The sequence below is a fragment of the Sphaerodactylus townsendi genome, linkage group LG05, assembly GCF_021028975.2.
Source record: "Sphaerodactylus townsendi isolate TG3544 linkage group LG05, MPM_Stown_v2.3, whole genome shotgun sequence".
Lineage (NCBI taxonomy): Eukaryota > Metazoa > Chordata > Lepidosauria > Squamata > Sphaerodactylidae > Sphaerodactylus > Sphaerodactylus townsendi.
The window spans coordinates 100,749,918-100,855,709 of record NC_059429.1 but is presented as its reverse complement, the minus strand read 5'-3'; the positions used below and the strand labels follow the sequence as shown (position 1 = coordinate 100,855,709).

The following is a 105,792-nucleotide window of genomic DNA, read 5'->3' as shown; positions in this document are numbered from 1 at the left end:
TTCATGCACCCAAAAGGGAAGATACACCTTCTATTATTTGAATGAAAGGAAACACCCTGTTTGGCCCCTTAATCTCCATTTTCACACTGAATTGTCTTGGGATTGTTGCTGACAGTGACAACCACTGAGATCAGAGCAACATATGATAATACAAGTGGCAAGTAGTTTTAATGTTTTCTCTAGTAACTCCCAGTACCTACAAAGAACCAAAGCCACTGGAAAGCATCCATCAGCCGTTAAAGAGGCATCAAAAAACTCCGACCTCTGATGTCAATTGCATAGAACAAGATGACTCTGTTCCAGCCATAAAACCAGTCTAGTGACCAAAGCCATTTTGAAAAAAACATTTAAGAAGTACATCTACAAACAACTTGGAAAACACTGGTCCAAACATCTACTGATGTAGCGCTAACTTAACACTTTGCCCGAAATATATGGCGTGTGTGTTTGTGTGTAGTGTCATCCAGTCATAGCCAAATTATGACAACCCCAGGAAGGAGCTGTCAAGGTGAGTGAGAAGGAGAGGTAGTTTGCCATTGTCCCCCTTTGCAGAGTCTTCCTTCCAAGTACTGACTCTGCTTATCGTCTGATGAGATTGGGCCATGCCACTTTTCCTCTTGTATAATCTAGGGTTTGATGAAAATGATAACAAAATACTGGGAACTTCCTTCACATAAATAATACATTGACAATACAATCTCCCACCCAAAAAGACTCTTTGTCCACCTCTGTGTCATGAATTATACATTGTCAAATCAATCATCCTTCCTGTACCCTCAAAAGAATGTGCATGCACTTTCTCCATAGGTAAATTTCACTGTCCTATTGCAGGCTGTACCCCAACATTTGCATTAATGGGTACCTTAGTACATAACTGGCTAATCAATAGCTAGCATGGAGGTTGCCAGTCATAATCTAGATGCAAAGTTCTGGACCAACAGCCACTTTTCCCATAACCATCCAGGTAAATTTAAGTGTATGAGACCAGCAACACAAGCCTTTATGCCTTCTTGATATTTCTCCCACTGTTTTCCACAGGCTGCAGAACGCTAGGATCCTGGACTACTCCTCTCCAAGACAGGTGGAGTACAATTTATTGCATGTTTTGCTTTCTTTTCAGACTTCAGTCTTGGAATATGTACTTTGTTATGGTATTAAAGTAATTTGCAGGTTTTGTATATTGTCACCCTCATATTTCTTTCTAAATTTTGGAGCCCTGCATCAGTTCTGCGGGTTGTACATACATTAGACTGGAATGTTTCTGATTCGACTCAGTACTTGTGTATAGTCAGTATCTATGTAAGGGCTGTTCTGATGTGACAGACCCAGCTCAGGGACTAATTAAAGTAACATCTCCCCTTCCCAAAAGCAGTAGGAGATCTTGTCAGTTTCAATGACTGCAATGGAACAGGCAGTACCTTCCAGCAATTAGCATTAGAAAGGGATTCAAGTATTGTGCTATTCTTGGGCAGAGGAGTATATATGCTCCAGAACATTTTTGAAAAGGTGAGTGGAGAATCATGATGGTGGCATTACAACAGTGTGGGAGCGAGGCATGCAATCTGCATCTGGTGTGTAAGGGAAATTGCAACTAACAAGGGTGAAAAACTGCACAACTCTGTGTCACATAAAAGCTCTGTTGCAAATGGAAATTGAGCAACAATCATACCAGCAATGTGACCACCATTATGTAGAATCAGCCTTAGACACCCTCTCAGCTAAATAACTTGGGTCTTTTTGAGCTAAAATAGCACATATAACTTTCAGCTGGGATGTTACCTTGCTTGGGTTTGGTAATGGTTTCTCAAAATATTTTACATGATGTATTTTCAGAATGCGTTGTGTGTGTTTTTCTGTATTCTTTACCAGGATGGCAGTGTCAAAAAATAAATAAACCAGCTAATACATAACTGCAAGTCTCTTTAAAGAGTGAAGCATTCAATCTCAAATTATACTGGCCTGAGTGAAATTCCAAGGGGGGGATGTGGCACTATTGCTGATTAGCAGAATCACTTTGAGACAAATATTTCTCCAATAGAATCTCAGATTAGAGGCAGGAACAGGAAAGACTGTAAGCTGCTGGGCTGTTTGCTGAAAGGTTCTACACTCAACACATTGTTTATATCAGCTGTTGTGAGAAGCCACTGGAGCAAGGAGCTAACTCACAGATTAGATAGAGAAAATGGGCAGAGCAGCTATTTCAGGCATATTTCCATTGGACCACTGATAAGGATATGTTCCAAGATGACACAGCATCGCACTTGAGTCTTGGCTATCATACTTAGGAAAGGCTATCATAGGAGTCTTGGCTATCATACTTAGGGAAGGTGATTTACAGGGTGTAAAGATCTGTTAAAAAAATTAAAAGGGCCCTATTGGATCCAACTGAAGGCCCATCTACAGGGCAATCCTGGCTTACTCTGCTTTTCTGGAAGCAGAGGGGGTAGCTACCAGGAGAGGAATTTCTACGCAATGCTTGAGATCCAAACAACAGTCTCTAGGGATAGTGGTGGAACAGAAACAGAAGCTGGGTAAGCAGATGAAGAAGGACCAAAAGGAAATTAACAGGAGCAACTTAAAGAGAAAGAAAAAAGGGCCACCTATGTGCCTGAAGTAGCCCAGCTCTGTTCTAGATGGTGCATGTTACAATGGAGTCTTCCTTCCCTTTAATTCATAGCAAAGCTCCTCATATCTTACCAGTGGGACACAGTACAAGATGTTATGGGGGCAAGATCAGATGAAACACAAAGCTTAGGGGCACTTGTCACCATAAAAGATTGCATGGAATGTCCTTTCAGGGAGGTGCTAACACAGAGGTCTTCTTGACCCATTTCAAAAAAGGGGATTGGTATCTGCCTTCTAAATTGCCCTTGAGGTTTCAACGGGGTACAGGATTTTTTTTTTGGTTCCTAATTATCCCATACTGGTGTGTAGTGTTTATTTGCATTGTAGTTCTTAGCAGCTGCTGCTTTGAACTGAAGAGGTGGTTGTATTTCACATATAAGTGAAATAATCCCCTACATTGTGCACATATCAGCTGGGCAGCTTTAGAAAGCATTTTGGTGAAATGGTGCTGCATAAATTAGACTGTGAATGGCTTCTGTCTCTGTAATTTGAGTCTCACGGGGCTACGAAGACAACACATATTGGGTACAACCCTGCTATTCTTATGGAGGTTGACCTAAGACGCTTGTGCTAGATAGGCTTTTACTACCTGTTTTGACAGGGTAATAACTTAGCTCTCAGGTTGTAATGTCAAGGAAAATCCTGCCTTTAAAAAAAAGCAACACTTTGCAGTCAACAAAAAGTACTGGTGCAAGTTCATTAAAGTCCTATTGTAATTATGACTCCACATAAACATATGTATGAAACAGTGGAATATAAATATTTAAATAAATAAATAAAACTGAACGAATACTCCCTGTTTTTTTATTACTGTTATTATAACTAATCAGAGCAGAAAAAATTAATGCCAGCTGCTAATATTCAGAAATGTTTTGCAGAGTTGCTCACAAACCCTGCCACCGAAAAGGATTATGCTGGTAGGTTGGTCAATCTAACTGACTGGCACTGTCTCCCCAAAATCACAGGCAACGGAAGATCTTTTCCAATACCTGATAACTTACATCCTGTAACTGAAAATGTCAGGGACTGAACATGAGGCATTCTGTATGCAAAGCAGATGCTGTACCTCTGAGCCATAGCCGCTGCCTTGTCCAAGACACTGATTACAAAGAAAAATGGAAGTGGTGATGTTTGTACATTTCTCATTGTGGATTTTGTACCTGTTCTGATAACTTAATTCAAGCATTGTTCAAATATTACTCCACAGTAGATTTTATGTGTGGGTACACTTGGATTTAATGGAATCTACAAATGTAATTCAGTAATAGGGTTTTTTTAGCTTCTGTTTGGCTTGGCAACTGTAATAAAGATTGACTGGTGGAACATCTCTTAAAACAGAGAAGTCAAATTCACAGAATTAGAGAATCATGGAGTTGGAAGAGATGACAAAGACAATCAAGTCCAACGTCCTGCCATACAGGAATACACAGTCAAAGCACCCCTGACAGATGGCTATCTAGCTTCTGTTTAAAAACCTCCAAAGGAGACTACACCACACTCCAAAGCAGGGTATTCCACTGTCGAACAGCCCAACTGTCAAGAAGTTCTTCCTAATGTTTAGGTGGAATCTCTTTTTTTCTTCACCTTTGTCCTGGTCTCTGAAGCAGTAGAAAACAAGCTTGCTCCAACTTCAACATGTCATCCCTTCAAATATTTCAACTGGCTATCATGTCACCTCTTAGTCGTCTCTTCTCCAGACTAAACAAACCCCTAAACCACTCCTCATAGGGCATGGAATCCAGACCTTTACCAATTTGGTCACCCTCCTTTGGACCTAGCTTGTCAATATCCTTCTTGAATTGTGGCTCCCGGAACTGGACACAGTATTCCATGTGAGGTCTGATCAGTGCAGAATGGTACTATTACATCCCTCAGTCTAGACACTATACTCCTATTGATGTGGTCCAAAATTGAATTGGCTTTCTTGGCTACCACAGCACATTACTAACTCATGTACAGTTTGTGGTCAATGAAGACTCCGATATTGGCTGAAGATATGCCCAGGCCACCCAGAAAGATAAAAAGTTTCTAAAAAATGGTTTGAACCACACTGACTACTAGAAAGATTTGAAAATGGTCACTTTTGCAACTATCATAGTCAAAATTTGTACAATAGAGCAAGGCATGTAGGGCAACAATGGTGCCTTGAGGGACTTCCGTTGTCTCTTCAGAATTGGATTTGGAAGAGGGAGCACTTCCAGAAGCTGCTAGTTTACAATTGCTAGTGCTGAATGTAAACCTCATTTGCTAAATGCATATACTTTCTCTTGCCATAAAATCTTGGATTGGTGGACATATCATTTTGCATGTGCCTTGAAAAGGAAGTTTAGTTTCATACTAAATTTTACTAAGCAGCCTTGTTCAGTTATCTCACAATGAAAAAAACAGCCAGACTCATTAATTTATGTTCCCTCAGCTTTCTATAATAAACTTCCCTCCTGAAGGCAGACAAGTCGAGTGTTCGGTTCTATGCTGGACTTGACCAGGTCAAGCTTTAAACTGCCTCCGAACTCTGCAGGGAGTTTGGGGGCAGGGTCAGTCATAGTGCTTACCCTGGGCACCATTTTCAACAGATAAACCCCTAATCTAGATAGATATTTTAACCCGAATTCTTGGAATTCATGAAAAAAACATTTTGCCAATCCCTCATAGAACTCCAAGGCACGGCCACAGCTAAGTTGGACCACTGGGTACACCTCCCCGCCTAGACCATGAATTCACACCACAAAATTGTAGCTTCCATTTAAAGAATAAGAGCTTTTTTTAGAACAATTTAGAACCATTCTGGTTGAAAAGAAGAAATCAGAAGCAGATACCCTCCACACAGAAGTGCTCCAAGCTCCACCCCCCAGACCTGCCCATCTCTACCCATTAAATATTGCCCCAGATTTTTCAAGATTATCATCCAATGTTTTGTTTTGTTAAGTGGGACTTGTTACATTGGAACAAGGCCCAAAATAGTTCAGTTTAAATTGGTGCCACTACTCTACAATAAACAATTCATGGATTGTAGCCTCAGACAAAGGGAAATATAAAAAGGATTAAAAGACTACCCAACAAGCAGACACAATTTTCTCAAGTCTCTGTTAGGAAGCAGATGAATTTCAGAAGCTGACCTTGGCTCTTCTACAGATCCAGATTTTTGAGAGGGGCAGTAATATGTTTATTTAATGAATTACCTTCTTCACAGTGAGTGTAATCCAGGCAGAGACTCAGCAAGAGGAAGAAAAAATCCCTTGAAGCTATTCCCTACCCATCCCCCAGGGATCACTGGGATCTTGTTTAGTAGAGACAAGGGTATGATTGACTTTATGTAAGAATGTGATACAGAATGAAAGTTAGCCGCTAAATCTCTTCACTCATTGGTAAGGAGATGGCAACTAAACACCTTAAAGTCCTGTCTGGACAGTGTAATTAAGGCCTCGGTTGCAGACACTTGCGGCTAGGACTACTGGTTGTTCTGAAGAACCGCAGTTATTCTAAGGTTTTCTTTCTCAAGAGCTATTTTGAATAGCAGCACGTGTCGGATTCCAGGAGAGCAGCCGAGCGTCATCAATGTAAAACATACAGTTGTTGCAGATTATCATGCATGCAATGCCAGAGTATGACTTAACAGGGAGAGAGCAACTTTAGTCTTCAAGAAAACAGCATACAGGATGAACCCTGATGCCTTCTTCTTCCATCTGTGAATTCACACACACACACACACACACACACACACACACACACACACTTGTTCTTTCCAAAGGGCTGGCTTCTCCCAAAGCTGATTCTACTTATATTTCTTATGCCATTAAAGGTTTTTGAAATCTGAATTTACTTATATTCAAAGAGACACAGAAGATTAATAATGCCATTCTAATCAGAACCTACTGGCCTTAAAAAGGTATAAGTCTGCTTAGGATAGCCCTGTTAAGCTACAAATCCAAATAGGACATGCATTTGTGAGGTGTTGGCAAAACCTCCAGTTCTCATAGCTAATTGTGACTTTTTAGGTATTTATTTTTTATTAGTACCTTTTTACTCCAAGATGTTCAGGGAGGTATACAATGTCTTCCGCTCCTTCCAACAGTTCTGTGAGGTAGGTGAGACTGAAAAAGTGACTGAGCCAGAGGAACCTAGCAAATTTTCTGGAAGATTGGAGATTTGATCCTCAGTCTCCAGATCCTAGTCTGACACTTTAACCACTGAACTGCTCTGCTTGATGCTGTGATGTTAAGATATGTATCTACTGACAAAGAAATTCTGTTTTATAAGCACCTGAGATGCAGTTGCTGGTTTTGCTCAGTCAGTGGCAAGGGAAAGCCATTAATTTGTGCTGCAAAAATGAGCAGGTGTCTAGAGGCGCCTGAAAGACTAGCAAGATTTTATTCCACAACAAAATGGAGCCCACATTATCAGATTCAGTGTTCTTCTCTAGGACAGACCTTTACATTTAAGGTATGAAAAGATTAATAAATGAATCACAAGGTCAAGGAATCCCGTTCACACAAAAGGCCTTACAGCTAGTTGTCTGTAGAGGAGAGAACATGCTCATGCTCATGCGTAAAGACAAGACAAGTGATTATTTCGTCATGAATACCTCTGCTAGGAAGCTCATGGGGACTCTGGGTCATTTGCTGAACCCTATGAAAAACTGTACCTGATACTTCAGGGAATTCATAAGAACATAAGAACAAGCCAGCTGGATCAGACCAGAGTCCATCTAGTCCAGCACTCTGCTACTCGCAGTGGCCCACCAGGTGCCTTTGGGAGCTCACATGCAGGATGTGAAAGCAATGGCCTTCTGTGGCATACCAGGTATAGGACAATTATAAAATGTTGCACCTCAAATTCTCCATGCTTGGACCATTAGGGGATGGGGCGGTTTACAAATACAATAATAAATAAATAAATAAATAAATAAATAAATAAATAAATAAATAAATAAATTGTAGTCATCCCCCACATCTTCTGCAGCAAAATATTTTAATATGACACAGGACACACTGGGGACCATCTCAGCAACTTCCATTGGTAGAACAACTACAATCTACACCATTTATTTGTAGTAATTATACCCAGCTGACAAGAAGTAGTGTGGCATAGGGTTGGATCCTACAAATGGCATACATGATAGTGTGCCTGAGGATAGGAATCTTTCCCACATTCTCCTTCATTGTATGACTCCTGAAACAGTTGATGAGGGGTGAGGGGAGCCTTGTAGACCTAATGCTGTTGGGTCCCAAAGGCTGCAGGAAAGAGAGAACTGAATGAAATTGCCCAACCTCCTCTCCTGCCAGCATAGCTTCTGCAAGAAGCTCGAGAGAAAGTTGGAAGCAATTTGACCAGTTACCCCCTCCTCACTTCAGTTCTCTTGTTCTCCTTGGCCTTTTGGAGGCAAACAAACAAATAGTTCAGAGGGAAACAAGTTCTTTAATTATTTTAGCAACCCTCTCCACATTTCACATGCAGTTTTGTCAGGGAGAGTCTTTCGCTCACCGTTGTTTCTTTGCCTACATTTTGGTTATGTGCAGCGCCCTTTTTTTCTTCACTCTGTCTTGGCATTTTGCTAACAAATCTCTATCATCAGCTTTTGGCATGGAAGGCATTTCCTTTACAACCAGCATAGCATGCATGTCCCTTAGACTCTGCCTGCATGTTCATTTTCACACTCTGCTAAGAGCACAGAAAGCTGCCCCTTAAATGTGTTCTTGTGTAGAAATCTTGTGGGCATCCATTGGTGAAACTCGTAAATTTTATAGCTGAGTGGTGGTATGAGCCAGGATTTCCCATACAATATCCTCTATCCGAGATAGTATTCTACAATGCCAGGATTAAAGGTAATTATGGTGGATTTCCCGAGGCTTTAGCCACCTGGTAATGCTTTGTGACAAAGAGCTGTTGATTGTGGAGGTTGGTTTGGTTGTTCTAGGAAATCTTGGGAAGCTAGTGAGGCTACCGTTTAGGACTTTTTCACGCTTGGAGCTTAAATAATGTCACCTGCCAATCAGTTAATAATAATAATGGTGATGATGATGATAATAAGCCTGCACAGATAAATTGTAAATATGATTTCTCTTCTCTATTTTCTTTTTCTATTGACAATAGTCAAAGATGAGTCAGCTCATAGAGGTTTGAAGGCTGTTTTTAGGGCTGGAATTCTATCCACACTTATTTGGAAGCAAGTCCCATAGAACTCAACAGAACTTTCATTTAAATCAACATACCGAGAATTGAACTGCATGCCTCTTGAGTGGAAAAGACTTCAGAGTACAAATGGTTAATATAACTAAAAATATCAAAGATCTTATTTTGCACATTGTAAACATTTGGAGCAGTTTTGAATGCATCACTAGAAATGAACCAAATGAACATTCAAGCTTATGATGGTTTCCATGCAGAGTTTCCATGTATTAATTTTTTATTTATTTTCTTTATCTGTATACTCATTTCCCACCCCTCACCAAGATCTGGATGGGACATGCAGGAAGTGCAAAATTCCATACATTTATGAAAATACCTTTTGCCTCTTTTCCTTTCTTGCCCACTTCCTTATATCTGCTACTGCCGTGGTCATGGCCCCTCCTGAACATTATCAAAAGGACAAACTACAAAAAAGTGCAGGAAGTGCAATTACTTTGGGGAAAAAATGATATGAGCTATTTATAAATAACTCATTGGTCTGTCCCGTTGGTCCTTTGGAAGCGGTTCCAATGTCACTCCTCCAGTAATGCAGACAATACTTGAGCATTGTTTTATTCTCAGTTACTGTGAAATGGACAGCACCAGCTGCCTTTCTAATTTTAGCATGCCTGAACACTTTCCAATTGTTGTTCTGTACTTCAAACAATAGATGCATGCATTAGGGGATTTAGCATTGCTGGCTTTACCATAGTATTTCACATGAAATGAAGCTGAGAGACAATCGGGTTTGTTTTTTAATGTCCTTTTCAAGCTGGCATTTATACGAAAGAGATTTTGCATGCAGGAGATGGTGGCTGTTGTTTTCTTTTTGCATTTCAGACCAAATAAAGATCCAGCACACTTTGGGATAAGATGGATATGAAATCTGTTCCTTAAAAATAGCACAATTGTTTTCTTTTTATTTAGCCGCTGCTAAGCATGATATCATCATCTCAGATGATACGACCACTTCAACGCATTTCAGAACAAACTCCTATGAGTTACAGTAAAACGTTAAAGGCCTGTCTACCACAAGAGTTGACACAGTGCAGCGCAACAGTGGAGTTGCTTCAGCAGGTAGCAAACTAGCTGTGTCTGGAAATCAATGGAAGCATTGCTTGAAATTGTGTTTGAATGTCATGTTGACACAGTTATGTCACTTTGCAAAAGGGAAAGGTGTAAATAAAAGGTTAAAAAACTTTTTTTTAAATTACAGGTTTAATTTATATTTAATCTATACATTGTGAACATTTTGGGATGTGTGATCTGAGCCAAAATATAGCTCATTCACAAGTGCAAACACTCAATGTTGCGTAATCAAGTGATTAATAAGCTCCAGTGGGCCAGTTTAGGCAATATGCAGGCTCTATGCATGGTTGGTGAGTGAGAAGAGTAGGAAACAGCCCTCACCTCTCCCCACAACCAGAGTAGCAACCATGCCTCTGAAACTAGGTACACACTGCTGTATTATCTGATCTGCTATGCTCCATACATATGGTAAAATCCTACGTTTACAGTGCCTTTCTAATCAAAATTCACCCTTCTAAGCCTTTTGTCTGCAATTAATATAGTAATCATTGCATGCCATCAAGTTGCAACTGGCTCACAGCAATCCCAGGACCAAGGGGTTTTCAAGGAAAGAGATGAATAGAGTATTCTAGTACAATGTCAGAATCCTTGAATAACTGAGATTTTCCTGACTATTGTATGGCCAGTGAGGCCCCTTTCTGGAGGTGGGGGCTTGGAAGTTTCATCATGGCACTATTTGATCTGTTATGTTGTTAAAGTTTCCTTCTGCACCAAAATTCAGGTTATTGACTGTACTTTTATTGTGTGCTCAAAATAGTATGTCCTATCCCGGGGTGGGGGGTGGGGGGTAAGTACACTAGTAAATGTTTTTTTTTGGGGGGGGGGGTTATTATTATTATTTTGCCATGTTGTTAATTTGTACTAGCTAACGGAGCAAGTGTAATGTGCACTTGAGGCAGAATCCAAACTCCTACTGCAATCTCTGGGGACTAGGAAAGCAAGGCCACGCCATAACTATTTATTCCTCCCCTTCTGTTGCTGTTAATGTATTGGGTTTCAATTGTCCGAATGCTGGGCATCCCTTGAAAGGGGTTGCTGCATCCTAATGCTATAAAGTCTCTCGTTGATGGTTCTTCAGCAGACACAGGAGAGGTTCACAAGCATAATGTGCTTTTCTTTAAACTTTGCATTGTTCTATTTTTAGCAAACAAAGATAATGTCACAGTTGCTCTTGTTCATCTCTTGCAGCATATATGTACCAAATACTTCCCATAACTGCCTTTTTTTTAAAAAAAAATCATCTAACCTTCACCGAGGTGCTCTGCAGACCTGTCAAGATGTAACAGAGATGGGAGAGGGGTTTATTAATGAACACTTCCAATAGGATAATAATATAGATCTGTGTCACAAGTGACACTGAACGCACATACAGTTCATGTGCAATGTACACTTGAAGGTTCTCTGTATGTACGTTGAGACATTCTCATGTTAAATCAATACATGTACAGCTAAACATCTGATAACCACCACCCCACAATTACCCATGTACTAGTCCCCAGTTTCAATTGCAAAATGAATGTGTGTTGACTTTTTCTTACAAAGATGTATATACAGGGCTTTGGAAACATTCCATTCTAGCTGGGCAATGGAGGATTGTTTCTATTTTAAAATCCTTTATGTTCTGAATACCAAATGTTGAGAACAAGCAGCAGCCTCTTAATGTGCACTTGTCCATCCCCAGAATCCTTGGTGACAGCCAGAAGCCCCTCCACATGCCCAGCAGCAGCTGCCATAGGCTGTGCAAACCCTTCCACACGCTGGTGACCCCAGTATCCCTTTGCCTGCAGCAGCTCTCCAGCCACTCCTGCTCAATCACACCAACCACTTAGAAAAAGGGTGTGGGGAGCTGTGCTAGGTGAGAGCCCCATGGCCTGGGCCCTGGCAAGGGTTGAGTTTCCTGCATCTGAGGGGGCTACAAGGACCACAGCACCCAGGACCTGAGGCAGCTGCCCGCCTTCCCAGCCTGTGCCCTCCTCATCCCCTGCCACCTCCACCTTACCCCCACTGCATCAACTCCCCCTCCACAACTATTGGCTTTGGGGGACCAGTGATGCCTAGCATCCAGAGGATGACTGTTGGAGGTACCACAGGTCATCTTGAAGGGACCAGCAGAGGCGTTCCTCCCATTGGGCAAAGTGGGCAGTTGCCCAGGGCGCCCCCTTGTGGCGGGCGCCAAAAATGCAGGTTCATTTGTGGGATTTTTTGTATTTTCAGTGTTTTTTCTGTTTTTGGCCTGCAAGGGGCGCAGTTTTTAGGCTAGAAGCACCAAAAATTCAGGAATTTTTCAGGAGACTCTCCTGATGATATCACACAGGTTTGGTGAGGTTTGATTTAGGGAGTCCAAAGTTATGGACTCCCAAAGGGAGTGCCTCTATCCCCCATTGTTTCCAATGGGAGCTAATAGGAGATGGGGGCTACACCTTTGAGGGTCCATAACTTTGGACCCCCTGAACCACACTTCACCAAACCTGGGTGGTATCATCAGTAGGGACTCATGAAGATATACTGAAATTTTGATGCTGCTATCTTAATAATTACACCCCTGACAGCAGGCACCCCCTAAATTTCCCCAGATTCTCCTTTTAAATCCCCCCTTTCCTGCCAATGCTTGTTTTCTTTCTTTATTTTATTCTCTCAATGCCTAATAAAGGCTATTATTATTATTATTATTATTATTATTATTATTATTATTATTATTATTATTATTATTATTATTATTAAATCCACCCCCTTCGACATGGATTTAAAGGGAGAATCTGAGGTCCCCAGTTTAAACATTGAAAGTGATGCTGTTTCAGGGAGGGGGAGAATCCACTCCAAAATAGCATCACTTTCAATGTTGTTTAAATTGGGGACCCCAGATTCTCCCTTTAAGGTGGATTTAAAAGGAGAATCTGGGCTCCCTACTTTAAACACCATTGAAAATAATGCTGGGGGGGGGGGATTCCAGCATCACTTGTTTAAACTAGGGAGCCCAGATTCTCCTTTTAAATCCACCTTAAAGGGAGAATCTGGGGTCCCCAGTTTAAATAACATTGAAAGTGATGCTGTTCCCCCCAATTGAGGGGACTGGATACAACACCATAAAATGTTTTCATAGCAGTAATAAAACATTTTGAAAGCATTTTGAAAATGTTTTTTAAAAATATTTCTGCTGTGTGGCATGGCCCATTGCTGTGTTCAGATTTGTGAGTTGGGGCATGTTCTATAATGTGATGGTGACTTTGAAATGACCTGGTGTAAAAAATCATTGTTTGGTCACGGTGGGGGAGGATGGCCGCCCATGGGGGGGCATCAAACTCAGGTTTTGCCCAGGGCTCCAGTTTGCCTACGTTCGCCACTGGAGACCAGGGTGTGAAGATAGTCTAGGACATCAGCAACAAATGTCAGGACCAAGGGACCTCGGGGTGAAACAGAGAGGAGTAGCTGAATCATCTGGCTCAGACTGACCTGTCAATGAGTAGTTGCCCCTTTGAGGAGCCTCCAAAGAGGTCATACTTGGTTAGGGTTCTGTAATGAAACGTGTTAGCCACACAGTGTGGAACTTGCTCTTCTCCCTTTGGTGCCAGCAAAGAGTGCTTGCCACTCTACGGCAGGTAGCTCTGGAACAGAGTTCCATGCCATGTTCCCTACCTCATGGGTTGTGGGGCATTCTGGTAGGCATTTATCTAGGGTTTGGAGGGGGCAATGATTGGCTGCTGGGGAGGGTTTGGTTGCCACTGGAAAGGGAAGTGATTGAGTACAGCTTTAATCAACATCTTGTGCTCCACCAGGCCTTGTGGGCATGTGGCTGCACCGGTGGAGGACATTTGGATGTATGCTTTGCATAAACAACTATAGGCCAGAGTAACTTTCCACCAACATTGGGGGAGGGGGTTCATGGGCTGCTTAGGGAGCTGCCTCCCTCCTGCGACACACCACAACCCATCCATTTTCATGCCAGTGGGCAAAACTGGTGCTGGAGACACAGGGTGCTGCACCGGTGCAACTTCCCACATATGTTGGCATATCTCAGAGATACACCAACATGGAGGTTAGTCAGCTCCCTGAATGCTTTCACACAAACCCTGCCTCCAAGCGTGTGCTGTAAGAGCTGTGCAAAGGCACTACTGCACTTTATAGGTACCTTACTAGGAAGCAGTGGCTATTGCAAAAGTAAAGATTCCATTCTTTATTACAGAGGGAGTTGTGTGACAAGGAAGAATTCCATGATATTTCCCAAGAAGGCAAGACAGCATACGACAGAGCATTCAAGCGACACTAAACTAGTATCTACTAGTGAAAATTACTTGTCTTGCCAATCACATATTTATTTTATTTTAGTGCATTCTTGTATCAAGACTTTCCATTTGTGGCTCAAGGTTGGTTACAATTCATACTCAAAACAAGATAATTCAATTACAAGCCAATTAAACCCCCAGAAAATGCAGCCTTTTAATACCTCCTAAAAACCTCCAAGCACAGCAACTCCTTCGCCTCACAATTCTCATTCCTTAAAGTGGGAGCTGCTATTGAGAAGAAGCAGACTCGGCCAGAGCCTGCTTCTTCTCAATAGCAGCTCCCACTTTAAGGAGCTGCTGTTAAGCCACTCTATAGTAGAGGCCAAGCAAGCGATCTTGTGTGTGTGGGAGGAGGAGGACCAGAAAACAGCAACCACAGGACCATAAAATAAACTTATGTGCACTGCAATAACACGGAGATACAGACAAATTCTCTGTTAATCCATGCACACTTCATCATATTCGCACTTCTTAATCTGTGTGTGCTTTGCAATCAGCAACATGCAGACTCAAACTAAGAATGAGAGAATGGAGGGAAAATGTATACAATGACGCTACCAGTAGCAACAACTCATCAGAAAACCTGAAAGTCTGCTTCAGTCACAAATAGAAGAAAAACTTCACACAAGAAAACTTTGGAGAAATAAAATGGCTTTCACCAAGCCTCTGAACAGGGTGTACTGCCCTGGCGCATGCTGTTTCGTCACATAGGTGGGTGTCGGGCACTGGCCAGGTCCCTGCACCTGGCTTCTCCCATGGCTCAGTGCTCAGGCAGCCGGTGCCCATGTTGGGGTGCCACAGCTGCAGGCCAGCTCCCACCCCCCACCCAGGGAAGCTGGGGAGGGCAACAGCTGGTCTACTGCCACAGTGCCCTCCTGAGCCACCCACTGCCTAACCCTGCCCCCTGGCCTTCCTGCAGGGAGGCTCCTGCACTCTCTAGAGTCTAAGAAGGGCAGGAGCCAGCCAGCAGGGAGGCCAGGGCTGGGGCTTGGTGGTGGACTGCCCACCACAAAGCCCCACCTCCCACTCCCTGCCCTCCCTGCAGGCTAGCTCCTGTGCTCCCCAGGGCCTGGGGAGAGCAGAAGTCGGCCTGCAGGGAGGCTGGCAGACAGGGCTCAGTGGTGGCCAGCTGGCCAAGGAGCCCAGGAGCTGGCCTGCTGACACAGCGCCCATCCAAGCCACTCCATCCGAGCCCCACCCGTCCAAGCCCTCGCCTCCCCCGGCCTCCCTGCTGGCTCCGGTAAGTGAGGAGCAGGGGGCGGGGAGCTGGGCAGCAGTGGGGTGGGTGGCAGGTCAGGAAGCCAGTCATGGCCACAGATGCCATTAGGGCCTGGTATCCCACTGGCTGAATCAGTAATGTGATTGTTAGGAACAAAGTGCCAACTGGGACAATTCTCTTCCCTTGTAAGATCTGTTTCACTTTGAAAACTGGAAACATCAGTGTTCATATCTGATCTCTCCTGATTGTCTCTCTTTTCTTCAGAACTCTTTAAACCAGACTGTCAGGTACAGGGGAACACAAGTTTGTTAATTTATTGCTATACTTATTTATGTCATTACACTCATGAATTAAATTAGTGGGGGCGGGGGGGGTATTGGCTGTTTTTATCAGTTTGGAAATGAGTAAATATTCCTAACCTATTCAAAACCACTGTAAAACTGGTTCTAGATATCATTATATTGAGAAAATGGGAGGACCAATAAATAGTTTCCCATATCCCTCAAAATGCAAAGAACCATCTATAAAAATTTAAGTGAATATGCAGGAGTAATGGCTTACTTACACAGAATTGTTATCTTACCAGAGTGAAAAATGGGAGCTTAGACCACTGGATGAATTAAAAGATAATGTTAAATACTGGTTTCACTATTATCAATTACTAGAAACATTTAAAGCAGACAACAAAAATACAGGTTTTGCCACACAGATGACAGAATTTGAAAATAACCTATGTATAAATGACGTTAAATTAATTACAAAAATGTACAAAATGTTATTAAAGTGGAATGCTGAGGAAGAGGGAGTGAAATCAGTGATAGTAAAATGGGATAGAAATGTGGGGAGAAGCATACATATGGAACAATGGGAAAGATTATGGAAAAATATTTGAAATTTACAGCTTGTTATAACTTGAAAGAAAATTACTATAAGATGATGTATAGATGGTATTTAACACCAACAATTGTCTAAAGTGTATAAGGGAATATCAAACAAATGCTGGAAATGTCAGTAAAAGGATGGTTCTTTTTTCCATACGTGGTGGACATGTAAACAGGCAAAATTGTTTAGGGATATAATTTTTTAAAAAATGCAAAATATTTGGAAAATAACAGTTGAAAAAAAACTGAGGCATTTCTGTTGGGGTTGATGGGGGAAAGTATTCCTGATCAAAATAGAACACTTTTTATGTATATGACAACTGCAGCAAGGACTCTATATGAAGGGACAACAAGTTTCCAACAAAACAAGACTGGATCTTGAAAGTTACAGAGTATGCAGAGATGGCAAGGCTGACGGCAGTTATTAGAAATAAGAATACGGACAGTTTTTTGAGACTGTAAATCCTTTGCAGACTACTTATTGAAAACATATTCAAACAGAGAAACAACGGCAGGATTCAAGACTTTAATGAAAACAGTGTATTGAATTAAGACAACTTTAAAAGAAGGACTAAAAGTGAAAAAGGTAGATATTAATTATAAGCACAGAGTTAGGATTATGCTTGGATCCTTAGTGAGGTAGCTGGAGGTCATCATGTATATGTGTAGGGTGTGTGTGTGTGTGTGTGTGTGTGTGTGTGTGTGTGTGTGTGTGTGTGTGTGTGTGTGTGTGTGTGTGTGTGATATTTCTTCTTTTCATTTAGTGTTGCTGTTGTGGGGGGGGACACTAGATTGGGATTTTTTTAAAAAAATGTATGTGTTGTTTAGAGGTGTAAAATAAATAAAAATTCTTATAAAAAAGGAATTTAAAACAAACATTCTCAAGTAAGATGACAAAAGAGAAGCCAAGAGCCTCAGAAAGATCTAGGCTTAGGGGGATGCACCTTGCAATCCTATGCAGTTACTCCAGCATAAACTCATTGAAATCAATCGGTTTACATTCAAGGAATTATGTATACTGTTGCCTGGTTAGTGAATAATAAGATGTAGGCAATACTTATTTATGGGTCACCGTGATTCTAATAAAACCTAGCCATGGTCTAATAAAACTTAGCCATGGTCTGGCTCTGCAGCAGCATTTTGAAAAAGGCAAATGCATCTGGTCAAATTTCAGAAAACAAATATTGTTACAATGTATTGTCGAAGGCTTTCACGGCCAGATTCAACTGGTTCTGGTGGTTTTCCGGGCTGTGTGGCCGTGGTCTGGTGTATCTTATTCCTAATGTTTCGCCTGCATCTGAGGCTGGCATCTTCAGAGATGTACCACAGAGGGAAGTCTGTTACACACTGTGTCCAGAGAGAAGGAAATGTTTGGGGTATATATTGTCCATGTCCCAGGGTGGGGAACCAATCAGTAAGTGTTTGGGTAGAACTTGTTATGCAAAGATGTGGTACAAATATGTGGCCTTAGAATGGGGAGAATAGCTCAAAAGCAACATGGCTGTGAATAAAGAAAGCAAATGGATATCCACTTCCACTTGTGAATTGTGACACAATCACCTGCAAATACTCTTCTATATATTCTAGCTATTGAAAACAACACACCAGCCATTTATGAATGCAGTGCTTATTTTGTGGCTGCTTGCTTTGCTGTGGTTTTTTCCTGCATTTTTTTTTGTTTAAACCAGGGGTCTGCAACCTGCGGCTCTCCAGATGTTCATGGACTACAATTCCCATCAGCTCCTGCCAGCATGGCCAATTGCTAGTCCATGTAAGTTTTAGGTCAATTTCAAGTGCGAATATTTTTTTAAAAATAGCCCTTTTTACCTTTCTGAAGTGATGCCCAGAAGAGCAGAAGAAACTGCTGCTCTGTGGGCGAGGAAAGCTGGGAGGAGTGAGAAAACCCAAAGAAAGCAAAACATTCCCTTCACATTCCCTGTGAAAGAAGAGGGAAAGTTATGCTTTAAGAGGTTTTAGAAACTGATGATTTCTCTGATCTGTGAGTTTGGGAGGGGGAGAAATGTATGCATATTCAAGAATCCAACCCAAAGGGAATGAATGCCCAATGCGAAGGAGACCACCGACGCACAAATGACCATAGAGTCAGTGCAGAGTATACAGAATGTTTGCCAGAATTTTCAAGATTTGTGTATTCGTTAAGTTTTTGCTGGTAAAATAGGATACAGATTTCCTTGCACGAACTGAGTGCCCTCTAGAACACCTTGAGGACACTGCATAGATTCCGCAGGACACAGGGAGCCAACCATACCAGAAACAGCATGAGAGGACAATTGTCTAGGCTACCTTTATAGTACAGCTCAGTGACTCATGGAAAGTATTGTTAAAGTGAAGCTTGTTTGATCTGAGGGCCAGTTCAGAAGTTTGAAATGCCTCTTTGCAGAGCAGCCCTGGGGGCATGGCTGGATGCTGAAAGTAATGTCTGATCTGGTGAATCCATTAATTCCCTGTTTGTGGTGGCAATTCACACAAAAACGACAGCCTGTCTTTGTTTGTTTTTTGAGTGCTTTGCTTACAAAAATTGCCTTAAGGGTCTGTGTTTTCCAAGTTAGTTATGACTTTCTCCACAGAGCCATTTGAATGTCTAAATTGGGTTTTAGAGATTTGATATACAGGAGGCCATGCAGCCAGGCATTCTGGGCACTAGAAGAATAAGAACCAATACTGTTTCAGTGCTTCCGTTGCTGCGAAAAGAGCTTTTAGATCTGTTCCCCCTTCTAAATGACTCCCCACTGTGTTCATCAACAAGCATTGGCTTTACAAAACTATGCTAGATTAAACAAAGTTTATTCCAGAATAAGTTTAGGGAATAAACTTCGATGGTCTTTATGGTGCCCCTGAACTATTCAATTTTGCAACAATAAACCAGCATGGCTTTCCACTCTAGAATTAAAAGCTATGCCAGACACCCATTTTGGTTTTCCAGACTGTTATCTTTATATACTTTATATACTCACTCAAATATATCTCTTTGTCTTTACACTCATTTCTGGAGGTGACATATCAGAGGTCTCCACACTGACTTAGGGAAGATACAGCCAGATCTATATATAGCCTCTCAATCCCTTTTCAGCTTCCGTGGAGACTATATAGCACAGATTAGGGATCCTTCTTTGTACAGAGACACATTCTAGGGACATCACATAAAGTGAATTTTTTGTCCTACAAAATCAACAAGGTTTATAGGCAGCATAGCCAAAGCTGAATGGATAACATCAACTAAAAATCATGGTCATTTTGATAAGAAACATTTGATATTTGCTGAAAAGAGTAAGTGCCAGAACCTGGTTGCTATTTCAGGTTGTTTTCACCAATGAAAAATAGCTTATGTCACCAATGTTGTTGGTGAAATATTAAAAGAATATACAAAACAAAAATATGGAAACATTTTTTTCTGATTAATTTCTTCTGCTCAGAATAAACACAAAATTTCAAGTACATTTATTGTGAAAACACCATACTATCCTGCAGACAAATACATACAAGCATGGTGCAGAAATTGGTTATCTGAATCCACCTTAATATGACTGGAATGGAGGGAACATCCTAGAGATTAATACTGTGTAGGGTATGTAACTACTGCTAAATTATGGAGATGTCAGTCCTTCAATACAATTTTATACTTTAATTTATATATTGACAAGTGAAATTTTTTGTTGTTAATGTTCTCGACTCCTTTGTTGATACACATCTCTCTTCACAGTACAGCCAGAGAGGAAATCTCAGTGATTACTGTGCGTCATGAGACAATCCTATTATAGTCAGGTAACTGTCATAAGAATAAGATCAAATGTTAGTACTTGTGTTAGTAACTCCTAGCCACGACTGAGGAAAAGAGGGAAAATTCAAATATAAGTTTTGTTTGTACTTTTAGCCCTAAGTCTGGAATCATTACACTGAACTGAAATGGAAATTTTATAAAAAACCAATTCACCACAGTGAGCTTCTCTATCATCTTTCTGCTGCTTTCAGGGAAACTGGTCACTACTGTTACTTCTGTCCCTGATGCTGGCCTCACAGTTATAGTCAGAAAGACAAAAGCTTTTATTCAAGGGATATCTTGACAAGTAAATCTGGATTCTGGTCTTTGTAATTTGACTGCATATTGACTAGAGACAAAACCCAAAATTGAAACCCATCTTAGAGCACGGAGCCTGTGGGCAACCCTCAATCAACAAAGATACTGCTGACCTCCTTATCACTACTTGACCTTTCATCCTGCCTCTTTCAGGACTATTAAAGACGAAATTATAACTTCAGTGCTGGGAAAGAATGCAGATTCTGGCATCTGGATTCCCTTAAAGTGGCATCAACTGTATGCACTATGGCCATCAGCATGACAGGGCTAATGTTGTCTAACCTACAGTTATGATCACGAGATGGAAATCCATTCAGTACAATGGACACCTGAGGATGCTTTTTAAAAGAGTTCTTAATTGTAACCAAGAGCCCTGTGGGGCAGAATGTACTGCAGTCATGAGCTGAGTTTGATCTCAACAGGAGTCAGTTTCAGGGAACCAGCTCAGGGTTGACTCAGCCTTCCATCCTTCAGAGGTCAGTAAAATGAGTACCCATCTTGCTGGGGATAGTGCAGATGACTGGTGGAGGCAATGGCAAACCATAAACTCCGTCTGCCTAACAAACGCTGTGTTGTGACATCACCCCTTGGATCCATACTGACCTGGTTCTTGAACATGAACCTGTACCTAATTGTAACCAGGGGGGAGGACAGGGAAATTTTCCTAGACAGCTACTGATGGTCAGCACAGTCAAGTCCAAAAACTCTGCCCAAGCTTCAGAGACCACTTGGCTGAGACCCCACATCAGGCATGGCAGTTTGTGTCAGCTCACCAGCTGCCTCTTCCTGAGTTGCTTCCAGTTTGGAGAATGATGCAGTGGGTGAGCTGATGCCCACTTTTGGCTACACAGAACTGAGTGCTCTTGTACTGCTGGAGCCAGTCAGCTCGACATGTTCCAGGACTGTTTTCAATTTCTGAGTTAAGCACCATTAGCATTTTCTGAGTTAAGCACCATGAGCGTGCACAGCACCTGTGGTTGTCAAGATCCAGAGCAAACACCTTTTTTGCACTGCTCTTCAAATTAAAAACTTTTAATACATCGCTAACTGATAGTAGTGCAGGATCCTTACAGAAGTAGACTAAGAACAGCTGTGGTACGGGGCTTACAGACAGAAGACTGTTCCAATTCAGAAATGCAACCAAGACTTGAAACTTTTGTGAGAAAAAGTCATCATATTCTATGTAGTGACATGTGATCCAACCAGAGAGGTAAACGGATTTTGCCTTCATATACTGCCATCATGTGGATACTGAAGGCCCATACATGAACATATTCAACCATGATTTATGTTTAACGTGAACTGGGGACTGTGCGCAGACTAGCAGTTTGGCACCAGCGGAGAGAGACGATGCCTAAATTGTTTTATCGTGACAAATTCCACTGATGAGCCTGTGACAGAAAGGCTTTGCTTCATTAGTCTCATTTAGTGAGAATATGCAATCGATATAAAATTAGTACAATCTGAAAGTAGATTTGCTGTCTCATATCCCATGCAAAGAAGACTGGCATGTTTATAATATGCATTACAAAACTTAATGAGGAGCAATTCTAAGCAGACCTACTCAGCAATAAGTCCCATTATTCAGCAGGGCTTACTCCCAGGAAAGTGTTTTTAGGATTGCAGCCTCAGGCTCTGGGATGGATGGGTTGTGGGATTTTGATGGGAGGTCTGTGAATTATACATTTCACTTTTAAAGATTTGTGAATTCATCCGCCATTTCCTGGACCGTTTTTGTTCTAGAATGCTCCGCTTGGGTCCTAGTGCCTTGGGGATAGAACAAGGTAGGCACTAGGACCCTAGAGGAGCATTCCAGAACAAAGACGATCTAGGAAATGGCAGATGAGTTTACAAATCTCCTGTCATCCTTATCCTGAACAGGGAAATCCAAGTCAGGGCACTAGAAAACTAAGCATCCCCCAAAGCCTCAATTATAGCAATAAAAGTGTAGAAGAAAAACTAGTATGTGGGGTATGAAATTTAAGTCACTAATTTCTAGGTACTAGAGATTAGATTCATAATAGCTCCCTATTCGTCTTGCAAACAGAAAAATAATTTATTCTTCAATGGTTCATAGGGAAACTTGATGTTCAGCATCAGCAAAGTAGTATCAATAATCCATTCATTTCTTATAATATTCAATTTTCTCTCGTGAGGGGGGTAAGTCACTAATAAGCAATAGTCCACAACAACAGTTCTTTGTGTTACTTTATTGAGATTGTGAAATAGGCATTTTGACATACAATGATATTTTCAATGCCTTCTCATTGAAGACGACTGCACTGAACTTTGTTTTGGCAGCACTGATGAATTTTATCATGCCTTTTCCAGGTGTGATGAATCTGTGGAGAATCCTAATTAACAAAACAAGTAAGAGATGGAAAAAAAACTGTTTTCAGAAGATTCTAGCTGCTTTTCCATTACTGGCTATAACAAGAAATGGTTTGATATTCTTTTGTTAGTGGCATGTCCCACAGCCATTCACACATAACAATTCACACATAACAATTAACCATGATTTACAAGCCTTGTTTATTCCTCAGATTTGTGTTTCACTCCCCACACCCATCCTGCACCCCAGTGATTCCGGCCTTCAACAATACACGAGGCCTGTTCTCATTACATTATGTGTTCAGCACGTAATCCAGAACTAGTTTACTACTGCTGCCAAATTCCTGCTACATCTTTAACATAGCTTCATCGTTGTCTTATTATTAGGCCATAGGGCTAAGGATTTTAATGTGATTATTGCATTTTGTTTTATTAATTTTATGGAAAATACATATACATGAAATTATGTATTGTAATAATGAACTTGTAGAAGCCTTTCTTTTAACAGCGGAGTCTGATGTCAGGCAAATAATAAATCAAAATCTTGGTTCTTTATTGCACCATTGCTAGCACAAGAGAGTGCAGTTCATAGCAGAGGCCATCTGGCATGCACAGACTTTGCAAGCAGGATCCAAGCCTGTGTCAGATGAAAACGATGCTGTTTTTCATCCTAAACATACATCCCATAAAATTATCCATATTTCATCAGATTTTCCTTGCTAAAATATATACATACATATGAGCAAGGCTTCTGCTTTCCATGTATATTATAACAAGACTATACCTATGTGTGAAAGGTTTTTTTTCTATGTCCATAAAACTTTTAAAGTGCAACAGTGAGATCTGAGTTTTGAGGAACTGTTGTGACACTGTTATCCATAGGGAAACCGGTATGAACTATCATAACATCCTCTTTCTAAAGTGCTAAATTGGCAATAGTTGTTGAATAATCACTACTTAAATGAGTTCAGGCAATGCACTAAAGCAATAAATGTAGCAGACAAGATGTACTTAATTCAACATATACCTAGTAAGATTTGTGCATAATCAGAGAACTCCCATGCTGAAATACATGCAATCTAATCCAATAAATGTTTGCTCAGAAGTACGATCAACTGAACTGTCTCTCAAGCAAACATGTGTATGAGCGCTGCCTTAACATTATTCCAATGTAACTGAAAGAACTAGTACAAACCTGAATAGCTTCAGAATCTATTCTCTTGGGAAGTGCAGCTCTATTTCTCTCATATATATCAGTTTTATCCACACAGAAAAGAGGGATTTGTTGGGAACATGTGCACCAAGTTCTAGTCCCCCTACAAGGTTCTGCCAGAAAACCTTGTTGTCTGTTCAGACAACTCTCCGGTAATTTATGTTTTGAGCTGAAACTGGTAGGTGCTTGCCTTGATGTGCCATGAAGTTGTTTAACAATGGCTGGACAGCATGAGCAGCATTTAGGTTCATATGCAGCATATTTTGGCACACCATTGGCATCATTAGAAGATGACAGTGGGCCAATTTGTTGGGAAGTGCCTGGCCCTGCATGAATCTTGACATGTTTTATTTCACCTCTGTTTATTTCTTTACATTTCTGTACAGCGTCTTCTTTTAGGTTCCTCAAGGGAAATCCATCCTCCAAGTAGGACTGTGCTTTAGTAAAATGGCTTCTTAAAATTCCTGGTCTACATATGCTGTGCAAAGAATGTGATGGGAATAGATGCTGGCATTTGGGACAGCAGATTTCCCTGGTGTTAAAGGTGCCTCTAGGGGGGTTTACGGCATCTTTTTCTATCAGTCTGGTTCTTTGATTAGTGTCAGGACTTTTCCTAGCTTTTGCACTAACTGACTGAGAAATATCTCCATTAGGGAACAAGCTATATTTTGGCACACCTCCACATGGGCAAACCAAAAGCTTCTTCAGGACTAAGTCTCCACAAGTCACCTGGGCAGATTCAGAATCCACTTCTTCCATGTTAAACATATCCCTTTTGTTTGGTGGCTTCACTACATTAACAATATTTGCACAAGGAGAGCGAGAGGGACCACACCACCCATCAGGGTGATGCCAATTTTCTTTCTCGGTTTTCAAACAAGCAGCAGGTGAATAGCTTTTCTGATTGGGAAGAGAATACAACACCACAGGAGAAGTATCTCTTTCAGTTTGCAAACGGGAAGCTGGTGATTGCCTTCTCTCATTTGGAAGAGAATACAGTGTAAAAGGACGGCAAGTTTGTCTTTGTGGACAAGGAATAGGTGAATGTTCCTTCTCATTTGGAACAGTCTCTGTATGGAGAAGTAGAACAGGACTATTCCCTGAGGTTGAGAGAAGTGGAGCACTTGAACTTATATTGGTTGACAGGTGTGGAGTGAAAAGTCCATTCTCTCTTGTATTTGCGCTATCACCAACGGGACGAACCTCCTCCCTGCAGCGGTCACATCTATGATGCCCTCTAGTACACCCCAAACAGTAATTCAGTATATTTGCCATCTTCAAATAATTTTTCTTTCTTCTTGGTGAGATGTAGCGAAGGCTCTCAAAATGACTTCTAGGATTTAGGAGGTATTGGGAGGAAAATCTAGGTATTACTTTGGCACCTCTGATTCTTTTGTGAAGTTTTCTGTTAACGCCTGAAGGCGTCTCAGTACCAGAATATTGCCATTCAGAATTCAGCTCAGCACTTAGATCAATCAGTGGACTGCAGTGACATGTACTGATCTCAGGCACATAATACAGTTCATTTATTTCTGGTTCTTGTACAGTTTTATAATTATGAGTATATTGGTTTCTAGATTCAACATCCCAAGTTGTCTGCCAATGGAATTTGGAGGAACTGTAAGACTTGTTCCTAATTTTTTGGCCTTTACGCACTTCTTTGTTTTTGGGAAACACAATAGATTTCATGGGCCTAACAGCTTTTAGTTGATTTTTCTGCACTCCAAAAATCTTATCAGTAGATATGACCTTATGAGGAGGAAATGATCTGATAAAAAAGTAGGGATACTGAGTTACATGTCTTAGCTTAGAAGATAAAAAGGACTGGCTAGGATTCTGAGGTTTTCGGGTAGATGGGACTTGATCAGGATAAAAGTCAGGGCTACTGGATTCAGGGCTAGGTGATTCTGCCTGGGTTGATAGAGGCCGGCTGGCTTCATTGACTTGGATTTCCAGAAGTCCTGTTTGCTTTGTACAAGGAACGATCAAGCTTAAACTTTCTGTATTTAAGTGCACAGAGTTTGGAATGACAGAAACATACAATTTCTGCTCTGGCCCGTTAAAATTAAAAGCTAAAGCATGCCTTCTTGAGTCTTCTGTGGCCACTTTAGCTTCTGAAGTAGTAATATCACCTTCTAATGAATCAGTTGGATAAGCTGCTTCCAAAGTCAGAGAGATAATGAAGTCTCCTGAACTGGAAAAAGAACAGGTGTGTTCTGGTGTCTGTGGACAGTCAGTTTTGTCCAGTGTTTCTGAACAGTAATCTAAAGGCTCTGTTCTCAGTTGACTGGAAGTTTTGTTTTTATTGCAAGTGCTCTCATAGCCCCTATGAAATACAATTGATTCCTTGACCGGTGTTTTATTTACTTCACCACATAGTGATGATCGTTTGAAATGTTCACCTTCAGTGTTTTCCAAAATTTCAGTTTTTGTATAAGGAAAAGACACTTGCACACTTTTCTCATGGCTAGAAGTTACAAAGGAGTCAGCTGGTTTCTGTTTCTGACAGGGTTCCCTAACTGTCTGGAAGGCTGGCTGATTCACTGTCTTCTCAGAAATGATCAGATGAGGGATTCCACTACTCAAACACAAGGTACCTTGACATAACCTGTCACATGAATAAGCTCTTGATGGATAATCATTTGTCTGACAGTCTTCAAATGTAAAATGCAATACAGACTCTAGAGGTGTTTCCACTTGAACGTCTCCGGTGTTCACTAATTTTTGTGCTTGTAGAAGAGGGCCATTTTTGCAACAATTTCTAAATTTCGTTTCATTGGTTTCTGAGATCAGCACAGTTTCACTTAATTTGCTTTTCCCTTCAGATGAACTGCATAAAGATTTCTGATGACAGCAGAGACAGAGATCACTTTCCCAATCAGAGTCAACCAAGTCTACGGAGAAGAAGGAAAAACTGTCAGCCCAAGAAAATGAATGCCCCAAATACAATTCATTCTTTTCTAAAGTTACTTCCAGACTCCATCATTCTAACACAAGCAACAAACATATTTTTTTAAAAAAAATGGGAGTTCAAAAGTACTCTGCTATGTTTAAGCTGCCGGTTTACCTTTGAAACAACTTTCCTCCCAAGACTCAGAATAAAAATCACATTTACTTCCTGAATTACAGCCTGCTGAATTCTTGTTGGGCATATCACCTAAAACACAAATATAGTACAAGAAGATTTTATAAGCCAAAGTAACTTTAAAAGTGAAATGTATAATTTTACCTACTGCAATATACTCCTGTATACAACCCCCACCCCACCTCCCCACCTCCGGAAATTGGATGTGTTTCGACAAACCTAATTTTGGAGAAATGGTACCAAACATAACTTTTGCCCATAGCTGCTCAGTTAAGTCAACTGGTCTTTGAACAATGACATCTAATTCACACAATATAGAATTATGTTGTTTTTTAAAATGAGACATTATTTATACAAATCAGAGAAACACAAACTCTGTTACAGTAGGAAGATGTCGATCGCTCCAAAACAATAACTGATAAAAATTTCTACAAATTCTTACATGTATTTTTATTGAATGACAGACCAAAAGTATGATTTTGTCAGGCAGCAAGAAAACCGACACTATTTTTTATTTCACAACTGTTCAGAAATATTTAACTAATAGTTTCTATTATTATTTACATTTATTACCCACCCTTTACCACAGTCTCAGGGTAGATTACAATAAAACATGTAACATTAAAATCATGACAGCAAATCATGACAGTTCCACCCCAAGCAGATTTACACCCTTCTAAATCCACTGAAATCCTTCATAAGAATATAATAGTGTTTCGGATTGCTAGAATAATGGATAATGATTTGTCTGAAGTCTTCAAATGTGAAACGCAATACAGATTCTAGAGACGATTCCACTTGAATGTCTCTGGTGTTCGTTAATTTTTGCACTTGTAGAAAGGGGCCATTTTTGCAACAATTTCTAAAGTTGGTTTCTTTGTTTTCTGAGATCAGTACAACAGCCTCCTCTGATGCAATTTGAATGTTGCATAAATTTTCCAGAAGAGCATCTAATCAAATGAGCTCTATGATGGGATACATTTTGTTAGCCTCTAAGGTGCCACTGTACCCCTGATTTTTTTTAAAAAAAAATTCCTTATCTAATCATTAGACAGCTGTGACCTAGATGGTCTAGGCTAACCTGATCTGTCAGATCTCGGAGGCTGAACAGGGTTGTTAGTGCATGTGATGCCACCAAGATAGCCTAAGGTTGCTACACAAAAAAGGCGAGGGTAAACCACTTCTGTTTGTCTTATTTGAAAACTCTATGTGTAAAGAGGGGATTGGAATGTGACGGTTTCTGGCTAGCACCTCTTTTGACTGTTACGGTTTGTGTTATTAATTGTCATTAATTGACTGTGACTTGATGGCATTTTCCACCACTACCAAGGCATCAGGCAATTATCTCCAGCAGCTTTTTGAGCCAACCTCCTTCGGGTTGCCAGCTTCTAGATGGGGCCTGGAGATCTGGAATTATAACTGATCTCTCCAGACTGCAAATATTAGTTTCCCTGGAGAAAACGGCAGCTTTGGAGGAAGGAATCTGTGGCATGGCATTACACCCTGCTGAGGCCCATCCCCCAAACTCCACCTCATCAGGATCCACCCCAAATCTCCAAGAATTTCCTAATCTGGAAACTCCATCATAAGGAACGAAAATCTTTTTGGTCTTGTCAGTCTACCTCAACCCCAAGGAAGGTGGCTCCAGTCACCCCACCTCACCTGCAGGCGTTTCCCCTCTTGGTTCTTACAGCCCTTGATCTGCCCCATTCCCCCGTCAGGATTTCACTTGGCACACAGGAAGTCATGAGTGACGTCAGAGGCCCTCACAATCTACCACTTGACATCATCGCACCACCTCCTCTACCTGCTTTTGGGAACCTGACCCAAATTTGTCCGCCTTCCTTTCCAGGGTGCTGCAGTGATAGGTGGTGGACTGAATTCGAACCGGCCAATAGAAGGCTGTATGAAATCAATAGCTCCAAGATCCCGCGAAGGGATACGCATTAAACCCATGATCAATGAGTCGCCTTTCCTTCGGTCCGTACAGTCGAGGCCCGCTTTCGAATATGACACAGAACCCGACCCACGTGAAAACTTCAAGGAGCGATACTCGCGACCCGCCTTCTTGACTCGCATGGTCCCGCCCCCTTCTAGCGTATTGCATTTCTCTGCGGCTACTTGTCGAAAACCCTGCCACTCAGCTGAGAAGGCCGCCTCCGTTCGTTGATAGGCTGACAGCATAGCCAATCCGGGGAAAGGCCGTCTGGTCCGCTCCTGGAGAGGTAAGCCGTGACTGTCGGGGGCTGTGGCAAAAGAGGCTCCAGGTACCCGGATATAAGTATGGACGAGCCGGGGGTGGGGTGTCAATTCGCTTTCAAAGGTTGTGTAAACAACTGTGGCTATCTGGGGAGGGGGTCACGCCCCTGGGGGAAATTGGGGGTCCAACTAGTAGTCAGCGATTCTCGGGGAGGAACGCTTGAGATTGACTTTCGCTCCTCTAATGACTGGTGGAGCCAAGTAGCCTTTGCCTCCTTAGCTTGGTTGGGGGTGTAGGTGAAGTTCTGAGGGGCGGCCTGGGGCTAGTAAGAGGCCCGGGGACTAGGAGGAGGCAAAGGCCAACGCTGAAATGTAGTCTCGGGCCACAGATTTCCTGAAATTAATCGTTATTGGGGAGCGACTGCGGGCGGTCGTATAGAAAAAAACAGGCTTATTGATCAAGAGAGAAAGAAGAAGCGGGGTGCCTACGCATAATGTGTGTCCAAATGGACTAAGAATGACTCAGCATTTACTTCCTTCTGTTTGAGCTTTTCTTTTACCAGCCCTCCCACCCCAACACGCACTTGAATTTTTTTGGCACTAGCCTGAAATGGTTTTTGTTTTTTTTACAGAGTAGAAAAACACAGCTCTGGCCAGGTTTTCACTCAGGGAGGTAAGATGTTTCTCCACCTAAAACAATATTCTTGATTGTCTTCAGTTGTTTACCTGTACTGATTTTCTGAGGAAGGCTGCATTACGGAGATGGGTGCTGAAATCAAATTTACCTCGCAGGAGCCTTGTTTGTATACTTAGAAAAAAGACGTACTCCCTGGTGTTTTATTCAGGGTGTGGGGGGGAAAGTGGCAAATACATGTGACACAGAAGTGAAATATGTATATCTCTCTATATATATTTTGCAGTTGTTTTAACTTGCCCTGGAACTCTTTTGAATGCAGTTTTGATTATATAAGTAAATGGCCATTTTGGACCTCATTTTGTGTGAGCTGTTTTCTTGAACAAGGTCTTCTCATGTTTCAACAAGTTATTCTAATATTTCAACAAGCCAAATCAAGAACCACATCCGTAGGGTTTAAAGTATTCTGCTTATTAGCACATGAATAATTATAACATACATATTCATACTTCATTGCTAATGTACATTAATTCTGTGCAAGAGATAGAAGGCTGCCTTAGGACTATATTTTAAAATACACAGAAATTTACAGACTCCTGGCTCAATGGAGATATTGCCCCAATGTATATTTTTCTTTTTTTGCCTAGCATGACTGCATTAATTGGTTCAATATGAACAAACTCAGAAATCACACTTCATTCTGGGAGCTCATGCTAACAATGTCAATTGCTGGAAGCAGGCGGTTTATGCAGACATGGGCTAATAGTTGTCACAAAAGAGAAATTGATGACAGTGTGACATTTGCATTGTAGCTTTGTTCATACAAAACGGTTGCTACGAGCAGATGGGAGGCTTGACCCAGGAATGGGATATTTCCTGTTCTGAATGGGGTTGTACTTGCCCTAAAGGAGCATGTTCATAGCTTGAGGGTGCTGCTGGACCTGGGCCTCCTGTTGAATAAAACAGGCAGCAACAGTGGCCAGAGGTGCTTTCCATCCATTCCAGCTTGTGAGCTATCTGTGGCCCTTCCAGGGAGGAAAAGATCTTATTTGTGTTCTTTAAAACATTTCAAAGTTGTCTTTCCTATCAAATTGGGGCCCCAGAGTGGTGAACAAAAAACACTTAAACATAGAACAGCATTGAAAGGAAGTTGTAAAATTCAATAAAAAATATGAACACATAAACATACAGTATGTGCATGCCCTGGTAACATCTTGATTAGATTACTGCAATGCACTCCATGGTGCTGCCCTTGAAAGTTGTACAGAAGATACATAATGTTGGGTGCTCCCAGCAGCTGGGCTTGGAGCTGGTTTGTGAAGTCTAGAGCCATGTCAGACTTGATGATGAAGGGGGATGGCATTCTCACACAAATGTTGCTGCCATGCTGCTTGTATTATCTTACAAGCAGCAGTGGCGTAGGAGGTTTGGGTTAGGGTTTGATTCCCCACTCTGGGTTTGATTCCCCACTCTGCCCCCTGAGCTGTGGAGGCTTATCTGGGGAATTCAGATTAGCCTGTGCACTCCCACACACGCCAGCTGGGTGACCTTGGGCTAGTCACAGCTTCTCGGAGCTCTCTCAGCCCCACCCACCTCACAGGGTGTTTGTTGTGAGGGGGGAAGGGCAAGGAGATTGTAAGCCCCTTTGAGTCTCCTGCAGGAGAGAAAGGGGAGATATAAATCCAAACTCTTCTTATTATTATTATTCTTACTATATTACTTTCTACTTTTGTGAGTTGGATGTAAAGGAGAAAGGATTGACTTTCAATGCATGATAGCCAGATTTCTGTCTTAGTTACAAAGCTAATTTGGACAATTCAGTATCACTTGGCCTAACTTTTTTGACAGTATTATTTAAAGCATCAACGTGTCAAGTGTACAATACAAATGTATCAAATAAGTAGTTGTAAATTAAGTTTAAAAGCAGAGTTGGTTTGAATTCCATTTGTTTTTCACTGTGTCACAGTGGGATTTTTTCTGGGCAAGGATTGTTGGAAAGGACTTATTTAGAGGATGGCATAGCTTGAGCATCTCCTGTGTCAAGACTATTAAATTCAGTTAACAAAAGAAATTCATTTCCTGATAGTTATGTTTTCTGCCTGAAAATCCATCTCCCTAAGTCTGTTTTAAAGTAAGCTAAAAAAAAAAAACCTTGACAAGCTGGACCAGAGTTGTTATCATGCTTTGTGATTCTTGTTTATTGTTTTCAGTCTTCAGTCTGCTTCTTTAGCCTTTTCAATGACTTCTGTTTGGGAAGATGTTGTACATAATGACCAGCTTATTCAGAACGTGGCAGCAATTGCAGTGGATGCAGCACTTCTTGAAGGAGTTCTAATGAGGACCAAAGATGACCCCAATGGATCTGATGTAAGCAGAAAGATACATTTCATGCACATTCTTATATACCTTGGGATGAAAAAGAAGACAAAGGAGGGTGGGTGTTCCTGCCCAGTTACATCACACTTCCTTGGTTTCGTCCCACATTGTCAGATGATACTGTGTAGTCTCATACTGCTATCCATGCAGCATTATGGCAGTGCTGTGTATCTCACTTTGAGCTATAACACTGATCCATTTTGTCCTTGGGTGTAGCATAATGTATGTGCATGGCTCATTGGGTAATGTGGGCCAACAGTTGCCTTTCTGGCCCTATCTATACTCAGCAGCAGGTTGACATCTCCTGTGGTTTCTGTGAAATATACATGGATAACTTTGTTTCATGTGGCTGGATAATATGAACTGGGCAGTACATGTGGGGACATGGTTGCTGACTCACTGCATGTACTATTCAGTTTGCACAAATCATTCTCACAAATCATTCTCCAATGTGGTGTCTGTGGATGCCATGACACCTGCCAGCACCATCTCTAGTGGATGCCAAGTGTTGTTAGGAAGTGGGTACAGCCAAGTGTTGACTGTTGTTTTGCTGATTGACTGTTGAAGATTTGACTGGCTGTAAAGATTTTTTTTCAATGTTGCTTTGGCACCAGCTGCCACCACAGCAGAAAGGTCTGCGCTGTTTTACTGAAGGTAATCTGTGGCAGTCATTTTGTTGCTGGCTCCTCCTCCTCCTCCTGTGGCAACCATTTGGTGAGAACCATTTTGTTTCTGCACCTGCCATGCCAGAATTCCAAATGTGCCTGCAGGCTCAAAAAGTTAGAGACCCCTGATGTAAACCAGCATGTTAGTTTCTTGGTCCTTTCTTTTGTTATTCCTGAACTAGTAAGAAGGGGAATCTCAATTTCCTGTATTGCTCCATAGTGTTTTCCCGCCCTGCCAGTGTTTTATGCCACTTGCAGGAAAACTGTTCTTAAGGTTTGGGTTACTATGGCTATGGTATTGCCTGTCTCCTCTGTGATTGATTTGTAGGGTCACTGTATGTGTTAAGCAAATTTCCTGCGGAATGGGAATGAGAGGTACTGTAGTAGTTCATACATCCATTATTGTCCCTTTAACAGACTGTGAATTATGCTCCCTTTGCACTACTCCCATCTGTAGTATCAGGCAGCCTCTTTGAGCAAGCCTATTCAGTACAGCAAGATTTTAACCTGCTTGTGGATAAAGTCAGCCAAAATACAGAATTCCTGGAGTCAACTCTTGCCAGGTATATATACCATATTGTATTTAAATACTATCTTAAATGGAAACCTTCCATTAATCATGGAGATGTATTGTTGAAGGCTTTCACGGCCAGAATCACTGGGGTGCTGTGTGGTTTCTGGGCTGTACATACAGCCCGGAAACCACACAGCACCCCAATTATGGATATATTTCTTGCACTGTTTTGTTTGTATCCCTCAACCCTGCATTTCTCATTATCTTCCATCATTCACATCCTAGCCACCTCTTAAAATGGCATTTAACTACTTGAACATAGATAATTGGAAAACATCAGAGTTTCTGTTCTGGCATTTCTGAGAGCTATATCTAATATAGCTCATTGCTTTACGGTTTTCTTCTGCATCTGTGCATCAGGTACTTTTTTACCTCCTTAGATAAAATTATGTCAATTACCATTCAGCCTATCACGTAGCTATTAAAAATGCTAAATACATCCTAGAGGTTTTGAAAGTCAGTCAGGATACTTTAATTCTATAGAGCAAGGCATGGTTCAGGCAGTGACAAATATGGTGTTCTGGGACTCTTTTCCCTTTCATGCAAGTTCACCATAATTTGCCATTGCACCTTAACCACAAACTATTATTTTGTTTCCTACTCTACAAACTGAGATTCTAACCCAGATTTTGGAACTTTGACTTGTAGAGTACAGAGCAAACCAGAGTGTGGTTAGGACATAATGGCAAACTGTGATAGGCAGTGGTGTGGGGGGGGGATTACACCCAGGGCATATTGTGCCCAGGCCCCACCCTCTGTGGGGCCCCACCTCCCCCACAGAGCCCCACCCCCACCCACCTTACTTTAAAAAACACCCTGCTCTTGCTGCTGGGGCCTGGCAGGTGGGGTGGAGTTGGGAAGGGGGAGGCATGTGTGGGGCACCCCCACAGAGTCCCGCCTCCCCGTGGAGACCCGCCCCCCCACCCACTTACTTTATTTCAGCCGCAGCTAGCTGAAAAAACTGCCTGCTCCGGCTGATGGGTCCTGGCTGGTGGGGTGAGATGGACCGGTATTGGGGTGTGCCCCCCAGTAAAGCCCCCCCCCACCCACTCACTAGTTCAATTAGCTGCTCTGCAGCCAGCTGAAAAGAAGCCTGCTCTGGCTGCTGAGGCCTGGCTGGTGGGGGGGGGAAGGGGGCGATTTCCCATGGCGTGCGCCTGGGGCAGCCCCCGTCCCGTCCCATAAGATATCCTTTCGTCAACTTTCTTTTTTTTTTTTTGGTCATAGCATTATTAAATACTCTATATTACCTTTCTCTTCTGTCCTTCCTAGTACTATCAAAGTGGATGACTTTACTGCTCAGCTTTTTAAAATCTACAGGCAAGTTTTGAAAGAAGGAGTTACTCAGGTATGCCATATAAAAGTCCATGTTACTAGATAGTCTTTTTAAAACAGTTGTGTGTATATCTGAATTGTTTAGTGAATATAGATATTTTTATACCTAGAGCATAAACCAAGGCAGAAGTTACTTCTATGGGAGGCATTTATCTAATTCTAGTCCCTTTAACCGTTTGTGATATACACTGATAAAAGCAGTCTCAAAACTGTGTCACACAGCCTTCCAATACAGTAGCTTTCTTTGTTGTCTGAATAAAATATAATATGGTTTTCTTAGCACTTAACATGTTACATTGCCAAAATAATTTTCAGTTGGATGCAGGAGCATTTTGTTATGATTTCTACAAGAGTTAAACCATGAACATCTGAATCAACCGGTTGTAGTGGCCATAGCTAGTCAGGAAATAAGTAGACTGATGGATGCTTTGTGATGTCTTGCAATGATGACTACTATACCTCTTTCTGTCTTTGTCAGCCAGTTGTTTTAGGAATCAATCGCTCTGACTACATGTTTGATCATGGTGCAGATAGCATTCCAGCTCTAAAGCAAGTAGAAATCAATACCATTGCTGCTAGCTTTGGAGGACTCACATCACGGATGACAGCAGTGCATCGGTATGTTGCTAACAAACTGTGAGGCTGTGTGTTGCAGAGCTACAGTCCTCAGGCTTCAGTGGATTTAGAATGGTGTAACTCTATTTAGGATTGCGCTGTGTTGTGTATTCTCAGAAGTGGATAATTCTACAGAAGATCCTGGCCATGGCTGACATTTCTCAGAACTGTATATTTGCTATCAGGGCAATTAGATATATGGAGGATCCCGAAGACACAAGAAATTCTGCCCCTTCTCTAGTTTCTGAGCATTCATATATATATTTTCAAGCTTATTTGACAAGCTCCTAATTCATATTTCTTCAAAATGAAAGCTGAGAGAAAGTCAAATCCTCTCCCTGATGCCAGTTTGTTTAGAGTAGTTGTAGAAGACCTGTGTAAATTCAGTCCAAAATATAAGAACTCTAAATCTTTTTGGATTACTTTATCTGTTACATTTAATTCTTCAGAATATACTATGACATAAAATACCATCAATGTACACACATGTGTAAATAGCAGGTGGGACCCTCTATGCACTTACTTTGTACATATTGATGTTTATTTGGAGTATTTGTGTACCCAGGATTAGTGTAATGTCATTCCAGTAGGCTTTCCCTGATAACAAATAGTCCATCACATCTTGTATTCTCAAAAGTGGTTCTTGCTTAGCTGTGAGGCTTGTTATATGCATTAATTGTCCTCTGAATAGTTGTGTCACATGCATTTGCTTCACTATCACAGTCATGTGTTGAATGTTTTGGGGAAGTCCAAGGAAGCTTCAAAACTACTGACCAATAATCCATCCAAAGGAATCTCCATGGGCATTGCAAAAGCTTGGGAACTCTATGCTTCAGACAGGTAAAAAGATCCTTCAAGAAAATGTATTCTTATCTGCGTCTCCATGGCAGATACTTAGGGACATCTACAATGTTGATTTTTTTAACTGTCTTTTGTGTTTGTCTCTTTTTCCCTTTAATTTTTATTTCTTGTGTACATCACTGTTTTTTTCTTCTTCTGTTGTTTTTCACACAAAAAAAGTTATGTGTGTTTGTTTCAGGGCAGTGGTAATGTTCTTGGTTGAAGAAACTCAGAGGAATATTTTTGATCAACGCTGTATAGAAAGTGAGCTGTGGAAGAGGTAATTGTCTGACATAAGAGGATGTGATATTTCAGGGAAAGCCATTTAATTAGTCCCCTGAAAGTGGATCAGTGTCTTTCTGTGTAGCAACTCTTAAGAGTAGCTGTTGATTCTCACACTGAAATTAATAGGATTTAAAAGTGTTAAGTCTGTCTGAATTATTCTCAATTATTCTCAGTATGATGCTCACAAACGTAAAGATGCCTTTTTTGTCTTGTTAAAAATGCATTGCATTTCACATTCATCTGCTTCTGCCTTACCATACCTAGGCTGTAAATAAGACACCTTTGAACTTCTGACATAGGTTGGTGGGTACAATCATAGAAGGCAGAACCAGCCATAAAATATCAAGTACCTAGGTCATGCATAACTCCAGCAGTAACTCTTCAACACTGCTGGCAGAAGCTCTGTTTCACAGGATACCTTTTTAAAATCAATGTATTATTTAAAAATATTTTCTTGCCTACATGCAATATAAGTATAGATATTGAACTAGCTAAAAATGCACATCTGGCAATATCTGTCTTCGTTTTGAAGACATCTATTGCCCTTACTCACACACAAAAAATGCTGCTTCTCCAGGCAAATGCTTTACTTTCTCATGTATATGTGCCAACCATTTTTAACCTTTGCTGTTACCTGTAATAGTAACCGTTGGTGCAGGAGCGCTGGTGAGAACTCCTTGCACATGTACATAGTCGCAGAGCAACCCTGGCCAGATTTTGATAAAGCATGAATGATTTTTTTAAAGTGATCAAAATTTGATGGAGTAATGTTATTATCAACTTCCACCTGAATTATAAAAGTATATTAAAACTGGGAAGACTGATGACCTCAATAGAAGCTCAAGTGAGGTGCATTAAGCACTTCAGCAGTGCAGCCCAACTGTCAGAATCAAATCAATTAGAATATCCCTCTGTTTGCACAAAAAGCCACTGTTTGCATTATACAATTGTGAAGGCCAGTGATTTGATACATTGAGGGACACATTTTAGTACTGTCTTTGAGATATTACTTCCGCTAGATGTATAGTGACCCTAAAGGTTATCTCAGAAGATGCATCACTAAGTAAATACTTCACTACATAAGCCAAAGGCAGATTTGTTTTAGCTTTAATAATCAGGATTATATAGTGACTACGTAATGCAGAGTGTAGCTGACATTCTAGGAGGATATGCTGTATTGTATCCACGGCATTAACAGAGCATGGGCATAGTCTGTCAGCGAATAAAACACCTTGAAATCTCCCGATTGTAACTTTAGAAGGAAAGGCGTTTACTCTGGCAAGCATAAATGCTCTGCGACGAGATGGACTGTCGAGACTATAGAAGTATTTTGCTATCTTCCCATGTAGGATGGGTAGGTTTAGAAAATCTGGGGAACATACTGTAGGCTGTACTGGGTGAAGGGACTGAAATTCCATATCAGTCAGTCTTTGGCTGAGCAATCTAAATATATATTCCTCGTTAAGAGGTTCGAGAAATTCCAGAGAGAATCCTAGAGTTCTTATTTTGGATTCAATATGGAATAACCAGGATATGCTCAGTCGGTCAGATTTAAAATAGGAAAATAACGAATTTTCCTTTACCCTAAAGAATATTTTAGCCAAAATTTAAAAAGCATAATCCAAGCTTTTGTTTCAATAGAGTGTATACCCAGTTCTGCACAGATCACCCTATTTGGGACACATTTTGGAACACCCAGGATTTTCCTGTAAAAGGAGGACTGTATTTTCTCAATATTAGAGTCAAACTCCTGTAGCCAAAGTTGCGAACCATACAGAAGGGATGAAATTATTTTTGCTTCAAATATTCTTACAGTAGCTGGAACAATTTGGTTGCCTTTGGTGTAAAAGAATTGTGTAATTAAGGAAGCTGAGCAGCTAGCAGTTCTAATTACTTTTGCTTTTTGTTTGGACCATTGAAGTTTATGCTGGAAAACAATACCAAGATAATTGAATTCCTTAACTTGTGTGAGCGAGTTGTTACCAATAACCCAATTTTCAGTTTGCAAGATTTTGAGAAGACTAGAATTTTTGATTTGGCATAGTTGATAACTAAACTGTTTTTTTGACAGTAGTCATGGAAAATTCGCAGGTATCTTAAAAGACCAACTCTAGTAAATGACATGATTGTAGTGTCATCTGCATAAAGTAATACGGGAGTATCCCTAGTATTTAACTTTGGTGGGTGTCCATTGGTTTTTTGTAGAATTGGGGCTAAATCATTCAAATATAAATTTAAAAGATGAGGAGCCAAAATGCAGCCCTGTCTTACACCTGTCGAGATTGGAAATTTTGGAGCTAGATCGCCCTTATTTGTAAATTTCACCTGGCCATAATTATCTGAATGAATTTTTTTAATGAGAAACAGAAGCCGAGGATCCATTTGTAGTACCCTAAGTTTTTCCCACAGAGTGCTCCTTTGCAGAGAATCAAAGGCACTTTTCAAGTCCATGAAACAACCATGAGGGAAACAGAAAAAGACCAGTAACGTATTTATTCCCAAGGATATGGCAATAAGATGGTGTAGAAAAGAGGATGGAAACTATTTACAGGTGTGACACTGACTTGCTTGTTGGGCCTATTCATTTTTAAAGTTAGAATTGTTAATTTAGGAGTGTACACAGCAGCTAGATTTTCAAAGAAACTAGAAGCTAAGGCACCACAGTTTCCTAGCAAAGGGTTTTCTTTCAGCCCACTGCTCTGCAAGCAGAATCCTGTCACCATCCGTTTGCTGTTTTCCCTGACCTCACTCAGAAGGCAGGCTCTGAAAAGTCTCCTGAACCAGGACCTCTCTAACCTAACAGTCTGGAAATGCAAACCCTATCTAAGTGAAACAGAGAGTCTCCTTGTACCTCCCACTCCTATCAGGCTCCTCCAGCACTTCCATGGATCCTGATTGGCTGCTAGCTACTCTGCTTATACACTAAACAAGACTAAAGGGGATTGGTGTTTTTCAGAAAAGAGCATCTTTCACAATTATAAATATCAGAAACTCAAAAAAAAAACCATTTGGCCCTGCCAGGAAAGGCCCCATGATGCCCCGGGGTGCCATGTTATGGATTTCTTCTCAAAAATATAGTGCAGTTGAAACAAGTTGGGCATCACTTAGTCATTGCTGTTAGTTGGTTGTAAGTCAACCATTTCTGCCTTCTTGTATCGGAGTAGTACTATTGTTGAAGGTATAAATGATTGTTTTTCACCACTTGTTTTGATTCTGCACGTATTTTCCAAGTCCTGTTTTGAACTTGCAATGTTATAACTTGGTGTCCATCTCTTGTTGCAAATGTCAGTGACTTTGTCACTTGCTTTCTAAAGGAATATCCGGGTGATCCGGAGAAGATTTAAAGATGTGTTTGAAAAGGCATCTTTGGATAATGACAAGAGGTTATATATGTAAGTATTTCCCACGGATCACCCACTGAGTGTGAGCAAGCACACCATTCCCACTTGTTCAGTTCTACCATTTGTAGTGTTGTCACTAGAGTGAGAAAAAACACAGAACGCAGATTAACACTTAACTTTTGTGCCAAATGTTTTTAGGTGTTCACAACTTTTCCCTTAATGAGTGTTGTGATGCATACTGGTGGTTGGATGACATTTCTTCTCATGCTTATTCTCGTCTAGTCCATGGAACTGAAAGTTTATGTGGATTTTCTCAAATTCATCTATAAAGGAGTTAATGCTTTAATACCCAGAAACAAAATAGGTTTATGCAAACCCTATATTAATTCACTTTCCTGCAATTGTATGCTATTTTACTTTGCATTTACTATATCTCAGCCTACCTTACTTCACATTGTTGTTGTGAGGATGAAATGGGAAAGGGTCTATTTAGGCCACCATGAGCCTTTTAGGGAAAGGGTAGGATAAAAATCAAATAAATACTATTGTAAGGGATTTATCAAAGACAACCAGAAATCTCAGTAGAATGTATAAGCAGTTAATCCTTTGTGAGGTTTACGGTGGAATTTCGACTGCATAGAAACAGGAATCGATTCCTTTGACTCTTTAACAGCAGTTTTCCCCCCAGCATAAGCTCTGGTCACATTATCAGAAGGCAAGAGTCTCTAGGAAAGACAGTAATGCTAAGAAAGTGTGAAGGCAGCAGGAAAAGAAGACCCGTCATGAGATAGGTTGACTCTATAAAGGAAGCCACACCCCTCAGTTTGCAGGACCTGAGGAAGGCTGTTAATGATAGGACAGTTTGCAGGACGTTGATTCATAAAGTCATCATGAGTCTGAAGCAATTTGATGGCACTGATCACACATACACAAACTGCCATGATGGGATAAAGGCCACTTCACATAATCTTATGCTAGAATAAAATGTTGTTAGTCTTCAAGGTGTCACAGGACTTTCACTTATTTTCGTAACATACTAAAATGGCTGCTCCTGTGGGGTCAATGGTGTGGATCTTCCCCCTATCCTGCTACTCCACTGAGCACCGTTTGTTTATTCAATGAAATATTTATACCTTTCTGTTTGGCTGAAGTCCAAAGCTGTCCTCCAGTCTCAGAAGCCTTCCTTGAACTTACATGGGTCTTCTGTTGGAGGAAGACTCCATAGGCTGGAGAAAGGCTTCTTAGGTTAGTTGGCTTTCACCCTCTTGACTGCTGATCAGCTGCTTTCTTGAGTGGCTGATCATCTGCTTTCATATCGTGGCCATTGCTGATAGGTTAGTGGAAGGTGGGATTGATTTTGTTTTTCATTGTCTTTAATTTCAGAGACGGGGAGGAAGTTGCAGTGGTGTATTACAGAGAAGGTTATGTGCCAAAGAGTTACAACAAACAGGTTAGTACTATTGTTTTGAATCTTTAATTGCATTCGGTGTGAATCAGTTGTAAGCACAGTTAAACTTCCAGTGTAAATTTAATAAACTGAAAACTAATTAATTGAAAATAGCATATTCATTATTGACTTGCTTTTTATGCTGAGAAAATTTCTTTTCCCTAGTTGATTTTATTGGACCACCAATATTTCAGTTGATTGAAGCAATAAGCTTTCCTGGTGTCTGACAAATGTTAACTCTCCTGCTTGAGGTTAAGTTTTCATATTGCTTTAATAAATGTGTGGTCTGAAGCTAAAATGGAGGTTTTCAGTTATGAGTGGAATGTGTGTTTACTTCAAGAGGCAGGGGATGATGGGAACTGTAGTCCATAACATCTGGAGGGCCACGAATTTGACACCTGATGGTTCTTCTTTCTTTTGGAGCAATTTGTGTTCTGCAATATGTAATTAAGAACTTAGTATTTTGTAGTGACTATTAGTTTCTGCTCTGTCATGGTACAGTTATCAAATACATAATGGTTCCGATTAAAAACTCTTAAATAAAGAATAGATGCATACATTGGAAACTGGTTTGAGGTTAATTACTTTTGTTTGCCCTAAGAACTGGGAAGCACGGTTGTTGCTGGAAAGGTCCAGAGCAGTGAAGTGTCCTGATATTGCCACACAGCTTGCTGGAACCAAAAAAGTTCAACAGGAGTTGAGCCGACCGGGAACACTGGAAAGGCTGTTGCCTAATAAGCCTGAAGCAGTGGCTCAAATAAGGGCAACATTCACTGGCCTCTACTCTCTGGAAATGGTAAGGAATCCTCTCCTTAGTTCATCTGTATATTCCTGTTACAGTGCTGTGTGTTTACAAAGATCGAATACAGTAGGAAAACAGTATAAATTATGTCCCTAAAATAGTCTCCTGTATATTGCGACATTGGATTGTTTTGTCTAGCAAACTGTCTTTATCGTGAAATAGAATTTTGTTGTTGGAAACCAGTAGATAGAGATCGAACCAATCAATCTAAAGTTGCCCCCTTCTTCAAATATTTTTGAGAAGGACCATATTAGATCGCCATATTTAGAGAATTCGCCAACTTATATCTTTAGAATGGCATTTACCAACTTGAGACTCCAGGCCATACCAACGCCAGTGTATTGTGCACGATGTAGTAATGTACCAGTACCCAACTACAGATGTATCTGTGATAGTGACACAGATGAGGACATTCTGCACTATGATCTGGAGTGTCCTCTCTATGATAATATAAGATCCAAATATATTAAAGGACTTCTTCCAATTGCAGGGGACACCAATAACACTGGGAAACTGATCTGTCTATTATCTGATGATCACCATTATATTACTAATTGAGAATCACTTTTTGCTCATGCTGCAAAAAGAATCAGGTTAAATACGGTTTAATGATGTTGTGTTGTATTACTTGATAGGGATATTTATATAGTATTAATTTAGTCTATTTCAGCTAAGTCAGTATACATGGGGTGTTTATTGTGTACCTTTTCATTTTATGATGCTGTGTATGAGGAGATTGTGAAGGCCTATGGCCAAGACAATAAACTTATTACTGTGTATAGTATTGAGAACAAGGGGTCTTTTATTTTTCCTCAGAATGAAGAAGGTGACAAGATGGTTGCCATGGCCATAGCTGATCCAGAGCGGTTTGTTTTAAAACCTCAGCGGGAGGGAGGAGGTAATTGATTTTCTTTGTGAAGATGAGTGCAATGGTCCAATTGAAGAAGTGAGTGTTATTAACCAGAACATAGGAGCTTCTATTGTGATATGCTTATGGTTTATCCAGATGATCATTCCTCTTTTTATAAGAATGGAAGTAGACAGGAATAATCTCAGTTGTAGAAGCAATTGGACAGAGTATAAAAAAATGCTACATGATTGAATATCACAAATGAAATTTAGTATGAACAGGGACAGCTACAACTTTTGGGGGATGCTCTGGACCCTTCATTGCACCCCACTAAATGTGGGTTCCATCAGGCATAGCCTTCTGAAGGAAGTAATGGAACACAGCTCGTTTCATGTCCTTCAATCCCCATCAGTGCTGGTAGGATTCAGAAAAACACCAAAGAAGTTCCCCCCTCTCTCTTCCATGTCTCATTCCCTGCAGAAACCTCCCATTCCTGGTGGGAGCAGAATGGGCCAGATGATCTCCAGTCAGCCACAGGCCTCTACCAGGCTATCTCATTAGCATTCCCCAGCCATATTGATGTCATGCTGCAAATATTTAAACTGATAAAAGATTACAGAAATCTGATGCTATTTTATAACAATTTATTTGCAAGTTGGGGTGTGAGTACTAGAGTTCCCCTACCTATTTCATCACATTTGATATCTGCTTGCTTCTGCTCGTAAGGAAGGGGAAGGAGAGATCTTTCAAGGCAGATATTTTATCCCACTTCGTAACAAGTAATTTCTGTTGATGAAGCAAAAAAGGAAAGACTACATGACCTTCAGCTTTGGGTTTTTTCCCAGTTTGCTTCCAAAGTTTACAGTAATATAGGGACCTACAACACCTTGGGAAGGTATTTAGGGAGACTGAGATCTTAGCACAGGCACAATGCAGGGGTGCTAGACTGCTGCTTGTGACCTCTCTGAAGTTAGGAAATTGCAGCCAGGGACTAAAATCTGCTCCATGTGAGCTTTTCTCCCAGCCCTAAAGCTGCCTAGCAGTTTATTAAGAATATTGGCTTGCTGGACTGAAGCATGGGCTGATGGATCAATACTTTAGAAAAGCAATTTGTTAATCAGTTTGAGTGCCCCTGAAGGACAGTGGAATGGCAGAGAGGGCTATTGGAATTGATGGCTCATGCAAATGTAAACAGGGGCAAGCAGGAAGTGATACTGAACTGCCAGTACTAGAAACAGCATTAGTCAGTGATTCAGAACCTCCAAAGGGGGCAAAAACCTTCAGGTTGAAAAGATTTGTCCTCTTCCTGGCCTAAGTGAAGAAATGTCAAAATAGTCTTAGTTATAGGTTTCTTACTAAATGTAAGAAGACATATTGTAAGCATATATTCAGGACTGCTTTCACTAGTGTATATAGGGTGAGGCAAGCCAGGGTACGTGCCCTGAGCGCCACATCTCTGGAGGTGCCCTGGCCACCCCTTTGGCAGGCAGGAAGCCACTGTTCCTCCTCCTCCAGGTAGTTCCACTTCCTGCTGCCATTTGGAGAGCTGTTAAGATGGAACTGGCAACTTGGCCTTCAGCAGCCAGGTCTACCCATTGCTTTTAAATGCAGGTAGACCAGGGACCAGTTAGACCTGCATCGACCATTTGTTCAATTTGCGGTAATTTGAACTTCTATCTGCTGTTATGTTGTCAGGGAACAATCTCTATGGTGCTGAGCTCAAAAAAGTTCTAGAGAAGATTAAACACAGTCCTGAAAGAACCTCTTACATTCTCATGGACAAGATAAAGCCTCTTCCTGCACTGAATTATTTGCTGAGGGCTCACAGTCCACTAAAAATAGCAGAATGTGTGTCTGAATTGGGCATCTTCGGGGTATACATCCGGTGAGAAAGTATCTTTATTTGCTTACCCAAAGCCTTCACTTTGGTTTTTTTAAAAATATATATTTATGTGTGTGTGCTACATTTCAAAGTGCATTAGTTTTCACAAGCATGCTGTTTAAGTTCGATATATTCTCCATCAATAGAGAATATAGTATTAACTTCTTAGTAGCTTGAATCAGTAAATGACTGTGTATTGTAGATGTTTTATCTAGGAGTTGCTCTTATACCACATTCATCATGTGAGTATATTTCAAATCACCAGGCCTTCATTGCACATCAGAAAAGTAGCTCACGCACTGTGCTGTGTATTCTATAAAGTGATTTTTAATAATCCAGTTTTTAATCATACTAATAATCTGACTTATATCACTGGGTTAAAGTTCGTGTGTGTGTGACAGAGATATTAGAAGTATGTGTCTCCAAGTGTGTAATTCTGTATAAATAAGAAATACCCACTTTCTGGTACTGTGCCTGGGAAGGAAGGCAGCATATGGCCTGGTCTTGTCAGTTGTCAAAAGCTAAGCAGGGTCAGTACTTGGATGGGAGACCTCCAAGGAAGACTCTGCTTAGGAAGGCAATGGCTTCTCACTCGCCTTGAAAGCCCCTTGCTGCAAATTGACAGCACTTTATACACGCATACTATTATGACTGAAATGGTTCTTGCTCATCATTGGTTACATCACTGGGTAATACCACAACAGTCAGTATGTGTTTTAAGGTATCCGTTCCCGAGGGATCTGTTCTTTCACAATAATCAGATCTTTGAGATCACCCACAGTTTTGGGGCAGGATATTATTAATATGCTAAGATGTTCATATCATTAACCAAGCTTCTAGCTACTGCTGTCTGTTTTAACTCTGTCCAGAGTAGATGCTGTGATCAAGTGGAGGTGAGACCTGAAACTGAATGCATGAGGAGTGAGCATGGGACAAAAAGCTGATGTTCTGTGAAGGATTTTTGTCAACAGTAGATGGCGCAGTTATTGCTTACCAAGATATTTTCACTTGAAGATTTTAGATGGTTTACTGGGCAACACAAGTGTTAATTTTGTTCAGGGTTTCATTCTGAGTTTTAATTGTATCTAATAGTTATGCAGTATTACCAAGTGTGTAAGAACCTCACTAACCTCTCCCACAGGGCTGGTCTAGAGGCATGGGACAGCCACTGGAAAAGCCCAAGCCTGCTCTCTGGAAGATTGTGGGGTAACTGATAATAGATGTTTCCTCTCCCAGCATATTCCCATTCTGCAGCTCCATTTCCCCTCAGCAGTCTTTCAAGTGTGTCAGGGTCAGGTTATGCTGGTCTTTAAAGGGGAACACCAACACCTGATTGCATCGAATTAGAAATTAATCAGCCAGTGAAGGGGCCTGAGAACAGGAGGGCTATGGTCCTGTCAGCTAGCCCTGATAACAGATGGGACGCTGCATTTTCCACTCACTGCAGCTTCCAGACTGACTTATAGGGCAGCCCCATGTACAGTGTGTTACAATAATTCAGGCCTGAGATGACTGAAACATGTACCAGGACAGTTAAATCAGGCATCTGGAAACAGGGAACCAACTAGATCAGTGGTGGCGAACCTATGGCACTCCAGATGTTTGCCACCACGGGACTAGACGCAGCTGGGGGAACATCATTTTTCACTGTTATGGACACCTTTTGGTCCAACAAGTTTCCCAGGTTTGTCTCTTGTCAAAAGTTGCACATTCTTGATGGTAGAATTTGTTAAAAGCTGTTGCTTTTCCAGCAACCATCACTGACACTTTATCTGGATTTGACTTCTCTCAGCCACATGACCATCTCATTCACTTTGCACTTCTTGAAGCTCTGGGAAGATGAAGAGCAAGGAAGCCCCATCTTACTGCATGATTTCAGTAGAGCTATCCGGTTTAATGGTTTATTGTGTTCTTACTGTTTTTTTCCCTCCTCTTGCAGGCAAGGTCAGGATTTCATAATGAACAAACACGTTGGGCATCTCTTGCGAACCAAAACTGTAGAACATGCTGATGGGGGCGTAGCAGCCGGAGTAGCTGTTCTAGATACTCCCTATGCGATATGAAGGAGCAACAACAGAATCTTTGTTGTGCTTGACCTGAGACCTGATTAATGATTAATGATTAAATCTACACTAGAAGCCCTCCTCTCTGTTGTAACCCCAAGGCAAAAAGGTACCAGCGTGGAACCGACAAGCTGATGTTCTCATTAGATATTACTTGGATAAATTGCAGAAACTGTTACTACAAATGCCCCTTCATCAAGTGCCTTCTAACAGAAGAGTTCCTTTGACTCAATGACTAACCTTCTGAATTTATATCCTATGTGGAGGCAGTGGAGATTTTCTTGGACAAAATGGATTAATTCACATTATACTGCTTCCTGTTCTTACATTCCTATTGAAAACTCGCATGTCACTACAGTGTATCTAAAAAATATTTTTCAGTCATGTCCCCTGGAGATGATTAAATAACAAGTACACCTGGGTCTCTGTCACTGTGAAGAGCATGAAAAAGCTGAGCAGTTACTATTTTGGTATTATTTTGAAAGAAAAAAAACATGCACTTTGGAGAAAGAGGGCTTAAAAGGCTTCTTACCCTTTAAGGCGTCTTTCACAGACAATAGGAATATACACTGCCGGTAGCTGAATGAGGGTCTAATAGTTTAATCCTATGGAGAGTTACTCCAGTCTAAGCTTTCATTGCAGTAGGCTTAGGCTGGAGTGACTCGGCATAGGATTGCTCTGATAGACTCTTAGCTGTAATTTACATTGGAAGTATTAGCTGAAAATGCATATCTGTCATTTATTATATGCCATTTTGATAAATCAATAAATCAGTGAATAAACATAACTTTTTTATTTTGTTTTCAAATGATCATGGAAATTTTATATATATATACACACACACACACACATCTACACATATATACACACACACATACATACATATGTGTGTGTGTATATATATATACACACACACACATATACATTCAATCAAATATTGTTGAAATAACTCAGTTGATTTATACTAAATTTCTAGAAATTTTAAAGAGAAGGACCATGAATGTTTGCTCTGTACTAGAGGTTACTTTGGAATAACAGCTTGTTAAGTCATATAAACTGCTTTTTAATTTGTACAATTTGCAGTCTGATGTGAGGGAGCTGCTGTTGACAAAATCAATGGTATACTGTCAGCCCTATGCCATGTATAGACAATATATGCCTTTGGAGAGGACAGGGTTGGGCATTAATACTGCTTAATTAAGGACCAATGAAGAGTCGTGATGCCAAAAACAATCACCAGTGGCTCAAAGGAACATTAATAAAAGGGTTCAATACCTATTGGAACTGTTTTTGTTTCTGGGGGTTTTTTTCTAGTAACTTTATTTCTAGGCTGCTTCTTTTCAAATCACTATCTTAGTGCCAGGTAGAATACACATATATATATATACACATACATACACACACACAAAAGAAAATATGATAATTGCCTCCAAAGCCTCCCCCTCCCCCACATCTCCTTGCTATGGTTCAACTTCAATTGCTGTCTTGGTGGATTGTTCTCCCTTCTGCTACCACTGTGAGAGGCAAAGGCCAGTGGTGTTTAAAATATTTTTGCCTATTTTTAAAAAAAAATATTTTTTTTAATTTTTCCATATATGACAGGAATAATACAGAAAAAAGGGAAGGGAAAAAAGGGGCGATACAGTAGGAACAATCAGATAATCTGCGTGAATAGCTAGTTAAACATCAGTTACATTCAAAATAGAAAAGAGACCTAATAAATAAGTTTACCAACTTCTAGATATTATCATACTCATGTTAAGTACTTCATTTAGAATTATTTGTAATAATTTATATATAATAAAAACTACGTATATTAAACACTCATTTGTGTTCATCTACTTCACAGTTTTATTAGCAAATTATTAGCTTTATATTGATATGCATAAAGAAATGATTAATATAAAATTCCCATTTTACTTTTGGATTCTATTTGAATCTTGTATTCCTAAAATTAGTCAGTTTTGTCCATATGTATTCTCTCATATTGTTTTACAATTCTGTGAGATGTGAGTTCACTCAGATTTTTAAGAAAAGGCAACAGAACTCTCAACAGTTAGTAAATATAAAATTAGTTCTTAGTATTGTTCTAATAAATTTAACTGAAGGACACCTAAAAAACATACTTTTATCATATCACCTTCATTTTAAGACCCATCTAAAGATTAATCTTTGGTAATTCTTAATGTTTCAGTGTAAATTAGTATCCAAATGTTTTGTCTTTTTACAAATCCATCACATATCAAAATAACCAATTTTTAAACTTCCTCAACAAGTACTCTTGTATTTTTATTATTATGAACTGTTAAGAAAAAGTTTCTTATAAGATCATTATACTATTACAGCTTTAATTTTAAGGCCTGGTTAAAAATTGATCATTAGTGTTTTTGAAGTCTAAGTATAAATCAATGTCCAAAATTGTTACCTTTTTGCAAATCTAATACTTATGAAAAAAATAAGCAAATTTTTCATATTTTTATTTTTTTAAAAATACTTCTCATATATAAAAAAGTAAACCAGGATATTCTTAACATACCAATATATCCTCATGCATTTTTATTAATGTTTTAGTAATTTCTATAAAGAAGTATCTAGCAACGTAATTGTTCCATAACGCTGACAAATTTGGGATCTATTTAATCCCTGATATTTTAAGGGGTCTTTAGAAAAAGTTTTGGTATGAAGCTGTTTCCAGCTAGGCAACCGGAGGAAAGTTCTAACCAAACTTACAAAAATCCCTGTAAGCATACTCCATTGCAAAAGACTAAATAAAACTCAAATGATGGGTTTTACCGAAAGGATGCTTATAAATCATCTCAATAGGTTCTCTCAACCGAGAGAAAGTCCACATACCTCCCCAAGTGAGGGAAAATCTGCATACCTTCCCAATGGAGGATAACTCCATCTTTAATGTTTTAAATCTGAGAATCTTCAAATCCATTTAATATTGTTCCAACAAAGCTTCTCTTTATTTCTTGGTAGAGCTATCTTTTGTAGAAAGAAATCCTTCAACACTCAAAATATTTTTTTACTGCAGGTCCAAAAGGAAAATTTAAAACAGAAGAAACCAAAAGTAGGAAGCTTAAAAGAAAGGGGGGGGGGGGAGAGAGGCAGCCTCTTCTACTGAAATGGCTTGCTTGTAAACACTGATCCTGGATTTTATCAGTCAAAACGACATAAACTCAAACTAGCCCACCTGTCAAACTAAAGTTCTCACAAAAAAAAGTTGAGTCCAAAGTAAGACCTAGTCTACTGTTTAGCCAGCTATTAGCCCTTTCAATGAGTGCAGCCAAGAGCTAACAACAACTCAGACTGAACAAGAAGCTGTATCTTCCCAGAAGTCCTTGCTTGTGTTTTCAATAAGCAAGGTGGGAGAACTATGGAAGCTTATCCACCTAAGGCAGGGGTAGGGAACCTGCGGCTCGAGAGCCGCATGCGGCTCTTCTGCCCTTGCACTGCGGCTCCATGAGCCGAGCCGCTGGCCCCATCCTTGCCTGTCCTGCAGGCAGCAGGGCGGGCGCACCAACTGCTCGCAGCCGGCTGGGCCGCGCTGCGGGCTTCCCCTCTCACCTGCCCCGTTGGAGCAAGGCGGGTGCTTTCCCAGTGGCCGGCGAGGCCGAGCCACTGGCCCCATCCTTGCCCACCCTGCAGGCAGCAGGGCGGACGCATCCATGCGCTTCTCAGAATGAGCGGAGTAAAAGGTAAATACCCCAATATATACAGTGTTATCTTTATTTTAATTGTCAAAAATTATTTGCGGCTCCAAGTGTTTTCTTTTCCCATGGAAAACGGGTCCAAATGGCTCTTTGAGTGTTAAAAGTTCCCTACCCCTGACCTAAGGAGTGGACAGGGCATGGACCAGTGTGGTGGAGCACCTCCTTGGGATAGTGGAAACATTTGCAAGAAATTTACATATGCCCTGTCCACAGAGCAGGGAGGAGGCACACCTAGTAAAACAGTACCTTTCACCATTGCTGGAGAAAACAATATTTTTGCTCTTAAGTTCCAGCACTATGAGTTTGCAACAAACAGTTTAATCACTTCTAAATGGCGGCTGATATTGGATGTGAAACCTTATTATATCCATGAAGCATTTTAAGTCCAGTCCTGTAACACAAATACTCTAGACCAGTTCCCAGTCTCATCTTTGTTCAACACATGATTTGCATTCTCTTCCAAATATGCACATATATATGCATGATCAAATGACCTCAGTAACCTGAGTGCAATTAAATTAGAACTATCTAAAAACTAGTGAACAGCATGATAAAGAAATCTGAAACCTTGGAAGCTGACAAAGCCCAGACTCATCTCTCAGGTTTCCTCCATGAGACATTGAAATGGAATAATTAGAATACATGATTATAATTCTACTGAACATTTTTAAACTGAGTGGTGTAGATTTAGGGTCAAAATTTCAACCAAATTTATTATCTGCATTTTTATCCTACCCTTTCTGAAGGGTTGCCAACTCCAGCTTCGGAAAGTCCTGGAAATTTGGGAATGGAGTTTGGGGAGGGTGGAATTTGGGAGGGGATGGACTAAGCAAGGTATAATGCCATACAGTCAACCATCCAACACTGCTATTTTTCCACAGAATCATAGAATTGGAAGAGACCACAAGGGCCATCGAGTCCAACTCCAATAATCTTGTACTGGGAGGCAGGATAATACTGCTTATGACCAGCAAGAGTTTCTTATGAAAGGACAAATTCTTACCAGGAAATCCTTGCTTCCTCATCTGTTACACTTATACATAGACATCAAAACCAGCATAAGATTGGACACTCGTGTCCAAAGAATCTGCAAATCCTGGTCTATATTATACAACCTATTTTTTGTTTTACAAAACAAAAGCCTAATAGGGCTCCCCTAAAAACAAAACACACACACACACACACACACACAACCTTCAAGGGTTTATAGATTTATTCTTTGATTTTAATTTCAATTAAAAACAGAATTCTAGCCATTTCCCAAACAAAAATACATATCAGACCAAGATTAAAAGTAAAGGACTTGTTTCCTATTAACAGCACACAGCAGCCACAGGCCTAGCTTTAATGCTGTAGGATATGGGGATTAAATATATACACTGATGTTGCAGACCACAGACAAGTGCATTTAGAATACTAAACAGTAGGTAAGAAATAAGATGAGCTAAGATCAGGGCAACATAGGATATGGTTTGTAGGATGTGTTGTTTTTAGGCAGTTCCAATTTGCAAAGTATTACATGGGTAAAGCAGACACTTTCCAATGGCACAACACTGTGATCATAGCTGAGATTTAACACCTAACTTTTGGTAGAAGTTTACATACAAGGTTTTTTCCAATACAAAATCATAGAGGAAGGATATCCCCACACCCGTCGCTGATGTCCATGGTTCTATTACAGTGTTAAAACATGAACATTATTCTTGCTATCGTACTTACCAAAGGGCTTGTTTTGTGTTTTCCCACAGTTGCATATCTCCATCATATCTCTGCCGATATCTGATTTGACCATTTTTTCCTGTGCCACAACACTAAGGAACTGATTATCTGATAAGGATCAAATCTTGTTGACCTTCATGATGCCTTTAGCGGGCTGTCAACTACGGCTGTATTCATCTATATTAGAAAGGATATGTTTTTTCCTTTCTCAAGCACCTTGTTCTTTGACATACAAAAACTGCAGTAGTTCTTTCTAGCTGTCATAATCACTAATAAGAATCACTGTGATTATCCACATAATGGCCCAGTTCATGCTTTTCCCGATGTAACTGAGGGCCTCACAAGGAGAAGATGGCTGCTGAATTGGTGCTGCTTTCAGATTCCACTGGTTCTGGCACTGCCCCAAGTACCACAGCAAATTTGAGAACCATCCTCTGTGTGGGCATTTCCTCTTGCAGTAATATCCACCACCAGTAAAGAACAATTGCTGTGAGAAAATTCACCTACACACAAACATACTATGAGCCCCCAAATACCTAGATATCACTGCACCCTTTAGGGAGGAAGATTACTGCCACTAACAAGGCAACCCCATACCAAAATCAAATAGAATTTTTTTCCCAATTTTACAGTTTCATTACAATTCTCTAAACATTTTCATAGTCTATGACATTCAGCCAGAGTTTTATTAGTTTAAAGTGAATGCTAGATTGCTAAAGTTTTGTTCCAATAAGTCTGCCTCAGCATGAAGGTTCTTCACCAGTCTGTTGGTCTTGCAAAGCTTTTTAAAGGCTGGTAACTACAGCTCAGGTGGAAGGCCATCTTTCCATCTGATTACTTCAGCCTCCTAAACTCTGCCCATTGAAGTAGGTTTTAAAAAAAGATATGAAAGAAGTTTATGATGATTAAAATGTTAGTTGCTCTGTACAATATGAGTCAGGATGGAATTTCAGATATGACGCATTGGTCTACAACATAACGCACACAATTCTGCAGGGACACAAACAGCTAGATCGACAACACAAAATGAGGACTGGGTCTTGGAGCACCAGTTTCTTGTCTTCATTTACATCATCTTACATTCCGCTCAGCATGGGGCAACTTCTCTTCCTGGAAGAATATACAGTCATTGTCTGCGATAGTGCTCATATTCTCACCAAGTTTCCTGTTCTATTGCTGTTTTCCCTAGGATGGCCCTGCTACAGTATTGTTTCACATCTATTGTTGAAAAGGTGGTTTATGACTGCTGGATCTGCCACTGTTGAGGTATCACCCAGTTCCCGGTCATTTTTGGCAATCTTCCTCAATACCCGCCGCATAATTTTACCTGCAAAGAAACGGCAGCTCAGCATCAATTGTTCTTTTGCTAAGAGTAAAGAACTGCAATGTTTTACAAAACAAAAGCCTGATAGGCTTTTTTAGGACATTGGCACTTCAGCACAATTCACACTGACACACACAGTGATTCTGAACATTAAAGCATCACAAGGTCTCTGTGAAGAATTAAAAGTTTGTGACAAATCTGAAATTATTAGCCTATTCTTCCTCGCCTAGCAGCTCCACAAACTTCAGTCAACTATTCAAGGTACATGTATGCTAAAGGAGGAATCACACACCTGTATGAAGAAGAAATTGATCAAAAGCAAGTTCTCCCTAGTCCTGGAGTGCCTGCAGGCTAATTCCCTTCTGATAATCTATATCGGCATTTATCGTGCTCCCTGATGGACTGCTTGCAATCCTTCCTGCTACTCAAAATTAATCGTTAGGCATGATAAATTCAGCAAACCCCAGAGCAAAAACAGGAGGATTTGGCCAGGTGTGGCTTTGCACACCTCTCTTAGGTTAACCTGGGAGGTACGGTGCCTTTATCGACAACTTTATGAACTTGCCAAATCCTCCCTCTACCTATTTCAAAAGGAAAAATATGAAACAAGGGCCAGGAGCTGTGCTTCCTGTGTGCATACCACAGAGAAATCAAAACCATACCTGAACGGGTTTTAGGAAGACCAGGAGCATTCTGAATATAGTCTGGAGTTGCGATAGGTCCAATCTTTCCTCTAACTGCAATGGAGACAGTGATGTTAGCTGCAACGCCATAATCAGCTCAGTACATTTCAGAGGACAAGAAATTTGAGGAACTCAAAGCTCCCCCTGACAGGAAGTATGTTTAAGACTTGCCTCCCGGACTTGGCAGGAAACAAACAGGATTCACACAAAGCACTGACGTCCCACCAAGTTAGGAGAGTCTGTTGGACACATTCCCTCATGAGTGGAGGATGAAAAAACTGGGCTTTTCAAAGCAAGAAATGAACTCTCCATCTTTGGCTATGGATGTCCCATTGCTACACAAAAGAAGCAGGCTTTGGAAAACTTGTCTGCAACACCGAAATTTAGAAAGTTATGAAGTGAACTCTTCCTTTATATTTTCATTTGGGGTTGAAATAAGGTTTATTTATTGACTTCATTTATATCTCACTAATCCCCACAAAGGTGACCCAAAGCACCTTATATAGTTCTCCATTTTATCCTCACAACTACCCAATGAAGTAGGCCAGGTTGAGAGTGCATACCTGAACCTAGATGCTAGCCTGACAGTATAACTCTTCAGAGTTTTTTAATGTTTCATTTCCTAAAAGACTTAAATGGTACTTCTTAACCTTTCCATGGAGCAGCTGTGCACTAGAGAAATCAGGGTGAGTTCTAAAGTTCCTTTAGCTAGCGCACACACACACACTACACGCTCTAGCTTTGCACTGATAATATGTCTATTGAGTTTCTCACTGAGGAAGCCCAAGATCCCCTAGAATGCATAAAATATGCACATATCCTCAAAATTGGCTATTCTAAGCACAAGCTCCCATAGCAGCTGGATATATTGTGCCTTTTTTGGAGTCCTAAAAATGCTAAGTGTCTTTAGCAGCAATAAAGTATCATATCTTTTCATTCTGCCTTCCAAAATCCTGCCTATGATGAAAGACCAAGGCCCCTTCCGCACAGGCAAAATAATGCACTTTCAATCCACTTTCACAATTGTTTACAAGTGGATTTTGCTATTTCGCTCAGCGAAATACAGCTGCAAAGTGCATTGAAAGTACATTATTCTGCATGTGCGGAAGGGGCCCAAGAGATGTACCCAAGAACTGCAGGGAGTAACTACTGCTTACAGGCACATTCATACTTCTCACACATAAGGCAAAGAAGCTCTAGGAAAGCCGTCCTCTACTTATTAAAAGATCGTTCATTTAGTTTTTACTGTTGTCATAACAGCACAAGCTCAGTAAATGCCTGAAATAGCAAGGGCCAGCTTGGAGACTGGCCAGCCACTGTCATTCACCTTCTACCCAGCAACAACACTGGCAGTGGGAGCTGGAAGGCTGCTGGGCACATGTCCCCTTTGAAGAACCCAAGCCCTGTTCACGGGACAATCAGCCAGCCCTCGGACATACTGATGGCTGCCAGCTGGCACAGAAGGCACCACATGAGAAACAACAAGGCCAGCAAAGCTAATTTTAGTTTCTGGAAGAGTCAACATGACCCTTTTATTTGAAAAATGTCTCGTCAGGTGGTTTATAGCCACTGTATCTACCATTGTTGAGGTATCTAACAGCTGCCGGTCATTCTTAGAAATCTTCCTTCATACCTGGCACATAATTTTTGCCAGAAAAATGCCTTGTCAGCAAGAATAAGGGAGAAAGTGAATTGCCACAGGGCAGGGTTGAACTGCAAAAGATCACAGCAGAGCTGCATGGTGTCTCTTCCTGAGGGGATTCTCTTCTGAGTTATCACAGGGGTTCCCATTTGCTGAACAGGCTAACAAAATATCAAGAAAACTGTGCTGTAAATGTGATCCCGATCAAAGTCTTTTCAAACCCACACGACTTCACTCGACCCTGCCTGATGTATGCCTTTCACTCAGTAAAGCGATCCTTCAGCCAAACAACATGGGAAAATCTGACATGGTCACCTTGCTTCTTCAGTTCATCCATCAAATTCTTTGTGAACTCGTGACCGTCCCTTAGAGTCACAAAGCAGTAGAGGCACTCTCCCTTCACTGGATGCGGATGGCTCACCACAGCTGCCTCGGCAACGGCCGAGTGTTCCACCAGAGCTGATTCTACTTCCGCAGTGCTCAACAAGTGTCCTGCAAGCAGGAAGAAATAAGCTGACCTGAGTGACAAGGCATCTTCTATATCATTTATGTGACATTCTTCTCCCATGCTTCCCCCTAAGAAACAGACTGGCATACAGTGTTCCCTCTCCTCCATTTTATCCTAACAACTTGATAGGATAGGCCAAGAAAGAGTGGACAATCCAGCATCACCCAGAAATCCTCCAGGTTGAATAAGGTTTTGAACACAAGCCTCCCCAGTCCTAACCCAACACAACACACAAGCACATCAAGGGCCTTATATCAAGCCAGAATATTGGTCAAAGTCAATGTTGTCTAATCTGAATTCCAGAATATCTTTCATACCACTTCCTACTTGTATCTTTTTATTGGAGATGCTGGGGGTTGAACCCGGGACTTTCTGAATGCTCTACCACTGAGACATAGCCAACCACCACACCACAATGGTTCACAAATATTAAAAGATAATGCACAATGTGAGAAGCAGTTGAGTCCCAGATTATGATAATATTGGTAACACTGGCTGATGTCAGCATTCCTAAATGGTCATGGAGATACTACAACCAAAAAAAGAAAATATTTTGATGGAATTTTTGCTTAATATGGACATTTCAAAAAAGACATTTCAAAAAAGACAGGGGGAAATAGCTGATGCAAGTGCCTTTTGTGAAACTGAATGCCCTTTACTTTAGGTACTGGGATAGCAATTCTAATACAGATATTATTTGCATATGTCCCTGAATGCATAAGGAAGTATTCAGACACTTAAGTGTTTGGCTGACTGCTCAAAGCTCATCCTGCAGAAGATATCTCTAATGCAAGGCAATTTCCCCATTAGGCAACAAAATGCATTATATGAATTTTATCAATCACTGTACAAAATGAAACCTGTATTTCTAATCTAGATCTGTTTTATATTCAGGATAATCTAGGCAGATAAGTATGAAGCTGTTCTTTTACCTTTTCACTTCTTCCCTACTACTAGAAGCACTGATACAATTTTCAGTGACTTCAGAGTTTACTTCTCAGAGTCCTAATTGTTTTTACAGCTCAAAGCCAATGCTGGTTCTCATCTCATCCACAGTGGCTCAACATCAGCTGAATCATGCCCCCATTTAGCATACTGGTGTGCCAAGTGCTGCTCTTGAACTCTCTTTATCCATCTGCTGCAGTTTATACTTCTCAACAATGACTGAATGCAGGATTTTGTTTGTTTGGGGGTGGGGTTTTTTTTGGGGGGGGGGACAAACTACTCAGGGAGGAAATATTTCATACCCAACAAAGGTTCACGATATTATGAACTTTGCCATGTTTTAAAGATGTTTTTCAAGTAGGTCCAACTTTTTGCAAATACTGGAGGACTTTGCTCTTACCTGAAACATTCAGCATATCATCAATTCGACCAGTGATCCAGTAATAACCATCTTTATCTCTCTTGCAGCCTGAAAAAAGACCAATAAATTGGACACTGTAAGGAAGCTGCCCTGACCCAGAAGTAGCCAAGGCATCTTGTGGATGTAAAGGTTCCCCCTTCTATGTTAGGGGAGAGCAAGCTCATTAGGACATCAATACACCTGACTCCAAGATGTTGTGTTGGAGCCTTACCGTCTCCAGTCACGTAGTAACCAGGAAACTTCTTGAAGTAAGTGGTCTCAAACCGCTGGTGGTTTTTGTACACTGTGCGCATTATTCCAGGCCAGGGTTGCTTAAAAACCTAAAGGAGAGGTTAGAGAAAAGACTTTATTAAAAGGTGAAGAAGGGTAGAGTATACCTAGAGATGCAATTTTTTTCCTCTTTCTAATTGGAGAACACTTCCGAACTATTTTTCTGCATGGCTATGTACAACATCTGCTTCTGGATCTCCTCGCTAACCACTGGCTTTATGGATTAGTGGACAAAGAAGTGGATTTGGGATGAGAAGAGTGTGCTCAAATCCTCACTGAAGTATATAGCACACTTGTGTGAAGTGGGTTTCTCAGGCTAACCCACTTTACACAATAATCCTGAGCTTGCTGGTTGTTGTGGGTTTTCCGGACTGTGTGGCCGTGGTCTGGTGGATCTTGTTCCTAACGTTTCGCCTGCATCTGTGGCTGGCATCTTCAGAGGTGTATCACAGCCTGTTACACACTATGTCCTGAGCTTCTTGTTGGAGGAAGAACAGGCATGTGACCCCCTGGCCATGGTGCAGGCAATGCACAGCACAGTTCCAAGCACAATGGTATTTCAAACATTTCAATGCTCAGGACTTGAAAGGAAGCACATCGCTACACTTGTACCCCCTGTAACAGAACCATGACCCATAAAACACGGAAAGAATTGTTTCAGCTTTCATAAACAGCACTGCAGCAACTAGTCTCAGAAACTACGCAGTGTTCAAACAACAAAAAAACCCATTGCCTTTCAGTCACTATAACTCTGCTCTGGGCCACAGCCCATTCTGCCAACATGTTCGACAATGCTTTCCTCCTTTTGGAAAACTACTTGCATGCCCCTTTATGCAATATTGCAAATCTTCTCTCCTCCAACAAGGCAACTCTGATCTAATCTGAGACCAGTTCAGTACCCTGAGAGTGCTGAACTGCAGCCCCTCCTGAAAAGCATGATCACCCTACCAGGCAGATAAAAGCCACTACAGATCACAAGAATTGTGTTATGGGACAGGCTTTGGCAAAATGGGAATCATACTCCGTGGCTCATAACACACTTTCAACAATGATGGGGTTCAGCTAGCAACAATAAGAACTTCTTACCAGGTAGCCTTCTGCTTCTCCTTCCAGCTCTTCCCCAGCTTCATCCAGCACAGCAGGAACCACCCCAAAGAAAGGGAATGTCTGCCAAAGAAAATTCGCAGCAAAATTTTAAAGAATTGGAAAAGTACACACTTTATCCCAGAAAAAAGAAGACAGAAGCTGGACTTGGGAAAGGAAGTTAGCCCAGAACTGAGTAAGATATTGAACTTTGTGTATATGCCCATATTAAAGAATTCACCACAGAAGGGTATGTAACGTTAAGATAACAGTAAATGCTGCTGGTCAGCATTCAAACAGGGAGGAAAGCTTATCAACATACAGTCACCCCACACTGGGTATTTCTGTATGTTCTTAAGAGTAGCACTATGCAGGTGTGGTGCCCCCTGCCCAGAAACAATTTCAAAGTCACCACTAGAGGAAAAAGCATGGCCACAAACAAAAAAGAACAAGCTAGAGCCATACTCACTGCAGATCCTGGTTTCATTGGTGTGGCGGCAGGGAGAGGAGTCAACACATGGCCACCCTGGAGGAAAAAAACCAAAAATGGTCATGAAAACATCAATTTCTTTAGAAAAGAACCACCTAAATGTTTTTACAGTCTGAATAGGGCAGAAGGTTAGTTCTCAACATGCTGATTCACATATCTAAATGAAGGCCATGAAGTAGAAGAGTAATTATACAGGAGAGCTTGGCTCAGAAAAACAGGAAAGCAGATGCCGGTACACAGTGCCCCTACCAGCATACTGGCAAAAGTCAGACCAAAGAGATGGGAGATATGTTTTGAGCCGCGCATTTCCAAGCAACAGTTCTTATACTACAGGCAGACTCCAGCATATTTGGCGATGAAATCTCAATGCTTGGAAAGAGCAAGGAGGATCCCACTATTCACATCAACAAGCAAGCGTAAGAACTCACCGTCTCTGTCTGCCAGAAGGTATCCACTATAGGGCATCTCTCTTCTCCCACAACCTTGTAGTACCACAGCCAAGCTTCTGGGTTTATGGGTTCCCCAACTGTTCCTAACACTTTCAGAGACTTCCTGCTGTACCTGCCACAAGAAGCACACGTGTTTAAAAATAAAAGGAGGGCGGGGGGGGAGGTTCTACATGAAGGTTCTAAGAACATTCCAGGAAGATTGCAGCACAGAGGACACTCACTAGATACTAGATTTGAATGTCAGTTCTAGAAATCCAGAAAAGGTTATTTAGAGAGGCATGCCAAGAGATACTAACTGCAAGAACCGTTATCTGGAGAAGATTTGGGCAGGTATCTTCTAGCACCTGCAATAGTAGAACTCAAACTAAGTTCCAGTCAAATATTATCCTCCCCCACTTCATCAGTTTGTTACAAAACACAAATGAAAAGGTTAAAAATAAGTATTCTCCCAAAACTTAAGTGCCTGTGGATAAAGGCTGAGGCAGTTTGCTTTGGTCCAATTCTAAATGCATGCTGGATAATCTGGGGTTAAGTGATAGAACAGAGGTCACCAACCTTTTCTTTAATGAGAGCTACTGCTAAGCAGTGACAAATATCCTGAGGTACTTCCTCCCCCAACCCTCCCCTGGCAAACTTTCAAGTTTCATTCTGTCATAGAAACAGAATATAAACTAGGGAAAGCAACAAAAAGAAGCTATCAGATAAGCAGAGCAATCTTTTCCTGGATCTTCTATCTAAGGCAGGGGTAGGGAACCTGAGGCTCTCCAGATGTTCAGGAACTACAATTCCCATCAGCCTCTGTCAGCATGGCCAATTGGCCATGCTGGTAGGGGCTGATGGGAATTGTAGTTCCTGAACATCTGGAGAGCCGCAGGTTCCCTACCCCTGATCTAAGGCATGCACGAGCTATTCTGCAGGTTAGCTCAGGGGCTATCTGTTGAAAAACCCCGTAACACAGCATCTGGTTTTGCACACAGAAGGTCCCAGGCTGAGTCCCAGGCGTCTCCAGTTAGAGGACCCCAGGCAGTAGGTGTTGTTGAAGAGCTTTTTCCATCCAACAGCCTATGATACCTGCTCCAGTCAGATTAGACAATATTCAGCTAGATAGGAAAATAGTCTGATTAGGTATAAGGCAGCTTCAAATGTTCATACAGGACACATGCACTGTCCTGTTCTCCTGAAGTCATGCTTACTTCCTAACAGGTTCATCTCCATACTTCATAAGGAGGCGGATGGCAGTGGGTGCTGTGTAGAACTTGGTCACCTTGTACTTGTCAATGATGCTCCACATACGGCCAACATCTGGGTAAATGGGAAGCCCTTCAAACTGAGCAGGAGACACAACTGTTAGCAAGAACCACTTCAACTGTTGCTTCTTCCAGCATGTGGTGCAAAATGCAGTCCTGTAGCCCAAACAATAGTGACCAGCACAAATGTTAACTGCAACCAGTCTCACTATCTGGCACAAGCTGGCTTATCTGCTCTGGCGAATTCTCCCAGAAGAATGGCAGAATGAAAAAGAGAAATATTATGGCACTCAGTTTTAAGGCTATCACACAACATGGAACCCATCTCCTTGGCTCTGGACAGCATGAATCTCTGTTCCAAGATATGGCTTTGGCACCACACTGAACTTTATATATCCACACTGCTAAATTGTTTTCTTGACCTGAAGTCGTTGATGACAATGTTTATAGACACTGATATAAACACATCAGCACCTGAGATGACATACAAATTCAACTTCTGTCAAGGAATTCAGCATTCCCAGACACACTTTTCCCTTACATCTATAACTTATACCATAGAACTTACTAAGACACTGGTTGCCCCATTTGCCAAAGGCCCATACGTGAGGTAGGAATGACCAGTTATCCATCCAATGTCAGCTGTACACCAGTAAATATCGTCAGGATGGTGATCAAATACGTATTTAAATGTAGCAGCCGTAAAAATCATATATCCACCTATAGTATGTACAACTCCCTGAAACAAGGAACACAAGATATTCATTAAAATTGTTAAGAAAGAACACAGACTGCTTTGCCTATTACAAGAATAATACTTCAAAATAGTATTCTGAAGCACAAAATGTTTACTTTTAACATGACGGCTCACTAAAGGTGAGTTTATGTGATCAGTTTTGTACAGGGAAAAAATTGTTTTTATAGGAAAACTCCACCACTGTAACACTTTTCTGGTGAGGTGGTTGAGAGTGGTGGGTTTTAATCTGGAAAACCAGGGTTGATTTTCCACTTCTCCACATGAGGAGCAGATTCTAAGCTGGTGAAATGGATGTGTTTCCCTGCTCCTCCACATGAAGCCTGCTGGGTGACCTTGGGTTAGTGACAGATCTCTCAGAACTCTCTCAGCCCCACCTACCTCACAAGATGCTTGTTTGAGGAGAGAAAGAGGAGGAGTCTGTAACCTGCTTTGAGACTCCTCATGGCTGAGAAAAGTTAGGTATAAATCCAAACTTCTAATTATTCCAAGTTCACTTGCAGTCTCATAACAAAGGTGAGGAGGCAGGGGTCCTTTCCAAAGGTCATGTAACATATTTATAGTTATTAAATAATAGTAACATTACAAATGATTCTCCTTTCAGTTTAAAGTTACTGAACATGATGTTGAGGTGATAGATGAAACCCCAGATAACAGCTTGCTGGGAAGTCAAGCCAATAGCACTCTTGGTACCCTTGCTGACAGCTTAATACAACACAATTCAATAATGCTAACTAGAAAGGAGAGCACTGAAAACCTACACTGGTGACTATTACTGATTGGATACCACAAGACATGTGCTTGGAGTCTTCTGTACAACAGCTTCTGAGCTGATTCATTTCGAAACCACAAACAAGCATACCAATAGAGAGAATTTCAATACTGTTTCACTTAGAGATTGATGAAAGATCCCCAAATTTTACACAAGTATTCTTCTTCATAGGGCTATCTCCTGTTTTATAATTATGTACTCATATACACCTTCTACTCAGGTGAACTGGCCCTTTTAGAAGAAGAGGAGGAGTAGGAGTTTGGATTTATACCCCCCTTTCTGTCCTGTAGAGACAAACTCCTTTCCCTTCCTCTCCCCCAACAGACACCTTGAGAGGTAGGTGGGGTTGAGAGAGTTCTGAAAAACTGTGATTAGCCCAAGGTCACTCAGCAGGAATGTAGGAGTGCAGAAACACATCTGGTTCACCAGTTGAGCCTCTGCCACTCAGGTGGAGGAGAGGGGAATCCAACCTGGCTCTCCAGATTATCCAGATTAGAATCCACCTGCTCTTAACCACTACACCACACTTTTAAATACTCATGATGCTGGAGCTCTGCAGAAATGTGGATGTTGAAATAATGTTTTATACCAAGAGCTGCTTTATACCAAAGTTTTTCAGTGGTCACGTCTTTAAATACTTCTTTCTCAACTTCACCATGTCAGAGTTGAATTATTAAGAAGGAGGTACGGCATGATTTCGTTTTGTTTCATGATGACAATTCCCTATTAAATTGATTAGGTCACTTCAGCCATTTTCACAAGATATCAATAAACTGACTTGTCTATATAGCATGCAGCAAAAGCTTAAGAACTGTTCAGTGTAATGAATACGGCCTGCACACAATCATTCCAGAACAAGTCTGTGGGCTATATTTCACCTAATATACAACCCTCACCACACATCGCATTATAGTGAAGCATTTGTAAACATAAGCTTCTGGTTCCACTGACACCCCAGCCCAGCAAAACCTCAAATGGCAAGAGGACACATAGCGAACAGGTCAGAAGTGGTGTGATAAAGCCATGCTGAGTCCTCTTTCTGATAAGAAGAGGGCAATAAATATTTGAATAAACATGCTTGCAAATCTCCACCAGCCCACTTTGGCAATTGCCCGGAATAAAGCACTTTACCTTTGGTTTCCCTGTTGATCCAGAAGTGTAGAGAATAAACAATTCATCTTCTGCATCACACCAAACAGGCTCACACTCCTTGCTAGCATTTTTCATAACTTCGTGCCACCAAACATCAACTTCTGAATTCCAAGGAGTCTGAAGAAAATCATATAGTAAGAGTCATGATATTTAGAGACAAGATAATTCACTGGGGAGGGGGGGAGAGAATCACAGTGAAATTCTTACACCTCAAGTGAAGGTACTCTGAAAGAATCTGAAACTTGTTTTGCCTTTTGAATCAGAGTGCTGCTTTACAGTTCCCGTTTTTATTTACAAGAGTAACTTCCCCCTTTATGGGCTGCAAAAATGTTACACTCTTTGTCCTAGCCCAAGTAGTGTTGTCTTTAAGCAACTATTCTTATTCTTGAACATAGTTTTTCCACCCTCTAGATGTAACTCGGGCCGCTTTAGAATGTTCTCCTTCCTGAGCCACACTTGCGAGGAACTACCCTCAGGAGAAAGCACATTTTTTGCTGTGTTTACAACTGTTTATCATTTATGAACACTTAAATTATCCAATTCCTTAAAATCCTTGCCTTTGCTCTCCATCAAAGGAGGCAGGATTCTATCACTTCTGTATACAGATGGGGAACTGAAGCTGAGACACAAACTTCCCCAAGGTCAAAATAATGAATCCATGGCAGACACTAAAAGTTAAAATTCCAAGCAGCAGTGCCATGCTTTAACAATTGCTCTAAAACTACATTAGTGGTTCTAGTGTACATAAAGGGATATCCATCTGAGCTCTTCTTGAGAATATATGATCAAGTTTTTGAGAAGTTATATGTGTGTAACTGGTACTCAAGTGTGACTACAACAATATGAACCTCCAACCTGATGAACTTGCATCATTTTAAAGATTTTTAAATAATTTTTCAGTAAAGCAGCTCAGCTCCTCTCACTGAAACCAGCATCATCCACACCACTTCATTTTCCCTCCACTGTGCATTCACTGAGGCCATATATAAGAATCAAATGATTCTGAAATATGCAAGTGAGACTCAACGTGCATTTCTGCCAACATGCGCTATAGTGAGCAAAAACTCATCAGCTGAGATTGCAACTACATAGAATCATAAATTGGAAGAGACCACAAGGGCCATCAAGTCCATTATTGACATAAATGGCATTTCTAATATTCAGCATTCATACAACTCTTTTTAAAATTCTGAAGTATTTCTCATACAAGATCATGCTATAATCCATGCAACAACCATCTAAGGTAGGCCAGTATTATCACTCTTATACTCAACACATACCCCCATCTGTTGTACAAGAGCAAGTGCTTGTGTAAGGCCACTTAGTGAATTCGAGCCAGATACTCCCTGATTTGTAGCTCATATTCTTAGCCACTGGTGTATACCTGCTATCTCCTGAGAGCATTTTTAGGCATACCAGGAACTCCAACATCTAAGTTTGCAACAAATGCTCCAAACATGGAGACTTATTCACAAACAACTGAATGTATTAAATATGCACGCTAAGCAGTGCTTCTATTGGAGCTGCATTCACTTAATAAGATGTCCACTTATCAAGGAACTGAGAGACCATTGCAGCAAAACACCTCTCCAAAAGCCCAGTGACATTCTGCAAGAGATGGTGGTAGCCAGCCACATTAATTTATACTCAGTATTAGGAAGGGGGTTCTCCACCATCAAGTCCATCCCTAACTCTAGCCTAGTTGCCCAAGGACAGCAACCCCAGCTATCCCAGACACACACACACACAAGAATATCTTGTATGCAGCACATGGGAGGATGTGTTCACCACTATGGGCACCAATTTCCTAATTCTGAACAAAGTAGTGAAAATTAAGAGACATTTGTTCAATAGGGCTTGTTTCAAGTAAGGTATTGTATTGTACTATTTGATTTGTATACCGCCCTCCCCCGAAGGGCTCGGGTACTTCAGATAAAGATACAGGAGGGCAGAGTGAGTAGTGAAGCAGAGAAAAAATATGGCAGGGGACACTTCTGTCTTACTGCTCAACAATTATATAACCAGAAAGAAAGACACATTCTGTGTGTGGCGCCCGGGGGGGGGGGGGGGGGGGGAGGAGCTGGGTCTTTGAAAACAAAGCAAAAGATCCACTAACAGCCAGGGCAGAAACAGTATAAAACGATAGTTAGGTAAGGGGTAAAGAACATGTTTCTCCCATGATGGGAGGGCAACACACAAGCTGAGCACCTCTTCCCTGTACAAATTAGCAACTCCATGAAGTTGCTTTGAAGTTTTGTATTATATATGCACCCTAAATACTTACCAAATAAAAATGTGCAAAATGGAAGGATTGTAGTGGCATTATACCTGAGCGTACTGTATTTCCCTCTGAATACTCAGCTGAACTGAGTATAAAGGCACATTAAAATGACAGTTCAGAGTACGATTTGAGTCCAGGGTATGAGCTTTCAAGAGCCAGTGCTCCCTTGCATCTGACAACTGGAGCTTTGATCCTGGAAAGCTCAAACCTTGGAAATTATGTTGGTTTTTAAGATGCTACTGATCTTGAAGCTTGCTCTTCTACGGCAGATCTAGCTACCCACCTGAAGATAGTTTAGACCAGGGGTCTGCAACCTGCGGCTCTCCAGATGTTCATGGACTACAAATCCCATCAGGCCATGCTGGCAGGGGCTGATGGGAGTTGTAGTCCATGAACATCTGGAGAGCCGCAGGTTGCAGACCCCTGGTTTAGACATGCTGTGATCCCTTCTCTAAACCTGAAACTCTCACACACACCAGAAGAAGATCAAGCAGAGATTGCAGCTCTTTACTTGCCCTTCTTCAGGGGCTCCATCATTTTTATTGATGTATCTCTCCCCTCCCATCGAGGGAAAAGCATTCCCAAGCTGAGAGAGAGGCAGAAGCGTGCATGAACTGAAAACAGTAACAATAAGAGATGGAGTATGAAGTCAGAGCCTGCAGCTGAGGATTCTGGCGTATGGCAAGGCAGCTCCAGCAGCAAAATACAACCCTACAACTTAGCATTTCTGTATGTGTCAATTAAGTCATGAAACGGGGACATGAGGCTGAGTAAAACATCACAAACACACTGAAAAGTCTGCTATTCTAAGGCAAAACCAAGTCACCTCTCCCTAATCTCACTCTCAACTTGAAAAGGTAATCATTATATTATCTGTGAAGGGCATTAACGTCTAGCAGCTAGCACTGCAAAATGAACTTTTTCTCTTTTTGACAAGTGCAGAAATACCTGCTCCCAATTATCACTGGATTTAAGAAATCTTCTTTGAAAGTTCGAGCCCAAGGAGTCAAATTTAAAATGCCATCATTTCCAAACAGTGGCAGGACTCCTGCAACCAGGAACAGGATATCCGCAGGCAGGTTTCTGTGGGGTTCCCCCATCCTTTTGTGGCCCAGCCTTCATTACCAACAGCTGTAAACTTTTGGAAAGAAGCAATTCACCTCCCTGAAAGCATACAGGTATGACACTATCTTTTTACACTCCCATAACAATAAAACCTATGGGTTATAAAGCGCCTCCCCCTGCAATTAGCCACTCCCTAAGGCTGAACAATAATGGAACTCAAAACCTGTATAGCACCATACTCCTATATTACAGTTACTAAAGGTCTTTAAATAGACATTAACCAATAGTTCAACACCCTTTTTCCAGTGAGCTGCACAAGTAGCAAGACTGTTCCTCAGCAAGGGAGGTGGGGATGCAGACAGCAGACGCTCACTATTTGTAGCTAGACTGATATCCACTTGGTGCAGAACCTGCTGACCTAGAACAGATGACTATGCAATGCAAGTACAATGAGATGTGCATGTGCGTGGTGCTTGCACTGAGAGGGCCACATACAACTGGGCAACAGAAATTTGCATTCATGGTGGCCATACTGGTGGCTGACTCTGAAGTCCAGGCTAGGGAACCAGTAGTAGTGACTGACTCTCTTATTACCATTATCCCTTTTCTTCCACTATGAAGTCTTCTCATTTCCTCTTATTCTCATTTATAAAGGGTGTAGCTTTTTTAGGTGGGGGAGAATTGGATGCATTAATGTACCAAGGAAACAATCGTTTGAATAGTTTCAGGTGGATAGCAGGGTTAGTCTATAGCAGCAGAACAAAATTCAAGTCCAGTAACACCTTAAACAACAACAAAACTTTTTAGGGCACAAGCTCCCATACAAATGAGATCCATATAAATATAAATATATATATATATATATATATAAAGGAACTGCATAATCCAAGGTAGATTGTGCCAAGAATTAAGCTGATTTATCTGCTTATTTGTGGGAGCTGTATCTCTTTGTGTGGTCTAGTAATGTCGCAAGCAATCTCCATGCCATGCATATCTGTGCTGACAAGATGCCTTGTGCATTCCTATTGAGGCAGCATACATGCGTTGCCCACATTTGAGTGCTATAAAGAGATCACTGTCTTTTCTCCAAACAGGCATAGCATTAAACTTTCGGAAAAACAGTTGAAAAAAAGGGTATCTACAATTGGTTTAACATGGATTAGCAACAGAACTCTCTTTGAACTGAAGAACCAATGGGAAAAGTCAGTATTGTGTGTTGAAAGGTGACTCAATCTAACTTTGCTTCAGAGAAGCTTAGCACTAGCAACTGTTTTGATTGGATTAATGCTTTGCCAGCTAAGCACTAATACATAAGCCGAGAGCTTCCAGAATCAAAAGCTTTCCAGATGTTCATGGGATCATAATTATCAGCCCCTGCCAGCATGGCCAATTGGCCACGCTGGCAGGGGCTGATGGGATTTGTAGTCCATGAACATCTGGAGAGCTGCAGGTTGCAGACCTCTGGCCTAGAGCCACATTTCACCCTGTTGCCAACTAGACGCCGCCATTTTTGTATGACACCAGCTGAAGCAGAGTTGGTTCAACTGCCAGGAGGAAAGCACCAGAATGCTTGTTCATAGACTCATGAGAACTGTCTTGGGCTGAAGAAATGGATCCAAGCACAGAACTCCCAAGAGGTCCAGCATACACATGCTGTGCATTATACATTCCCATTTCAAGCAGCTCCAGCTTAATTAAGAGACAGCACACAAATGCCTCCATAGACACACCTTATACAGCTGCATTTCAAATCTGATTTACATTTTTCAGATAACAGGATATTCTAAAAAAGAAATGTTAGTACTACAACAAAGTCACTGTCCCTCTGCAATAATCCCAGGGCAGTGGCATGTATCCTGCCATGCCCTTCCATCCTTTGGGACAGTGATGTCTACAACTAGCATGCAACTGCAGGACACGTGGTTAGAAGGCCACACATTGCTGTGAAGAGAGTGAAAGAGGGAGCACGGTTAAGAGAGGAGTGCTGAAAGGGGAAAGCAGAGGAGAGGAATGTTGAGATAAAGCTTCTGCTACACAGTAAATACCTTGGGATGGACTTTCTTTGAGCTCTCAGCCTTTTTTTCCTGTTAAAAATCCACAAAGAGGATATAAGATTTGAGAAGCAGCGAAGTTGCATAGGGCTCCCACTCAATTTTATGCTAAGCTGGCATAGGACTGAACTATGCTGATGCAAGGGCCCAACAGGGAGCGCATTGTACGGTTGCAAAAGCTCTTCTTCTAGGAAGCCAGAGAACAGCAAAGTGGGGTCTGAGCCAGAGGCTGTAACTAATGAATGCCTTGCTCTTCTTCTTGGCTGGTTCTATTTCAGGATTTTCTTCCTGCATACAAAATCCACAAAAGCAATGGTTGGGCCACTAGCCTGGAGATTAAGCAAGAGTACAGGAATATTGCCGAATTAACCTATTAGTCTCTGAATGGAGATGACTGTGCAAAATGAAAAAGCATAACCAGTGGGGAACTAAAGCAAAGCAAAGGAACGCATGTAGCGGTGCTAATGAGTAATCAAAAACCCTTATTGGCACAGATATTAGTTGTGCATTTTACATGATAGAACATCATTCTACCATGCAACTTACCACTAATTCCTTAATCACGCACTGTCTTAAACAAGAAACATGAACCTTCCATATATATTTTCCGATATATATCCCACCTTGCTATCAAACTTTATCTTGACTGAATCCAGAAACCATTGAGACAATGATAACTGGCAGGCTGTGTGGCCTAGAGGAAGGGGGGGGGATACTTCCCAACTAGCTTCTGTTCACTTTTCACCATTTAGCTTCACAGGCTTGGGTTTCTCCTGGATAGTCATCCTGTCATGACAGTTAGGAAAGTTTCCTTACTCCTGCTGGTAAGGAGGCTACAAATATTTTCATACCTCACTTCCTTTATTTGTGCACTTTATGACCAGAGAAATCAATGCCTTAACTCAGTCTACAAGAAGCTTACCTTTGGGGTAGGGCAGGCTGCTAGATGAACATGCACAACTTTTAACACTCTATAAACTACATCAAGGCTTTCAGTGGTGGTATAAGCATGTTACTACACCCTGCAGTAGTGAAAACAGGGGAGATATTCCTTCTAGCTGCTCACTACACCCCACCTTGACAAATGAAAGGCTTCTGGAAATGTTTCTGTCAGTTATACCAATGAGACTGAAAAGAAGAACAAAGCATCCTCACACAATTATTGTTTCCCCAAGAAAAAATCCTGTACCATAAGCTGTAAGAAGCCTATTGGATCAAGACTTGCCACTTAAAAATATTGCCAACATCTTAATTTCCACACTACAAACATGTCTAATGGGGCAACGAGTATGGGGACTTTGGGTGAAAAAGGAAGGGACCAACAGGAATTCAAAAAGGCAACTGATTTATTTACTACAATATATTTAGCCCTCCCCTTTTGACTTGCTAGACAAGAAGCTAGTAAGGGAGCAATAGCAAATTAAACGTAACTGACAGGAAACAAGTGTCAGAGAAGTGACCGCATCTGTGGGAACGTTTCACACATTACACAAACAATGTGGAGCTTTTTTCCTGTGGCTCCATCCAAAAAGACAAACTCATGTAACATTTACAAGTGTAACATTTATAATTTAGGGTTTAATAATAGTAGGTTGAATTGTGTTATTAAATATCTGTAATATTTATTTTATATGTACAACTGGTGGAAGCCACTCTTGGCCAGCTTTACCAGGAAAGCTGTGTGGTAGAAATAAAATAAATTAACTAACAAGATTGGCATTATGTGGGAGAGGAGGGGGGCATGACACAGGTGCTGCCATCTGATAATTGCCAGCCTCAATTGGCTCACAATGGCACAGTGAATACCTGCATAACCTGAGCTTAAAGTGTTACAGAGGTACTATGGGATGAAGACATAGGAAAAGGGGCTCCTAAATTGTTGCTGGAACCCACAAAAGGAATTGCTATGAGGCTAGTAAAGGGATATTTCAATGTAATGGACAGAAAAAAGGTAATATTTCTTTACTCAACAAGTAAGTAATGGTCAACAGCATGGATGGCTGTAAAAAGGTGAAAGACCAGTTCATGAAAGATATTTATTTATTTATTTATTATTTGGATTTTTATACCGCCCAATCCCCGAGGGGCTCTGGGCGGTGTAGGTCCATCAGTAGCTATTAGTCACAGTGAGGTCCATCAGTAGCTATTAGTCACAGTGAATAAAGGGACCCTCCATATTCTGAGACAATAAGAGAAAGTATCAGCCTCCAAGGGCTATTTGTTGGCCCTGCATTGAAACTGGTTGGCCGGTGTGTGGAAAGGGATGATGGACTAGATGGAGTCTAGTTATTAAATATCTGGTCCATTGGTTTGGTCCAGCAGGGCTCTTATGAGTTTTGCCAACACCAAAAACCGAGTACTTACTGAGATAGTATGCTTGTGTACAGATTGTACCATTTCACAAGGCAAGCGGGGTTACGCAACACATTGCTTCTTCACAAAATAATTTTGTGATACATAGAAAGCTGAAGTGTCATGGAGAAAGCTGATGCTTTTTGTACTGATAAGCATTCAACCATGTAAACCTTTTCTGACGTGCTACAATCCAGGTTTATCAGTTTACCTGTTCAGTGAGAATGAGATCAAAGTCAACAACTCAAAGTTGTTGATCAACTCTTGGCCCAAGAATTGCTCACAGTGGGCATTAAGGTACACCTGCATGGAAAATTCTCTGGAAAGAGGGTCACTTGGCTGTGACAAGGCTGTGAATATACTGTCCTACAGAACAGTCTCTAACACAGAAGCCAGGCTCTGGAGACCTCTGTGCTCATGGAAACTTGCCAAAACACACACATTCCCCTGGAGCTATGACAGGAGATAACAGTTAGCACTGGGTATTAACAAAGCAGATCTGAAACTAGAAGGGTGTTTTGTAGGAGGCAATATTGACATAGGAGTCAATATTGACAATATTGACATATCACATTTATGATAAAATGGGCATAAGCAACTGGGAGCAACCCAGACAGCCTGGCTGGCAATGTGGAGTATTGCTGCCAAGATTGATTTCTACCTAGTAGTTTTCCAGCTCCACTAATAAAGTTGCTTCTTTTATCAGAACTAGGGTCATTAGAGCTCCTAGTTCTAAAACAATAGCAGAAGATCCGTGCAAACATAATGGTACAGGAAGGTACCACTGCTGGGCTGGAAATGCCTGTCCTTTGCACATATAAATTCCTTTTATTCTTTTGTGGAAAGAAGAGAACACCCTGGAATGAATAAATACACACGTGTAAGTAGTTTGCATTCTGCAAGCACTGCCACATCCTAGCAGATTAGAAAAGGAACTCCTATACCCTTCCATGTTATCATACAGTTGGTGTGGCTTGCTGTCTGTCTGAATACTGCCTGTTTTCATGAAATAAGACTTCAGTTCACTAGTTCCAAGGAAGAAATGTGAAAAGTACCTTTCTGGTAACAAGTCTATCTTGAGTATGTGTCACTACAAAAGTCTTTCCCTGTAGTGTATGCCCTGCCAACATCTAGATTAGATTACTGCATATGCTGAATGTGTGGCTTCCCTTGAAGACAGTCTGGAAGCTACACTGACTGGAAGTCTACAATGACTTCTAATTTGCTTTCGGGATCAATTCAAGATGTGGGAAAGACCTTCAAAGTCCTACATGGCTTGGGGCCTACTTACATGAAGAAGAACCTTCTCCCATATGAACCTACCTGTCTACTCCAGTAATCTTTAGGGTTTCTGATTTGGGTGTCTCTGTTGTTTGATGGCAACCCACAGGTGGCAACCCACAAATGCCTTAACTTAAATGCTGCTTTAATGTTTAAAATATTTTAACGTTTTGATGCTTGCTGCTCTGCACACCATATCTGAGGGGAAAGGTAGCACACAAATGTTTAAAATAAAGTGTGCCAACTTTTAGCTTTGCACCTGTTTTGATAAGTGACTGTTCAGATATGAAACAAATGATGATTAAACGCTGTAGATGAATTAAAAATTACATTAAAATTGAAATAAGGTTTTGGAACATAAGAAAATAGCAGGCCACAGAAGGAGAAAAATAGCCTTGTTCATGTTTACTGCTTTGCTTTCTTTTTATGAGCACTCTTTTGACATTTCTCACCCTAGAAAGAGAAAAATAATCAAAAGCAAAATTAATTGGACAGCTCCTGTCACCAGTAACTTTACAGGTACTAATGAACAGGTGCTTCAGAGAGTTACACAATCATATCACACACAGATGCAATACAAATGCTATGTGAGACAGAGTTGCATTTCAAAACACTAAATTGCGACTTGACAATCAAGTTCTCCATAACGATACCTGAAATCCCCACAGTAAGAAGACTTAGAGCCTCTCTCAAAAGCAGTGTGTATTTAAATCTCAAACAGATCTTTAGGACAAATTAAACAAAGCCACCCACCTGTACACTTTGACAGAGTCTCTTAAGAGGTGGGGATTTGCTGCTGGGCCCATCTGATAACAGTTCTTCCCTCCCTAAATGCTTGACCACAATGCACCTTTGCAGAGGAGCATCCCTACAAGGGGAAGAAAAGTGAAATCATTAGCTTGAATCATAGGTAGAAAAACATGAATGAAGGAGGATATTCCGGTTCAAGAAAACTTCAGTCTATAAGAGAAACCACAGTGTTAAGCCAAGACGAAATCTACTACAAAAAACATGTGGTTCTACAAATCAACTGATAAATGCCCTTCCAGCTTTACTCAGCAGACAATGCAGGGTGCGTTGCTATACATAGCTGAATAAGAGCAATTACAAAGCAGCAGGGATATCAGAGTCTCGCTGCAAACATTGGAGGTCCTAACCTGAGTGAATGCCCCAATCTGCAGAGACCAACATCCACTTTCAAAATTATGAAAACATTTTTGCTACACCCTCCCTAAAGGTAAATACAGGATTTCAAGACATCAGGGACCTTTGTAGCCACTCTGCAAGCTGACTACATGTATAAGCCGCTTGCCATTTTTATCCAAGGGGGGGGGGGGATCTCAAATCAGGAAGTGGAAATTAAGTTCTGTCAGTATGAATTCAGATTCTTCCAAAATCATAGACCAGTGTAAAACAGAATATAAGGTTGGGGGCACCTGCCAAGTATTGGGCAAAATGGTCCACTGATCTGCCTGTAGCTCCCCTTCTACTGCAATCATTGGGAAATCTTTCTCTAGAGTGAAGAAATGAGTGTTTATGGTATAAAAAAGTATGTTAATCAACATGATAAAAAAGGTCTGGGTAGCAAAGTTGTTGGGGGTGGAGGCAGTTTACCAGTTGCATTACAGCAAATTTATCTCAGGCATCAGTAGGTCATTTCAAAATCACACAAAGTCATGGCTTACATCATTAATCATTTTTTAAAATCTACATCATGGAGTTCACTCTTCTGAACAGTCAGGCATCCTAAGTTTACAAGTCTGTTCCTACTTTCCATCTGTTCAGCATGCCTATCTCTAGGTTCAGCGACCTCCACATAGCAGCTGTAACTTTGGTTCTTCAAGTAGGCCATGACAGTAAACCATATTTGGTTAAAACTATAACTCACGAAAAAGAGCCCTCCATGCTATGGTTTCCAATTCTGGTTTGCTAGCCAATCACAAAATTTGGTTTGTAAATTACACTAAGGCCGTTTCCGCATGGCCAGAGCAGCAGACTCCCACCTGCTTAAATAAAGTCGTGGAGCATCGGGACTGCTCACACAGTCACTGCAGAAACAAACGCGCTGCATCAATCGCTTATTATTATCAATATTCCAACAAACATTAAAGTGCAAACAGTGAATTAAAGTGCAAAAACCAACTGTGCAATGATGACATACAACTCAATACAATATACCACATAAATCACAATAGCAGCTCTTTGGTGTCGTCTTCAACAGTTCTCTTAATTTCTCAGTCCATATACATACTAGGACGAAATCTCTCTCATGAAGACTATCAACCAATTTCAACGTGCTGCGTTCAACCTGACTTGTTGTATGTCTGGTGGATAAGCGGACTGGTCTTGGCCAAGTCCAATCGACCAATGTATACACAATTAACGGATCGCGCTATTGTAACTGTTTTCGATTCGATCTTCTTCAGATTATATCACCTTGAAGGATTATCCCAGGGGTAGGGAACCTGCGGCTCTCCAGATGTTCAGGAACTACAATTCCCATCAGCCTCTGTCAGCATGGCCAATTGGCCATGCTGGTAGGGGCTGATGGGAATTGTAGTTCCTGAACATCTGGAGAGCCGCAGGTTCCCTACCCCTGGATTATCCCAACCAAGACTGTCGAATTTAAATCATAATCTGAAGAAGATCGAATCGAAAACGGTTACAATAGCGCGATCCGTTAATTGTGTATACATTGGGTCGATCGGACTTGGCCAAGACCAGTCCGCTTATTCACCAGATGTACAACAAGTCAGGTTGACGGAATACAGGGAACGCAGCACGTTGAAATTGGTTGATAGTCTTCATGAGAGAGATTTCGTCCTAGTATGTATATGGACTGAGAAATTAAGAGAACTGTTGAAGACGACACCAAAGAGCTGCTATTGTGATTTATGTGGTATATCGTATTGAGTTGTATGTCATCATTGCACAGTTGGTTTTTGCACTTTAATGTTTGTTGGAATATTGATAATAATAAGCGGTTGATGCAGCGCGTTTATTTCTGCAGTGATTGTGCACGTTGCATCCATTGACAAACTGCTCACACAGTCCCGTGCGGGCAGTCCCAGTGCTGCTGATGCCTGCAGGGGCGGCTCTGCACAGAGCTGCCCAGGGTGTTTGCGAGGCACTTACCTTTCCTTCCTACGCAGCTCTGCATGGCTGGAAAGACACGCCCACACTGCCCTCCGACCCCTGGGGGGTCGCACCGCCCTGGCAGGAAGACGCTGCTTTTGAAAACCCTCGCTCCCTGAGCGAGGTTCAAAAGCGGCGTCTTCACACCACTTGGGCGGCACGAGCACAGCACTGCTGCAATGCAGCAATAACAGCTGTGTAAACAGCGCCCTAGGGACAGTGTATTGGGCTGTGCGGAAACAGCCTAAGTTAAGCTTCCTTAACCATGGTTTGAGGTAGGCTTGCCAATGCCTGCTTCAGGTTTAAGCCCCACCCCCAATCTTGCCTCCTAGTCTTGCAGGAGAAACAGTGGGAGGTAGAAATAACATTCATCTATATGTTGACATCATGTCCAGGCAAAAACCTAGCAGTGATGTCAGCAAACAGCCCAATGCTGCATCTGCCTCTTGCCTTGCCCTCAAAGTTCCCAGGATTGCTGGGCAGCCATCAGGCACTCCTAGTTTGTGATGATGTCTGAATTGAGCCATGTTAAGTCACATTTTATCTCTATATAGTTTTTACTGATATGGGAGCATGTTTACTTCTCTGTTCCAATTAACCATTAACAGTATTTTATGCTAGAACACCGTCTCCTCCTGATTTATAAGCAGCTAACTGATCAAATGAAAACGACTGCCTAAAGCAGTTATAGGTGCTTTCAAAAGAGCCTCTCACAAGAGCAAAAGGTTAATAGAATTTCTGTAATTTTTTCCCAAATATCCATCCATACCACTGAGCTATGGCATTTTAAAGATCGTAACTGCCAACATTTACATCTACACAAAAGCAGAAGCTTCCAACAGGAACCACTTCATTCCAATGGACTTACTTGTCTTTACATTTCTGCAAGGCTTCATCTGCTATCTGCTTCAGGTTAATTAGCTTATCACCTCTATAAAAGGCATCTACAAAATGGAAAGTAAATCATTAAACTGGCTTTCCAGAGCAGCCTGCAAGAACTTGAAGGTAGTTAAAAGAAAAGGAACCATATGGACTTAAAGAAAAGAAAAAAGAGTATAAACAATTAAATTAACTTAAAGGAAAGTTTGCAAATAAAGACAATCAATAGATGCCTCTGAGGAAATCAGTAAAACTTCATCCATGGAAGGGGCTCAAGTGAACAATACTTGGAATATTCTTTAGGGAGCAACCAGAAATCTGCATGGCCCAAACAGCCCTTTGCCATGAATTGGTTCTTTAACAGAGTCATCACTGGGACATAAAAATATGGGGCAACTGCCAAAGGTCTAATATGTAAGCTCTTAAAAAATACTTTCTTAGGAAACTAAAAGGCACAGTTGCAACTGCCAAGTTACTAGACATCACAAAAATGCCGCGGGGCTTTTTATTATTATTATTTCAGTATGGCAGCCGAAGTGGAATGTCTAACATCACCATCCCCAAAGCAGCGTTAAAAGCAAGGCTAATAAACAATCAATTTCAAATACATGTTGGCAATAAACATCTGAGGGAGTCACCGAATAAAAAAGTAGGATACTGTTTTAATACAACATCATCAATAACTACCAAGAGCTTCCAAGGAATAGTACTTTAACAGTAGAGAAGCTAGGTCAGCAGGAGGTTTGGGGAGAGAAGTGCAACTCAGCGCTTCAGGTTTGGAATGAGGGCAAAGGTTCCATCCTTTAATTATCCATTTCCTCTTCTTGAACGCATGGATCTCTGAAGAATATAATTTTTCTAGTACTGGTGAGGGTTCACTTCTACCTAGAAGCAAGACTTTGTTTCTTCATTAGAGTTCCACAAGTTGCATTGTCTGAATTGTATATTGTTATGTACTACTACATGGTAAAGGGCTGTTGGGTTAATGAAGTCTGCTTTCAGAGCCAACCTGGATGCAAAGCAAGGCTTAAACATGCTACCCATCATCCCCTTCTCCCTCTTCCCCTAAAAAAAAATCCAGTTGCTTGAATGTCTTTTTCCTCATTAACTGTTAATCCTAAAGCTTGAAGTATTTTGATAACTAGATTTAGAGGAGGCTTTTTACCTGCAGTAATGAGAAGAGAACAGTGAGAATCAAGAATCCTCTCACAAAGAGATTCTGATGAAAAACCTGCGAACTGACAAGACAACACAATCACTCAATTCAGTCACTGAAATGAAACCATTTTTAATTACAGTTGCAAACAGGAACACTCTCAGTACTAGCACTCCAGACTAACTAGTAATTTTCACATTTGTGCTGTGGGGAATCTTAAAGCCTCTTGGAATTTTTTCAGCCGTTTCTCAATCCAAATTTTAGTGATGAAATACAAGGTTCCCAGAAAGATTGACTGCCACAATTTACCTGCCCAGGGTAGAAATTTCAAGCCCAAATTTCCCACCCCTAAGGAACTGGAAAAAAATGGTTGTAGGAATTCCCCCTAGTCTCTATAGTAAAGATCACTGAAACTAGAGAGGAAGCCTAAAGCATCACCAAGAAGTGAGAGCACAAATTCCCCAAAAAGACTACCCAGCCCGCTGAGGTTCTCCCTGAAAACATAAAATGGTTACACTAGCATCGGCTCAGTCAAAAGGAAGATTCCAAACCAAAAAACAAACAAATCAGAAACATCAAATTAAGTAACCAGCTTTATTCCACTAGTTATCTACTGCGGCTGCAGTCCATTTCAATAGGCAGTTCATGGCAGAACTGACACCAAAAATTCCTACCACAATGGAATGAAGTGCTCCAATTCTGGCACAAGCCAGCATAGCTATCACCAGTTCAATAATCATTGGCATGTAGATAGAAACTCTATCTCCTTTCTTCACACCTGTGGAAAAAAAAGAGAGATGGTGTTTCTCAGACTAATCAACTATACTTTGTCTCACCAAAAGAAACAAAAACTCCAAAATTGTTAAACCCATTCACCACATGCTGGACCGTCTTTGTTTTAGAATGCTCCATTTGGGTCTTAGTGCCTACCTAGGACTGAAACATCATTCTACCAACCAACAGTGCTGTTCCAAGTCCTTCTATTTTAACAGAATGAGTAAGACCCAAAAAGGAAAGTGAATGTTCTGTGGCTCCTCATGCTGGGTATAAATCAGAAATCATACATCTGGAACCCATGATCAGGTGATGTAACTTTATTAATAATTTAATATTTTAATTAGATATAGGTTATTTATGGTTTTCACACTGTTAGCCACTCTGAACCTTGCTTTAGCCAGGAAGGCAAGATAAAAATATAATTAATTAATCAATATTAATTATACATTTAATTAATTAATAAATATTAGTATACATTTTCGAAATTAATGAACGTGTGAGAATCCCGAACAGTGAGGAGGCAAACACTGTTAAATCTAGAGTTTTATCAGATTAAATATACAATGTTTAAGTTTAATACCTGGACCTGTTGCCCTACCCTTTCTACCCTGCTTTATGGAATAAAAGATTTAATATGATTTTTCTAGTTCATACAATATATATATATACTGGCAAATGTCAGCTCCTTGCTGACCGAGACCAGGAACTTCTAAGACTCAAAGAGCAATTATATAATACCCACAATGCGGCACGTTTCATGGCCCTGGAGAACAAGGCACAGAAACGAGAGGTCAGTCATGCCGCCTGTCTCCACGAAATAGCTGCCCTCAAACAACAATTGAACATGCAAACGGCAGTAGTTGCCTCCGTTCACCCCGAGGGACTCTTGGGCTTCCTCGGACATAATTTCCAGGACAGGCCTGAGTCACAGAGTGATTCCTCAGCTCCCCAGCAAGTGTTAGAACCCAGGGAGTCCCCTTGGCATAACCCTGCCATAAGAGCAGAAATCTGGGCTAAGCTAAGGGACCTAGATACAGACATGACCCTATGTGACAAGCAGCCCACAGAAATCTTGATTTAATTCTCTCCCTAATGTCCTGGAGAAACAGGCCCAGAAGGGGCCCAAACCTGTGCTCTCTCTCACCCATTCCGAAGAATTAGGTAATTCTTGCTAGGGATGCGCAGGTTCCACAAGGCTCCAGCCAGAGACCACCAGTGATCACTGGCAGAGAGTTGAAATAAAGGCAGGAATAGGAATCCAAGGGCTAGAGAAGCCTGCCACCCAGACCCAGAGACCTACACACGTTCTCCCAGATTCCCCTAAGAGAGAATGGGAAAGTTGGCAACACAAGATTGAGAAACTGGAGAGTCTCATTAGGAGGCAAAATAAGATTAAACATTTGGAACACTGCATTAGGAAACAAGATTTGGAAATTAAACAGCTCAACAAGAGCTATCGGAGCTTGGAGAAAAAGTAACAGCTTGTCTCAAAGACCAAATGCAAACCCAGAGTGAATTTGGTAGAATTAAGTCAGAGTTAAAAACCTACAAGGCAGAAACTGCTCAAATGAAAGTTGATTTACAAAGTGCAGAAATTAAAATAAAATTTAAAGAAGAAAGCAACAGGAAAAATAATGAAGCCAGTAAAGCTGAGCCACTCCCAAGTCCCCCTCCTTCTCAAGGAGATGAGAGGATGCTTGCTGCTTCAGTTTCCTCAAAGTAAAGACCAAAAGAAGTCATAATAGCCTCTGAGAATGTGCAAAGTTCTGAACTCAGGACTCCAGATAGAGTACAGTTGGTTGCAGATGCCCCTGGAAAGGCAAGCCTCAGTGACAGAACAAAACAGGAATAAGATAGCTGTTCCAAGGAACCTAGAATGTCTGACAAAAATCTAGTGCCAAGAAAGAGCACTTTAATTATCCTTGTTACAGCTGAAGGAAAGAAAGAGAATTGGGAAACATGTTTGAACCTTTTAAATTCTGTAATCTCTGACTACAGCTCAAAAGTAGAGCCTCCAGTTTCAAAGGCAGTTATTCTTGGGAAATCTAAGGCGAGCTCTCTGTTTCCAAACTGCTTTAGAAATGGGACATAGCCAATACTGAACCACACCTTCAAGTGATAAGAGACTACAAGACTCATCCACCTGATTAACTGATCTTACACAGATAAAGGGGGTGAAAGGGATTAACTTTTTTCCCCAACTGTAGCAAGAAGCTCCAGATTACCAGCCCCACCTCTTTGGATTTGTTTTTGCTCTGTTTTTGTTTTATTTTTGGCTAAAGTGAAATGCCTTTTACTTTTTATTTTTCCTTCTATCAAAACATTTGATGTGTTTTTTTCATGATTATTACTGATTCACAATGCATTGTTGATAAATTTTGATTTAGCCTTCACATTAGAAATGCATGCCCATAATTCTTACAAGCCAGCCCACGTTAGAAGGCAGGCTCAGACTTCTTGGTGCCTACAGGACCTGCAACGAATTTAAGCGATGCAGTTTATTTGTAGCCAACTTACCGTACATGTGTTTGCCCTTCTACCCATAAGGCCTACACCCTGCCCTGATCTAATTTAATTTTTTTTCAGTTATGGTGCTAGCCTAAATTATTGTATTTGTTTCGGCCATTTTTTAACTGTGTCACAACCGCAAAGGTTTTTTTGTTAAATTCCAAGTTTTAATCTATTTTACTACTGTCTAGAAGGCTATGCCATTAACGTAGCAGCCTCCATTCAGCACTGCTATTTACGGAACGCTTCGCAAACGGAGTTCCCTTTTCAGGCATGCCCTTAACGGCCTCTGCCCCTACCTTAACCGTTTTTAGTCCTAAGCTACAGGAACCCAGATGCCAGTTGTCGCCATTAGGGAACCGAAGCAAGCAAGCAAGCTCCATTGCAATAGACCCTCACTGTTGCTGGACTTTACAAATGTCGCTTTATGGAACCTGTCTTTGCACCCCTCCCACCAAAGTGTTTGCAACTACGCAACTGTTCCAGCTGATCGCTGTCGCCTCGTTCACTTTTTCATCAGCAAAGGGGGTGCCTACGCAGAACTTTTGCCACGAACTCACTTGTACCGTTTGCTGGACTGTTGCAACAGGCTCCAGAGCCAAAAACACGAACATTATTCAAGTTCTCTTCTCAACAGTTTTGCCATTTACACATTGGTTCCTGATTAATAAAAATGTAGGTTTGTTTATGTATTGTGTCAAATAATTATTGCCTTTTTCAAATTGTATACATGAATGTATTTTCCGTTTTCCTTCTTTCTGCATGTCTCCTTCATAAGTTTATTGTTCCCTTGTGTTTATATAACCGGTTTTAATTAATATTAAGTATACCTTGCAGTTTAAATGCTTTCTCCACCTATCAATTTCCTTTCTTTTTCTTATTCTCCTGAAAAGTTAGTTAACTGCTTGATTTAATATTGTTATACTCCCTTTTTCTTTCCCTTCCCTTGTTGTTTTATTAGTTTCCTTATACATATTTGTAAGAATTTAGATAAGTTCTCCATTATTATTTTAGTTAGTTATGCTATGATAAGGATATGTGTTCTTTACTCACTCCTGAAGGCAAGGATTCATCCCCATGGTTACTTAGGCTTCTAGGAGAGGTGGGCTCTGATAAAGAAGGGAGACCCACTGAGGCAACCCTCTTCCCGAATCCTTCTTTTCCTTATTGTGAAAACTCCATCGCTCCGCTCAGTCGTTTTCAAGGGGGGGAACTGTTGCCCTACCCTTTCTACCCCGCTTCATGGAATAATGGATTTAATATTATTTTTCTAGTTCATTATATATATTTCTACTTCATATATATATATACTGGCAAATGTCAGCAGCCATTTGTGTGTAGCAGAGTGTCCAAACCAGAAACAGGCCAAGCGTGAAAAAGGCCTGTCAGCAAAATTAAACCACTGAAAGGGTTAATCCAATCAGCAGAGACTGGAAGCCTTATGGACATATCTTTGAATACTACACCCTGCCAAGGTTGATACAATACAAAGGCTCTAGGAAACTCCTTGCCATAAGGATTGCATCTCACTGCCTTTAGCAACCAACTCCTTTACAATTGCTCCTTCCCTGATCAACTCAAGCCTCAGCCAAATCTACATGACATATCTGGACAGAGACTCATAAAAGAAACTCTGCCCAAGCCATTTAAGGCTACCCCTGATTTAATCACAAGACAATTGGTCCTATTGTCCCGATATTTAGAAATCAATCAGCTCAACCCAGCAATCCCAGCATGGAAATCCAGAAATTTCAGGAAGAGAGCTCCTTGCTCCTGCCCCAGATTACGCTATGGGGTATAAAAGTACAGTTTACCCCAAGTTCCAAGCTCGCACTCTCTCTCTCTAGAGCTCTAGAGCTAGCTGGCTAGCTAGCTAGCGCCTAGCGAGCTCGCTGGCTCATTCCAGCTCTTTACTAGACTGAACCTCTCTTGTGTCCAGTTGGTTTTGAGTCACAATATTGTCCTTCACTTGGATTCACATGCTGGTCATATGAATCCTTGCCTTCTTCAGGAACCTCTTATCTGAACCTAGGTAATATATAAGTCCCCGCTGCTCCCCTCCTAATCTTTCATCCAAACCTATCCCCCTCCCCCCCTCACTTATATCTCTTAGTCTCTTTGTCTTACTGTATGAATGTTTTTACCAAAAATCTATAAAAAATATTTAATTCCATTTTGGTCTCCTGGCATTCTCTGTAGAACATTTCAAAGCCATTTTCTGGTATAGTTGTTGTAAAGATCCCTGCGCTAACCTACCTCTCGCTGCCAAGCTGAGTTATTCCCCATCGCTATTTTAAAATGTTTTCAACTGTTGAGCTAGCGTAACAGACCAGAATTGCTATATTTGCTAAGGAACAATGTCATAAAGTTCAAAGCAATATGGCGAGACTAGCTTTTGAGTTTAAAAGGTCCAAAAGTAGAGAGCAAATCTCAGTAGGATACGGCTTGTATATTGTGTTTAAAAAGCACAAAACGAAAAATCTACTAAAACCAAGAATCTTCCAGATAGTATCACATTAGCTGACACATTTAAAGTGGGAATCTAGCATCATAAATCCAGTATATACTGATGCTAAGTCATAAGGGTTCACAAAAAAAAGTACAATTATTCTGACAAAACTCCAGAGCTCCTGAAACACCTCTGAAGCACAAAATAAGGTCGGGGACAATGCCGCACCAGCCTCTTCAACTCCCAGCTGGGAGGGCAGGCATGGGCTCTGCTGCCCAAACTGCACTTCCTTGGAGCACGGCCCTTGGTCATGAATGATCCCTCTACTTCCACCACCCCACCTCCAAGCCTGGGAGGAGAAAAGCAGGCCATCATGGTCACTGGGATGTTCATATGTGGAAGATATTTTGTGGACTCCCATTTTACCTTGCTCCTGAAGAACATTGGCAAACTGACAGACTTTACACAGCAACTCATTGTACGTGATCTTCATGTTATCCCCTGGTTCATTTCCTTCCCTAAAGGAGGCAAAAAGAGATTAATTATACATTCAAAGTGCTTCAGGGCCAACTTGTGATTTTACAGTCTAGATAGTAAATACCATTCATATTTCTCTAAGAATTACAGAATGACCAAAACCCACGCACCACAAACAAGGAAGTTTCTAAAATGATATCCATCATGGAACAAGGCTGATACTACCTTAAATACCATTAAACATCTCAGTGGAGAGGGAAAATTAACCTCCATTGTATGGATGTGCTTTAGGAAATTCATCCTAGATTTTCAGAGTAAATAAGTTATGAGGATTACTGTAGGGTAGATTACTGTAGAGTAGATCAAGTACAGTTTCTCAGGATTTTGAAAACGGATTGCAGGATCTTTTTCACCTATGGCCTACAGAAGTTGCTCCACTGGTTTAGCAACAATCTTCAAAGACCGCCTTAGCAAATCCAATGCAAACATTTGCTGCTGAAACTCACATAAGCCACAGGACAGGACCAGCTGGCTACCCATAGCTTGCCTATACCTAAGAGAAAACTAACATTTAGGAAGAAAGTTATAAATTGGCACCTTAAACCATGTGGAAGGTATGTAACATACAAGGCAGCACACATTGGGTAAAGCTTACAAATAGCTTCCTATCTGGTTTTCTTGTAAACATGAATCAAACCATTAGTCCACAAAGGTTGTTATTGTCTATGAAGACTGCCAGGAACTCTCCACAATCACAGGCAGAGGTCTTTCACATCTACTTACTAGACTAGAGCCAGGCTACTAGCTTTTGTATTAGCAAGATCCCTTTATCCTTCAACTGTGCCATGAATTCGAAATATACCAGAGCATTGCAAAAATGGTACTGTTAAAGACTCTGAGCTGTTCAGTTGTTTTTTTTAAAGGGTGCTTAAAGTGTATGGGGGTGACATGTAGAAAGTTATACAACAATACAAAAGAAAATGGATGAAGAGAACTTTCTCTTCTATTCCATAGAACACATGGGCACCCATGAAGTGGACAAGCAGTAATTTCATGATGGACAGTATTTCCTCAAAGAGTGATTAACCTGCAGAATTCACTGGTACAAGATTAAGTTCTATTCACTAATTTAGTTAGCTTTAAAAGGAGATTAGAAAGATTTATGAAAAATAGGTCCATCAGCAGCTATTAACCATGTTCAGTAACTATTAATCCATGTTCAACCTTCAGAGTATCAGTGCTGGGGACACCATCAAGGTAGATCACTTGCAGCACCAGGGGTCGAAGACCAAACATTGAACGTGACAAACCACACTTTCAAATGCTGTCATCTGGTGGTGGTCCATTCACAATAAGGTTTCTAGAATAGTAAGGGGAAAATAAAATAGGGAGAACTGAAGAAGCCAGGAAAGCCCCAGCTCCAGTAGACCAGGGCTGAAAATGGCACTTGAATGCAACAAGATGTCAGTATGGAAGGAGCAGGCTATGGGCTGAACAGCTATATGATATATCAATGAATGCTTAGCATGCTTCCTCCTAAAACACTGTATGTCTACCTGTCATAAAGAATGACATTGTTGCTCTTGCAAGACATAAATTAGATGGGGAAGAAGAACGCATAAGATGGGACAGAGAAAGCCACTAAAAATAAGAGAACTAAATTCCAATGCATTGCCTGGGTTGAGAAGAACTAACAGCAACACAACTGAGAAAATTTAAACTTTCCTTTCAGAAAACTTGTATCAAGACTACAGGTTCACTTCTGCTAGCTTTAAAAGGACACTGAAGTGTTCGCTAAGCATACTTATGCTACAATTAGTTCATTTAAAAGCTTCAAAGCACTTTTTTCCTTCTCACCTACAGTATACCAATTTAAGATTATTCCTGAGAGGCACAAAACAAAGCAAACATAAAACCTGCATTAGCAACCATGTCATATCTTAAAAGGAAGATTAAAGATGCTAGTATAACAATGTAATGGCAGTAATTCCAAAGAGTTGGTAGATTTTCATTTCTAAGTAAATAAAACTACACAGTTACCCACCTCAGTCTACAGGAAAATACATATAAACTGAATTCTAATTTTGGCAGTGGCATGAAAAAAAAACCCACTGCCCATTATGACATTTGGAGGGTTTTTTTCCCATTTAAAAGGTGTTGTTTTTAATGAATTAGAAGTCATCTGCCACCTCAACATTTTGTTCAAAAGGCATTTCGGTTCTCTGAACTCAAAACAGAGACAGCAGATCATTTCCACTAAGTTTTAAACAAAATCTGTAAAGAACATGAAAGGAAGGATTCTCAACCTTCCTTATGCTACAGACACAAATACAGTAAGAACAGCAAAGATTTATGTTCTTAAAGGAAATGTTTTTTGTTTTTATGTTCTTAAAGGAAACCTAAACAGCAAATGGGGGAAAAGTTTTTTGAGCTATAGCTAAAACTGACATTTTCATTATGGTAGCCATATTAACTGATCCATCCAAGGTAACTGAACCTTCTGCAAGAATTCACAAGTTATCACAAGCCAAGAATCTTTCATGGAAGTATTTATAACAAGCTGCTGCAGACCGTGACACAATAAATGAACAAGATACAACATGTCTTACCCTGACACTTAACGATAAGCAAGCATAATTCAATTGTCCTTTGCTAACAGGACTGCTAGAAATCACACGGTGAAATCTTGAAAATTCTCAATCATCAGTTAAGTGGCAATATTCCAGCTGAAGCACTAAGATTCATGTTTAATTCATGTCACGCAACAAAATGGCAGCAAATGCCTTGCCCAGTCCCTCATACTCCAAAGCAATCTATTTGTCTCACGTTAGGATAGAGTAAGAGAGTAATTTGTCTCACGTTAGGATAGAGTAGTAAGAGAGTTAATAAGAAATGGATTCCACCTGACACTTCACAGAGAGTCCAGCTTACCTACACCAAGAAACACAGTTGGCACTAATGCAACAGGTCTAATATGTTGCTCTAATATGTTGCCCTCAGTAGCCCACTCAAAGAGGAAGGAGCTTTGCTTCCACCAATGGAATGGTACTTCTCGCCAAAATAATGCTCACAAGGTGTACACATGAGTGTTCCTGCTGTCATATAGATATATTCGTCCCAAACAAAAAAATACATAGGACATCTGTATTTGCATTATTAACATCATGGCATTCTAGAATATACACATGCACAAAGAAAAACACAAGAGACTGTTCTTGAAAACTCAAATTTGAAATGTTGTGGCTTTGTCTGCTTATGGAATGAAAAAAGAAATCTTAATTTCTTCAAACCAGGACTTCTATCTATTATGTCAGGGATGACCTTCTTAAAGCAAATAGATGTCCAGGTTCAGAGCAGCTTTTACAAATGCCTTTGGCATGCTCCACTAAACTAACAATAACTTCCAACTTTTAGAATATTTTATCTCTTAGGAGTGTCATCACCCAGAACTAATAAGAGCTGAAAGCTGAACCAGAGAGGCATGGCCTTACACACTCCAAAGTCAGAGGGCAGAATGTATTTGTAAACACAGAAAAGGAGTTTGTAAATTATCTGTGAAGAGCTTAGCATTAAGAACTTTAAATGCTATATTTATATTTTAATGTTTGGCTAATACTAAATGATTTGTTTCAACCAGAGCTGGACAATACATTCCCTCTCAAAATATCCAGGCTTTCTCATAATAGTTGTGCTGGTATTTGTCTTTTTGAAAATACAAATTAGTATATAAAGTTAAATGGAAGTAGCCTGCAGGGGAAAACACACTGAGAAAACAGGGCTCTATTTTTTCACTGACGGACTTTCCTCCATTTTTCTAATGAAAAAACTGGAAAGTTTATTTTTCATACTCAAAAATCATACCATGAAAAAGTCCTCAGACTTTTCAACTTGTCAAATGAAAAAATTGGGAAATTTGGGGAAGTACTGAAAAAAAACCTGAGAAATATCTTCATTCCTCACTGAGGAATAACCTGTAAGGCTGAACACACTCAAACAAAGGCCTCTTCTGCACAAGCAAAATAATGCGTTTTCAAACCACTTTCACAACTGTTTGCAAGTGGATTTTGCCATTCCGCACAGCTTCAAAGAGCACTGAAAGCAGTTTGAACTTGCATTATTCTGCATGTGCGGAATGAGCCAAAGTCGACTTTATAAAAAAGGAATGAACTTTATTGATTTGTGTCGCCCTAACTACAGGGTGCTGGAACTGAGGGTTCTTGCCCTCAGTCCCAGTATATAAAGGGTGTGTTGGTGGGCGATTCTTAGCTGTGGCGGGAACCAGGGGATTCAGAGAAATGAGACTTACAGGGGATTACAGGAAATGAAACTCGGTCCTGACATAACCTTGTCTTAAAAAGCATCTCACTCAGTCTGAATGTACTGCATGAAAAATACTGATGACTTTATCAATTATTCTAATGGAAAAAATGGAACATCGGGAACACTGGAAAACAGAGGCAAGGAAATAAGACAGCAGTAGATCCAAAAGCAGATGAAATATATGACAAAAGGACAAAAGGACAAAAGCAGCAAGTGAACTTTTTAATCTGGGGTAAAATTGCCATTTGTATATGAATATGGTGCCTTGAAACAAAATAGAAATACCCAATGGGATGTAGAAGTGGGGGGAGAAGAGAACTTACTTCGATTACCTTGGATCCTGTAGATCTGGGGTGTCCAACTCTGGCGCTTCAGATGTTCATGGACTATAATTCCCATCAGCCCCATGCTGGCATGGCCAATTGGCCATACCAGCAGGGGCTGATGGGAATTGTAGTCCATCTGAAGCACCAGACTTGGACACCCCTGCTGCAACTGAATCCTATCCAAGTGCTCAACCAAGACTGTTCACCACACAAACACGGTCTCTTGAGTCCATATTAACCTTTCCCCCATACACACAAAAAAAAAAGTGCAGCCAAAGCTTCAGAACTAGTCCTCACAATTGTATGCAAATGAACAAGGGAAAATTTAACTTTCAGCAGCAACTAATTAAGCCAATGGCTTCTATGTAAGTATGCTCTGAATAAATGTTCTGGGTCACCAGTATCTCCAACAGAAGAAGAAAAAGTTTTGGCAACTTGTTTTACAGTCAGTTCATTCCAAGCCAAGTATAGTTTAAAAACATGTTTTCAGCAACAAAAACTGCCACACTCTGCAACTGTCATATCAAGAAGCTACATAGCAACAATAAATATGAGAAGACTAATCCTGTATGTACAGTCCCCCCAAAAACCCACACTAATTTAAAACAACTGATTTCACAACAGTTAATAGAGACACCTATACTACTTCTACTAATTATTCTCCCTTGGCAAAGCAACAGTGATACAGGAATGTTATTGTTACATTCTGTTTTTCTTTACATCAATATCATGCAGAGTAACAGCCACAAGAGACCCAATTCTCATGGCAGCAGCACCACAGATATTCATGTGCAATGGCTTACTACATTGATTAGACATGCATCATCAACATCATAACAAACTACTGACTCGGATATGTTATGAGGGCTTGGGGAAAAAACATATGGCCAACGACAGCACCTAAACAGTTCACAAAAAGTATACATTATAGCAAAATTATTTGGGCTGCATTCAAGCATCACAAACCACAATTAGTTAGCACTGGCAATCAGCCAGAAATCTTTCAATGCCTGCACTTCCCTCCTCATGTGCTGTCCAAAAACTGAAGACTTCCTAAATCAGCAAGTTCTCATTCTAACTGCAATTTGTAATGCCTGAATTTAGCACCCTAACAGATTGACAGCTCAATCCAGACCCCCTGGTTGCAGGACACAGCACACCCCACTGCCTCCACGAGGGTTTCTTAACGGTGCAGGGAGGCAAGAAATAGAAAAAGCCAACCTGCAGCCACAGGGTCTTCCATTGGACTCTATGGGCGTACACCACCCTTAAGCCCAAGCCCCTGGCACCAGCATTCCAGCAGGCAAGGCCAGGTAGAAGTTGACTAATCTCAGCTCCATCCCCCTCCCCCAGCCAAACCTCCAAAATGCCCCCGCTACGCCCAGGGAGGGCAAAATCTGCTGGTGCAATCCTGCACCCCCTTCATAGGTAGAGCCCCGGATTGGGGTGTTAAGTTTTTTAAAACTGGGATTCTAAACCAAAGTTTAATCCTTCAAAATGCTAATTTCTATGCAACAAACAAAATCATAACATCTGTCAGGAGTGCTCTGATTATGTGTTCCTGCATTGCAGGGAGTTGGATGATGGCCCTTGGGGTCTCTTCCAACTCTATGATTCTACCCAGTTAATATCACACCCAATGGCAGTTAGTTTGAAGACTTCCTAAATAAAAAAGTCTTACACTTTTGTGCAACATGTGAGAGAAAGAGGAACAACATGAGCCTGAGTGTTTCTTGCTCTAATAACCACATACACCCCTACTTTCTTTGATAAAATCCAGCACTACTGTTTGAAATATCAGCAGGCATCTAGCAATCAAGAGACAGATGACATACAGTTTTGCAATCTTTATAAATACCTGGAGGATTGGACTATATCAAGCTACAAATGGTGACTGATTCAAAATTGTACAACCTATGATTCAAGAGCACCTGAAGCCATATATAGAAAGGACTTCAAAGAACTAGTAGGATCATGTGATGCTCAATCAGGCAGGTGACAACCAAGCTGTTAAGAGCTTTGGAAGGTAATACTACCATCCTGAATTGGAACAGGAAGCTAACAGACTACTGTTTTTAAAACAGCTGCTTGGATTCTTATCTTCTGACCCTTTTAAAGAGTGCACTAACTGCACTAACTGAAATGGCCAGCATTTTCAAGGGCATCTCCACACTCCATTCCAGAAGCTAACTACTGAGGTTACAATTGACAAGATACCATTCACCAAGAAAAATAATTAAATAGCAATGATAGGATGGAAGGAATACTTTCCCCCTAAGCAGCCATAAGTACAACTGGGCACCAGATATCCAAGGTTACAGACCCAATACTTCAAGAAAGGCAAGAGGGGAAATCCCAAATGTTACCACGGCCACCATACTATTCCAGAATCTGTTAATCTTGAATGAATAAGGAATGAAAAGTAGAGCTGTGTGTCAACAAACTAATGTTGTTTCTTACCTGAAACTCTGGAAAAGTTTATCACACTTGAGAGGCATTTAAGCAAAGAGAAACCAGACTGATGAGAAACATTATGGGCTAGCTTCCAGGGATCTGAAACATGCTGTCCCACCCTCTTGGGACATGTCAGTAGATAAAAGTTAATGCACTGCAAGGTTGTCTCCACACACCCTTCAAAACGTAATGTTCTACCACATTATAAACTGCAGAGAGATTCATCAATTACATCAGAGAAGTATCTCCCTTGCTGATTTCAAGAACAAGTCATTTAAACCTCTCTGTCTCCCCCCAAAAAAGCCAGAGTCAAGGTGGTACCTGCCACTGTACTGACTTAAGTAGGAAAAAGCACAATCCTAAGCAGAGGTGCACAGTTCTTACAGGGATATAGTCATGCACACACTGTTAAGGGTTAAAAGAACTGTCTTCCACATTATTGCACAAGTAGTCACAGTTGCTTAACAGCCAACACTGGCATAACCAGTAATTGAGTGTAAAACTGTAATGCATCTTACACCACTGCCATACCCCTGACACTAACCACTAATAGCCTCAGAACAGCCTCAATACAGTAAGTTATCTGGACAGGGTCCCCTCCCCCCACAAATAGATTTCTTCTAGTAGTACACAATGCCTGCATATCAATCATGATGGCATTTTCAGAGTCCAGCTTTTGAAAAGACTAACACAATCCTAATGTAACACTAAAGTGAGCAACATTTTCTGAAACTGGTTGAAAGCAATAAGATAACTGCTATCAACTCCAACCAATAAGATAACTGCTATCCAACTCCAACTTAAACCCACCTGAAGGTTTCCAAGAACCTCAACACCACAACAAATTAGTAGATCCTGAACACCTGAAAGAGCACTGATCACATAGCCCATTATAACATAAATAATGTAACATAAACTCAAGAGACATGTGGCTGTTAATACTAAGGGATGTAAAGCAGCCACCACCACCCCTCCCCCGGCCATCTTATTTTATCCATAGACATGTCTACAGATATCACGTTTTTCTAACATGCTTATAAATGATTCACTGAGAACTGCTCCTATATAAACCCACAAGGAAGTAAGAGAGCGAGTTGCATTCCTCTGCAACATCTTAAGAGCAAGTTGAATTTTTGTGCAACACCCATTCATTTCAAGCAGCTTTAAAAGAATTATTTCACTGTGGAACAAACTTCCCATTAACTAGAAAGGGACTTTACACAGACATTCTGCATGGACTGGATACAAAATTGACAGCTCGTCAAAAATAAGTTAACTTCTCATCAAAAATTTAAGATGTTCCTCTGCAGTTACCTCCTTAAATTTCAGACTCTATTATTTTTTAAAAAATTGATTTCCAGCCCCTACCTTTCCTGGCAAAGCTGGCTCCAGGAGATGCTGGACACTCAGTGAATAAACTAGAGAAATAAGGAAATGGGGAATTTTTACTGAACATCTTGGCCCTGCCATAAATTTTTTTTATTTCAAATATGTGTCGAAAGTGCAACAGAGCTCACAAGTTCTTAACATGCTGGCCACACAAATAAGATGCTGGCATTAGGATACAGATTTTATTGATGCCGAATAATCTTTTCCTTCAAATGTTATACTCATATAACATTTGAGAAGCAGTGGCGTAGTGGTTAAGAGCAGGTGCACTCTAATCGGCAGGAACTGGGTTTGATTCCCCACTCTGCCTCTTGAGCTGTGGCTTATCTGGGGAATTCATATTAGCCTGTGAACACACGCCAGCTGGGTGACCTTGGGCTAGTCACAGTTCTTCTGAGCTCTGTCAGCCCCACCTACCTCACAGGGTGTTTGTGGGGGGAGGGGAATGGAAAGGAGATTGTCAGCCCCTTTGAGTCTCCTTACAGGAGAGAAAGGGGGGATATAAATCCAACTCTTCTTCATACATAATGTTACTTCCCAAACACAGCATGAATGAGTGATTTCATGTTCCATTACCAATATGGCTTTAAGTTTTTTGTTTTTAAACATAAAAGACTCTACACAAACATACAATACATACCAATAACTGAATTCATTCTCCAACTTAATTGGTATTTCAGCAATGTACCTTTCTGGGCTTATTATATTATTCTGTCTGGCTTCTTACTCAATTGCTGTCTTGGCAGACGTCACTGGTGATGAAATGTAATTTATGGAATAAATCTTGCAAGAAGTATAAACCTAATTGTGCTACCAACCAGAAAGAGAAAGCTAGAGCAAGTACACTGGATTTGCCCTTCCCGTGGCACGCAGCCTAGCAGAGGGGCAAGTCCATCAGCAGGCAGCTACCACAGTCCTCAGCTGCCATGGCCCTCCACCAGCATAGAAGGGCATTCAAGAGGTGTGGCTGGAGGGGCAAGTCAACATTAGTCATCTTCCACCCAGCCTTTGCCTGTCAGAATGATGGTGCCCAGGGCTTGAACTTACGCCACCCTTTTGAGTCCACAGAGCCCAGTGGCAGAAAGGCTTAAAAAAAATTTTTTGCCTCCCCACGCCACCAAGAAGCTCTCTTAAAGATGGCAGGGCAGCACTGCAGTGGCACTATATCCCACCATCAGTGGCTCTGGATTGGGCTGTAAGGGAAACTTAACAGAAGAATATCACTCTCATATAATACTATAACTCAATTAAATTGTTTGGCAATCAGTTCAGGACAACAAATATTGAAGATAGAGGTTTTGTTTGTTTTTTACACACATACCTAAAGTGTTTGGCGCCTTCTGGGTTACATGCTTTTAATACACAATCCATCACTAGTGGAATCTATGAATGCCAATTTCTAGAATAGCAACGAGAGGAGCGTACTGTGTCCACTCATTCCTCCAGGCTTCTCAGATGCATCCGCTTCTGTAAGGATGATGCTGGAATAGATGCACCCTTGGAATATTCCAGAAGCACTTCTCTCATGCTACCATACAGAGCATTCTTTAAAGAAAAATATATTCAGAGGCATGCAGTTATGCATTTTGCACGTTTCTGTTTATCTGATCAAGCCAGAATCCCTGTGGAAATAAATTTCCACATTTGAAACGTGCATCCATCTGCTGTCCATTTTGCTTTCCACAACTCATTTGCAGTATGCTGCCCTTAGAGAGTCAAATAATGTTTATGTATTTTGGTAACCTAATTAATTCATAACAAAGTATGTTCTGTTGCCTTGGACAAGTTACTCTTTAGCAGCATAAAGTTCTTTTGAACCAGAAACTAAACAATATTTGTTTAGTAAGATCATGCTAGTATCTAGGAAGAGATAAAAGCAACACCTTTTTGAAACTGGAACATTTATTTTAGTTTTTAATCCAGTACCTGGCACCATAGAAATCTACAGGTGAAAACGAGGGTGAGAGTTAACAGTCTACTGCTATTTTTTTTTAATTTCCTTACTGATTGTTATGTTTTTTGGGGGGGCTGTGTGGCCTTGATCTGGTAGTTTTAGGAACTAAATAACTATAGCATGGCTACACAGCCCAAAAAACCCACAACAGTCAGTTGACTCCAACCACGATAGCCTTCAACAATTTCTCCTTACTTGAACCTAATTTTTAAGAAGAAACAAGCAGATGCATATTGCTGACACTGTTTAGAAGTAAACTATATTTCATCTTTCTAGACTACCTTTTTATACACGGCTGGTGCAGAGTTAATGCGGAAGAAGGGGTAGACATTCAGGCTAAATAGCACACTGTCTTCCATACACCCTTTTAATATCCTCTCAGAAAATATAAATTCCTGCTACCAGGCCTAGCCACTGTTAACCCTCTGTCCCCACAAACATTAAAATGTTAGAGTAAATGTTAGAGCTTCCCTATTTAAGCCAGAATCTAAAACCACTCTGAAGCTGGTTTCAGATCCCAGATTCTGCAGAACCTAAATCGTTAGTTATAACCGTAACTACCAACATGGCTACCGATGTAACAGTTAAGGCACTGTAGCCTGAATGTATATTTCAGGAAAGAGGGAAGTGAGTGAGCAACCCTGCAGCCACTTCCTAACTGTTTCATCATGCTTATGAAATGTATTTCATTTTTATGCTGCCCATCTTTCACAGATGCTTATGGTGATATACACCCCACGCACCTCAATTTTTCCCACAACTTGATAAACAGAATTACCAGTATTATTGCTTTTTTAAAAATTATGTCCCATCTTCTAGTACAGGGGTAGGGAACCTGCGGCTCTCCAGATGTTCAGGAACTACAATTCCCATCAGCCTCTGTCAGCAGGGCCAATTGGCCATGCTGGTAGGGGCTGATGGGAATTGTAGTTCCTGAACATCTGGAGAGCCGCAGGTTCCCTACCCCTGTTCTAGTAGATAGCTGAAGATAGCTAACAAGGATCAATACTATCAATGCAAAGCCTATCAAAATAACTAACCCCACAACAAGTATTAACTGATACAACTCAAGATAATAATGTTCTACAGGAGTCCAAAGAAATCTCAATTACACTTGATGCCAGGATACTCGCCAGAGCCTCTTTCTGCAGAACATACCACAACCAGCTACAGCCATGCAATGGGCAGCGTGACAAAGTCAATCTGAGAGTCAGTGTGGTATAGTAGTTAACTGTGTCAGACTAAGGCCCCTTCCATACATGCAGAATAATGTACTTTCAATCCACTTCCAATGCACTTTGCAGCTGGATTTTTACTGTGCGGAATAGCAAAATCCACTTGCAAACAATTGTGAAAGTGGATTGAAAGTGTATTACCCTGCATGTGCAGAAGGGGCCTAATATCCGCAAGACCCAGGTTCAAATCCTCACTTGTGCCATGGAAGCTTGCTGAGGGACTTTGGGCCAGTTACACTATATCCCCTTAACCAACCTTGCAGGATTGCTGTGAGGATAAAATGGAGGAAAGGAGAACTATGTAATCTGCTTTGGGTCCCCACTGTGGATGAAGATGGGATACCAATGAATTTAATAAATACCCATCACTGAAATAGCTCAGAAGTTGAAAATTTGAAATTCCACTTGCTTCTTTTAACAGATTTTGAGGACTGTTTTTATCTCAATAACAATTTTAAAAAACCCACTAAACCAAAAATAAAACAAAAAGTAAATACATGATGTACTTCGTAAAAGCCTGCATCTAAGACGTGTACATGACCACAGCTGTAACAGACACACATTTACTTGAGAGTTAAGTTCTAATGAAGTCAGTGGGGCTTGCTTCCCGGTAAATATACATTGGATTGAACTGCATGCCACATTTCCTGATTTTCTGGTTGTTCTGTAAAGTAAACAAGTACTAATCAAAGAAAAAGGAACTAGAACTGTTAGGGAAAGGAAATAAATTATATTATTCCTTGGCGCAAGAAAGGAAAGAGCAATAACCTTCATCTGAAAAAGAGTTATTGGTCTTCTTGCAAAAGGGAGGCATCATGAATGCTAAAGAAGATGACGACATTCTACAGTGGCAACCTGCTCTACAGACAGTATTCCCTATTCTGCCTCCCACCTTAAGCTTCCTGTGTTCTGATCAGATCTCTAATCTTCACTGGGTGACCATTACTTTGCACTGAAAGGTGAAAGAAAGAAATCAGAATTTTTAACAGCACAATGATGAAAGTTGTCTCTGCCCTTCCAATGAACTTTAGTGTTTGTGTTCTACTGAGGCACCTATTATTTAGGAAACTGACAACTGCTTTTAGCAAGTTTTCTAGAGGACTTTTTGAAGTACATACAAGCCACTGATAAAGCCTTTGAAAGCTTTACAGACGCTTTAAGCAGCAGCACTGAAGACTTATAACTGGGAACCTGACAGAATTTGATGACTCAGAAGCAATTGAGGCAGATTCCCCCCTTTTCCAAAAAAGTGTGCCTTCTTTAATTACTTTCTCAAGCAAGTTCAACAGAAAATTAGCTCTAACAATAAAGTGCTCATTATTATTCACCATTCAGGACTCTATACCCTGGATCAGCACAAAATGTACCAATGGCACAAGAATTTTTTTTCATTTCTAAGGCTTATACGAGACAGCATAATAAAAAGCAAAATATTACCAGTAAAAAGCTATTTTGTCTCCAAGTTTATTCTCATACACATTTCTGTCCAACAGATTGTAGCAAATGTTAGTTGTAGCCCCTTTCATCCACTCAATGGAGATTTTTCCTTTCGTGACATCAAAGTTGTAGTGCAGAAATGGTCCAGTGTGTTGACTTCTCCAGTAAAATTCTTTGGCAATCTCAGCCCAGAATTCTGTAAAAGAATAAATTAAAACTTTCAGACAACAGTTAATAGCATATGATCTAAATTAGACAAAACTGAAAGGGTCTTATTTAAGGAAGAGAATGAATTAGGGGAATTGAGTTAATTATATGCTCCCAAGTCATACAAACTACTGCAAGTCATACAAATTTACAAGAATTTTTATTATATAACTTATCTACTGGTTCACTTGTTGTTCACTATACCAATACTGTAGTACTTAATCTCTTTCAGAGTACCACAAAACTTGGGGCTCCTTGACAACCAAATCTATGCCTTTTTGCTTGTTGCCAACAAATGCATAAGATAAATTACTGCAGTTTTCCATTGAGAAAAAGACCATATTTTTGCTGTGCTTTAAAGAATTCTGACAACTTTTGCTTGCAAGATTGCATAGAAACACCAAGAATTTCTCTCCACCAAACTCTCCTCCACTTCACTCATCCATGGAGACTGTTCAAAGGTAAATTTTAAACTAGCACCTTTAATTCAGCTGTAAGAAGACACCAGCTACTGGTTTCTACCAAAACAAAAGGACACAAAGATTTGTAGCTGACACTGTCTGAGTTGACATTTTCATATCCTCTTGAAATGGCGTCAGAGCCATCCTGCAGACTGGTCCTACTGCTTTCAAGCTTATTCCAGTAGTATTTTCAGAAATAAAGTATCTCACTTTTATACTGACTGCAATGTCAGTGCATGTGCAGGTATTATAGACGCTACAGAAGTTAAGTATTGCATCTAGAGTCAATGAAAGTACACAAGTATCACGTACATCAACAGCGATATGGAACATTACTTCTCTCCCAGAGATTTGCCTCTGGACACAAAACCTTACCTACCATAGTTTCACACCCAAATGCAGACAGCTCCAAAACAACATTTGAGAGGCTGCCTATGACCTCAGGTAGCTCTCTGGCAGTCCAAGAATTAAAACAATATGATTCAGGCACATTTGCTGGCCTACTTGCCTATAGTTGATATAGAAGATAACCTTGCTGGCCCTGAGCAATCATTCTAGTAGGGCTTATATTTCAAGCATCCTCCAAAAATCCCAAAAAATCATGGTAGGGTAGTTTTGGTCCAGTCCTCTAATATGTCCAGACCATTTTGAATCCTGTCCCTGTCCTCCAGGGTATTAGCTACCCCTCCTAATTTGGTATCATCTGCAAATTTTGATTAACATTTCATTATCCAAGACATTGATAAAAATATTGAATAGAACTGAGCCCAGGACAGTACCCTGTGGCATTCCACTACTCACTTCTCTCCAGGATGAAAATGAATCATTGATGAGCACTCTTTGTGTTCGGCCAGTCAACCAATTACAAATCCAACTAACAGTTGCTTTTTCTAGTCCACCTCTTTCCATCTTACTTGCAAGAATATCATGGGGCATCTTGTCAAAGGCCTTACTAAAATCAAGGTATGCTATGTCCACAGCATTCCCTTCATCTACCAAGTTTGTCACTTTATCAAAAAAAGAGGTAAGATTAGTATGACATTACTTTTTTTGAGAAACCCATGTTGATTTTCAGTGATCACATTATTCCCTTCCAAGTGCTCACAGACTATCTCCTCAATGATCTGCTCTAGAATCTTTCCTGGTATTGATTTCAGGGTGACTGGGCGGTAGTTGTTTGGGTCCTCTTTTTTTACCCTTTAGGAAGATGGGGACAAAATTAGCTCAGTCTATTAGGACTTCTCCTGTTCTCCTGGAGTTCTCAAAGATTATTGCAAGTGGTTCTGAGATGACTTCTGCCAGTTCTTTTAATACCCTGGGTTGTAGTTCATCAAACCCTGGAGATTTGAGTTCATTTAAAGTATTCAGGTATTCCTGTACTAGCTCTTTATTTATTCTGTGGTGAATTTTCCCTATTATTAGACCTGAAAGAAGAAGAAAAAATATTTTTTCTTTTGTTGAGTGATGATATACTATAATAATAGTGTGATGACATACTATAATAATAAGTCTCAGCACAAGTTTAGGGCAATGTCTCCTGAATTCACCAAGTCTGAAGGAGCAGCAGCAAAAATATAGGGATGTATAAACTTCTGTGCATAGTGTAGCAGCTCCAAATTGCTGCTGCTGCTTTCAGAAGCTCTCGGGGGAGAAAGGTGCTCTACAAATTAAGTACATACATAAACAAATACAACTCTGTTCTAACTGAACACCAGGGATGGTTGTTATCATGTAGGGTTGTCCAACTCTCAATTGGAATTTAGACAGGTCATTTATTCCTACAGACTTCATCTAGCAGTCAATGGCAGGTTGGTACCTATCAAGTCTATAACTAAGTTTCTGTGCACAAAATTTAGAAACAAGAATACAACAGAAAGTGACACTGGCAAGGATGCCTCTTCTGCACAGGGTCCCTAAAACAACCCAGTAAAATAACCTTAGAACAGATGTATCCACGTCGTGCAGGTTATCCCGATGTTCTAGCATGGCAGCCAGAAGCAAGGGACGTCCATGTGTGGCTAAAGAAATGTAGTGTGGCCAGTGAGAACAGGCTACAAAAAACCTTGTGCAATTCAGAGGGCTGCTGCGGCTCGGAGGAACTGACAGGCAGCCTGAATGCAGCGAGGCAGGGGAGGACATGCAAACCACATGGCGAGGCAAAGAAAAGGATGAGGAACCGAGCGGGCCCAGAGCTTCATGTGCAAAGCGAAACCTCGTTAGCGGCCGGCACTGCTTCCCGCCCGCCTCGCGCCTCCACTTCTCAACCAGGAAGCCCAGCCTGTGGGCCTGCCCGTGGCTGCCTGTGCCTGCATGCCCGCCCGCCTCGGCCAACCCGGGCCTTGCCTGCTGCACTCACCCTGCGGCTCCTCCACCGAGCGGCGGTAAAGCTCCCGGTACTTGTCCAAGGAGGGCACGTGCGCCTCCCGCACCAGCTCCGGGGGCGCCCGGTACACCCCGGCAGCGGCGCGCTCTTCCCCGGGCAGCACCATCCTCAGGGATCCGGGCGGGCGGCGGGCAGGACGAGAGTCAGCAGCCGGCAGCAAAGGCGCGAGCGGCGGGCACTGAGCAGGGAAACACCGCGGCGGGGCCGCCTTCGCCAGGCTCCGGCTGAGGGGAGGGCGGAAAGCAGGCCACGCCCGGGTCTGGCCCGAGAAGGGAGGGAAGCCGAGCCGAGGGCTGGGCTGGCCTTCTAGGCAAGGCGGTGTTGGTCAATCCTCGTCCCTTCGCCGATGCAACAAGTCTCAGGAGATCCGCCCTTTCCTCCGCTGCGTTTCTCATGGGCGTCATTGCAGAAAGGGTGGCAAAAACAGTTTGCTTCGGTTTAGTTGTCATCCACGCCCTTTAATGAAGATCCACTGCCCCGCCCCGGCTGCTCCTCCAGAGAACCTCGGGTTGAAATCTCGCATGTTACCCGCGAGCGAAGTTAATTCACACGTGCGGGAGAATGAGGGGACAGAGAATACACTGGACTGGTTCACGCTGCGGGAACTGGTTTTGCCCGCATTAGGAAAAAAATTGCAAAGCAGGTATTGGTTGAGCATCAGGGGAGGATGTCATTTTGCCTGCGATACTGATTTTGTATATGCGTAGACAAGGAACTATGCCGAAATAGGATCCTCTGCCTGCTGTTTCAAGTGGTTTATTCCTACCGCGTATATCTTGCCCCTACTGCACATGCAGAATAATGCACTTTCAATCCACTTTCACAATTGTTTGCAAATGAGTTTTGCTATTTTGCACTGCTGCAAAGGGAATTGAAAGTGCGGTTTTTTGTATGTGTGACAGGGGCCTCAGTGAGGCCTGTACCCCACGTGTACCACTTTTTATGCTTACACCTCTCTATGTGGTGAACTAGGTTGCTCTCACAATGATATATGCGTAACCACAAGATAGCTTGGATACTAAAAGAGAAACACATAAGCCACTTTAGGTTCATGATGAGGAGAAAGGGGGGAACTGTAGATGAAAAATAAATAATGTACTGTCAAAGGTTTTCACAGCCAGAATCAACGGGCTGTTGAGTTTTGGGGGCTCTGTGGCCGTGGTCTGGTAGTTTTTGTCCGCACCTATGGCTGGCATCTTTTGAGGCATGTGGCATCTCATGACATGCATCAGATGCCAACCATAGATGGGGTAAAACATTAAGACCAAAACTTACCAGACCACAGCCCAAAAAACCCACAACAGCCAGTTAAATAACATTCAGAGCTGCTCTGCTGTGTGCAAAGATGTACAGATGACATGAGCATTTATTATGTGTTATGCATACCAGACCTAATGTATGCTTAAATGCTCCCATTTGTTAGAGTCTCCTTTTGTTCACAAAATTTCAAGAAAATTAAACCAAAAAAAAAAAGCCACTGATATCTTTAGGATTAACAAACATACTGGGGACATAAACTTACATACACGAGAAGATTTGGGATTCTTTGTTTCTACACACTTCTCCTTTTGCTCTTTACACACAACAGACCTTTCTAGCCATTTTGACATACGGAAGTATAACAAAAACACAGTGCTCAGTTATTCAGCAACCACTTTGCAGGCTGTTGTGAAGATAACATGACATCTTGTCTTCTTTGTACACCATTCTGAGCTCCTTGAAGGAAGGAACAGGTAAATGTGACAGGTAGCTGGAGTTTTAGACACTTTTAAAGTCTGGGATGCATTTCTTGTGAATGTAGATTAGAAAAGCAAAGAGAGCATCTTTTAAATTGGGTGGCCAATCTATGGTGCTCCAGACGTTCATGGACTACAATTCCCATCAGCCCATTGGCCATGCTGGCAGGGGCTGATGGGAATTGTAGTCCATTCACATCGGAAGCACCGTAGGCCAGCCACCCCTATTTTAAATTAAACATTCATTCTAGCTGCAAGGGGTTTTAAGCCATTTTTATATGTTATATTACAAGTACCTTTGAGCCTCTCCTGCTGTTTGTGCTATGTGAGTTTTGTGAATATGCGATAGACATTGGCAGGAATTTGTTTTACATTAATTGTACTCTTTAGCCATTATTGTACTCTTTAGCCATTATAGACCAAATTAAACAAAGGCCAGGATTATTTAAACCTCGTGTGCAAACGTACCCTTACAGACAAGAGAAATGTTGAAAGAAACGTTGCTGCCCCTTGTGAAAATATGTACATACACAGATACGTTTAGTCATTTACATTTGGAACGCATGTCTTCTTCCAGGTAATGCCAGTATCAATCAAAATCAGTCTCCTTTACACTGTGACTCATCAACAGCATGATTCACTTCTGGGAGGGGATTCCAAATCATGCCATGAAGGATATGATCTGAAATTTCCTCCTTCCACAATGGGAGATCTTGGCAGCAGGTTTCTAGCAGTCTGTCAGATGAATGTGGGACAGCTATAAATTTGGGGAACAGGGTTAAATAACCCCTCCCTCCTTAACAAATGATCTACCTAGCAGAATGCTTCCCCTTGATTATCTGTTTCAGTCTTGCACTACAGTACCTATTGGTGACATTGCCCAGAAGAAATAACAGGCAATCTCCATAACTTCACTGAAAATGCCCTAGATTTAATTGAACAGCACAAACCATACTAAAGTGCATCGTGTGACCATATCTGTAACTGTAATTATATACCAAAGATAGATGGGGATGAGATGGGAGGAGTTCTGAAACATTTGTTCAAATGACCACCAATAGAATTATGTGAACATACCACAGCCAATACACATGAGTTATGCATATCACTTGGTTTCTCTGAGCTTAATTACTCTGCACTTGATATTTTGTACCTGAATGGGTCAACTGACTCAGTTAAAATCTCTGCATTTGATATTATATGAAAATATAATTGTTATATCCGATGATATAATGCCTTCCAGTGCAATCTTAAAAACAGTTACCCTCTTCCTATTGACTTCAATGAACTCACAAGGGTGTAACTCTACTTAGAATTGCACTATAAATATGCAATGGCCTATTTATATATCATTGGCTTTTGCAGTCATCAAGTGATGAAACTGTGAATAAAATTTGAACCAGCAGGTATACACCATTGGCGGTAGCACGTTTTACTGTTAGATGAGAAGCATTTACCTGAAAAAAAATTATATTAGGCCAAGTACATCAATTACTTAATCCCTGTTTAATATCACACCTTGATATTGTTGCTTTCTGCAAAATATTGAAAGGGAATCACACTGTTTTTGAGATAAATGTTTTGTGTCACTGTTACTTTCTTGTATTGTCGAAGACTTTCACGGCCGGAATCACTGGGGTGCTGTGTGGTTTCCGGGCTGTATGGCCGTGTTCTAGCAGCATTCTCTCCTGACATTTTGGCTGTATTTTGGCTGGCATCTTCAGAGGATCTGATAATAGGAAAGGAAAGCAAGTCGAGGATATATACCTGTGAGTAACAATAAAGGTAGCAAGGTCAATAGGTGAGGGCATCTGAATAGAAGTAGCCTGGCATGTGAGTAACAACGAAGTATGTAGCATGTGAGTAACAATGTTCCTTTCTTGTTTGAGAGTTTTCCATCCATGAATATCAACAGAACAACTATTTCATGTAGAAAATATATTTTGTGCATCTGGATGGTTTCTTGAGCCTTTCAGGGAGGAGGGAAATTCAAAAACCCTCCTGCTACCCAGATAGCCCCATAGAGAAAACAGACTTACACCACGATTTCCCATGGTGCAAGTCTGCGGCTGGGGAGAGGGACATTCCCAGGCCAAAACCCCTGTGGAATCTGACTCCACTTCTGGGAATGCCCCTAGCTCAGCCCCAGTCACACTGCTGTCCTCCATTATATCAGCATGGCTTTTGGGGGAGGCAGCCACTTCTTGGTCCGGCACCATGAAGCTGTGCAGCACCTGCCCACCATTCTGTTTGCTCTCCCCACTGGCATAGGTGCCATACCAGAACTAAAAACCGTAGATCAGACATTTTCCTCCAAATTTTTGCATTAATATGCTTTGCAGAAATTGAAAGAAGGTATCAAGCAGCTTCTTCGTTTGCCTGCTGCCGGTGATATAGCTGATGCACCAAACACCAATCCCAATTAATTAATTAATCACCATCATCATCTTATACATGACACTTTACAAAACAACAAATAGCTCCTTGCGATGGCTTACTTTTTTAGGCAGGGCACCTCAGCTTCTTGGAGATAGTGGCACCAGCTTGATCTACTCTGAATCAGCTGTTAGAATCCAAACACTGCCAGAAATACTCTGGCAGGCAGAAGAAGAATGCTGTCTCTCATGTATTTGCGTATCTTGTCAGTCACTTTGTATTTGAAACAGTGCAGCAAACTGGGCTCTTCTCCTTCATCTCTCCCCATAAGTCTCAAAATTGTATGGCTGCCTATGTTGATAGATGCTATCATGACAAGGGCAGTTGCTGCAGCTCTCATAAGACATCTCCAAGCCAAAGATAAAACTTTGACCCATCAATATGGGGCTTGCTGCCATCTGCTGGAACAAATTAGACTTCTCATTGGAGAACCGTGGATTCATGTGACTAGGGCAGGGGTCTACAACCTGCGGCTCTCCAGATGTCCATGGACTACAATTCCCATCAACCCCTGCCAGCATGGCCAATTGACCATGCTGGCAGGGGCTGATGGGAATTGTAGTCCATGAACATCTGGAGAGCCACAGGTTGCAGACCCCTGGACTAGAGGATGAAAGGCGCACACAACACACATGAAAAACTAGTCTGATATAAGAAGGAAGAAGTGTGAGCTACTCATGCAATTGGAGCTGGTACACAAGTTAAACAAATTATCATTTAGGACCTTAAGTTATGAGGGACCTCCAAATAAATTTTTAATTACTATGAATTGCTAAATTACCGTTTTTGGTAATGCTATGGGGCCTCTGAAACTTGATATAGCTTAGGACCTCAGCATGTCATGATCTGCCCTTGTATGCAGGAGTTACTCAGTACTTAATGCAATAGTAGCTGACAGCTTGCCTTTTGTCATTCCAAGTAGCTTTGCTATAATTCAAAAAAGGCATTCCCTAACTTCCATCTAATGAATTTAAAT

At 41.0% G+C, this 105,792-nt stretch overlaps 2 protein-coding genes across 7 annotated transcripts; one reads left to right on the top strand and one right to left on the bottom strand.

The window, feature by feature from the left end:
- Positions 1–29,184: 29,184 nt before the first annotated feature.
- Positions 29,185–48,176, top strand: GSS (glutathione synthetase). Of its 5 annotated transcripts, none has more exons than XM_048495927.1 (14): positions 29,185–29,209; positions 29,816–29,856; positions 32,028–32,184; positions 33,276–33,421; positions 34,705–34,780; positions 35,246–35,385; positions 36,106–36,222; positions 36,422–36,502; positions 39,822–39,899; positions 41,232–41,298; positions 41,897–42,091; positions 42,914–42,995; positions 44,643–44,832; positions 46,769–48,176. In XM_048495927.1, exons 3-14 carry the CDS (start codon positions 32,056–32,058, stop codon positions 46,890–46,892), a joined length of 1,425 nt encoding a protein of 474 aa, XP_048351884.1. In that variant the 5' UTR covers positions 29,185–29,209; positions 29,816–29,856; positions 32,028–32,055; the 3' UTR covers positions 46,893–48,176. The 5 variants fall into 5 exon arrangements, with proteins under 5 accessions (XP_048351884.1, XP_048351887.1, XP_048351885.1 ...); XM_048495930.1 differs by having other exon boundaries at positions 29,197–29,251; XM_048495928.1 differs by lacking the exon at positions 29,185–29,209 and adding an exon at positions 29,221–29,265.
- Positions 48,177–51,806: 3,630 nt separating this feature from the next.
- On the bottom strand, positions 51,807–101,084 carry ACSS2 (acyl-CoA synthetase short chain family member 2). Of its 2 annotated transcripts, XM_048495923.1 has the most exons (19): positions 100,618–101,084; positions 97,594–97,789; positions 84,428–84,519; positions 78,942–79,045; positions 78,277–78,349; positions 77,101–77,176; positions 73,851–73,965; positions 69,459–69,497; positions 64,047–64,184; positions 61,958–62,128; positions 61,336–61,469; positions 60,122–60,254; positions 59,673–59,729; positions 59,207–59,287; positions 58,062–58,170; positions 57,830–57,898; positions 56,292–56,468; positions 54,314–54,388; positions 51,807–53,654 (listed from the first exon to the last, which is right to left on the bottom strand). In XM_048495923.1, the coding sequence occupies exons 1-19, from the start codon at positions 100,748–100,750 to the stop codon at positions 53,527–53,529; spliced, it is 2,100 nt and encodes a 699-aa protein (XP_048351880.1). In that variant the 5' UTR covers positions 100,751–101,084; the 3' UTR covers positions 51,807–53,526. The 2 variants fall into 2 exon arrangements, with proteins under 2 accessions (XP_048351880.1, XP_048351881.1); XM_048495924.1 differs by lacking the exon at positions 69,459–69,497 and having other exon boundaries at positions 100,618–101,083.
- Between the last annotated feature and the right edge of the window lie 4,708 nt (positions 101,085–105,792).

Excerpts from the sequence above, each read along its gene's own strand:
- GSS (XM_048495927.1), top strand. The coding sequence starts at position 32,056 with ATGACTTCTGTTTGGGAAGATGTTGTACATAATGACCAGCTTATTCAG. Across the intron at positions 34,781-35,245 it reads TGAAAGAAGGAGTTACTCAG|CCAGTTGTTTTAGGAATCAA; the intron begins GTATGCCATATA and ends TGTCTTTGTCAG. Across the intron at positions 44,833-46,768 it reads ATCTTCGGGGTATACATCCG|GCAAGGTCAGGATTTCATAA; the intron begins GTGAGAAAGTAT and ends CTCCTCTTGCAG.
- ACSS2 (XM_048495923.1), bottom strand. The coding sequence starts at position 100,750 with ATGGTGCTGCCCGGGGAAGAGCGCGCCGCTGCCGGGGTGTACCGGGCG. Across the intron at positions 77,177-78,276 it reads TTCTCTTCTCATTACTGCAG|ATGCCTTTTATAGAGGTGAT; the intron begins GTAAAAAGCCTC and ends TCCATTTTGTAG. Across the intron at positions 59,288-59,672 it reads CAATGAAACCAGGATCTGCA|ACATTCCCTTTCTTTGGGGT; the intron begins GTGAGTATGGCT and ends TTTCTTTGGCAG.